This window comes from Tachysurus fulvidraco, chromosome 8 (assembly GCF_022655615.1).
Source record: "Tachysurus fulvidraco isolate hzauxx_2018 chromosome 8, HZAU_PFXX_2.0, whole genome shotgun sequence".
NCBI classification, from domain to species: domain Eukaryota; kingdom Metazoa; phylum Chordata; class Actinopteri; order Siluriformes; family Bagridae; genus Tachysurus; species Tachysurus fulvidraco.
Window position 1 is genome coordinate 14,120,816 of NC_062525.1, and position 143,854 is coordinate 14,264,669.

The 143,854-nt window shown below is 36.7% G+C and overlaps 11 protein-coding genes and 4 non-coding genes across 20 annotated transcripts in view; 7 read left to right on the forward strand and 8 right to left on the reverse strand.

Annotated features, from left to right (window-relative positions):
* The first annotated feature begins 22,714 nt into the window (after window positions 1-22,714).
* Window positions 22,715-24,491, forward strand: LOC113662538 (transmembrane protein 238-like). Its single transcript, XM_047816947.1, has one exon. The coding sequence runs from the start codon at window positions 22,825-22,827 to the stop codon at window positions 23,347-23,349; it is 525 nt and encodes a 174-aa protein (XP_047672903.1). The 5' UTR covers window positions 22,715-22,824; the 3' UTR covers window positions 23,350-24,491.
* Window positions 24,492-29,351: 4,860 nt separating this feature from the next.
* foxk2a (forkhead box K2a) lies at window positions 29,352-43,952 on the reverse strand. Of its 2 annotated transcripts, none has more exons than XM_047817002.1 (9): window positions 43,445-43,952; window positions 41,970-42,164; window positions 35,933-36,074; window positions 34,044-34,190; window positions 33,732-33,925; window positions 33,426-33,628; window positions 32,516-32,785; window positions 32,207-32,407; window positions 29,352-31,172 (listed from the first exon to the last, which is right to left on the reverse strand). In XM_047817002.1, exons 1-9 carry the CDS (start codon window positions 43,729-43,731, stop codon window positions 31,003-31,005), a joined length of 1,809 nt encoding a protein of 602 aa, XP_047672958.1. In that variant the 5' UTR covers window positions 43,732-43,952; the 3' UTR covers window positions 29,352-31,002. The 2 variants fall into 2 exon arrangements, with proteins under 2 accessions (XP_047672958.1, XP_027033270.2); XM_027177469.2 differs by having other exon boundaries at window positions 29,352-31,175; window positions 43,445-43,951.
* Window positions 43,953-44,856: 904 nt separating this feature from the next.
* wdr45b (WD repeat domain 45B) lies at window positions 44,857-53,271 on the reverse strand. The gene is made up of 10 exons (XM_027177470.2): window positions 52,817-53,271; window positions 52,237-52,311; window positions 50,411-50,512; window positions 49,901-49,988; window positions 48,201-48,295; window positions 47,038-47,228; window positions 46,744-46,829; window positions 46,538-46,639; window positions 46,314-46,435; window positions 44,857-46,184 (listed from the first exon to the last, which is right to left on the reverse strand). The coding sequence occupies exons 1-10, from the start codon at window positions 52,881-52,883 to the stop codon at window positions 46,078-46,080; spliced, it is 1,035 nt and encodes a 344-aa protein (XP_027033271.1). The 5' UTR covers window positions 52,884-53,271; the 3' UTR covers window positions 44,857-46,077.
* Window positions 53,272-53,409: 138 nt separating this feature from the next.
* On the forward strand, window positions 53,410-53,482 carry trnar-ccu. Its single transcript has one exon. It is a non-coding gene; the product is annotated as a tRNA-Arg (tRNA).
* Window positions 53,483-60,074: 6,592 nt separating this feature from the next.
* On the forward strand, window positions 60,075-60,146 carry trnaq-cug. The gene has a single exon. It is a non-coding gene; the product is annotated as a tRNA-Gln (tRNA).
* A 168-nt stretch (window positions 60,147-60,314) lies between these two features.
* On the forward strand, window positions 60,315-62,401 carry mrpl58 (mitochondrial ribosomal protein L58). The gene is made up of 6 exons (XM_027177473.2): window positions 60,315-60,637; window positions 60,717-60,741; window positions 60,813-60,872; window positions 60,992-61,074; window positions 61,393-61,562; window positions 62,096-62,401. Exons 1-6 carry the CDS (start codon window positions 60,473-60,475, stop codon window positions 62,178-62,180), a joined length of 588 nt encoding a protein of 195 aa, XP_027033274.2. The 5' UTR covers window positions 60,315-60,472; the 3' UTR covers window positions 62,181-62,401.
* Window positions 62,402-62,930: 529 nt separating this feature from the next.
* Window positions 62,931-63,003, reverse strand: trnar-ucg. Its single transcript has one exon. It is a non-coding gene; the product is annotated as a tRNA-Arg (tRNA).
* A 1,163-nt stretch (window positions 63,004-64,166) lies between these two features.
* si:ch1073-357b18.4 (uncharacterized protein LOC797129 homolog) lies at window positions 64,167-67,750 on the reverse strand. The gene is made up of 4 exons (XM_027177466.2): window positions 67,334-67,750; window positions 67,097-67,153; window positions 66,073-66,386; window positions 64,167-65,299 (listed from the first exon to the last, which is right to left on the reverse strand). The coding sequence occupies exons 1-4, from the start codon at window positions 67,485-67,487 to the stop codon at window positions 64,682-64,684; spliced, it is 1,143 nt and encodes a 380-aa protein (XP_027033267.1). The 5' UTR covers window positions 67,488-67,750; the 3' UTR covers window positions 64,167-64,681.
* A 1,182-nt stretch (window positions 67,751-68,932) lies between these two features.
* Window positions 68,933-102,677, forward strand: LOC113662687 (E3 ubiquitin-protein ligase rnf213-alpha-like). 4 transcript variants are annotated; one of them, XM_047817027.1, is made up of 66 exons: window positions 68,933-69,228; window positions 70,107-70,222; window positions 70,688-71,581; window positions 71,674-71,912; window positions 72,010-72,171; window positions 72,567-72,775; window positions 73,075-73,361; window positions 73,473-73,711; window positions 75,037-75,243; window positions 75,401-75,593; window positions 75,666-75,721; window positions 75,983-76,145; window positions 77,811-77,960; window positions 78,044-78,142; window positions 78,243-78,365; window positions 78,459-78,648; window positions 78,743-78,916; window positions 79,049-79,201; window positions 79,932-80,566; window positions 80,706-80,865; window positions 81,362-81,579; window positions 81,954-82,091; window positions 82,265-82,426; window positions 82,546-83,761; window positions 83,871-84,055; window positions 84,144-84,299; window positions 84,397-87,987; window positions 88,082-88,212; window positions 88,340-88,432; window positions 88,535-88,656; window positions 89,161-89,283; window positions 89,365-89,384; window positions 89,470-89,623; window positions 89,716-89,851; window positions 90,005-90,196; window positions 90,395-90,525; window positions 91,059-91,216; window positions 91,331-91,540; window positions 91,816-92,000; window positions 92,271-92,391; window positions 92,969-93,069; window positions 93,159-93,341; window positions 93,461-93,627; window positions 93,768-93,870; window positions 94,039-94,153; window positions 94,717-94,915; window positions 95,053-95,240; window positions 95,386-95,514; window positions 95,623-95,733; window positions 95,832-96,071; window positions 96,189-96,261; window positions 96,433-96,467; window positions 97,451-97,551; window positions 97,674-97,830; window positions 97,921-98,095; window positions 98,183-98,277; window positions 98,983-99,234; window positions 99,349-99,481; window positions 99,642-99,722; window positions 99,867-100,047; window positions 100,142-100,343; window positions 100,486-100,563; window positions 101,041-101,238; window positions 101,362-101,451; window positions 101,553-101,731; window positions 101,816-102,677. In XM_047817027.1, the coding sequence occupies exons 1-66, from the start codon at window positions 69,132-69,134 to the stop codon at window positions 101,958-101,960; spliced, it is 15,699 nt and encodes a 5,232-aa protein (XP_047672983.1). In that variant the 5' UTR covers window positions 68,933-69,131; the 3' UTR covers window positions 101,961-102,677. The 4 variants fall into 4 exon arrangements, with proteins under 4 accessions (XP_047672983.1, XP_047672986.1, XP_047672985.1 ...); XM_047817030.1 differs by having other exon boundaries at window positions 95,392-95,514; XM_047817029.1 differs by having other exon boundaries at window positions 89,368-89,384.
* A 5,762-nt stretch (window positions 102,678-108,439) lies between these two features.
* Window positions 108,440-111,176, forward strand: LOC113662570 (transmembrane protein 100). Its single transcript, XM_027177486.2, has 2 exons — window positions 108,440-108,522; window positions 108,660-111,176. Exon 2 carries the CDS (start codon window positions 108,788-108,790, stop codon window positions 109,199-109,201), a length of 414 nt encoding a protein of 137 aa, XP_027033287.1. The 5' UTR covers window positions 108,440-108,522; window positions 108,660-108,787; the 3' UTR covers window positions 109,202-111,176.
* A 17,391-nt stretch (window positions 111,177-128,567) lies between these two features.
* LOC113662678 (solute carrier family 2, facilitated glucose transporter member 11) lies at window positions 128,568-131,147 on the reverse strand. The gene has a single exon (XM_027177748.2). The coding sequence runs from the start codon at window positions 130,724-130,726 to the stop codon at window positions 129,212-129,214; it is 1,515 nt and encodes a 504-aa protein (XP_027033549.2). The 5' UTR covers window positions 130,727-131,147; the 3' UTR covers window positions 128,568-129,211.
* On the reverse strand, window positions 131,095-131,176 carry trnal-aag. Its single transcript has one exon. It is a non-coding gene; the product is annotated as a tRNA-Leu (tRNA).
* A 1,022-nt stretch (window positions 131,177-132,198) lies between these two features.
* LOC113662680 (cytochrome c oxidase assembly protein COX19) lies at window positions 132,199-132,939 on the reverse strand. The gene is made up of 3 exons (XM_027177750.2): window positions 132,723-132,939; window positions 132,487-132,598; window positions 132,199-132,396 (listed from the first exon to the last, which is right to left on the reverse strand). Exons 1-3 carry the CDS (start codon window positions 132,802-132,804, stop codon window positions 132,309-132,311), a joined length of 282 nt encoding a protein of 93 aa, XP_027033551.2. The 5' UTR covers window positions 132,805-132,939; the 3' UTR covers window positions 132,199-132,308.
* Window positions 132,940-133,554: 615 nt separating this feature from the next.
* On the reverse strand, window positions 133,555-134,882 carry LOC113662679 (dickkopf-related protein 1-like). The gene is made up of 4 exons (XM_027177749.2): window positions 134,706-134,882; window positions 134,115-134,289; window positions 133,754-133,955; window positions 133,555-133,652 (listed from the first exon to the last, which is right to left on the reverse strand). Exons 1-4 carry the CDS (start codon window positions 134,880-134,882, stop codon window positions 133,592-133,594), a joined length of 615 nt encoding a protein of 204 aa, XP_027033550.1. The 3' UTR covers window positions 133,555-133,591.
* An 8,888-nt stretch (window positions 134,883-143,770) lies between these two features.
* Window positions 143,771-143,854, forward strand: part of plxdc1 (plexin domain containing 1) — a 19,808-nt gene continuing 19,724 nt past the window's right edge. Inside the window, exon 1 of one of the 2 annotated variants that reach the window (XM_027177703.2) lies at window positions 143,771-143,854. This exon is cut by the window's right edge and continues 379 nt beyond it. The gene's annotated coding sequence lies outside the window, so the exon portion shown is untranslated. The other variant, XM_027177706.2, reaches the window with a different exon arrangement.

Consider the following 143,854-nt stretch of genomic DNA (forward strand, 5'->3'; position numbering starts at 1 on the left):
TAGTCATTTTATAAAATTCACCAAAAAATAGGGTCCTATTCATACTCCTGAGAGTGTCTGTTACACATAACTAATAAGAAGTAACTAATAAGAAGGATAACTAATGAAAACCTCGATTTGATCATCTCAAATTATATAATTCACAGAAACTAAGAGCATCCACCTGAAATTATGTGAATCCCGGTAGTTTATTTCAGAACTAATGGTTCATATTATAATCTGAAAAAAGAAAGAAAGAAAGAAAGAAAGAAAGAAAGAAAGAAAGAAAGAAAGAAAGAAAGAAAGAAAGAAAGAAAGAAAGAAAGAAAGCCAACACAAGTCAAGGAATTAAGAAAGATAAAACTAGTTGTACATTTCTAACAAAAGAAATGCTGGCGTATAAACATAAGACAGACTGGTCTTTCTGTAAACAGCCGTAAGCTGTAATCAAAAGCCTTAGGGGAAAATGAAGGTAATGCTTATCATGGAAATGATGTTAAAAAACCGGTATGAATGCTTTAGAGAATGAACACTGACTTATAAGTTGGCCATGGCAACTTCTTTTAATGCTGTGGTGGGACACATAAAACAATTTTAAATTATGAGTCTTGTGACATGCTCAATGTCCTCTATCAATTGGATACACTGTAAATCTTTTTTTCTCCTTCCTCTTCAGGTCACACCATTTTTTGTCATCTCCCTTAATTAAAGATTTTGTAATTTGTGTCTCGCTTCTGATCTTGTTTAGGTGCTGTTACACTGTTGAATATTGTTATTAGAATAGAAGTCAGTCAAAAATAACTTCCGCTTCTGTCTTTCTGCCTTTTCTATCGCCGGATCTTTCATGTTCTAAGCCGTCTGCAAACTTGACCTTTCAGTTTTGTGGGTGTTACTACATGCAAATGATCAGTGGGAACACACTTTAGTTATCATCAAGTTATCAAGTTATCATCATATAGACATGAAGTACAAAGAAATCCACCCTTCTCTAAAATGAGGTCAATTTGGCTTATGCAAACATTTACACACAACCTGACTAAAAGTGCTGGATTTATGCTTTGTTGATATATGTTTTGTTACTTTCTATTAATTTGTAGCAATAATTGGGATGCCGTCGAATTTTCTTTTAGATGGCAAGTCATTCCTTCCATGCTGTGTTAAATATTTGAATATATGAATTTATCTTGAATAAATGTGAAATCATTTGGAAATTCTGTTTGAGCCATTTGAGTTCTGTTCTGTGTGAGGATTGCTCTTCCCTTTCCATAGCACATGTGATGGCAGGCATGTCTCAGTTGCAGGTAAAAAACTACTAACCTTTTTAGGAAGGCAGCAGGTTTCAGCCAAAATCAGAAGGTCCAGTGAGCCTGTATACACTGGACAGTGAGAATAACTGACATTTCTTTGTGAATTATGAATAAAGTTTTATCAAATATATGACATGTTTACCTATTAAACGTTTTGGAAAATACACAGATATCACTCAGGAAAGTTGACTTGCTGTGCTGTTCCCTGATTGTGGTCGCCACAGCGGATCATTTGGTCCGCATATTTGATTTGGCACAGCTGCCCTAATTTTAATCTGCATCTGTATTTAAGATGCAGACATAACAATCATGATTAAATTATAAAGACTAATAGAGCAATTTGTTTTTTATTTCCATGTGCCTCAAGGAACATGCAAAACAGCTGGATTACGATGTACACATTAAACAGTAAACCAGTGAATCAACAGCTGATATCTTTTCTTTTGATTATCTGTGAGTATCAGCTTACAATCACTTTTCTATACAGCTACAGTCATTGCATCATCCATCCATCCATCCATTTTCTGTAACAGTTATTCTACAAAAGGTCATGGAGTCTATCCCTGGGAAATCAGGGCACAAGTCAGACGACATCCTGGACAGCATCCAAAACCATCAACAATTGCATGCACACTCTTGGAAACACTTAGACATGCTAATCAGCCTACTGTGCATGTCTTTGCACTGGGGAGAAAACCGCTGTATGCGGAGGAATCCCCAGAAACTCAAGAGTGCATGCAATCTCCACACACACAAGGCAGAGGCAGGAATCAACACAAAACTGTGGCAAACTCTAAGCAACAATGCCTATGGCATCATCATAGTTTATTATTATAAATAAATACCATAAAAGTTTTTGAACGTGTGATTATGTCATTTTAGTGGAAAAAAAAAATTGAGATCAGCTCATAAAACAAGTCCAGAATGTCTCTCTGGCTTGTGTTTTAGATCTCTAAAACACCTTTTGCCTCTAACACACCTAGCGCACAGCTGGTGTGAATTGCAGCACTTGTTAAAATGGCTGTGTATGATCGTGTATGCTTGGTGTAAATTATCCTAGGTGATATCTTCACACAGCCTCGTCTGTCATCCTGCTTTTTATGATTTCTCTGACGGTCTTTATTTACATGACAATATGCTTTATCTTTGATGATGATTAGAATTTTTAAATGCTAAGAAACTTTGAACATGAACGATCTAAATGTTCACCTAGTTATTTTAGAAACTGGTTTGTGGAATATTTTTGGAATAGTGTGTCGGTCGAACAAAGACAAATTTAGATTTCCAAATATTGCAGTTAAATATTTGGATGTCACTTAAAAAGTAATATGTTATGTGATAAATCACTTTCCAGATTGAAAAAAAACTTTATCAAGGTTTTCTGTGACTTTGTTTCCCAAACAAATGCAGAGAAACAGAATGGAAAGAGGTGTTTTTCAGTGTCAGGACTTTTGTCTGGGATTTAAGCAGTTGAGCTGGACATTTTGCTGAAACCTAGAAACCCTGGTTAATTATGTTACCTGTTGAACTGTTAAACTACTGAATCGAACACAGGCATAATATGAACCGTTCAAAACACTTATGGGCTCACTGTAAAAAAAAAAAAAATCACTAGATTTTAGCCGATTTTAAGTCAAACCTAATAATCTCTCAACCTAAATTTGCTTGCAGTTACAGTATGTCGCTATTAATGTTGTACTGGCCCCCCAAAATCTATTGTTCACGACTCATTGCTGATATATATGGGCTGCCATTACTGAGTAAAAAAGACACCTTCAGATACTCAATTTACTTTGAACAACACAACTTTCAGCCTAAAATGTAAATTAGAGCATGCATTAGATTTGGTTGGTTGTACTGGGATATTTAATGTGGCCCAGATTCCAAATGCTGTGAAACCTTGAAAGACACTGCTCACAATTGACACTGATCACTATTGAAGTACAATACACTTACTATACACTTACTGTACTGTAATCATGTAACCATATTTTAATTAGTACTAACTAACTAACTAACTAACTAACTAACTAACTAACTAACTAACTAACTAACTAGAAGTTTCTGAATAGTTACTACTAACTAACTAGGAGATCTTGGTATGGTATTAATTAAATTTCTGACAAATCAGTTTGAATTTTATTTTATTTTTTTTACCATGATGTTATTTCAAACAAAAATATAAATTACTCTTAACATATTCAGGAAACAATTATAGATTTAATGATATATATTTTGATTTATATTTTAGATGTTAATATTTCAAGGTTCAAGGTTGTTTTTATTGTAAATTCTATGGCTATGGGAAGACATACAGAGGAATCAAAATACCGTTTTTCTTCTCTCTTATCGTGTTTACATTGTCAATGCAATATAAAAGGTTTGTATTATACTATCAGCAGTGCAATATAGAAACATATTTGTATGGAGGTAACAGCAGTGTACTTGTTATGAGTAAGCATATATAAAACGAGTAAATATATCTCATAAATCTGAATAAATATACATCTAAGTAAATGTCAACAGTGAATTTGTAAAGTGCAAATATACATCCAAATATGTGTAAACATTCTGAGTACAAAGTGAAAGACAGATAGCAGCAGTTAAGTGTTAATATTTAAACCCTTGGTGTCTGGTATGTACCAGTACATGTACAATATATATATACTGTATTAAATAATATTTATTTTATTTATTTTTTTATTTTTTTGTTGGTTTAAGCATCCTGGGTTTTTTGGACCAAATTATGGTTAGCTTTATTTTTTTCAACGCAGCTAAATTATGTGAAAATTAAAAAATGCTTTCTGCATGTCAGATAGGTCAGCATGTCTTCTTCAGTGGATATATTCTCTAAGTGGGAAAAAATTCACCTGGACATGGAGCATTATAAAAGCTCTTTGTTTGTTTGTGCATCTCTCCTCTGTAGTAAGTGAGACATGAGGACAGGACATATTGAGAGGCTGAATAGAGCTGTTTGGCTGCCCAGGCCCTGTGCTGCTGGACACGACACTGCTGCCATAGTAACTGACAGAGGCAGGGATGTGAGCACTGGCGCATTTCCACTGCTGGCATGTCAGGGGCGCACTACAGCAGGGGGCTGATCACTTTCTGATCCAACAGCTCCTGGAGATGCAAGATTAATGGAGGGAACAACACTGCAGGAAAAAAAAAAGTTTACGGGAAGTGATTGCAAGCCAAGCTTACATTGATGACAGAGGCTGCAATTTCAACCACAGGCTAGTTCCTGGTGCACTTGGAGTTTACAATGTAATCTACAATATAGTATAAAAAAATAATAAAAACAAACACCTACCTACCATGCAAAGGTTTTATTATGCTATTATTACACATCGGAAACATACAGATGGTATGTGCAAATCTATAACTTTACATTTATGTCATTTGGTATACACTCTTATCCTTACATTTTTAAGTTGTTTTATACAACTGAGGGTTAAGGGCCTTCTCAGGGGCCCAGCAATGGCAGCATGGTGGACCTGGGAGTCGAACACGGGATGTGGTCGCCTAGTGTGTGATGTGGTCTTTTAGTGGTTAAGGTATTGGATTACTGATCCCAAGGTCATTAGTACGAATCCCAGGTCCACCATGCTCCCACTGCTGGGACCACAAGCAAGGTCCTTAATATATATATATATATATATATATATATATATATATATATATATATATATATATATATATATATATATATATATATATAATGAGCTAAAAATATAAGTTGCTCTGGATAAAGGTGTCTGCCAAACGTAACTCACAACCTTCCTATCAGTAGCCCGACACCATAACCACTAAGCTACCACATCCAAAAGGACTATATAATATCATATACTATACATTTATCACTTAATCTATAAATTATATGTTTAATTTTTATTTCATGCATAAAAGAAAATGTATATATAACTTACAAACATGCTTATACATATTTTTTATTAATAACAATGAAATTTGTGTGTGTGTGTGTGTGTGTGTGTGTGTGTGTGTGTGTGTGTGTGTGTGTGTGTGTGTGTGTGTGTGTGTGTGTGTGTGTGTGTGTGTGTGTGTTTCTTTTAATTTTTAACAAAGTCTAACAAAAAATGCAATGACTGTAATGTAATGACTTCATAATGTAAGGTTTCTTTTGTAAAGTTTATTGGTAAAGTTTATTTTATCTCAGAGACCTAACTCATATTTAAGGGGGATGAAATTCAGAGAAGCTGGAGCGAACCGAGTAACAAAGAAAATGCAAAACTCCACACAGTAACCTGAGCTCAGGATCAAACTGTGAACTCTGGTCTAGCAACTTTACACTACTTTCTAAACATTAATGGTATTGATTTAGATTGTTTGTTAAGGTTACCTAACAATTATATTCTACACTGAAAATAATTCTGTTAAATGGACAAAATCTACACATTATTTACCAAATAAAATGTCAAAATAATCCTACAGTGATAAGCAGTGTGCTGATCAATTTACTGTGATCACCTGATGAACCCTGATCTAAGATTGATTTATTCTTTATCTAAGAATTTATCCACGAAAAAAATACAGGATTCTGTGCAAAGTTTGACTCTTGCCAAGCAGGCATATAGTAAGAGAAAAGAAATACTACAAAGTCAGGTTCTACTTATGGTTGATGGAACAGAAATTATGGAAATGATTTAAATATGCACGGAAGCTAAAAATGATTCACAAAGCTAAGTCAAAATAAAACGCCCAAAGCTCACACAGCTCACCGCTGTTTCACATTATGGTGATGACAGTAATGACAATAATTACGCCCATTCTCTAAGCTGTAACAAAGGGTAGATGGGAGAATAATTGTAACACCATGTAAATGGGTAAAAGAGTGTGAATCTTCCACATCATTGATGCATTTTTAGAGACAAAATATAGTGCATAGGGATAATAAATTCTCACCTAATAGTCCAATTTGACTTGGTCCATTTCTAGGAATAGTGAGCCTGAAGCTCTGTACTTTTGATTTACATAGAAAAGGTAAACAGGAGAGAGGTAAACAGTCACACATGTAATTATAAAGTTTTTTCATTATGCATATTTCCAGTCCTTACTCAGGGCATGGAAACCAAACAACAAGCAAAGCATTGTGGGTATTTTTATTAGTTTTAGCTGTCGGTTATGCAGACTCATGAGGAGCAGTTCCTTAACCTTGTGTATAGAAATCCAGCCCACTCAAAATACACAATGCATTTGCATTCACCTTATCATAAATTTATTTGCTGATTTGTATTAATGGCACATTATCAAATATTTACTGATTTTTTTACTCAGGGGTCAAACTGAAGGTCATTTCCAAATCCCTACTATTATCTATTCTGGAATAAATTATTTTAGTTAGAGATGCACTGTGCTGCACTGCTCTTGACCTTGCTGATTAAAAAAAAAACTTAAAAAGAAATGACAAATGATCTAGATGTTCAGTGGAGAACTTCTCTACAAACCAACATTTCCCATTCTTAAAATTTCCCTTCACTCTCTCACACTCTCACACACATACTTTTAAATGATTTTGCAATTATAAAGCCACTATAACATCCCTAAGGACTAATTTTAGGCTTCAGTGTTCTCACTACCACAGACCAGTTTCCATTCTTGGCCAGGGACCTGACCCTTAGTCAAAGGGATTACACAAGACAGTACACTCCCAGTGCTGATCCCAAGCATAGATAAATTGATGAGGAATGCATCAGGAAGGGAATCCAGCATAAAACCTGTTCCAAATCTAAATATGCGATCAATCATCCGCTGTAACGTCCGCTACCGAGAGCAGCTGAAGGGGGAAGTCCCTATACAAATTGAGTTTACTGGGTATTAAACTTAAATGTAAATATATTTAGCATTGATGTACAGCTGTCTCTTAATCAATAAAATGCTGACTCTTTATACATGTCAGTTTCAACACAACCGAAAAGTGCTCACTGCCCACTGTAAGACTATGGATTTACATCTTACTGTCTCTATCTTGAATTTGGCACAGAGACATTATTACAAAAATGCAAAACACTCGTCATCCCTAGTCTCCAAAGGGTTTTTGTCTCTTAATTTAATTTCACTAAATGAAGATTTGTTGATTAGGAATGGAAGAAGATCGCTGTAGAAATATGGCCTTGGCTAATGGTCAGACTGGGACTTTGCCAGTCATAATAAAGAACTGATAAAGACACTTCCAGCTCTTAGATCCCTTCTGCACCTGAGATCCACTTGGCCAATAAACAGCTCAGACTCTCTAAATCTCAAAGCTTGGAAATGGAGATTATTTATCGGAAATATGTCTCTGCACTTTCCCACTAGATAGTGATGTATAATTGCATGGAAATGTAATAACTTTACTGTGGAAAATAAAAGTTGTGAGCATAGAGGGGGTAAAATTACCCACTTCAGTCTCTATTTAATGGTTCTGAAAGTATTTCGGATGAAAATTGTGCCATTTATCCATCAGATATGAGGAGTGTTTCTATCCCAGTGGGAACCCAGTGACAGTGAACTGTTTTAAAAGGAGATTTTAGACTCATTTTTTAGTTCATGGTATCAGTAAGGCTAAGGATGATGTTAAATTGGAGGGCCTTTCATCTATTCACTCGCTCATCATCAGTAAACAATTTATCCTGGTTAGAGTTTCAGTGTGTGGATGTGAGAGATGTGGGAGCCTAGTGGTTAAGGTGTCGGATGGCTGAGCAGAAGGATGTGAGTTTGAATTCCAGGTCCACAATCTGACACCACTGGGCCCCTGTGCAAGGCCCTTAACCCTCAATTGCTCAGTTGTATAAAATTTACAAGGTAAGGCTATCTGCCAAATGCTGTACACACAATCACATCAATTAATTTTCACAACAATCCCCATCACTATACATTTTTGGGCTGGTGAAAGGAAACCAGAAAAGAAAGAGGAAATCCAAATGGATGAAAAGAGAACATGTGAAAGGACACACAGGCACACAGGCAGTAAACTGAGCTGATGACTGAACCGGGGAGCTAGGAGAAAGAAATGCTACCCACAGGAAAATGTTTCCATAGTAAAATTATTATATTGTAAGAACATGCTGCTTATAGACATGCATTGAGTATTAGCATATTTAATTTGTATATGTACTTACACTTTGCTCCAAAAAACTTGTTAAATCCATACACTAATAAATTGCTTTATATACATGTATGTGAATTAATGTCATACTTTTGAAAACTCCTCTATAATCTCTCTAACAGGTTATATTACAAGATATACATATGCTTTTTTACTGAGCAAACAACATGACACTTTGCAAGTCAATATGAGTTCAAATGTCACATCCATAATGCTGAAATTGCCCTGATGTGTTCCTACTCTTCGACCACTGGTCCCTTTGATTTCGGGAGGAGTGAAAAGCTTGGAAGAAAGGCAATGCATCAAAATGCATGTGCGGTGAGTGCAGATAGCAGAGCAAGGCCTGAGGAATAATAGACTTGATTGAATTAGCCATCCATTTCACACCATGCTCATAAATCTGGGATGCCTTGATCTCTCTGGAATGCAAAAAGGGGGCTGGGCTTTAAGAGAGAAAGAGAGCCTCACAGCCATTGCAATCACAGGACCTGTGCCCAGAGACAGTCTAGTGTCACTGAGTTAATGCACAGCGGCTTGGTTGACGCTTATACCATATGGATTTAATCTAGCTGCATAATCCCAGGGATTTTTCTTACCTTGATTGGAGGATGTCTGGGTCAGTAAGGTACTCAGCGAGAAATGGTTTAGTATTATAATATCTTAGAGAGATTCAGAATAACGAATTATATGTCGCTTCCTCTGAGAAAAAAAGGGTACATAAAAATATGACATTGGACAGTACTTATGTTAAGAAGAAGAAGAAGAAGAAGAAGAAGAAGAAGAAGAAGAAGAAGAAGAAGAAGAAGAAGAAGAAGAAACTTGCCAAAAGGATGTAGGAGGTCATTACCGGGTTGAAAATTACTTTGCAGAATTGAGATCAAGTGAGGAGAATTCCAAGGCAACACCCTGTCACCACTACATTTTGCATTTCATTGACCAATATACTGAACAATGACAACCTAAGATATGTTCTGCCAAAAGAGCACAGGGTTGCTCAGCTCCTTGATATACATAAGACTTATAGCTTCTACTATAAATAGACAAATGTGACAAAGCAACCATAAATTGAGGCAGGTTTGTTTCAGGATGACTTCGAAAGTATTATTTACATTTACATTTACAGCATTTGGCAGATGCCCTTATCCAGAGCGACGTACATAAGTGCTTAAATCTCTAACATTGAATACATTAATGCTGGTTCACTAGGTTACATACTTAAGATACCATGAGTTTAAAACATTTGTTCAAAGTTACAATGAAAAAGTTTCAAAGGTTGTTTTTTTTTGTTTGTTTGTTTTAAATGCAAAAGATAAGGAAAGAAGTGCTAGTTGAAGTGTTTCCTGAATAAGTAGGTCTTCAACCGCCGCTTGAAAATAGCCAGTGACTCAGCTGTCAGGACCTCTAGGGTTCATTCCACCACCTTGGTGCCAGAACAGAGAATAGTCTTGTAGTATACTTGTAGTATACTTACCCTGAGAGAGTGTTTTGATGCTGGCCTACAAAGCCAAAAATGGACCAGCTCCCTCTTACCTCAAAGCCCTCATCACTCCTCGCACTGCACCCCGCACCCACCAATCTACCAGCACTGCTCGACTGGCATGATGATGATGCCAAATTATTGATCAGGATGATCTTAATAATGATGAAGTATCTAAATGTAAAATGTAAGACCAGAGTGATGATCTTCAGCACAGCACAATAATAGAAAAGACCTAGAGTGCACTGATTAATAAAACAATAAAAAAAATCTAGTGAGCAACAGCTTAGTAGTAACAGTGCTTCAATACATACTATTAAAAAGGAACATCTTTAATATGGGTGTTGATCTCAAATGCAGGTTGTGCCAGCAACCCAAAGAGATCATCAGTCAGATTGCTGCTGGTTGCCCAGTGATAGCCATGAATAAATATAGCCATCAAACAATTGGATAGTTAACTAGCCAGAAAAGGACCTTGAGGTGAACATTGGCATCATGTATGAAATGACCAATTGTAATATCTGAATGTCTCAGTGAAAGAGGTTGAAAAAATACTAAATAAAAAGACCTTGAGATTGAGATATTGCATGCACGAAACACCAAGGTTCATGAGATTGCAGTCACAGTCGGAGAATGAGGCATTGTACAGAAGACTTTAATCCTTCTTACAGCCCATATTGTTTGAAAACCCTTTACTATTGGACAATAAAAATGTACTGTTCCTGGTAAACTCTCAGTAAAAAACTACCAGAAAAAAGGAAGCACCAAATGCCTAAGAAGAAGAAGAATTCACCTTTCAGTCTCTTAGGATAGAGACAGATTTAGGAAAATCCCATTTCCATCTTATCAGTGTTGAGGAATCTATATCTAATCAATTACCCAGAGGTTAAACCATACTTCTACATTGCTGCATGAACAGAATTTATAGCACAGTAAAGCAACATGTCAGAAGAACAACAAAAACTAAAATTTAAATTAATGTCAAAGTACTTGATCCTTGTAGGACAGATTGTTTAGAGTCTACAGAAAGAGTATTGTGTCATCAGAACACAAATAGCATTCTGCCTCATTGCTCTGTCAGAGGGGAACATCATGCACATTCATGTAGTGTGGGAATGAGAGGTGAGTGAATCATAAAGTGATTTGTGTATGTGTGTGTGTATGTGTGTGTGTGTGTGTGTGTGTGTGTGTGTGTGTGTGTGTGTGTGTGTGTGTGTGTGTGTGTGTGTGTGTGTGTGTGTGTGTGTGTGTGTGTGTGTGTGTACAACATCATTTCTTTAACAATGCATTCTGTAGCTTTTGGCTTTGATGAAGCCTTCAGGCCTTAGGATGTTGCATTGATTTATCAGTATTCCTGTCTCACCATGGCCTTTCCTGAAGGCCAAGATAGGCTTGCTTCAAAAGCCAAGGTACAAATCTGTGGAATTTCAGAACCATGACTAGCATACAAAACCTTTCATAAGCCTGCCTACTTTTATAATCCTGCAAATGGCCTTATTCTCAATAATATAATAAACACAGCTATTAATTGTTCCTGGAGGTGGAGATGGAGAATATGTATTCTTCATACATATTAGTTAACTGAATTCCTATTATTAAGTTTTCCCAGAAATAAAAAGCTTTATTTATATACCGAGGCCCACATGGATGTCGAACATGTATTTGGATCTGTTAAAGATTTGCTACATGCATCAATTATGTATGTGTGTGAGTGTGAGTGGTGTGTTGGTTTTCAAGGTGTGTCCCTGTTTGAGCTCACACACAGCTTTATTTTCTTATTGATGCACTTTGTGTAATCCACAGCTGATGGGCCTTGCAAAAGCATGACGCATGTAAATGTTTAAACGTATAAAACCTACAGGAATATTAGTGCACAAGATCGATTCTAGCTTGCATAGTAATGCTTTGGGAAATTTGGAGTCAGAAGATGCATAAAAACACTGATTCTGTAGCATGCCTGCCTAAAAGCACAGTGCATTTTAATTAGAGTGGAGCCAGCAAGAAGAGCGTCTGCAAACCTCACAAGGGCTTTGTATCAAAGTCTTTGATGCTATGGCTTGTCATATCTGTTTAAGAGTTTATTCACATATCTGTTTAATAGTATTTATTTTCAATGCAAACAGCTGATGATTGTAATAGTTATTTATCTTGCCAAAATATGAGCATTTGTAACAATAACTCAACATAACCTCAGACACGCACGTCCTTCTCACTTCCTATTTTTTACTGTATAATCACATGGTATTGCCATTCTGTGTTTGAATAAACTATAAGTTCTGAGAGTTGTATTGAGTATTGACTTTGCATTATAGATTAAACCTTAAAACAAAGTCAGTACTCCAATATTTCTTTTTTAATTAATTGATATGTTTTGAGCACTGTTGGGTTTTTTTCAGCATTGTATCAAAATTTCACCCTAAACTGCCAAGATCTATATTAAGCCTCATTACACAAGGATTTTCACTCGGCTTTTGAGCTTTTTTTCTTTTGTACTTCAAACACTGATACATTTTTCTCTGCTCTCGTGTGGTACAAGGATACTCCCTATCATCAGGAGATTATGAGGTCCAATCCCAACATTGTCACACCTATCCATAACTAAGAGTCAAGAGATCAGAATTGGCTGTGCTTTCTGTGTAGGAGGAAGAGCATACGTTTTCTCAATTATGGGAATATATGAAGTCATGTATGTGGAAGACGGCAGATAACACTTTCCTCTGAGAGCGATGTAGTTGTCTGCAGCTCACAGAAAGCATGTGATCACCTTCACCCTCCCATAATGATTTCTGCTGTATGATAACCTGGTAAGTAACCAAACTAGGAGGGAAATGAGTCTCTGTACCACAGATTATTGACTCTTGTACTGACATTTGTTGGCGTTGAGATCACTAACCCCTTCTCTTTGATTTTACAGCAAAGACCTGATGAACAAGGATGAGAAGAAGGAGGCAATTTATCGTGCTGTTCTCAGGAAACAATTATACATGCAGTGCACCATTCTCTTTAAAGGCTTTGTCTTTCCATTCTGACAGGTTAGAAAGGAAAAAAGCACATAATCCATCCAACTGAGATATGTGACAGAGATGGTGGTGAGTAAGCAGACCTATTCTCTTTCATACTCTCTCACTGATACACGTACAGAACACCCTTGCACATAAATTCAGGCATCCATTTATTGGATGGCAGGAGCACTCTGGAAATGCCTTGCCATTTATTTATTTTTTTGTGTGAATGAGAAGGAGATTGAGAATACGGTAGGCCCAGGAATGCTAGAGGAGGGGAAAGGATACAAATCATTCTTAGGCTGCCAGAGCCTTGAGTCCAGAGCATACACTAGGCAGAGGACAAAAATGTGATCGATAGCATTTTTGCAGAGCTGTCAGTAGATTTATTTTGCAATTAGACATCTCCAGGTGGCGTGCGAGCTGTGCGGCTGTCTCAAAAGGTGAGCTCTGTTTACCGTGGCCATAGGTAAGCCCCTGACAGCTGGGGTTCTCCAAGTGACGGGTGACATCTCATCATGCCAGACCTGCGGACTCGGGTGTGACGGGAGGTACACACCACACGTCCTTGACACTACTGGTATCTTTCACAGGGTCACGGTGTCTGATCACAGACAATAGGAGTAGACAGATGCTTCAAAGTGCATTGACTCCCAATGAATCACAAACTATTTAAACTTATGCGTGGACAATTGGAAAGAGATAGCAGCATGCATGAAAGCACATTTAATTCTTTAATTACTGTCACTGTGACAAAAGATGTTCTAGTGCCACACAAATGAAAGTGCCAACTGCTTATTTTAAGAAAACTTGTTCAGATTGTTTGCTGGTAAACTTGTTTGTCTATTAAGTTGAAATATAATTTCCATTTAATTTAAAAATGTTCCTTCATTTTGAAAATTTTCTTCTTTTAAAGATTGCAAGTTGTGCAGGTCGTAGTGTCTGCTACTTATCTGCATACGAGAGCTTGCCCTGAAGAGAATCAGTTAGATTTAAAATGAATTAAATGGAACCCATTTCAATTGAGCTCCTCTCAAGCAGAGAGAGAGAGAGAGAGAGAGAGAGAGAGAGAGAGAGAGAGAGAGAGAGAGAGAGAGAGAGAGAGAGAGAGAGAGAGAGAGAGAGAGAGAGAGAGAGAGAGAGAGAAATGTTTGCTTCTCACATGTCATATATTGAAATATTCTACTGCATAATTGCACAAATGGTAACCTGTGCCCTGACATTGCCAGGACTTAAATTGGCCTAAAATATGCACTGGCCAACAAAAGATGTAAGCACAGCTCTGTTCTGAGACAGAATGGCCTTCCCCCCAAAACAAGGACATCAAAATCTGTTGTTTTTCTCCTCAGAATTGTGTAGTCTGTTTGGGCTGCCACAGCGTGAACTGTTCCAGAGATCAGAGATTCATGCTCGGTCACTCTGGCTTGACCGAAAAACAAGAATACAACAGAAAAAAAATATTTTGAACAGGATATGAAAAGAAATGTGCAAGTTGGGAACATATTTACCCTCCCTAACACTTATATTCTGTGTCCAAATCCATGACAAATAACTTAACACAGACTTTATCTAGAAATAAGTAACATGACTTTATATTAGTATACTATATAGACTTTATATTATACTATATATTTGTCTCTTTCTATAATAAACTTATCCAATACCTAAATAAAATTCACACAGTGAACTAAAACCAGCAGAATGTGTTATTTTAATGGAATTTCATAGTAAATTATAAATATCTTATGATACAAATGTTTTTTTATGAATCACTCTTGGAATATAGAATTTATAAAAGGATAAAAGGATACTTTAACATAACATACTATCTATAAATTACTTTAAATTATGTTACTTTAAAGATATATTCTGTTTTTTTTTGTACAGGCTTCCTACTGGGTACTTTTTGTGCTAGTAATTCATGTGAAATATTATTTACATGTTACTATCTAATGCAGAACATAATTAAGAGAATGTCATGGAATTGAAACTTTTATGCAGTTTACATGTGTTTCATGTCCAGATACCTGTGCCTTGTACACCATGGCAAGCTAAGTGGATATAACATAAATCTTTATTTTAAATAAACATAAATAGAGTTTTCATCTATTCACAAGTTAAGGATTTTCAACAAAAAAAAGTAGTATTTTCATAATGTCAGGTTTATTATACTGACATTTAAAAGGAGACCTTTTGACCGAGAGTTTCACATACCCTGGACCATAACCAGGGAAAAAATATAAGGTCATTTTAAAGTCCAAGAAGTCTGTTCTAATTTTAAGTTGGGTTTTAACACTGATGCACTTGTTATTATGATTTTTACAATTATGTAAATTTTTACATTTTCACAATTATGATTTTTAGTGTAGCTCTATATGATTGTGTTAGATACCTGGCTAACTTTTGTACTTTTCTAATGTGAATGTTTACTGGCTAGTAGTAGTAGAGAGAATGTCTTGATCTCTTGTGACAAAACACGGGGAAAATAATAATACATTATTTAGCAGACACCCTTATCCAGAATGACATATTTTTTATCTTATTTTATACAACTCAGAGTTAAGGGCCTTGTTCAGGGGCCCAGTAGAGGCAGATAGCCCTGGAATTTAAACTACCAACCTTCTGTGCTGTAAGCCAACACTTTAGCCACCAAACTACCAGATCCCCAAAGAGTATCCCGAACCCCCATTATTTTAAATTCAGTATTTGGTATAAATGAAACATCTTATTGAATTTTTGTGAGCCCACTAAAAATGTCCACTAAAATGTCATAGCCTCCAAACAAGCATCAACTCTTCTATCATGTATATATGATAAGACCTAAATTACTCAACATTACTGATATTGCACATTGCAGGCTCAACTTACAGGACAGTAACCCTGACAATTATAAGTTATATTTAAAATGATCTGCCAAATAAACATCTAAATCATCATGTTAATTTATTTTCACTCACTATTCTCTTACTGAGAAAGACATGACGTAAACAAACAGGCGTAAAATTCAAATGTCAACCTCAGGGACCTGAATGTTTGGTATGGCACTGCAGGCTGCTCATTGTCCTTCTGTTTTGGGATATGATGGCAATTACAATATTATATCACTATAATATTTCCATTCATTAATGTCATTGGCCAAGGACAATGTCCATTGACTTTACAGCTTTGTTTTTTTTTAATGCATAAATAAATATACACTGGGCTAAAGTTACCCTATGTGTGTGAGTACAGTTTAAAAAATAACCCTTGGCACAGAAAGCAGTATCCAAAGACTTAATCATCTCAGTAATAGATGAATCTTCTTCACACGTGTATCTGCTAAGAGAGATAAAACAGCATTATGAGGATCTGCTCAGAGAGATAAGACAAATCTTTCAGCTCCTTCTCCTGCTCCAGGGTGTATTTTCACCAGCACCTGATCAAAAACCTACATATCTGCTATTGTGTGTAGACAGGCCAGGACAGGGTTGCCCTTTGTTTTGCTTTTGCCATGTTTTATTGAGTGCCAGCACATAACACATTTAATTTACACTCATGCTTGTCAGTCAACATATTCTCCAGGGCTAGGCCGGTAAAATTATAGCCATGCTGGCTTCATATGAAGACCACTGTGTCATCTTTCAGCTAGTTTGATGGAGATACTTCGCATGCACTGACAGTGTGTCATCTTTTAGCCTGATGGAAAGACATGACACATACACTGACACTGTCCCATCTTTCAGTTTGAAGGAACGACACGGCAAATATGAGGTCTACGTCAGATAAGATAAATGCGGTACATATACATGCACCTATAAATTGCTAGCTTTAACCCAACACCCACACAGACACACACTGTTACCCACAAACATACAGCAAGCACACGAATCCCATTAGCTGACTTGACCTTGAACAGGATAATGAAAATACAAATTAGCTTCCTCCCCTTTACCCTTCATTCCTCCACCCCTTGATTTATTTGATGCTGGTAAAGCTTACTCTGGCTGCTGAGAGAAGGGAAGAGACTGGTGCTTTTACTGAATTCAGCTATCCTTTTCCTGTTCTCTGATAAAAAACAAAAACAAAAACGTTGTAGTCCGACTCTTCATGGCCATCAAAGCATATGTGACCTTGGGGACATTTCCTACTAAAGTATGCTTGACTCTGAGAAGTAGTCCAGTTTGACCGTTACTGAAAATCTGCTTCCCTGCCTGCAGCGTCAACAATCTCATCAAGAAATTACAGCATGCTCTTGACATGTGCCCCAAACTGAGTCACACAGAGCAGTGCAATCTGCCCAGTGACAGCTGGACTTTAAATAGTATTAGAGTGAAATATTATTGTATTGTATTGCACTAATATGGTATAATGTCAGACATTTTTTTACAGTGTAATATCAGACATAAATCTCCTTTTTTGCTTCACTACACTCTGAAAGGTGACTGAAACAGAAACAAGAAGTACTGTCTTTGCAGACTACAGAACAGTCTGCTTGAAATGCTGAAGGATGCTCATGCCTGTCTGGACTACAAACCCACTGGGACATCAGGGCTTGGGCAAAAGACAGCCTTGTTGGAAAGATCTTCAATTCCAGGCATTAGGATATGACATTTGGAAACTGCTGAGCATTAAACCACCTGCAGTGAACTGGAATATGTCGCTAGGCCTCATTAGGGATCAGTTTCTATTTATTTGTAAGTTTTCATACACACATGCTCTCATTCAGGCCATTAATAGCAATATGACAATATCAATTTGGACTCAGAACGTTTAATAATATTGCAAAATTAAAGCACATATTTTACACATAGCAAAAGGTAAACTTTACCTTCACAAAAGGTAAATTTGACATTTATAGTTTACGATATTTATAGGTTTCTTTTAGATTTTTAAGTGATTTCACAGTATTAGCACATTTTAGATAGATAGATAGATAGATAGATAGATAGATAGATAGATAGATAGATAGATAGATAGATAGATAGATAGATAGATAGATAGATAGATAGATAGATAGATAGATCTTTGTATTATATACAATCAGCTTGATACTGATACAGAGTATTAGACAATGTCAGTAATTTTCTATGACAGAAGCAGTTCTTTCAATTTTTTCAACAATTTTTTAGTTACGGCTCCTTGGCTTTGTGGGGTTTTTTATGCAAAACTAATAAACATTCCTATTCCATACGTTTAAGCACGTAACTTTTTTAATTGAAAGCATTACACAATGGTTTGTATTTTTGAACTAGGAACATTGTGTGAGGAATATTCTAAGAAAGTAAATCATTATTACAGCAGATAGTTTTAGAACATAGTAGGACTGTTATAAATATCACATACTTAATTGAATCCACTGACAATGTTCTCTGTTTTCTGGAGTGCATCTTCATCTTCACTTGACTTTCTAATTGCACTGGTTGGATACATGACTGCACCTAATATCTGTAAGCTTTTTTTATGTGCCATATGTGTCATTGCTTGATAAGGAAATAGAATAAAATACCCTAATATTACTCAATGAAGGTAATTGTGATGAGATATTGGCCATATGCAACACAAGCATATGAACTTATTGTTCTACCCTACAGCATGCATATACTGCCTGGTGATTGACTGTGTGATGCATAACACAAATTAAAACAGCTTGCGCATGAAAAACAAATATGTACGTTTTATGTGTGACAGGTTTGAAATATGAGGGACACAATATATTGGCACTCTGCCAGAGTTAAGTTTGTGAAAAGCATCTTTCTGTATAAGAAAGCCTGTAAACTTATACATATTTCTCTTGTTTAACTATAATGAGTACAGACATCTATAAGGACTTGAATTGACTTATTAGACCATTGATTAAAATACCTATACCCTACTCAACGTGAGAGTAAAAAATGACTACACAAACCACGGCAGCATTTTTTAATATGATTCCCTAGGGATCCTTACTGTGGTCTGCAAACATAGCAGCATTCATTATCTAATGATCAACCATTAGCTTTTCAATCACGTCTGATTGATTCGTCTTCAAATTACACAATGACAATAAGCTCATTTTAAAGTGTGCAACACTGTCCCTGCAATGCAGTACCTGCAAGTTGACTTCAAACAGTTAAAAAGTCTTGTATTTCATGCTGCATACTGTCTGAAGCAATTTATAATGCTGACTATAGATTCATTAAAATGATCAGCAAAGCGAATAACGCTGTTTCCAGTGAATAATTTTGTGGGTCTGTACATCTTAGAAGCTCAAAAAATCCCATCACAGATTAAATATACATTCTTTGGTGCAGAACTTCATGTAATGTAAACAGCTATGTCTGACATCAGCCTGTTAAATTGCTGCCTGTAAATGCCCATATTACAAGCTGCCCTTGATTAGCCAAAAGTAGTCAATTTAGCTTGAGAGAAAAAGAACATCACTTGGATGTTTTAGAAAAACTCATTTTGTTATTACTCTAACTTAAAGCCATTCATTTGAAGCAATTTTTTTATGCACATGTTCAGTGGTGTATGATTTATTTCATTTCAAAGAACTTATTCATTGTATGAATAACTTTCATTTTTTTATAGTGTGCAAATTCCAGCTTGGTACACAAACTTTGCTAATAAACTATTATTTTGTATCACATCTTCAACAGCTGTGCAATTCCCTTATTACAAAAATTAGAAAGAATATGGCACAATTGCAATTCTGCCTAGAGCTAGGAAGGATGTCCAGGTGTGCAATTAAACATATCAAGAGAAAATAAAAATGCTAGCTAGACTAAAATGATATTTCTTGCCATGCCAGGAGAGAACACATCAAGGGACATGAGACTGGTGTGCAGGTTCAGTGTCCAAAAGAACAACAACCCTAAGTACGCAGCCAAAACTACACTGGATTGGATAAAAAAACGAGAAACCAAATCAGTGGCATAACTTGAAAACTGCTCATCACAATCCAACAGACAGACAGACAGACAGAGCTACAGCAATTTTACCAAGAAGAATGAGTAAAAATATAAAGTTCTACATCTGCAAAGCTGATAGATACAGATCTGATGTCCCAGACGATTTGCAGCTGTAATTGCAGGTGACAAGTATTAACCAAGTGGGGTGAATATTTATGCAACTAACAAACGTTTTATGATCCTACTTAAAAGTCCTGATTCGCCCATTTTTATACACGTAGTTGTAAGTTTGGAAGAGTAGCTTGATTCTAAATTACAATATATTAAAAAAAAATCTTTTTAGCAGTCCTTTGGGGTGAATGGTGAGACGTGTGTGTTTGTGTGTGTGTGTGTGTGTGTGTGTGTGTGTGTGTGTGTGTGTGTGTGTGTGTGAGAGAGAGAGAGAGAGAGAGAGAGAGAGAGAGAGAGAGAGAGAGAGAGAGAGAGAGAGAGAGAGAGAGAGAGCATGACAAGACGATCAGATAGCAGAATAAATAGAGCCAATCTTCGTAATGAAGCAAAGACACAGCAGGCTCGATAAAATGAATGTGGGAATGCATACTGAATTACTGTCACTGCACATTTCTCCTACCTAATAGCTGATTTTGCCCATAAAATCTAATGCAAACCAATTTTATTTGGTTATTAGCAAGACAGTAGCGTATGATGCCAGCAATATCAGATAGAAGTGTAGGCAGAGAATAACAGTTATTGGTCAAAATATCGCAAATTCTGTCCCTTTCTGAAAAATGATAATGAGCCGAAAGAGTCGGATTTGAATGGTGAACCGCGCTAAATGACTCACTGAAAAGAGCCGGATTTCCCTCAGTATCCGACCTTCTCTACTGGGTAAAAATCGTGACCGAAACTATGTGCCATGAACTTTGCGCGATTTAACATGGAACACCAATCAAAACAATTTAGCTTATTTGATAGTCAAACCACTCTGTGTTAGGTATGATTGACTGAGTTGTAAGAGACTTTTATTATAAGGGCGGATTATGGAATATGAGAAATATATCTGCCTACAATTATTGCTGTTCAAATACTGTTATTGTACAAACTTATTCACATAATAGTGGCCTGTTTATATGCTCATTACTAGAATACGTCAATCATTCAAACGAAATATATCAGTGAATCAAATGTAGACAATCTTCAGTGTTTTGTCGAAATGTTTAATAAACGTGCTGCAAAATGTTCAATTCTAAAAAAAAAAAAAAAAAAAAAAAAAGGGAAACGTGTTTTTTAGGGGTCTTGTGTAGTTTATTACTGCCACCTGCTGCTCATAAGAGATACCTCCGTTTAATGCATAATTAATGTTACACTTGTAATAGATTTAAAAAATATAATATAGTGTAAATTCACGTGCTATGTAAAAAGAACATGATAACTAAAACGATAAATATATTGCATTTTATGATGATGTTGTTGGTTGGTTATTATTATTATTATTATTATTGTTGTTGTTGTTGTTGTTGTTATTATCATCATCATCATCATCATCATCATCATCATCATCATTATTATTATTATTATTATTATTATTATTATTATTATTATTATTATTGCAGACTAAAACAAAACCTCATAAAATTATATAATATTTATTAATAATGAATAAATGTACCATTACTGTTCCAGTGGTGATTGTGGGACTGTCTCAAGCCCAGAACCTCAAAACCCAGGACATCAGTGTCACTGCTCAGTTGAACTCCACCCAAAAGTATGCCAACTATACCGAAGTTTTAGAAGGAAATGTAAATTAAAAGATAGAACATAATTTCTAAATATCAAGGATAAGCAATGTTTACTATGATGCTTATTGGGGGGTTTCTATTGTATGAGCTGGATGAATGCTGGATTGAGGCAATTTCTCCATACAACAGACTGACTAAAGTTAGTAGTTATATAATTTACAAGAATTAACACCTTCTGGCCTATAATAAGATCTATAATTTTCTGTAGAAGTATAGCATGGACAGTAGTTTCAGTTGCAAGATTTATAATAACACACTTGTTCAAATATTATAGTTTTCATTGTTTCTGCAGTAATAACATACACAAGGGACTGTGCATTCTGCAATCATTCATGGTTAATTTATAATAAGCTGCATTTGCTTCACAGGAGAGAAAAAACACAGGCTGGTGAGAAAACAACTGTTTATAATTCACACTATATGGCCAAAGGTCTGTAAACATCTTAACAAAACACAAATGTTCATGTTGAACATCCCATTCCATAATCTCCATTACTGTCATAATAACCTCCACTCTTCTGGAAAAAAGCTTTCCACTAGAGTTTGGAATGTGGCTGTTGGGATTTGTGACCATTCAGAGGAGCATTAGTGAGGTCAGGTGCTGATGTCTGACAAGGAGTCCTGGGGAAAAGTTGCCATTCCAATTCATCACAGATGAGTTGTGGGGTTGAGGACAAGGCTCTACAGGACAGAACAATCAATTTCTTCCACACTAACCAAATATGGAGCAGATTTTGCCATCTTATTTCTAGTGAAGAGAAACTGTAATACTGAAGCACACAAAGACATGATATCTAATTTTGAGCTTCCAACTTTGTACTGTAGTAACAGCCTGGGGGGGGAAACATATATGTGATTGATGATCAGGTGTCCACAAACATTAGATTTAACTGTAAATTGATTTTAAAAAAAAGAATTGCTGACCAATTATTAATAACTGCAACAAAACATGACAGGAAATACATCAGCTGTGTGGTTTGTGTTATATGGCCCATTTTAAAGCTAATACACAAATATGCGTCCATCATTAGAATAGTTATAATCATATAAATGCATTGTTAATTTATTAAGAACAACACAGGTATGAAGCATTAACGCCTAAACTCCTGTAGGCCAAATGTAGCACTGGACAAAGGCGTGGCTTTTACGTGCATGACGTCATTTCAAGGCGGGGCTAACAAACAGGTGTCTGCTCAGGAGGAGGGAGAGAAAGAAACACAAGCTGCTGAAAGAGGCACAAACTCCGCGATTTTTTTTTTTTTTTACATGCGACGGTATCATGCGCAATGGGGCCGACATGCATCGGGAGCTGTGTGCCCTTATTCGTTCTTGGAGTGATTTTTGACGTGGTCGGCTTGGCTGTGCTGCTCGTCGGTGCTCTCGCCGATCTGCGCCTGGACGGCCGCTTTTACGGCGACTTTCTCATCTATACGGGCTCCATCGTGGTGTTTTTGAGCCTCGTATGGTGGGTGCTCTGGTACACAGGGAACGCAACGATCTCCTCTGACGATTTGGAGAAAAACACGCTGGACACTTTGGCGCTATTTGCGCGCAGATTCTCCACAAGGCTTTCGCACACTGGAGCCAAATCCACGGAGAGAGGAGAGAAGAACAAGTGTGTTGATGCTCTAGAGTTGATGAATGGGTCCGTACCTGTGTATATTCACATCCCACCTAGGACGGCGTGGCAGATCTCGGGCATTGAGAGCTACGATAACGCAGCTTTCGAAAGTGTTGACATAACAGCACCATGTGAGAAAACAGTGGACTTGGAGATTGTGAGGAACGGACGAATAGAGAGACTTCTCTGATCACCAATATTGCTGGAGTTTTACAGTTATGTTCTGTAGGTTTCTCTTCTCCAGTATCAGTTGATTGGATCCAGTCATTTTTGTATACCTTTCAGCACTACATACCATCTGTTCCACAAGGGTGGCTACTGATTATTCAGCACTTTCATATTAATGCATCTCTGGACTTGAACTTGATGTTTTGAACAATTTTCTGTGCATATCTTGTTTAAGTAATTCAAATGGAAATTGTGTTGTTTTTCTTGTTAAGTGTTAAGTCACATTTTCTACTGCTGACATGCTAGGGAAGTGACATGGCATCTAAAGTTTGTGAATTGCCTTGTCATGATGTCTTTATGACATAATGTTTACTACACCTTCTTCACCATGTTTTGGTTGCATTTAGGGAGCAAAAGGGGATAGGAACCTGTGCCATTCCTTGTAGCTATTGTGGAAACTTTAAGCATACAAATTATTATGAATGTATTATTATGAATATTTCACTTAGAAAGGTATATTTAATGTATCTTTTAATGCTTTTACTCAACTAGTCGAATTGTGTAACTTAAATGTTAAATATATGTGTAAGGTACACACAAAAGATGTATCCTTGAGTGTTCCACAATGATGATAGGCAAAGGTACAGTTTAGTAATAGTGAATTAACTGGAATTGAAATTTCTAGATAATGAGGCATTAGGAGTGGCTTGTTATGGTTTGATTTTCTACCAGCTTACATTTCCTTCAGATCAAGTAATAAGTTAACTTTTAATGTGGAATTAATGAGAGCTCAGTATCAACAAAACTTCATGAAAACAAACTTTGATGTTCCATTAACTGTACTTTGCAGGTGGAGATTTAGAGTCATGTTCTATAGGTTTCTCTCCTCCAGATCAGTATCAGATGTTTGGATCCAGGTAGTTGACCTCCTATACCAGCAGTACATATGTCCTGTTCCAAAAGAGTGGCTTTTGTTTATTCAGCACTCGTATAGTTGTGTGCACATTCTTCAGAATGATTTCTGAATCTTATGAATGCATCTCTGGACTTGAACTTGAGTGTGCTGAAATTTTAAACTAAAGCAATTTCTGGGCATTTGTTATTAATTCAATGTAGGTTATGTTGTACTTTGTACTCAAAACATTTGCATTTGTTCTAAGTATAATAAATTAAATGCAAATGTCTGAGATTAAAAACAAACAAACAAACAAAAAAAACAACAATTGAGCACCTTGTGACAGTTTAATTTTCTACCAGTGTCCATTTCTTTCAGATTGTTAATAAGTTAACTTTTAATAAGAGATAATAAGAGGTGAAATTGTTGCTTATTGTGGCAATAGTCTTTTGGAAATTCAACACTGGTTTTCACAAAAATCAACTGCTTTTATTCAGGGAAAGATGATTTAACATTGCTCACTGCTGCACTTATTTCTTTTCTATGTACTTTAAACAGAATACTGTTATTATGGCTGATTGTATGTAAATATTTGTCTATGTGAACATATCCTTAATAATTAAATATATTTTTTATAAGAAATTGATGTGGTGGGGTTTTGATCTGAGAAGGCACACAGTTGCCAACATGACTATATTTGAGTAAAATCAAATATATTACTGACTAAGCTACATCAGTAATATGTTATTTTAAGAAATAAAAGAAAGAATTTTAAAGCTGATTATAAACCACATAAATATTAGTTTCAAACTTAATTTAATGAGGAAATGTTAACACAAGCCTTTATTTTTGTCACATATACATTACTGCACAGTGAAGTGCCTTCTTTAGATATCCTTTGCTGTGACAATATTTTGGGCTGTAAGTATAATAATAATAATAACAATAATAATAAATTTATTATTATTGTTGTTATTATTATTGTACACATTCAAATAACATTAACAGTTAACATTTCAATAGCAAAAATTCATTCACATGGCTTGATTGGCAGATTTGAAAAATCTTTAATTAAACAAAGATGCGAAATGCATAATCGTTGGAATGGTGAAGCTTTCTGAAGTTGATGCTTGTTCTTTATAAAAAAGTTTTCTGCAGTGAAAAAGCCTTCATGGGTTAATTAATTTCCCATTTCCAAGAAAAAAGATCAGAGGTTGGTAAGGTTATGACCATTAATGTCTAATGGCTTTTGTTGTGGCTAGTCAAAATGTTTTGTAGCTTAATATCATTCTAAACAGAGCTTCATGTTCATGAAACTTGAGTTTTCTTCTGGTTTCCTGTATGATTTTTCCTGTTGATCTGTATGAACCTACTAGTAAGGGCGGATGCTTATATAGTTATAGATAAACCTCAAATTTGAGATGAATCAATATAACAGATTTGATCATTTTTAATATTTCATGACTGCTGCCTAATGACTGAATTTGATGTTTAGTTTTTAGTGTATTTATATTTTTTGTCCAAATTCACTTTTAATATAGTTTAATATTTATTTGTAAGGAAACTAGTGGGATTTAAATTTTTATGATTTTACTGAATGGCAAATTATGGGAATGATGGTTAAATGCTGAAGTTCTACTGACACTTGGTTGCTATTTCAAGGCACATGTACCTTCTAGAATAATGGCAAAATAAATAAGACTCGGGAGATATGTCAAATAATTTGCCAGTAACTGAAACTTTTGATTCCATCTTAATTATTTTCAATAATAATTTATTAACGTATTAATTATTTTCAGTAATTATTTTCTGAATTGAGACTTCTGTAAAGTCTCTCATGTATGTGTTACTACATGAAACCTTACCTATATCCTGGTCATCTTGGCATCTGACATGTAATAAAACAGGTTTTCCATGAGACACACCCTGTTGCTTTGAAAACATCCATTTCACCCACGTCCTCCAGATAATCCTGTTACATACACAAAGCAGGTGAATGAATTCCTGCATTGGAGAAAAGCCACAGAAATTGTGGGAAAGAATGTGCTTTGTTATCAAATTGTCATTCTCCCAACCGCTGGCATTTCTTATTCTAAATATTTGATTTTGTATAGTGTGACAACACTTGCATATCAATATCAGCACCAATATTTTAATACCACACAATTTGAATTTCTTTGGCCCAATTTATGAGCGGCCATAGATGTTGCTTGCTAACTCAGTGTAAGCTTTGTTCTGCGGGTTGTTCTGTATACTATAAATAAGACCGATGCAGAGTCAGTAAGTTTTAACCATTGCATTTACAAGCACTAAAGGCTCACATTAAAATTTCTACATGCCATCTTTGTCAGGTGCCTGTTGTTTTTTTGTATTGGTTTTTTGTTTGTTTTTCACCCAAAAGACAGAGAGAGAAGGGGGGGAGAGAGAGAGAGAGAGAGAGAGAGAGAGAGAGAGAGAGAGAGAGAGAGAGAGAGAGAGAGAGAGAGAGAGAGAGAGAGAGAGAGAGAGAGAGAGAGAGAGACTTACAGTCCAGATTTACTTTACACATCAAACCTGTTAGACAAGTGTCTAGATATCCAGTTCCAACACATCTGAGCAGGGCAACAGGACACCACCAACTGCACAGTGCCAGAACAGGACATTTAAGAAGAATAGTGAGATCAAATTGTGTCTGACTGGACATACAGCAAACATGCCCTACATTTATCCTGATAACCCAAATAATGTTTCATAGTGTCGTATTTATTTTATGGTTGGGAATTCAAGCATTTAAAGAGATAACACCCTTATGTTATGTACAGAATTTCGTAATAAATATTGCTTCATGTCATATCCTGTATTGCTTAACGAATATTACATTAATACTGATGTTTTAGGTTGGCTTTAGACTTTTTCTTGGATCTCTACCAAATCTGATGATGCAGAAATCAGGTGCCACCTCAAGACAAAGCTCATAATGAATAATTCATAGCAGCATGGCGATGAGAGTGTAACAGGAAAACTAGCCACTGATGCCTTCAGGGTTTTCTCTGCAAAATGCAAGATACTTAAAGTTTTCTGCTTCCTATTGTGATGGGAATCATACTGTATGTACTTTTCTACTATGAACACAATTGTATCAGTTGAGAAAACAAATCCTTATCAGTGAGTCAGTGAAATCAGTGAGCTAATGTGTAATTGTGTATATGGCAATCATAAAGAAATTATTACTCATTATATCTAGTATCTGAAGGAGTGGACAAAGAGGCATAGCAGCATAAAGGAGTGGCAATGTTGCCTTACAGTGCCAGGGTTCAGGATTTTGCAACTTACAGAGCCAGGCCTTAAAATGACTGCTTCACTGATTAGTGTCCAGACTAGGGTGCTGATATCCATGATTTCCACTCACCTTTCAAAAACATGGCAGTGTATGGTTTGCTATGCTAAATTGTCCCTAATGTGTGAATGAGCATGGAATATGGTGTACTGTGAAGGACTGGCATCTCATCTACAGATAATTCATGTGCAGTGTTTTAGAGATGGACTAGGATCAATTAAAATCTTGATCATGATAAAAAACAGTTCCTGCTTGGTTTCCTTACTCTCTACATATTGTTTATTCATGCAAAGCAACTTACAGGTTAAAAAGCTTCATAAAAAAACAGCTGTGGCATTTGGATCTAATCTCACATTCTTCCAGTCAAGAGTACAGTCTCCTGACCACTGCGCTAATTCCTCTGCCTGTCGACGTTTCCTTCCAGGAGAATAATTGGAAACACAAATTGCAAAAAACTCTGAAGCACATGGTTGTTGGCAAGTTATCATGCTTAAAACAAAGCCAATTAGCTTGTCTTTACAAAGGCCTTTATTTAAAGTGTGTCAGTTTTTGTGCTTCATATAATGCATCCAGTCATGATAAGCAGAAAGTCAGGAAATGTCCCAGTGTTGTCAGACAGAGATGCAGTGGAGAGCATTATGCTACCTTCAATTTAAACCAAAATGACAGAATTGGCAGTGGTCAGTGATGGTCTGAAAAGAAATATCGTTGGAGACTGGCACAGACATACATGTGCTTTTAGATGCTGGGTTAAAATCCTTAGAGCCTCTGTCAGACTGCTGGTGCAGTGGGCCCTGGGTTTCCTTTTGGCGTATGACAATGCCCAGGCTCATGTGGCCAGAGTGTGTAGGCTGTTTCCGGATGATGAAGGCACTGATGCCATTGACATGACCCTCACATTCCCCAGACCTGAATTCAACTGAGAACCTCTGGGATATTATGTATGTAGCCTCCAAAGCGACCAAGTAGCACCACAGACAGTTCAAGAACTTACTGAGGCCTTGATCCAGATCTAGAAGGAGATCCTCCAGGACACCATTAGCCATCTCATCAGGAACATGCACAGACATTGTCATGAGTGCATACAGGGACTATACACACTACTTACTTACATTATGAGTCGCTGTGATGAAATTAAGTCCAGTTGGATCAGGTTTTAATTAATTTTTTTTTTCAAGCCAGCCCACTGGGTTGAAGATTTTGGTTTCCAAAATAATCTTCAATAGACTATTGTCACACCATTTTGTTCAACAAATTACTCAGTGCATTTATTACCTAAAAAAGTAAAGATTTTCATCTGGAAAACTTCATTCATCATCTTTATTTTTAAGCAGTGTATTATGCTTCAAGAGTTTAACTTGCTGATACCTGCATTCACTTACTGTACTTGTAATGGTAGACATTTTGAAATTGGGCTTACTTTCTGTTAACATGAAGCTGAAAATTAATTAATTTAAGTCTTAAAACCCAAACAAAAAGATCATTTGTTGTTTGTAATCAGTTATTTGCTCATTCTGAAGCTTTAACTTTATAAATATTTGTAAAACTAATGCTTATTAATATATTATCAAAGGTTGTCTAGCTTCTCAGGGGAGGATATTTACACAGCTATATACATGCGAGCACCCATCAGATGATCATGTGCTCTCATAGCACTGTCTGAACAAAACATTCATAAGTCTTCTCCAGGTTAGGCCAGAATCCTAATAATCAGCTCATTTTCAACTTTTGTAGGAAAGTTGAAAAACAATGGCAAATAAATAAACAAACAAACAAATAAATAAATAATAATAATAATAATAGAAACACACCATTAGAACAGAAATGATGGAGCTTTTAATTTATGTAAAAAATGCATTTACCCACTGAAGCAGAACAACATCTACCACATATTTTTTCTTGTGGAATACATCTCATTCGAGCCATCTCCTTCAGCTGTTTGAACAACGTAAAAATAATAATAATAATAATAACGGGCAACTGTCAACTGGAACACAAAGTTAACATAGCCAAGGACATACTGAAAACATAAAAGGGTCAAGGGAGTAAAGGAAATAGCATTAATGAGTTAAGTGCAGTGTGGTCCGAATCAAAGCAGATTCTCCCCAATCTCTCTTCCTTTACGGTTCCTTCCTAAGGAACCAGTTCAGGTACAGTATATGCTCTCTACACATTTCATGCAAGCTCTGATGAAATATTTCAGTGAAATACAAATGGAAGTATATTCCTTATTTTATAGGTTATCTGTTAAAATATGAAAAAAAAAAAGCTCTTGAGGTGAGAAACATCATTTGGATTTGTTTTAACTGAAATAACACAAGTCCTCGATTAATAGTGTTTTCTTTGAGGAAGCAATTACATTCACTTCTATAAATGTACGAGTCCATATGTTTGGGGGGGAAAAAATAAATTAAAAAAAAAAAGGCGAGAAAATGTGTGATAAATGCCATTGAACTCACTTTAGCACTGTTTTTGTTGTTAAATACCTGTGCTGTGGAGAACATAAATACAGACAAATTATATCCTAAGATACACATGTACAACAAATTACTGCATATCTACTAAGGACTGGATTAGGTAGGTCGACATTGAGCGAGGCTAGCTGCCATGATAGAGGAAAAAAAAATCTCCTCATTCTACTTTTGCTGAAGAGAATTGTATTTAAAGAAAAGGAAAACTCAGTGAGTTGCCACTGTGTGCAGGTTCACAGCTTAACAACCAACCTCTCTCTCTCTTTTTTTTTAAAAAAACTTCTTTTTTTATTTGATATTTGGCAATTTCTTATGTGACCTCTTTAAATTTAAACCATTTGCTCAGTATATTTAACAACTTGCTGGATACAAAGGACATGATGCCTATAATTTAGATCTACTGCATGTACAATATAAATCCATCAAAAATTATGCTACGGTTAAGATAAACCATAGATGATCAGCCTATATGGTGTAATTACCTGCATACACAGGAGTGTTCGGATGTTACCTGCTGCTTCCTGAAGTTTAAAACGGACTCGTTATATTTCCAGCATGTTAGGCTGCCAGCTATTCGTCCAAAGAACGCAAAATCCATATCGCAATCTCTTCACCTTCCAAGTTCTGCCCAGAGGTAGAAGAGATGGTGGCATGGACCTTTCTGCTAAGTTTGATCTAAAGTACATTTCGTAGCTTTAAGTACACTATATCAATATATGTATGCATATGTCAGTGAGTACTTAAATATTTTGCTAAAAGGTCTCCTGTCACTCTCTTGTCATCCACTTCTAGTTGTCTTCCTCACAAACTCATCACGTCTTTCTTCAACTCTGCACGTGTCTGTGCCATCTTGAAATTACTTCTCTCTGCCAATTTGCTTCTCACTTTCCAGTTTGGCACCTTAGACTGAACAACAGATAACGTGGGTTTTATGGTGAGTGTGGTCTCAACTAAGAAGGGCTCGTGAGGTTAAAGGAAAGTGATGTGGCAGCTCTAATTGGTGGTGTCCCTCTCTGCTGCGGCGGGAACGGCCCCCGTGTCCCCTCCGTTATCAGCCTTGAGCCGTTTGGGGTCAGGCTGCTCGGACTGGTCACCGTTCTGCCTTTTGGTGGGCAAACAAGCTGATGCAGAGGCGTGAGTGGCCAGCATGTGAAGAGGACTGGCTACTGGGTGAAAAAGAAAATAATACAAACAAACATTTATTTAAAAAAATAAAGTTAAAATGTCCATATTTTTATAATGTGCCATTTTTATTATACAGTCCCTCCAGGGTTGAACATTTTTTTGTGATTGTGAAAAAAAAGTTTAAAAATTTTTGCTTTAAAAAAAACTACTTAAATCAATGAAACTGCAAGCACAGGATTCTTCTTGTAAGCTCCTGCCAGTAAGGACACATGTACGGACTTTCTATGATTGCTTTTTGTTTAGCGAATTTATGTTATGATGTGAAACTGTATATTTAAATATTGTGGCGTTTGCTAGAATTTGCTTTCATTTCTCTGATTGCAAAACACTGGAGAAACCGATTGTTCTTTATTATTTTGCAGTACTTTATCAGATGTTGTAGAGAACATTTTCAGCCAATGGTTCTAAACACAGAGCTCATAGTTGAGGTAGTAATCATGTAAATCTATTCTCACTACCAGCTGTGTGTAATATTACTCCTTTCTCCAAGTGCTTAGGCATATCCTCAAGCAAAGAAAATAATTCAAATGTTGGTCAGAGCTTCTAATGATAAAATAATTTATTTTTTTTCTTTAACAGTTTCTGCCAATAATACCTGTTTGGCATCTGTTATTTTAACAAAATGATGCAAACTGTTTTTTTGTTAATCTTTCCTAGGCTGTTTCCACCTGCAGTGATCATGCTGTGTAATTAGCTAGTTTAACAAACAGCAGTGAAAACATTCAGTTTGCCTAAAGATGTTTATTTGATGATGTTACAGCTATCCACCAAACTGAAATGGTAATACCTTAAGAACCTCTCACTTTTCACTCTGGGATGTAATCAGAGTTTAAAAGGCTAGAACATACTTGATTGAGAGAGATTATTTAAAACAAAAAACAGCTTGGTTCATGATTTTTCAGAGCCTATATCTGAGCATGTGCAAAGATTTTTCCATCCAAAACACAATGTGTGTCTTTTTTAGTAATTAATTCGTTGAAACAGCTTTTCAAAACATGTGGAGGTTCCTTACCAGTGTTTGTTGATCCTTGAATGGCAGCCACAACATGCGTGCCGTTTTGTGTGATGGCCTTAACAGGAAGCTGATGCTGTCCCAGTGGTGCCTGCTGCACTATAGTAACTGTCTGTATGGGAGTGGCTGCAGACGTCTGAAGGACACGAGTAGCTGCACCTATAGAGGCAGTTGTGATGGCAGGCACAGGTTCTACTTTCACTGGGAAAGAAAAAATAGAGGAAATGATGGAACTTGCATTGTTTAGCACTTAAAAACAATTTGAATGCCAATTTACATGAAACATGATATCAAAATTCATGTGCTCACCTTTGACCTCTTTGTGATCCCCATTCTCTTGTGGTTCTGTTTTGCACACAATTTTCTCTTCTGCTTTGCGTGCATTGGCTGTAGCGAAACCTGTAACGGCAGTCACTGAGACGGCAGGGATCTGGTGCACCACATGGAGGGTCTGCATGATAGGCTGCTGGGAGGTGGATGTGGTGACTGGTGCAGCCACAGCATAGCTCACTGGTTTGAGGCTCTGTGGGAGCTGCTGCTGGACGGTGATCAGCACGGGCTGGCTGGAGACTGGAGAGCCTGTGAGAGAAGCAGCATCAACTTGAGCTCTATGCTTCAATTTGGAACAAAACTGCCTAATAACCTCTAATCTTTTTTTAATACTTGACAAAATAAAATCCAAACTGTTTTTCTTATCTGCTGCCTTTTTTTTTTATTACAAATTGGAAAAAGGGGGACTATCAATAACACCAGCCAATACTATGACAGTGTTGCAACCTCACACCTAAGATTAGGTGATTGCCTCTGAGGAGTTTCAGCACGTTTTTGCTGTGTCCCCTAGAGTTGTATCAAAATAGCTACACTAAATTTCCGGCTTGTGTGAATAAGTGTGTGATGTCTTCATGTGTGCATGGTGCAACAGATTCATATCCCAATCACATTATATTCCATACCATGCCAGTCATCCTGTAAGTGAGCACTTTCCTCTTACATGTGTTTCTATCTTTATACCTGCCTTTATTCATAGCTATTTTTACAGCCACATTTAGGAAACCTGCTTATTTACCCATTATAATTATTTGTAGAAAGTCTAGGCAAGTTGATAAAAAAATTCCACAAAGGTTAAAGGAAATACATTTTCTTATAGTAGACATGCTAGACAAAGTATATCGTCAGAAAAACCTGTTTTGGCTATTTCTACTCTTTGCTTCAGACGTACCTGGTGTGTTCTGTGCAAAGCGAGCCTCTTGGATGACTGCTAGTTTGGGCTGAACTGCAACAGCTGGAGCAGGAGCAGAGGCAGGGGAAGGATCGGGGTCAGTGGGAACAGGAGAGCCTTCTCGTGACAGGCTGTCCGGAGTCTGTACACCACTAGAATGGGCTGACAGTGCCCCCGTGTGGTTAGGAGAGGCTGGGGCACTCCTGGAACAGACAATATTGAAAATAAGATGCCTTGAAATAAAATAAAGCATTTTAATTCATGATAAATGAAGAGTGAGCTTCAGAGGCCTGTGGCTTTAAATACCGGGAGGACTGAGGGCCAAGAGGGGTCCTGAAGCAGGGAACACCACGAGGCCTTCTTTTGCGAAAAGCCTGATCCATCAGCTTTCCCTCTGTGGAGGGGTCTATCCTCCAGAACGAGCCTTTGCCGGGCTCTTCTTGAGATCTGGGCACTTTGATAAAGTAGCGGTTTAAGGACAGATTGTGGCGAATAGAATTCTGGGAAGAAAAACAAAACAAAAGAGGAGACAATTAGTGTTATCTATACTCTTCTGAACAACAAGATTGAACATCACATTTTAAAAGAAAATTTGGCAAAAGGTCAGTAAATGCTAACCTGCCAGCCCTTGTCTGCAGTTCTGTAGTATGGGTAGTTTTTAGTGATGTGGGTGTAAATTCCATTCAGAGTGAGCTGTTTATCTGGAGCCATGGTAATCGCTTGGACGATCAGTTGTGCATACGAATAGGGTGGTTTGGAGTCATCCTGTTGTACACACAAAAATCATATTTTTGTTTGGTAATGAAAGTATACTGAAAAAGTCTTTTAAAGCAGGGAGTAATTAGAATGAATTTTGCATTAGTCTCTGTGTCTCAAGGTGCCTGTACACGGTTCTGCTGCAGAAACACTGCATTCTAATGCACACCATGTGGTAAACAGCTTTGTATTCTTTGATGAAACCAATGATGCAATTGCAAATTTCATTATGACATTTTTCTATGAAAACAGACGAAATTGCATCAGAGTTCGGCTGAAAACTCCAATATTGAAGATTATATTGTTTATAACAAGTATCCAGTGAGTTACTGCAGTGTGAAACCTTTAAAAAGAAATGACGTAATTGTACATCTGATTCTGTATGAGGCAAAACCAGATTATGTTTAAAACGGGATCAGTAAATGTTTAAATCTGCAGGGAACTTAAATCTGTGACGACATTGAATTCGACCAACATTAGTCTTGTTCACACACATTGTATACATTACAAAGTATAAAATATTGGTGAATTTACATTTCTTCCTTTCAGTGTAAACTGGGTAATGATCATCTTCGGTATAGCTACCCACTTATCATTCAATTGGGCTGTTGATTTAATACGTGTATGTATAAAATGCAATCAATAGGCAGAATAAGAAACAGGCTTTGTGTTATACTATACTGCTTATAATTAAGTGAAATGAAATTAAAATTTAAACTTGCACAAAAGCTTCTCTACACATTCTCTTTATAGTCAATCAGGAATGACTATAGGGGTTTCTGCTAAGCAACTTCTTTTTTCCAGGCCACACTGGTGTACTATCTCAGGACAAACAGCATGCCTATGGTGAATTCCAGATCTTACCACAGTCGAGCATATGGGAGCATTTTGGCATCCTGACAAGATAAGAGACTCGTGGGCATTGATTGGTGAAACGAAACCTTACAGTGTAATTCAATCCAGGCTAGAGAAATCACCATGGCAATTGGGAACTTCATATCTGGTAGTGGAAAGCACGAGGTTAAAAAAACATCGAAGGCTAGATAGAGCTTTGTGACTGAAAGCACTGCTAGCTCACAGCAAATAAAAGTCAGACAACCCAGAGTGACACCAGAGAAAGCTTCATTTTGTTTCCTTATATGTTATTAAAGGTCTGAATGTACATCAAAGCAACACAGTCATTTTCAGTTACTATACTGTAACTCTGAATAGTTTAAATCAGTAGAAACTATCACATTCGGGCTATGGCTTTTATTCACTGTATTCAAAATTTACAAGAAATCTGTTTCACCTCAACTGATCAGATTATTGCTGAAAACTAGGAGCGTGTTTGTTACAATGTGGTTTGAAGTAAGGATTTGAATCAAGCAAATGCTGCAATATTTGAAGGCGCTTGGAATTTTTCATCATTGCTGCAGATTTGAGCCAATACACGTCATCTGGCATCACCACAACATTCATTCAGCGAAGGCCCTCGAGTCACATGCAGCAGCCATGAGTATAGCTATCAATCACAACAAAAGTCTTGTCAATGGTGTCAAGTTTGTCATCAATAAAATATTCAGGGAGTGAAAAATCTTTGTCCTAAACCCCCCATTTTTCTGGAAATTCATACTAATATCTCTAAATGTATTATTCAAACATGCAGATGTTAGTCATCATCCACAATCTGTGAGACCAAGCACTAATCTTTTACAGCTGGTCAAACTTAACTAAGAAGTTGAACAAAATTTGATTCTGAATGGTCATACCTTCGGACTGTCTCCTCCAGAGGCTTCTTTGTCGTTTTCAGACTGCGAGTTATCCCCTATGAGCTCTGCTGTGAGCCCACGTCCTACTCTGTAACTGGACAGTCCTGCTCCTCGAGGACTGGATGGACATGAGTTTGCAGCACTTAGGAAACACAAGACAACAGAACAAGAGAAAGATTTTTAAAAAAAAAATGCACACACTCTTAACAGAGCTCTTAAAATGTATTATGTCCTGTAGCTGCAAATTACCAACATGACTTGCATTTTGTCCATATAGAATCCAAGGTATTTAGGCATAGCTGCACATCTGGTTGCCATTGTCATTTTAAATGCAGTAGTATACTGAATAGATGACATTTGATGACTGTACAGCAGTTGTCATCTGTTCCAGTCTGTTTTCATGTGCTGAAGATTGAACCAGATAAACAAATACATTGTCCTGGATTTCTGCCTTAAAGAATTGTTTACCAAGCCACATTGTTTACCAAGGCAATGTGTCACCTTTAATACACTTTGAGGCAGACTGACATGATTTTTAGGCAGTCTCCAGAATTTCTCCTGCTCCTACTATCCACACTCAAACCTTTGTAATCTTAACAGTGAGCTGCCTGGGTAGGCAACATTTTCAGACACCAACAGACATCCTGCTGTGTAATAAAGACAGACCCGCCGAGAAAGAATATCTTCGTCGGTTTGCTGGTAATTTTTAGTTCAATTTGCAAGTAGCACTGCAAACCTGTTTGACTGAACTGCTCCTCTAAACCTAAACTTAAATATTTGTTGACATTTTGTGTCAAGTGTTAGTTTGTGTTAGTCTCCTAGCCAGGTATATCAGCAGCAGTCTGATTCATCAAGCCACATTAAAGGACACAAGCGAACAATGTTTGTAAATAACTTGTCACATTTATCACGTACAATAATTCTCTCTCAAAATGTCCATTAAAAAAAAACAATTAACATTCCCGATTTTATCAATTCCAACACAGGATTATTCCTTTAAATTTGCCCCATTTTATTTATGCAACAGTTCCTAATATTCTAACACAACATACAGGGAGTCGTGTCACAAACACTAGCTTGTTTTTGTCTAGAATAGAAGTGCCATATTAAAGTCATATTAAATATCAGTGAAACTACAGCCAGGCCAGTGTATTTTAAGAAGGTCATTCAACCAAGCTGACTTCTTGGCTAAGCAAAACAAACACAGAATAAAACTCATACAAACAAATGTCTCATTCTGTGTGAAATAGGTGCTTTTGGTGCTGAGGAATAACTACCAATGGGCTGTACAGTACTGTCACTTCAAGCTGATAGTCTTTCACGTAAAATCTGTAATGCAGCCAAATGGAACAGGTAAAGAAGCTAAAGTAAGTCCATAAATACAGTACTGTAGTGCATTAATAGCTTGGCAATACCAGAGCAGCAGTAAATCACCTCTTTAAAAACCACAATGTATATAAGGTGCAGGGCCACAGCCAGGAGCTAGAACAGAATTAGCCGTTCCAATGACATGTACAGTATCCATCAGTATATAATACTAGCATAATGCCCTTTAATCTTCATTAAGCGGTGACCCAAATGTAACCAAATATGTTCAGATCTGTAAAAGGTAACAGTGTAACGGGTATAAAGCCTAAAGAGATGCAAGAGTCCATTGATATTAAAATGTGATTTTATAATAGTCAAAAGTAGGACATAATCAACGCATAACAAAATCCAAAGAAACGTTTAAAAATATACACTTATTTACACTCTCTCCAAAAACCCTGAGAACATTTGCACCTATACGGAGATATGCGATATTATACAGTGAAGATCACACAGCACAATGTGTTCATGTTTCTTAAAACACTATAAATGAATCTATAATAAATTATCTGCCTTCAGAGAGAATTGAAGTGAAGTGAATTGAAGTGACTTCAAATTAAACAAGTTTCAGAAATGTTGTGTGCTGTGATCATCAGGTACAACATATAAATTTTCTTTATTTGGACATAATTATTGTAATGGGGGATTGAGGTGAGTACTTACTACAGAAATCTATAACCATGTCTGGGTTGGTCACATTTCGAACTTAGCGATTGGTCTGTATCTACTTTGCCAGGTCCGGGAGCTCTTTTATCGAATCAGGTTAGTCAGCTGAGATAACGAGTACTGACTACTGCCATGTAAATCAGAAACAAAGCTATCTTATAATCTTCATCAAATTGTTGTCAAACAGTGCTGTGCAAATCAAAAGTACCAAAACAATCCAGACCTGGGCTGGTTCATGTTTATGAGACAGCATATCAACAATGTTCACCTGTATGATAATTATTGAGGGAATGACTGCATTATATGCAAAGCAGTCATCTAATAAACTACATCTTCTGCTGATATAGAAGCAAAGCGAGATATGGGCTTTCATTCAATCCAATACCAGTCGTTAAATTGTCGAAAAATGTTTTGGTAGCAGTAAACAAAATTTACGTTATAGGCAAAAAAAAAAACAACAACCCTGAGATATCCTAAAAGTACAAGGTACATAGCGTTGTTTAAATAATGGATTATAAATGTCCACGAGAACAGAGGTAAACTGTTCTGCGAGAAACAATGTCTTTTTGGGCAGCTTCCCAGCCATTGTCCTGGAAAGAGCCTTCTGCACTTCAAGCTCTAATAAAACTAGATTAGTTAATTTTTCTGAAATCAATAAAAGTAAAACAGTGGACATTAGTATTCATAAATTCAGGCAGTGTGTCGTTACCTTCTGCCAGCTCTGGATTTAGGCTTAAAAAGGGCAATATTTGATAAAGTTGGCCAGTTTGTACCTGGGATGGGTCTCCAGTTTAGAAGACGATCGTGTGTGTACTTTAAGCTTATTTGTCATATCCGAGATAAACCAAAGCTTTTGATTCTCTGAAGAGTATGCAGCAGCACAGAAATTCAACTGATATGAAAAAAATCCTAATCTATAACCTCAAACATCCTTGAAAAACAGCATCAGTTGTCCAGCAACAGATTTGTTTTGTGTTTTATTAGATCTAGCGCCTTGAGTGTACACTGGCAAAAAATAATCTGATAAGTGATGAGATTTACTATACAAAATAAATGCTTTGTTAATATTGTTAGCAAAGCAAACAAGGAAATTCTTTCATCCGTTTGAATGTGTAACATGCTGTAAACTCCAAGATTTTAATTACAAATATGTACAGATACCAATATGCACAGCCCATAGGTGTGCGAGCATGTGAGTGTGTAAGAGTGTGTGTGAGCATGGTGCCATGTGATGGACTGGCATCACATCTAGGGTGTGCCCCTGCCTCCTGGTGTTCCTGGGCGAGGCTCCAGACCACAGCATCCCTGACCACGTTAAAACGGTTCCTTCATCTTCTACAAACACATTCTGTGCTTTCTGTATAAACTATATAAAGAATTACACAGCATTATTACACACTAATTACTAAATCCCACACTTTGGTGTGTTTTATATTTTACTTATTCATTTTCATAAGACCGGTGCAAGGGAATAACATCTACAAAAAAAAAAAAAAAAAAAAAAAGAGCTTTCCAATCCCGTTAAGCAATAAAGGCAGTCGTTTTTCATTATAGTGTCCTGACATTTCTGAAAATACAGTGATCCCTCGCGGTTAATGGGGACCGGAACCCCTCACGAAAGGTGAAAATCCGTGAAGTAGGATTGGCCCTAAGTTTGACCTTTTCACTGATGGTCATCATCTTTCTCTTCAGCTCAGTAGAGGAATCTTTCGTGGGGCACGGCGCTTAGGAGGCATTGTAAGGGCTTAACAAAAAGTTAATTTTGAACACAATACGCGAGACACAGTTGACAGCGTGAACGAGAGTGGCGAGATACAACAAGGGAAGAAGCTGGGAGAGGATGCAATGATGCGCAGCCAATCAGCTCAGATCTCGCGCCGGGAACCAATCATGTGTCTTGTCTGAGTGCCCATGGGTATGTACAAAGCCTCCAAGAGAGTTTCTCTCTTTGTCTGGCATCCTGGGAAATCGCGTTTTTAGTTTTATTTTTCAATGAAAAAAATCAGCGATGCACTGAGGCCGCGAAACTTGAACCATGAAACTTGAACCGCGAAGTGGCGAGGGATTACTGTATATGCAGTCTTGCCTTAAAATGACATAGACAGTGATGAGAGCATAGGATCATCTAGATGCATTCAGATCGCTTCCCAAATCAGCAGCCACTCACCAAGCAAAAACAACAGGGTTGACAGGGACACATCACATTGCTCTAACCGTGTACATTAACCGTTAAGGTGAGCCCCAAAACCCTCTGGACCAACATATAATGCAGGGATAATGAATAATAATTGCTTTAATTGAATAGGAAATAATTAAAGAAGAACATGAGAGGTAAAAAAAAAAAAAACAACAAAAAACAATAAAAGGCAGTAGATTAGCCCTATTTGAGATAGAGTTTGACTTCTCAATAATGTATATTTGTCTGTGATTCTATTTCCTATCAGTAGGTATAATTAATAATTGATCAATTCTTTTTAGGAATTCCAGTTCATCAGCTTGCTGTTTAAGATGATTTGCAACTGAACTTATTTAATTTCTTTTGGATTTCAAAATTCGCACATGAAATTCTACAACTGTAATTTGGGATAAAAAGGAAGGAAGAAAAGAAAAAAGTGAGGGATTAAAAAGGTTACTTGACATTTAGAAGGGCAACACAGACATAAAGCATGTATTTAAAAAAAAAATCTGATAACATGACTATGTCTGCTGTACTCAAATTGTAGTTTTACTGGTATTTTCTTTACCAACAACACAAATGCATTAGAGATTTAATCACCGCTCCATTAAATAAATTGTATAAACATAAAATATAGGTCAGTTTGCAATTGCTGACTCATAACATGGTGTAAAAAATGTAGACCATCACATGCCTTATCTAACATATTTACTGCTTTCTTCTTAATTGTGCACAAATTGTATGATTTATGTTGATTTATTCACAGCTTTAATAAAACCAGTTTAAGCTTAAAATTAAGATTCCCATTTTGTGCAGGAACCGTGACTACACATGGACGTTCCTCTCTAATAACAAACAGCTGCAAAGCCAACTGTCTAAATACTGGACCGATTGCGTGAATAACACTTGAAATACGTTCGTGTTTACATCAACAGCTCAACCTCAGGTTCCTGAATAAGGAAAAGGCTGCATTGAATGTTCTCATTGATGACTGTTCCCACTCCCAAAAGCAGACTCAATGAGGATTTTCCTCTGAAATTCAAACTTAGTACCAAAAAAATCCTAGCACTCAGACACACATGGGTGTGTGAGCATATCCATAGACAAGGCAAGTAACAGAAATAACAGCGAGGTAATTGTTCTTTGTCTGCTGCTTAATAATAAAAACTTTTACCAAAGTAACCACAGTCTCATCCACTTTGTTTGTAGTATAGCGAGACTGAGGCTTGTGAATTCATGTCAAAATTTACCTAAAGTAAAATAAACATTAAGTAAAAGGTATGCGCTAACAGATGCAAACGAGCATCTCTCACAACCCGGGCCCTTTCCCTTTCAGTCAATTATATTCTACTAGGTGAATTCATACTTTGGTGCTACAGATTTTTGAAGAAAACAGCAGAAAAGCATAATTTTCAAGTGCATCCGATATCACTGTAGCGAGGGTTCCGAAATAATCATTGTTACAGCTAAAACAGATGTTTGCACACATGTCACTGGTTCTGGCTTATAAATCAACCCTTCAGAAATATTTAACAACGCTCAGAATCACATGAATCTTAACATCCGAAAAACCAAAATACAACCTGAATTTGGTTCACTTTTCATAACGCATGTTAAAAAGCATATCCACTAAACGAGCAAATTCTGAAAATGCTGCGGACAGGTTCAGACTCACGCTCTCTAATTCTACTAACGCTTTGCGGTACTTAACAGTAGAGCTGTACTTTACAATCACCTGCACTTGAAAATGATCAAACGCATATAAAATACCAGGATTTTCTTCCACAGAAATAGGTGCTGAATATGAATATGGAGGTGATTATGTACCTGATTGTCCCTGTGGGAGAGGGAAGAGGACTCATCAGGTGGGCAATGTTATCTGGAATGTTGATGGTCAGGGGAGAGATCTGGGGCTGGACGGCTTTCACGGGTGACTCTGCGGCGTTCTTCTTATCCTTCTTGTTGCTTGACAGGGCAGTGAACGTGATCTTGATGTTTGTGCTGGGAAACCGAAATGTGCACCTTTAAGAGAAAAGAGGACAACATTCATGGGTTATTTGAACATAGTCTCTAAAGAGAATAGTTTTAGTATAATAGTTTTAGAATAGTAATTGTAGTGAATAGTGTATTTTGCAATGACAATATAAACCATTGATCTGATATTTAAAAAATAAGCTTAACCCTTTGTATCATCAAGACTTGAGGTAGCAGAGAAGTAAACAAGGCACAGGCCCAATTGCAAGGCAGTAATAGAAACCACAAGCATCTGTAGTTTATATATGGATACCAACATGACCAGCTTACATAAGGCCTGTTCCTTTTTTATTAACACAAAGATATATTTGAAGCACTGCTAAATCTTCATAGACCTCGCTTGAACTCCATGACATTTAGAATGCTTCATGCGACTCAAAACAAAAGCTTTGCACGGTCAAAAAATTTGAAACATGGACTAAATAACATTTTGTGTAGTTAAACTGTTGCGGATCAGACGTCAATGTTTTTTTTTTACTCTATGTTCGACATTTTTAATCAGATAAATAAATAAAAACTTTCTGCTGTGAAAGTCCTCAGGTATAAACAAACAAACAAAAAAAACTTTAAACCAAGAACACATGTAAAAGCTGTAAATAAAATTTTAGACAGGTTGTCAAAAGTCAAGTAAAACTGAATTTATCATCTCAAATTTTATTCCTGAAAACTCAGAATTGTAAGAGTAAGCTGGGTTTTGTTTTTTGTTGTAACAAGAAATGCTTTCGATATTAGATACACAAAGTATCACCAAACGTGACCGTCGTCTGGCACATTTAAGCCGAAAAGAAAAAAAGGTAAAGTTTAATAACAAAAGACACGGACGCGGCATTTGTTCGTATGGAAACACAATAAAGGAATCGGATACCGACAAACTGCACACAGATGAGGAGCTTGAAGGGTTAAAGGACAGGATATCGCCCTGTAGCTAATCATTTTTATCTATTCTACTGTAAATAATTGATTATGTACACCACGTATACTGAAACACGTGAAGCCTTGAGATACGTGTATTGTTCCGAGGGATTTGTGCTGCCGAAATTTCGTGTTAAAAACAGATAACGAAGGAGCGAGTGGACGTTAGCCGACATGCTAAACAACGCTGTTGCGGCTTTAGCAGGAAACATGAGAGACGTGTGTTGGTCCAAACAGACACGTGCTGCATCGCAAAACAAAACAAAAAAACCCGCGGGGCGACCGTGTAAAATGGGTTTAGCCGTGCGTTTAGGTTGATTTGGGTCTAGTGCTGTTATAGGCATTTCTGGTCTTACACTCGGGGAAGCTGGAGAGGAGGAGCCCCGCGTCTCTGAAATACCCCGTCCACGAACACCCCGTTTTTGCCGAGGCACCGCAGGTAGAAGTCTCCGCCGCCGGCGCCGTCCTCACCCGCGGTGAAAATCTCGAGGTGTCTGCGGGAGATGAAGCTCGAGTGGCCCATGCTCACGTCCACCGAGCCTTGCGACGAGTTGCGGCCAATAGTCACCGAACGCTTCTTCATCAGGTACTCAAATTCTCGGCCCTCGAGCCGGGCCACTGCCGACCCCGACGTCCCCGCCATCTTTTTTTCTTGGCAATAAGTCTTTTCACGTTGGTTTAAAATGACGAGGCTTTTTAGTGGGGTGGTCGTGATGACTTTTGTTGTGGGTGGATAAATTTGTAAAAATTTGGCTTGGGGGGGGGATCAAATCGGAGGATGAATATGAAAACGGAGGAGCGTGCCAGTGCGGGGACAGCGGCTCCAACCCACCGCCGCAACAGAGAGAAAGAGGACAGGATGAAACCAAACCAAACAAACAATAGGGGCGGGGCGAACAATGACCGACAGCGCAACGGACCAATCCCATTATAGATGATGTAGACGACGCGGTTTTTCACCGGTTAGAGCCAGAACAGGGAGAATGTGTATACGAGAGTGTGTAATGTGTTAGGTTCGGTTGCACTTCGAGCCTGACACGCATGTTAATGGTGTGCTGTAAGAGACGGATTGGTGAGATTCAAACTTCAATATATTGAGAATCCAGTTACTTTCATAAAATAAATCTGTCCTAAACAAGGACAAGGTTATAACGATCTGGGTTCTTAATACCAATAATTGATTCTTGTAATGTTTGCTCAAATACATTACTAACGTTCATACTGATACATAAATGCTGCTTTGCCGTTTCCTGTGTTTAAAACAACGTTAGTGGTTTTACTGAGAAATAACCAAATGACAGTATCATCAGAAGAGAAGGGTTTTGTTGTTAAAGACCATTTTAGTCATTTTACCCGAGTACACAAGTTGACAATATGACAGACACAGGCATAGAGTAATGGTTTAGTAATTAACCACCTATAAAACATTTACTCGTCAGATTGCAGGTTTTGGTTAAAAAACAAACAAAAAATACCTACATTGTAATTAAGCCATATTATTGAAATGGAAAACATTAAGCCATATGACACAGAGTCTTTTACCATGCTTTTATCAGATCCTCAAATTAATGTCATAGAAAAGTGACTCGAATGATTTAACACATTAAAAAAAAAAAAAAACACCCCAGAATAAAGATTTCAATGTTGTAGTCAGCAAGTCTTTGTACTAGTAGCTACTTTTGTTAGTAAATACATGACGTCATCGGGGGCGTTACAAAACACTGCAAATAGCCAATCAGCACAGGCACAGATCAACCGATTAGCAGACTGTTTTACAATCGTGTTTAATTTGTTACATGACACATTGTGTTGGATGTATCCCTGTGTAACTCAGTCATAGTGTACATTACAGCATGGTTAATGCTGTGCAACAATTTGTAATCACGTGTACATTTACAATCACGACAAAAGCTTGAAATAAGTTTCTAATCAACAAAGTTTGATTTTTTTTAAAGAATTAAATGAAGTGTTCAAGCATATAGGTTTTTACTATTGGGCACTTTGGTATTTTTTTCTGTACATTAGTATTGGCAAAAAAAAAGGAAGTTGTGATTACTGATTTTTCATTAGCTAACTGAAATGAATATTAAAATTAATTAATTGAAATTAATTGAAAAAAAATTATTGAAATTGCCACCTTTCAAATATGTAATGATAAAGCAATAATTTTTGAAATTTCAAATCAACCCCGCATTTTTTTTCTTTTAGCAATGTGTCGAGATTAAATTCTGATTTAGAAGGACACTTCTTTCTCTCGAATTATGACTAAATGTGAAAAGGATATCTGTAATCCATTTATGGAGCGCACATGACTATGCACATACTAATAAAATGCCTTGATCAAATACTAATTTGTTCTGACTGATTAACTTGCAACACTCGTGATAAAAATAATAATAATGAAAATTGCACATACATGTAAGTAACAATGAATGAAAAAAAAAAACATATCTACATTGTAAATGTTGTTCTTTTGTACTATGCTATATTGTTGCAGTTAGATAGTTAGCTATGCCTGGCTTTTTGTGTTTATGCAACAGGTAAAACAAAGCTAAGGCTACCAATATTATGCCCATACATATTGTGACTGATGAATAAGCATACACGCGTTCTTCCTCTTCAGTAATAACAGAGGCACTCACTACAGTAGGATAGTTAGTGGACAAATATTCTTCTAGCCAACTCTATGCTTATAAAACAGCAGTTCTCATGGAAGACCTTTTAAAAAGCAACTGTTGTCAGTTCAAAAATAGTTTCCCTCTTCTCACTCCACTGAATGACTGCAGTCAGTTTATTCATCCATCTCTCCACTGGTCAGTATTTCATTTGAGCTCTTTAAAAACTGGCTATTGAGATTACAGATCTCTTGGTCTTCCTGCACCAGGGAGTCACTTAGGCAGGAATGCCACAAACTGTTATTCCTCTGACATTCTTCAAATTGTCAGAAAATAGGGGAAAAAAAACAATTGAATCCAAGTACAGTCTGTGCTCAGATCTTCTCATCAGTCATTTCCAAGAATTGGGCACATACATCCCTGGAACACTCCCCTTTTTGGTTGAACAGGAACTTGTAATAGCTGCCATCAGCACAAATGGCTGGGTAACAAAAAACAGAAAAAAAAAAAGAATGGTTATTAAGTGTGCATTTTCTCTGGCCATGAATGAGGTTTTCGTAGCATTGTCACATCTAAAGGCTGCTAAATTAACACACAATTCCTTTTTTACCTATGACTGCATTGGGCTCCGTTCCAAAGGCACAGACACAGGGTGAGCCAGATGGGACCTGGAACTTTGAGAAACTCCACTTGGAGCTGAAATACTTCGGTAGGAAACTGGCTGAGGCCAAACTGTTTAAAAAAAAAGAAAAAACATAGCTACAGGTAAGAAGCAGTGAATCCATAAGGGGACACAGTTTTAAACTTTGCAAATGTCTTAATTTTCTTCCAAACCTTGATTGTTTGTTCCTTTTGGGATCTTCTGCAGCAAATATGTGGACTGTCCCATGGTCACTCGACACACAGATGAGAGATGCATCCTGATTGAAGTTAATGCTGCCAAAAAAACCTCAGGTGCTAAATATGTTGCTTACTATACTGTACATACCTGTATGTGGTTTGGAGTCCTGTATCACAGCATGAAATAATCGACAACTCACCAATATATGTTTGCAGTCTGCGAACCTCGTCTTAACTCCTGTATTAGATGACCCGCAGACGTGTCAAATATTCTGATTAGAGTCCCCTGAAGAAATTAACAAGTTTAGACCATAAACAGACACTTTATTATTATTATTATTATTATTTTTTTTTTTACAGAAAAGCATCTCAAACATATTCTTTAAATCGTGATTGATTTATTTCGCTGCTTTGTGCACTTAGAGAAAAGAATTCAGAGTAATACTGTTCAAAATCTCCTTGCTTGTATCAATACTTCCTCATCTGTCTCTAACCTTTTCTGAAGCCGTGGCTATCCTTGTGCCCTGGAGGTTGAGTGCAATACAACACAGAGCACCCTCGTGGGCAGGAATATCCACCGGAGGCCTCTCTGTGTTGGCTAGGTCTACTATCTGCACATGTCCAGAGTGGGTGCCGGGAAATGCTAGCAATGAGTTGTTGCTGTTTGGACACAGAACACATAAACCTGCCAAGATAATCAAAAGACATAAGCTGTATCAACTATCTGAAAATTATATTAGGGAATAAAACAAATGAGTATATACTTAGAATTTAAAATTTAATAACTGAAACTTCATCAGAATCAGGTTTATTGGCCAAGTATGTTGACACACACAAGGAATTTGGTTCCAGTTGTTTGTGACTCTCAAAAGTACAGACATAAATAACACTATACTATACAAACTATACAAGACAATGCAGACGATGAGATACAATATAGACAGAATAAGTATTAAATATGAATATAGAATATGAACGATCAGTTATGTACATAAAGGTTGGGAGTTCAAATAACAATATTGTGCAATATTATGCCTACAATATATAGCAGCAGTAGTGTGTGTAATGTATACAAATGATTTGAAGACTGACAGTCCTGATAATGCAGTACTTATAGATATGAAGCAGTGAATATAATTATATTGAATAAGTTAATACAACAGTGAACATAATCATACAACATACAAACATAATGAGCCTCCCGATATAAAAAAATGGATTTGATGTAAAAACAAGTGAATATGAACAAATCCATTCTTAAATCATTTTAGAGAGTATTAACACAAACAATTGAAAACTCAGCATCAAATACAAACAAGACAAGAAATTAAATTGGGAAAAGAGATATTCTTTCATATAAAGGGAGGAAAAATTAGTGTCTATAGAAGCTGATATCCTGCCTTACTGGAAGTTTTAACACATGCTGCACTTTCACTATTTAGTCATTTTCAGTTCTCTTTTACAGAGTTTTGTGGATGTCGGTAAATGTAAATCACGCTTGGCAAGGTACACGTGATACCATTTACTAACATATTACATGAGTAAATCTTGTGGGAGTTTGTAGTGTGGATTGGTATATAAAACACTTCCAGACCTGATAAATGAGGACCATTGAATATTTCAGCACAGTTGTTTTTTGTGTGAAATGGAGACGTACCTTTAGGGTTGTAGCATGTTTCAAAGACATGCAACTGGTGAGGGTTGTGTGTGAAAGTGAAGACTTTGATCATTGAATCGAGGACCACCACAATTCTGGAAGCATAAAGACAGAAAGTTCTCCAACTATTAGACTTGTCAACAATCAGAACTGAACTGCAGCACACCACATTTCAATACCTCATCCAACTGCTGCTATAATATAACCTTCTTTGTTTACAATACTGTATTGTTGCACAATGTACTGTATAATATACAGAATGCACATTGGTCGTCGCTATTTTGTGCATGCGTCCTGAAATGTTTTGTATTGTCTGTTTGCACTGTCTTTTGTCTCACACTGTTTGCACCGATGCACTTTATGAAGCTAGGACAACTTGCTTTAAGTCTTTAACTCTGTGTTGTTTTATGTAGAACCATAGTCCTGGAGAAATTCATTGCACTGTGTACTGGGTCAGTTATATATGTTTGAAATGACAATAAAAGCTTATTGACTTGATTAAGATATACTACCAAAAAAAACCCTTATGCATCAGATATACTTAGGTCAGCTGTATCTAAATATGAAATAAAGCACAGGGTCTGAGTTCTATTCGCTTAATATTTAATACAGAATTTGTCATTTGCATCTAAATTACTGTACTCTCAGTACAGTGGTTCTCATTTCCACACCTAAATTATCCCATCCTTTTTAGGACAGATGGGAACTGAAAAATCTCTTTCATTTCATAGAATAAGCATTTTATATTACAGTACTGCAATATTGGTGAGCATTGCTGGCATGAACTTAGGTTAAATAAAGGCTAATTTTAGATGCTGGCTGATTAAAAAAATAATCATTTCTTCCAGTTGCTTTCGATGTTAAATGTAATTCATTTTAATTTGGTTTCAGGTTTGTCACATATAAAGGAATATAGTCTTCTAAAATATGAGGTAAATTACGAATTTACTTTCGATTAAAATTTTACCCAGTGGTTCACATTTTGTTGCTATACTGACTGAACAACTGTACAAAATTTTTATATATACTGAGGAAAAAAAATAATGATTGTTATTGTAATTAACCATCATGTCACTCTAATGAGCTATTTTTTATTTGATGACTTCACATGAGTCATGTAAAGAGCTAAAGTCAGAAGATGATTCAATATAGACCTGCTTCCTGATTCTTAGTTGCATGACTTGCAAAAGACTGCTAATGATTCTTGTTTGTAAGAAAAGGGGTTTGACCTGAGAATTTGAAGTCCCTGACTTTAACAATAAGTTAATTTGAAGTCCCTGACTTTATTCAAACTATAAAAAGTGTGAATAAGATATTTCATTAATCAATCATTTAAGTCTAAATAATATGTTCAGAACAGCGTGGAAGTGTCAGATCACATAATGACAGTTATTGAAAGTGTTGGTACTGTGTTTCTGAATTTCTTAAAAAAAAAAAGGTAGAACTGCTGAATAATATTCCTCATAAACTAAATTGTGTTTAAAATATCTATAAAACTGTAATGTTGTAGGATGCTGCAGTTTCCTCAAGTGAAGGCACAGAGCCTGAGAGAGCAGGAAACAAAAAAATCACTTTAGTTTCCATGTTTAGGGTAAAACCTAATAAGTTGACAGGGACTTTAATAGTACTGATGAAATGAGAGTGAAAGGAATGTTTGAAATAATGCATGAAATTATGGTTTTTAAATTAATGCCAAATACCTGTCTCTTCGTAGCTTAACAGCTTTGACTTCTGTGGAAAACTCGATCTCAATCACTGTCTTTTTCTTAAGATCATCCCAGATCATAACTAGTTAAAAAATAAATAAATAAACAAACAAACAACAATTATTGAGGAAGTATGGTTTACAAAATCAAAGTCATTTATTCCTATTCATTTTATTATCTCAAATTCATGTCTGGTCAGAGGATGTGTGCAGATCAGTGTAACATTTTAAAAGTAAATAATCACCGCACCTTTTTTTAATTACAGATTTATTCGAATTCTGCATTCTCAAAATTGTTTTTGTTTCTAAACAACTTGGATTAATAATGTGTTTGTGCATGCTCCCCCAGTCTTTAGAATAATAAAAAAAAATACACTGCAATATTCTGCAAAACCTCTACACACAAATGCACAAAAATTCATTCATTATACTGAACGCCACATGAATTTTAATGTGCTGAGTTATACAATATGCTAATTTACCCATATTATGCAAGAGAACATACCTTTATTAGGTGGGTACTTGGGTTTCTTGCCTCCTCCGACAAGAGCAAGATAGTTACATCGAAAGAGCATCTCAACGTGCCCGACTCCACCCTCGAGAAACTCTGTGAGCCAAACACAACTTCCATAAACTTCACAGGACCAGCAGTTTATGCTCTATCAAATACTATATCATGGTTCACATTTTCTAAACAATAACCCATTGTATCTCACTAAGTTATGCATAACAGCTGTTATGTTTAATGTAGTTAAAATGTAATTATGTATTTTTTGTAGCAGTCCTAATTTCAAGCTAGAAGTGCTACATCATGCTATACTTTGAACAGAGTGGACGATATTTCAGCCCACTGCGGCAGCATTTGTTGCGTCTTTAAAATCTAATTGTGTTAAAGTTGTGTCAACTTTATTTGATCATATAATCACAGCAGCATATTTATATGACTAAAAGTATGTGGACACCTTACAATCACACGTATATATGCCCATTCCAAAACCATGGCAGTTAGCACCTTTTAGTATTATAATAAATATAAATAAGTTCAAACTAAAGATGTTCAGTAGGGTTGAGGTCAGGGCTCAATGCAGGACACTCAAGTTCTTCCACTTTAAACATGCCAAACCCTGTCTTCAAGGACTTCGCTTTGAACTCAGGTGCATTGTCATGCTGGAACAGGTTTGGCCCACATTAGTTCCAGTTAAGCGAAATTTTAATGCTACTGCAAATAAAAAAATTTGTGTGCTTCTAACTTGATTGGAACAGTTTGGCGAAGAACTGCATATAGGTGTGATCAGGCAACCACAAACTTTTGGCTATATAATCTATTTGCATGTAAGAATTATTAAACCATCACAAAGAAAGCACAAATTTAATGCTCCACGAAACTTGCTCTATGAAAATATCACATTAAATATGAATCCACATAAACCAGCAAAACTGTTCCAGGACATTGTACCAGCTGATACAAGGCATACACCTGATTGTAAGATGTGGCTGTAGGTAAAATTCTTCTTGTCGTAAACTTGTGTAGTGCTACATCTGAGACTATATCTTACATCTAGCCAAATGTAGGTGTAAAGTAATATTTATATAATTGAAATAAGCTGTCTCTGCTGCAACATGAAAAATCAGACTGTCCGACATCCTAATCCACCCTCTGCTTCGTCGACCGCCTCTGTTATCATCTGCCAAACATCATTTTCATGATATTTTGTTTGCATACTAAAATTTGCATATTTACTCTACACTTTCATTTTTTCTTTTTTCACACTAATTACATTACAAGCAATTGTACGTTTGTCACTAACTATACATCTTGTTGTAGTTGTAGACCGTGCAACAGGTGTAAACATTTATCAAAAGGCTGAACATAGCTAAGCCTGTTGTGGCCAAACCTTTTTTTTTTTTTTATGTTCAGCTGGTGCAAACAGCCAATGATTTTAATAAACACACATACATTATTCATGAGCATTTTGAGCCTAAAAATTGAGTCACCAACCAAAAAACTTGAGAATTTTAATTAAGATCCACCCAGGCTAAGAAACATGGAGTGGAAAAAATGATTTTGAAATCTCAGAACTGCTAAAAGCAGCTTAATTAAGATACTTGTGTGTGTATTTTAAGTGATCACACTGGAAAATCATGTGCTGGACTGCAGACTGAGTTGTTAACTTCCTTATGTAGCCTTCTACATACCTTTAAGATAATTGCTAAAAGGATTTAAGTTTGATATTGCCTTTATTTACGCGTTATCTTTATGTATACATCTTTAAAAGTCACAGTGATCAGGTTAGTGATCTGTCAGGTCACATGTCAATCAGCAGCAATCACCTTGCTTTTCTTTTTCTTTAAGAGGATCTGTGTTGTACACCCTGAAGCCATTTTCCATCCCACATGCAAAGCATCCTGTAAACGAAGGGGAAAAAAATTAACAAGACTATAATTGTGTGTTTCAAAACATATTAATGCTAATAAAAACAAGTACATCTTAGGGAGGCGTCCAGATAAATGGGACAACGTTAACATTTTCAAAGTAAACAAATATTCTTATGTTTTGCACCATAATATCTTTCAGCCTGACAACGAATATTCGAATATACATATTCGGTATATAAACAAACCAATTTAGCCAGCTAGCAAGCTATCTACTTAGCAACCCGAGAAGTGATCGAAGTGTCATTAAAAATAAGATAAAGACAACTTTAGCAAGCGTTATTTTGTCATCTAGCTTCTTCAGATGCTCAATAAAACAAACTCAGACATAGCCATCGATCCAAAATATACATCTAATTTCGCTAAGTCGAGCTCAAACTATTAGCTTCCGTGCTAATAAAGCTACCACTGGCTGTCGCCTTCACAGCATAGCGATGGTGACGTTAATTCACCAGGAACAACACGAAAAATATCCTACCATGATCTTGGTTAAATCCAGCATAAAGAAGTCCATTTCCGTGTGGGTTGGATGGTAGTAAATTCATTGTTCGTGGAAGATATTTAACCCGAAACTGTCAAAAAAAAGACACCATTCCTCTAACCAGACTCTATGAGATATGGGACGTACACCCTTTGCTGTATCACCAAACACTCATGTCCTCCTTTGCTCCCCCTTTCTTCACAGGAAGCTTAAAAGATCCACAGGAAAAATAATCAAAGCGAGCAACGGATTGGAGGTGCTTTTTTTAAGAATAGCTAGCCACCAAGCCTATAACTGATTTCAGCCTATTGTCCCTATTTTAAAAGATGAAATAGACCTGTTTCGGTTTTTATGTAGTGTTAAATCAGTTTCGAGTTGAAGCACTGCATCATGAGCTACAACCACCAGTTATGTTATTATTGTATGTAGATTTATTTGTACGCCCCCGCTATTTTTCCTCATTATTTTCCCTCATTATTTTCCAAGATAGACGTCGAACCTACAAACATTAGTAGTATATTATTAAATATTACGAACGTACTAAATTACTACGTACTAAACGGGACCTGAGTGAACAGTGCACTCACCCTGCCCCAGTGGCCTAATGGATAAGGCACTGGCCTCCTAAGCCAGGGATTGTGGGTTCGAGTCCCATCTGGGGTGAACTTTATTTCTAAATAGAAACCATTACAATGCTGTCATACAATGCTGAATGTTTAATCAAACTTAAGTCAAATTAATTTAAATTTTCCATCTTAATATTACTGAAAATATGCAGCAATTAAATTGTCTATAATCAGTGGAAAATAAGTTAGCACGGTAATTGTCTCACACCTCCAGGGTTGGGGGCTCGATTCCCCCTCCGCCTTGTGTGTATTTTGCAAGTGCTCCCCGTGCCTCCGGGTACTCCGATTTACTCCCCCGGTCCAAAGCCATGCATGGTAGGTTGATTAGCATCGCTGGAAAATTGTCCGTAGTGTGTGATTGCGTGAGTGAATGAGAGTGTGTGCCCTGCAATGGATTGGCACTCCGGGTATTAAGGCAGGTGTAACCTACCTTAATACCCGATGACGCCTGAGATAGGCACAGGTACCCCGTGACCCGAAGTAGTTCGGATAAGCGGTAGAAAATGAATGAATGAATTGACAAATAAAAAGTATTGTATAAGTGACAAATATATGTATTGGCCATATGACTGTATTCATGATATATAACAAAAAGAAAGCAGTTGCGGAACAGCAGAGTGGCGCAGCGGAAGCGTGCTGGGCCCATAACCCAGAGGTCGATGGATCGAAACCATCCTCTGCTAACTTTTTTTTTCTATTTAATCATTGTTTTTATACTCAGGCCACATTCGAAGTGTATTTACGGTTTATTATCACCGTACTGTATTTCAATACATATCGTCAAGCTGAACATTAGACGTTTTCCTTATTTGCCCCCACACGTATATCTATGTTATTATCCAAGAGTGCCACCTGTTGCTCAGCTTGCGCTTTGGACTAATAATAATTTGGATAAGGCGTCTGACTTTGAAGAAGAATGTAGAAGGTTCGGGTTCAATTGCGGATGCTTTAAAGCTATAACTGCCCGAATTGTTGCAACTTCACAAAGAATATGACGTCTAACAATAAAAGCTTAAGCAGTCCTAAACAGATATTGGATAAAATCCATCAACCTCGGGGATGTGTATCTCTCTGTTGTGAATTAATTTATGATGTACATATAACAGCCCTGCAATGGGTTGGCACTCCGTCCAGGGTATATCCTGCCTTGATGCCCTATTACGCCTCAGATACGCACGGGCTCCCCGTGACACGAGGTAATTCGGATAAGCGGTAGAAAATTAATTAATGAATGAATTTACATATAATATAATGAAACCGCATAAAGCAAGCCTGCATCACAACTGTGTTTGTACCCTTTGTTTGGGACGCTATATTTGAGTACATATCTTCAAGCTGAATATAAGCCGTGTTCTAAACTATTTCATTCTATTCTATCCAGGGATTATTTAACTTACCTTTTCTACAAAAGCACAGCAGAGTGGCGCAGCGGAAGCGTGCTGGGCCCATAACCCAGAGGTCGATGGATCGAAACCATCCTCTGCTAGCTTTTCTATCAATCATTGTTTTCATACTCAGTCCACATCCCGAGTGTCTGAGTATAATAATAAGAAAATAATAAATAATACATAATATTTATAAATAATTTATGTTTGTATTTATAAGTAATATTTATAGTTGTCTTCAGTTGAACAGCAAGCCTGAATCACTGCTGTGTTTGTACTCTGTACCCTGTGTACCTGTCTATTCTGTACCCTGTGATTGGGAGGTTGTATTTGTGTACATGTCTTCAAGCCGAATATAAGCCGTTTTCCTTATTTGCACACACACACACACACACACACACGGATATCTATGTTATTACCCACATGGGAGCAACAAGGGTGCCAATACTAAACTAAGAGACCAATTAAATACTATCTAGAGTTGTCCTCAGGTGTCCAGCAAGCCTGCATTACTGCTCCTAGGTTCCCTGATGGAGAACCACGTGTTTGGGACGCTGTATTTGAGTACATATGTTCAAGCAGAAAATCGGCCGCTTTCTTTATTTGCCGTGACACATACATCTGTCATTACCCTTAAGGACGGTATTACCCTCCATGTTGCTTAGCTTTCAAGTTGCCCTAATGGATAAGGCGTCTGACTTTGGAGATAAAGGTAGAGGGTTGGAGTCCAGTAGCGGACGTTTCATCCGAAAACGTGCACGGAACTGGGGCAGCAATTTTACAAAGAATATGACGTCTAACAATAAAAGCTTAAGACGTTTATCTGTCTGCTATGAATGAATTTATGATGTACATATAACATAAAGAAACACCTTCCTGTCTAGCAGAGTGGCACAGCGGAAGCGTGCTGGGCCCATAACCCAGCGGTCGATGGATCGAAACCATCCTCTGCTAACTCTTTCTATCTAATCATTGTTTTCATACTCAGTCCACATCCCAAGTGTCTTTACGGTTCACCATCACCCTAAATAGTGGAGGGCTTATAGCACCGTCTATTATCGTGTCCTTGCAGAAATAAGGCAGCTAAGGCAAATGTCACTGTTATTTTTAGCCAATACAAAACTAAGATATTATTAAGAAATGCTATCAAGAATTGTCCTCAGGTGTCCAGCAAGCCTGCATTACTGCTGTGTTTGTACCCTGTACCCTGTGTACCTGTCTACCCTGTACCCTGTGTTTGGAAGGTTGTATTTGTGTACATGTCTTCAAGCCGAATATAAGCCGTTTTCTTTATTTGCATACACCCACGGATATCTATGTTATTACCCACATGGGAGCAACAAGGGTGCCAATACTAAACTAAGAGACCAATTAAATACTATCTAGAGTTGTCCTCAGGTGTCCAGCAAGCCTGCATTACTGCTCCTTGGTTCCCTGATGGAGAACCACGTGTTTGGGACGCTGTATTTGAGTACATATGTTCAAGCTGAAAATCGGCCGCTTTCTTTATTTGCCGTGACACATACATCTGTCATTACCCTCAAGGATGGTATTACCCTCCATGTTGCTTAGCTTTCAAGTTGCCTTAATGGATAAGGCGTCTGACTTTGGAGACAAAGGGCGAGGGTTGGAGTCCAGTAGCGGACTTTTCTTCCGAAAACGTGTATGGAACTGGGGCAGCAATTTTACAAAGAATATGACGCCTAACAATAAAAGCTTACGACGTTTATGTCTGCTATGAATGAATTTATGATGTACATATAACATAAAGAAACACCTTCCTGTCTAGCAGAGTGGCGCAGCGGAAGCGTGCTGGGCCCATAACCCAGAGGTCGATGGATCGAAACCATCCTCTGCTAACTTTCCAATCTAATCAGTGTTTTCATACTCAGTCCACATCCCGAGTGTCTGAGTATAATAATAAGAAAATAATATTTATAAATAATTTATATTTATATTTCTAAGTAATATTTATAGTTGTCTTCAGTTGAACAGCAAGCCTGAATCACTGCTGTGTTTGTACCCTGTACCCTGTGTACCTGTCTACCCTGTACCCTGTGTTTGGAAGGTTGTATTTGTGTACATGTCTTCAAGCCGAATATAAGCCGTTTTCTTTATTTGCACACACACACACACGGATATCTATGTTATTACCCACATGGGAGCAACAAGGGTGCCAATACTAAACTAAGAGACCAATTAAATACTATCTAGAGTTGTCCTCAGGTGTCCAGCAAGCCTGCATTACTGCTCCTAGGTTCCCTGATGGAGAACCACGTGTTTGGGACGCTGTATTTGAGTACATATGTTCAAGCAGAAAATCGGCCGCTTTCTTTATTTGCCGCGACACATACATCTGTCATTACCCTCAAGGATGGTATTACCCTCCATGTTGCTTAGCTTTCAAGTTGCCCTAATGGATAAGGCGTCTGACTTTGGAGACAAAGGGCGAGGGTTTTAGTCCAGTAGTGGACTTTTCTTCTGAAAACGTGCACGGAACTGCAGCAGCAATTTTACAAAGAATATGATGCCTAAAAATAAAAGCTTAAGACGTTTATGTGTCTGCTATGCATGTCTTCTTGTCTAGCAGAGTGGCGCAGCGGAAGCGTGCTGGGCCCATAACCCAGAGGTCGATGGATCGAAACCATCCTCTGCTAATTTTTCTATCTAATCATTGTTTTCATACTGAGTCCACATCCCGAGTGTCTGAGTATAATAATAAGAAAATAATAAATAATACATAATATTTATAAATAATTTATATTTATATTTATAAATAATATTTATAGTTGTCTTCAGGTGAACAGCAAGCCTGAATCACTGCTGTGTTTGTACCCTGTACCCTGTGTACCTGTCTACCCTGTACCCTGTGATTGGGAGGTTGTACTGTACCTTACTGCTCCTAGGTTCCCTGATGGAGAACCACGTGTTTGGTGTTGAAAGCAGAGCTGAAGTCCACAAACAGGATCCTCACAAAAGTCCCTGGTCTGTCCAGATGCTGCAGAACATAATGCAGTCCCATGTTGACCGCATCATTCACAGACCTGTTTGCTCTGTAGGCAAACTGCAGAGGGTCCAGTAAGGGTCCAGTAATGTCCTTCAGATAAGCCAGAACAAGTCTTTCAAATGATTTCATGACCACAGATGTTAGAGCCACAGGTCTCTAGTCATTAATTCCGGTAATTTTGGGTTTCTTTGGGACGAGGATGATGGTGGAGCTTTTGAAGTAAGAGGGTACTTCACACAGCTTCAGTGACGTGTTGAATATCCATGTAAAGATTGGGGCCAGTTGATCCCCCCTGCTGGGGGATGGTGTCGTGTAGTTGGTGATGGCTTTCAGACCTTTCCACACTTAGCTGTTTTTAGTTTCTGCCTGTAGGTCGGTATCAGATGAACTAAGCAGTGATCGGAGAGTCCCAGAGCTGCCCGTGGGACAGAGTGATATGCATCCTTTATTGTAGTGTAGCAGTGATCCAGTGTGTTACTGTCTCTGGTGGGACATGTCACAGAAGTGACAGACCACATAAAATATTGTAGAGGCAATGGCGAAGCATGGTGAGAATGGTCAAAAACATCCCACAGACCACCTCCAAAGACCTACAACATCAACTTACTGCAGATGGTGTCACTGTGCATCGTTCAACAATTCAGCGCACTTTGCACAAAGTGAAGCTGTACGGGATAGTGATGTGAAAGCCTTTTCTGCAAAACGCACATTTGAACAAGCCAGCTTCATTTTGGAATAAGGTGCTGTGAAGTGATGAAACAAAGGTTGAGTTATTTGGTCATAACAAGGGGCGTTATGCATAGAGAGTGGGCAGGGGGGACGCCAATTATTTTTTCTGCTGTTCTAACCGTGCTTTGCAGTCTGTTTCTGTCCTGTTTTGTTGCTGCACCAAACCAGATGGTGATGGATGTGCACAGGACAGATTCTATGACTGCAGTGTAGAATAGCATCAACAGCTCCTGTGGCAGACCATACTTCTTTAATTGACGTAGAAAGTACGAAAGTACATCCTCTTCTGGGCCTAGAGTTTATGTTGCACTCCCATTTCAGGTCTTGGGAAATGGTAGTGCCCAGAAGATGAAGGCCTCCACAGATGACAGGGCAGGGCGTTGAGGGATCTTGCCTAAAGTCCACTATCATCTCCACATTTTTGAGGGTGTTTAGCTCCAGACTGTTCTCACAGCACCATAGCACCAGCCGCTTTACCTCCTCTCGGTATGCAGATTCATCACCATCTTGGATGAGACAGATGAGCGTAGTATCATCTGCAAACTTCAGGAGGTTAACAGTTGGGTCAATTGAAGTGCAGTCATTAGTGTATCCCAGTCACCAGTCCTGAATATCATTGCACATCTGTGGGGTGATTTGAAGAGGGTTGTCCATGCTCGGCAACCATCAAACTTAACTGAACTGGAGATGTTTTGTAATTAGGAGTGGTCCAAAATTCATTCATCCAGAATCCAGACACTCATTACAGGCTATAGGAAGCATCTAGAGGCTGTTATTTATGCTAAAGGAGGCTCTACTAAATATTGACGTGATTTTTCTGTTGTGCTCAAATTTATGCACCTGTCTAATTTAGTTTTGATGCATATTGTGCATTTTCTGTTAATCCAATAAACCTCATTTCACTACTGAAATATTACTGTGTCCTTCAGTTATTTTATAGATCAAAATGAAATTGCTGATCCAAACACCCACATATTTATAAATGAAAATAATGGAAATTTCAGGGTTTCCTAAACTTTTGCATACGACTGTAACATAAGCAAATAGCGTTTGACTTCAGAGAAGAAGGTGTTCGAGTCCCATTGAGGATGTTTGTTTATAAATTCATAAAATCTACAACCGCCCGAATTGTTGCAATTGTACAAATAATATGAATATGACAATAAAATCTTAAGTCCTAAACAGATATATGATCAAATCCAGCGGAAGCATGCTGGGTCCATAACCCAGAGGTTGATGGACCAAAACCATCCACTGCTAACTTTTCTATCTAATCATTGTTTTTCATCATCACTGTCTATTATTGTGTACTTGCAGAATTAATGCGATGGGATGTATTTGTGTACACATCTTGTGTTTGCCCGGTGTTGCGTCGATTATCCTAGGTTTTACTACTTTTCTATTATGAAAACATTCTTGTAGACTTGATACTGAATTCGTCATATGCACGTCAACGCCTTAGCACTATCACACCCATATAAGCGCTAAAATAAGTGTGTTCGTCGTCTGGTTCCATGGTGTAATGGTTAGCACTCTGGACTCTGAATCCAGCGATCCGAGTTCAAATCTCGGTGGGACCTTACTTATATTACTTTTTTCAAGCAAAATCTTTATTTAGTTGTTATTAAAATAGCCAATTGTTCAATGCATTGAGGGCTGCATTGCCCTTACGCCCTCAATGTATATAATTAATCAGAGGCACTAGCGACCTTTGTATTAAACCTCTTCCTTCCTTAGACACACCCCTTATCCAGAAAGTGTAGCCATACCCAGCTGCCATAACCGTAGCTCGACATACTATGCACTCACTTGGGTCCAGATTGACGATTTCACTAGAACACTTTCATTTATCAAAATTTACACAGTACATTACCCGGAAGTAGAACGTACCCTCCTTTAACTCAATATGGCAGCTCCCGTAGCGTGTTTATGTTTCTCTCGATATCTACAGTTCGCAAACAGAGCTGAACTGTCAGGACAAACGTTATTTAGATTAAACTGCCATATATTTTTAATTCGCCATTTAGGCGGTGGACAAAAGCTCCTGGCCAAGCACTGGGACAATTTACAGGTAAAGAAATAATTTAAATGCTAATTATTCTTTAATTTGGTAAAATAAAATAAACTCATTAGTTTTATCTATTCAACAGGGTCCCCCTGTTGACATCCGAGTTGGTACGTATGTGCTATTTATAACGTGATTAATAATAGCGACTATGTGTTTTAACCACCTTGTTTTATGACAGATAAACTTAAAGTATCTTACAGTCGGAGCAGCGGTCCAGGAGGTCAACACGTTAACAAAGGTTGTATCATGGGTATTTAGTCGATTACCATGCACAGAATTATATTTCCATTGATTAAAGATTTTGAGCAAGCCAAAAATGAATTTTTATCTGTCTACTGCTTTGTCATCACAACACAGTCAATACCAAAGCAGAGGTTCGGTTTCATGTTCAGACAGCAGAATGGATTCCAGAGGATGTAAGGAAGGAGATCCTCTTACAGGTAAAGAGTCAATTGTGTTGTTTGCACAGAAGTAGTGAAATGTCTAATTCATACATTGGTACAGTGTGATCCAATAGTAATTTGACACAAAAAATTTAACTGCTTTGTGCAGGGGTGGTCATTTACAAAATCTGTAGCTGATTATAAGCATGTCTGCTTTTTTTTTTTTGCTTGTATATTAATAAATATTTAATGGAGCAAGAATCTGCCCCTTAAACATTGCTTGTGTCTGTACATCCTAGATATCAGTATGGTGATTTATAGAACAGAAAATTGTGAATCCGTTTCACTTTGCCCTATCTCTACTTGCATTCACAGAATAAAACTCGGCTCAATAAAGCTGGTGAGTTAATAGTAACTTCAGAGGTTAGCAGAAGCCAACAGAAGAACCTGGATCACTGTGTACAGAAAATCTCTGAGATCATTAGTGAAGCCAGTCAGCGACCACCTGAGCCATCAGCAGAGGACCTTACCCTGAGGGCTAAAAGGTGAATCTCACAGAGGCTAATAAATGCCACACATGTTCATATGTTGGAATAATTTTCTTGAATGTAGTACGCATTGTGTTGAACATTGTTCAGCAGCCTCCTTTCGACAGAGCTGTTGTTGTGTTATATTCTTTACATTTTTAAATAACAGATTTAATTTAGTTCTCCTGGACATTATAAAAGGTTGTTATTCTCTAATCTGTAATTAGATCTTTTTTTTATATCCAAACTCTGATGATTTTTCAGTATAACAGTCCCAGGTTAGCTTTGATAGCTTTTTGGTGTTCATGATGCTGTTCTACACTTAACTGCATACAGGCAAATGCCACATATAACTAATAATATGACTTCTGATGCCAGTTGGTTACACCAGAATAAATCTAGGAGTTTCACAGCAACCTTCACAGTATATAAATGTGTAAATGAATGATATATTCTCAGATTGTAACACCACAAAACATGGGAGTAATATTTATGAAAGCCAATGTATATCAGCATATGCATTTACTTATTCCCTCTATTTTTTTCCACAGGTTAGAGAAAAGAAATTTAGAAAGGCTCAAACAGAAAAAGATCCATTCTTCAACAAAGCAAGCAAGACAGGTTAACTTTGACTAAGTGGATATTTAAAATGTATATATTTTTGTTTATTTTTAAGTTGTAAATATTATACCCTTTTTATAGCCTATGTCTGCCTGTAACTGATCATCTCAGAATCATCTCCTGTTACCTCCTGTTATTTAAACCCCAAAGTGCTGATATCTATCTAACAATATGTATTAAGTTCTGTATAACTGTTATGTTTATAGAAAATAAACATACATTTTTTTGTTTTGTAATTTTTTGCATTCTTAATTCCAAATTAATTATGGTTAATTAACCCTTTCTGTTTACATTTGAATATTTAATTAAAGTAATGAACAAAATAATGATAAATATGTAACTACCATATTGCATTATATATTTTTTTTACATACTATCCCGTGATATAAATTAGTTGGTTAAAGACGTTTATACAACAAGTTTCTTGTTTGGGGTTAAAAAAAATAAATAAAAGGTGAAAAAAAAAAAAAAAAGTTAACAGAGCTCGGTTTCGATCAGCATGCATATGGGCTTGGAGTCGAGTACGGTTCCATTGCACCATTATATTAGATAGACTTTTCTTGGATTTTATTTTATATATATATTTCATATATATTTCACAGAGATGACGTGTAAATGTCATGCATATCGGAGCGCTACATCTAGAGGTTGATATTTCACACAAGCATTTTAAGTTTTTTTTACTGTATACACGTCATATTCTTTGAAATACTTAACCATTCCGTAGATTTTAGTTTAACTTTATTTAAAGTTAAGGAAAAAAAGCGACCACGAAGGGACTCGAACCCTCAATCTTCTGATCCGAAGTCAGACGCCTTATCCATTAGGCCACGCGGTCACTCTAAATAGCTGCCTTAAATTAGTTCATAAACTATGATGAAACATACATACATTTTTAATTCTCTTCCATCGGACGTGTAACAGAACCGATTTAGATATTACGCGGCACCACATCAACTTTAATAAACATTTTAACCCACATAAGCTGTTCCAAAGTAAAACAATTATTTTAAATAGTGAATCGCCACAGAAATCTACTTAGATAATTCATACTGGGTGTATCTAATCGACTAAAGGAAGGGTCTCCGATTTTTGAGAAATGCTTCAGAAAACTGAGTCGGACCGATAATAAATAAAAATCAAAACAAAAATCAAAAGAAACGTGTAGCCAATGAGCAGAAAGGGGCGGGTCTTGTCAATATGCGGGGGGGGGGAGTGTTCAGTGCGCATGTGTGACACTAGCAGAACGCGGTTTTAGCATTGACATAGAGGATAAAAACAAAGAAAGAAAGCAAAGAAAGGCTTACGATAAGGCAAGAAGTAGGACCCGTGTTAATATAGGATCAGCGCTGGAGAGAACTGAAGGAGCAGGAAGGTGGCCACATATTCACGTTTCCCGAGTCAATAACTCTTGAGCTAAACGCTGTTTCTACACAAATAACACATCTTTTCTATCGTAGTAATGTAGAAAGGCAGCTACAATCGCGTTTTGTGTAGTAACAGACTCGGGAAATTCAACTTTACTCAAGACGCCGAGGCCTTTTCCTTTTCGATAGGTGAGCAACGTTGGTTTTGCTTTGTTTCACAGAACTAAGATATGTCGTCCTTTGCATGATTATGCTTGTGTGTCATTTTTGCTTGTTTGTTTATCTACAATCGTATTGTTATTCGCTTCAGCTCATCTATGTGTGGGCGGAGCTATAAATACAGGGTGGGACCCATTTGGGTTAGGAGTGTGTTTGTTTTGGTGATTTCAAATGTCGATATTAACTTTCAAAAATCGGAGACCCTACCTTTAAGATCAGAATCAACAAAGAGACCATATGGAGTTGCATAGCAAAGTGTTGCATGTTAATGAAAGTCATGATAACCAGTCATTTCTTCACTTTCCCTTCACTTAAGTTACTTAAGTTCCAAGGAATATGATTCGTTTTTTCAGTGAATGGATATTAAGGACAAATATATATTCTTAAACTCCTGTGAAATAATGACATGTGTGTTAAAAAAACACTTGTTTTTATTTGCTCTGCTTACATTTAAGAGTTCCAGTTCAACCTTACTTATTTAGATCAAATTAAACAAGGTAAGTTTAACAAAAACATCATATGCAGAATGTATACTTCTGAAACTAATTGTAATCACATACATCTTGTATAAAATATCAGAAATCTTTGAGATGGAGAATTGGTGACAGTTTTGCATTAAAATGTAGTATGGTTAACACTCTCACTCTCTCACTCATTTTCTACCGCTTATCCGAACTTCTCGGGTCACGGGGAGCCTGTGCCTATCTCAGGCGTCATCGGGCATCAAGGCAGGATACACCTTGGACGGAGTGCCAGTATGGTTAACAAAGGAAGGGAAAAATGTTACAGCTTTCCTACAGCAATAATTTTATATTTACTTGTAATGAATAACCAATATTGAACACAAAAATAATACTGTATATATACATTGGTCCATTTGCAGATTATGGAATAATATACATTTTTAAAAATCCTCTTTTGATTTGTTCCTTAATGCTTATCAGACAGTCTTTGGAGCAGGGCAATAATGGTGTCTTGCTTGGATGAAATTAACTCCAGGGCTGTTGCCATCCTTCCCATCGCTTCAGCCATGCTGCCCAGTGTTCTCTCCTGGCGCCGCTCGCGGGCGTCCTTTTTGCGTTGCCGCTGCTCATCCAGGTGTGCACGTTCTTCATGACTGCTGATGAAATTGCGAAGAAGGGCAGTACGCTCACCTGCATACCCCTGCTGCTGAGCATAGCGAGAGGCCACTGAGCCGAGCTGATGATGACGAAACCTCCGTTTCAGTGGTTGCCTTGTAAACTTGGAAGCAGGTTTGGGGGAAACAGTGGGCATGGCAGTGTCAGTACTGCATGCAGGGCTTGGGTTTGGTTTTAGGGATGTGTTACACAACAATGGGGATGTCACCAACGTAGGAATTGGGGAAGGGTTGGCGAAGAGTCCACTAGGAAGTAAACACGGGGTGGCCACTGCAGCAACTGACACACTGTGCGGCTGATGCTCTTCAGATCTTACAGCTGTTTTAGTTGTGGTTGCATAACCAACAAGAGTGGCTGAAGAAGGGTCATTCTGATTGATCTTTGTTTTTCCTAACACTTTGTCCATCATCTGTTATGTGAACACAAAAAAAAAAATAAACATGAAAGATAAGATTCAACTTTACTGTTGAATGCAGTTAGTTTCGAACCAGAAATGCAAATACATTCATTCATTTTCTACCGCTTTATCCGAACTACCTCGGGTCACGGGGAGCCTGTGCCTATCTCAGGCGTCATCGGGCATCAAGGCAGGATACACCCTGGACGGAGTGCCAACCCATCGCAGGGCACACACACTCTCATTCACTCACACACTACGGACAATTTTTCCAGAGATGCCAATCAACCTACCATGCATGTCTTTGGACCGGGGGAGGAAACCGGAGTACCCGGAGGAAACACCCGAGGCACGGGGAGAACATGCAAACTCCGCACACACGAGGCGGAGGCGGGAATCGAACCCCGACCCTGGAGGTGTGAGGCGAACGTGCTACCCACTAAGCCACCGTGCCCCCGAAATGCAAATACAAATATATATAAATAAAAATAAGTAATATATAATAAATATGTATATATACATTATTATACATAGTGCAAACTAGTGAGGTAGAGAAGCAGAGACTAGCTCAATGCAAATACTGTAACTATTACATAAGGGGCAAATAAACAAGTATAACACAGAAGGTACATCAGAGTGAGGTATACTGATAGCATGTATTTCTGTAGACCAGTGGTCTTAACAGTGCAATGTAATGTAATGTAAAAACAATTGAAATGTATTTTTAAAATATTGTATAATTAGCAGTAACAATTTAATTAATTGTCTCAGCTAATTCAACATACCTCAAAGTATTCCCATGAGGTCTTGGCCTGGCCTCTGCCCAGCCTGCTGCGCTCTTTTACTCTCTTGTAGGTGACAATGAGGTTGTTCCATTTTCTTCTAATTTTTTCTACTGGCAGAGAGTGTCCAAGGTTCTCCAGCTCACTCTGGACATTTTGGAAAAGTCGAGAGCGTTCATGGGATCCATACATGTCCCAGCAACGATGCATCGCTTCAATAAGGTGCACAATAGCATGGTGGGTAAACTCGGATGAAGTAGACACAGCTTCAGGGTAGCCCCGTGCTGCAGTACCCTTTCTTGGTTCCTCCCTGTTAACTGTGAAAAGTATATATTTGTCAATATTATGAATTCAATGACATATTTTTTTCCCAACCGAGTATGAGTGCATATGAGATTAACACAAATACGTGTGTACATTATAAATTAATGCCAGGTCATCACAAGGTATCTATGTGGTCAAAGAAACTAAGTGCTCTCATGAGTCAGTTTCTCTGAAAGCAAACTTTACCCCTAAACAGTTGCCTCACTTTAATGTGTTTAATGACCACACTTGAGGTAATTGTTCTATGAGGTCATATCACCAAAGTACCATTTAAAAACAACATGGTGTTTTTATCAGGTTACTCCTGTAAGTATTGTAGGAATATGCTCATCTTGATATTTCCAGAGATAGATAGATAGATAGATAGATAGATAGATAGATAGATAGATAGATAGATAGATAGATAGATAAATAAATTCTAAAATGGTAAAAAAAAAAATACAAGATTATAAACATAAGTGATCCGATAAAATTATTTTAAATATTTAATCGCATATTACACATGTGAACAGTGCATTAGAAATTTAACTATAACAATAAAAGAGAGCACAGTGCAGAGTTCATATTGCACTAAGCTTATGTAACAAACTAATACACTTTGTTATGGTTTATTTACATATTCACGGTTTTTTTTTCTCATTTAATGCATGCAGAATGTGTTAATATCGTATATATGTGTTATACCTTGAATGAAAAGACTCACCATGGGGTACTTTCTGGTCACTAAATACAGATACAGCACTGTTTATACTGATAGGGTCTGTAATACACGAACACAAAGACAGAGACACAGATTTATTTTGCTTCATAGTATTAGAAAGGCAACAGGGTCGATATGGCAGCTAATAATGACAACAGTTTAAACCAATGATTTCTGTATAATCTGAAATGCAACATTGTTTTCGTGACTACTGGACAAAGTGTAACCAGTCCCACTCACAACGTAACACAGGAGTCGGCTCCTTAAGCTGCTCGACATGATGAGCCGGAATTACAGAAGAAGTGCTCGCAGTCGACTCAGTTGCAGCTGGACGTTCATCGCAGGGTGGAGACATAACACTTTCAGATGACTCGATTTTCAGCGACACGTCCATCACTGCACTGGTTCTCAAAAAGTGCGTGTTAATAATAAGGGTTCCGTGTTATGGTGGGTGTTAAAAACTACGCATAAACAGACACCCACTATCCTCAGGCTTCCTGCGTTTACTTACTTTCCCTAAGAAGTGCTTTAGAAATATAGACAGAGTTTAGCATGAGCTAAGAAGATTTTTCTCCTGTTTTAGTCTACAACGTGGAGTGAAAAGTGAAGCACCAAAAAATAATGGCTGCACCCTTCTCCATTCAACTGCGCAAATTTACTGCGTACTTCTCTACTGTTATTGGCCGCCCCGCGCTTACGTCACACGCAGCGCCTGCGCTTTTGCAGACGCATTGCGCAGACGTCAAAGTATTTCCCCCATAGGGTTTTCCCCATATTTATTGTATATCAATAAAGTACACCAGACTAACACATTGTCAAAGTAAATCCAGACCGTTTTTTCCCTCCTCTGTTTGGGATTGTATGGATTCTGCTGGCTGTGAAACAAATTGCCCCTCGGGGATAATAAAGTTGACCTAACCTAACCAATAATCTTACAGTCTGTAGATACTGTCTTAACAGTTTTTTTGTTATCTGAATGATGAATACACTTCACGTATATTTTAATGTCTTGTTCAGGAATCAAAAGCTTTCCACTACATTGTGAAACATGGCTGCTGAGATTTGAGTGCATGCAGCCAAAAAGAGCATTAGTGAAGTCAATCATTGATGTCAGGCGAGGAGGTCTGGTGCACAATCCGTGTTCCAGTTCACTCTAAAAGTGCTCACTGGGTCTGAAGTCAGTGTTTTCCTTGCAAGCCTTGACAGTATAGAGCTTCGTGTGTGCAAATGGGTCATATGATGAAACAGGTTTGTACCCTTTAGTTCCACTTAAGGGAAATCTTCAATTTATACAAATTGTTCCATACAGTAGTTTAAAATGTAAATGTAAAATTTTTCATAAATTGTCAAACACAAATCTGTTTTTTAAACTGTGCAATACAAATAATTGTGCAATAACAACTGTGCGATAACACTATTTTTAAACTGTGCAATATTACCTAGTGTAATTTCCTTGAAAGTGTTACAACCGTATTGTTTGCTTCTTTTCTTTTGTATTTATACACTGTACTGTATATATTTGTACTATGTTTCTACTTTATATTTGCAAATTTTTTCTTTGCTGATGTAAGAAAGAAATTTCTCCACTCTGGGATGAATAAAGTTATATCTCATCTCATCTCATCTCATCTTTGCCACTTATCTTACACTCGCTGTGTAAAAACTCCACTGCGGATGCAAAGGTCTACACCCAATAAAATAAAACAAACGCAAGCTTTCACATCTGTGGAAATCGAAACTCAGACTAGGACTTAAACTAGCCTACTACCATACTAAACAGTATGACTGATATATAGTCCATTTCACCGCTAAGCTATCTTGGCGTACTATTTAGTGTTGTGAGAATTTTGCCAAGCCTTACTCTCAGAGTTTATTTGCCTGTGGATCACAAGACGCTTGACAGGAGGACAGAACAATAAATCCTTTTGCGAAAATATGGCAGTTCACTCAGTGCGCTTAGGTTTTCTTTTTGTTTATCCTGTTTGATGGTAATCGTGGTCGCTTTTCTGGTTAAATTTCTGATTGATTTGGTTTGGAGATGCAGTGCTCGCAATGTGGATACGCTTTAGACGAGTCTTTCCGCTTCTGCCCCGAATGCGGACACAGACTCAACACCCAGCCAGCCAACACTACAGGTGAGGGATTTTTATATAGTTTTAAATCGATTGCTTCTGTCGTGTTAGACGTCAGGAACTAATGCACTTCATCTTCATGAATTCGTAAAAGGCTTTAACAAACAGAACGAATATATAGGCCTTGCTTATAATACCTCGTAAACACCATGTAATATGTTAAAGTGGACCAAAAATAACTAATATTATATATATGTCAGAGACTCAATTTGTGAATGTTTTCTAGTATAAAGCTTAATACTGCCTCTTCATTTATGACATCTGCTTTTAACACACCTGTTTTATGCGATACTTTTGTTTAACACACCTGTTTTATGTGATATGTGTAATGTGATACTTATACGCTGAAATGTGTTACTTGGATGCTGAATATGTTTATATGCTAGTGAATAAAATAACAGAAGACTGGATTAAAATTAGAGCGTTTATAAGTAAGGCCACGTTCACACTGCAAGTCTTAATGCTCAATTCGGATATTTTGCTCAGATCTGATTTTTTTTGTATGGCTGTTCACATTACCTTTTAAAATGTGGCCTATATCAGATACCAGTGTGAACTGTTTGCTGTTTCGAACTGATCCGCATGCGCAAACGAACAATGACGTCACACGCAGCACGCCGTTGCGCTAAAAAGTTAGCGAGGTTATGAAGTATTGTATAACCACTTTATATAACACTCTTAACACAAACGTTACCAGTCACGTTTTTAATTGGGACGAATGTCGATGGGCCAGATTTGAGTGTTCACACTACTCCTGAAGAAGTCTGACCTGGTCACTTGACCCCAAAAAAATCGGATTTGGGCCACGTTTACCTACAGTGTGAACGGGGCCTATTATTCTGTACCGTATTCCTGCATACATAAACTTTGTACGTTTGCAGTAGGAAATCCCCCAGAACAACTTGTTCATCAAGAAAGAGAGGGAAAACGAAACCAATCACATCCAGGCACTGATGCCAATTCGTCCTCAGAGCACAGCACGATAGTTAGAGAAAAGGTAAACAGTTTTGAATGATACTATGTACATTTTAGTTTGTTCTTTTATATTGTACCATTTAAGCCACGTTAATTGATTCAGTTTCAAATTAATTTAGGGTATAGATAAAGTGTTTCTATGCCATAACATACTAATAGTTATTACCATTCAAAATATTTTCATAAAAGCTGAAAGTTGGACTGCTTATGAGTTTTAAAGTTGGTGACACAAATATGTCATGAAACACTTCAACTACCACTTATGTATGTGTATCATGCATTCAGTGATAGAGTCTTAAGCACTTTTGTAAGTCTGTCAAATGCTTTAAAGGTAAATGTAAATAAAGAGATCTAAAAATGTAATTAGTTTGTAATTAGAGTCAAATGCATCAATAACAATTGTTTTTGTCTTGGATTTTAATTATCGGGAAAAATGTAAAAAAAAAAAAAAAAAGTGAAGGATTATGATGCTCTCTGTTTTCTGCAGGGAATTTCAAATCCAGGTCTCACCTTATCACTGCCTGACACGAATCAAAGTGAAAATTGTTCTGCCTTTGAGAGTCCGCAAAATGGAATCTCTACTGGCAAAGAACATGTTCCACAAGATGGCGCCAGTTTGTCTTCTGAAAAAGCAATTGAAGAAACTGTTAAGCTGTCGATTGATACAGCTTGCCAAAACACACAGATATCACAATCTGTCCAGGATAGAATGTTTTTCCAGTGTCATCAAACTCCTTTTTCAGATTTGTTAAGTTCCCAGGATTTGCCAGGGAATACAAGAAAAGAAGAGAGTAATTGCTCGATCCAGCCATGTCCAGCACCACCTCGCATAAAGTCCTCTTCATCTGAAGCATCCGGTCAGATCAATCTAAGACCAGACTCTAAGTGCCAACTCACTGAAGTACATGCTGAGATGGAAGTGAACAATATCGCTTCTATGTCTGATACACTGAATCTAAAGACAGAGTGTCCTACAGATGATTTTTCACCTTCCAGATCAGATAATGAGCTGCAGCCTGTACACTGTGCTCTGTCAGGATCTGCAACTCAACCAGAGATAAAGGACCAAAACAAGAACAAGTCACCACCTAGTGTGAATGAAACAACAAAAGTGATTAATTCACAGTCTTCCACAGCTGGATTAATGCCTCCTTCATGTGATTGTTACACTGAAGATCCTGACACAAATTTTCATGGGGATCTTGTAAAAGCAAAATCTCAAAATCTGAACCAGCAATCTTCAGTTCCTCTGCAGCCATCAAACAGCAATACTACTGAAAGCAAAAAAGAGGAAACACATATTTTGCAATGTACCACTGGACAGGGTGAAAAACAACCAAAAACATTGGACAGAAAATTATTTGGACCATATAAAAAAGAGGTAAGTGTTATTCTTAAAAAAAAGAAAAAAAGAAAAAAACATCATCAGTAATGTCACTTGCTTAGGTCTATTTTTGTTGCATGAACACATAGGATGGAACTGCTGCAAAACCCAAAGCAGACAATACTGGCAACAAACAACAAACTAAACATAAAGATGCTAAATCTCACATAAAAGAGACAAATGACCTTCAGAAGATAAGGGACACAGACACCCTTAAACAAGGCTTTAAGAATGCTTTGCCACAGGAGAAAAGTGTCTTTTCAGACCAAAATAATGAAGTGGGATTTCAAGAAATGTCAGCAAAGAAGAAAAATGACCACCAGAACCAGTATGTTTAGCTTCATTGCCAAGACTCTTACTTCCTTATTAACCATTAAAGAACAGGTTTATTTATTATTTATTTACTTCTTGAATTTTTTTGTTAGCACATCACACCAACAACAGGATCCCAAAGACATCACCATTTTCTTTCATGCCATCTTATCCAAAGAATTTAACTTAGACCCATCAGTAGACTTTGTTACTGTAAGATCAGGAGGTTTATTAGGAGATTGGCAACAGGATATTTTGAAAATGGAAGTCACAAGGTAAGCTATCTATCTATCTATCTATCTATCTATCTATCTATCTATCTATCTATCTATCTATCTATCTATCTATCTATCTATCTATCTATCTATCTATCTAATTTTTTGACCAATTGATTTATAATTTTAAATGTGATTACCACAAATGTATAATTTATTTTATTCATTTCCTAATTTATTAATTAATGCAATGTCCTACAATTGGCTAATTTTACTATAGCCCATTAAGAATTAATTTACATTACACTTCTGTCTGGAGCAGACTAGCATGGCAGAATGAATTAGCACTACCACGAATGTATAGCAAAATAACAAAATTAATGTAATGTCAACATCTAGCAAAATCTTATTATTTATTACACTATATTCCCTCACCTTTCCTCCATTTTCTACAGAGACCTAGGAAATGATGGTTTTCTTGTTCATGCAAAACTGGAAACCAGTAGAACTTATGTTGGGAAGTTAATTCCCTATAAATATGTTATTCACAAGCAAGGAAAAAAACATGAATGTGAATGTGAATATGAATATATCTACAAAGAAAATTCAAGAGGCATTGTTAATCGCTGTCTGTTAATAAGAGAAAACCTTCTTACACAACAAGGTAATTATAATTTTATATTAATAAAAAGCACCTTTGCATCTTGCAGGAATGTTAACTCTGATGTTATGTGGGAAATTTCCCAGTCACCTTTACTTGTTCGGTCTATTTATTATTGTGCTGTAATGTATACAAGCATTTATGTGCTTACAGAGGCCTGTAGCTCACAAGTAGTAGCTCTTGGGTTTTTAAAAAATAAAAGAATTTGCCTTGCCATTAGAAGATGCCATTTGCCTTGCCTTACTTTTAGAGGGAGCAGTATAAAAGTAATATACCTATACTCTATTATTTTTGTGTTGCAGGGGAATGGCACCAGTATGATGACATAATATATATCAAGACTCCACACGGTTATGTTGATAAGATAAAACACTGGATTACAAACACAAAGCCTGATTTATTGAGAGGAAGATATATAGCAGCAGGGATCATGTTGGATACAATCAGTGACATCCTTGGCGAATGGAGTAAGATAAATGTGCAAAACTTCTTTGTCCAGCTACGGCAGTTCTTCACAACTTATTCACATCCATATGTATATGAAGAACAACCAAAACCATGGGAATCTTTACAGTATGGTGAAAAACAGGTATAGCATACTATGGAAAAAAACTAAATATAACACATAAAATCTTAAATAATTACATTTTAACAATAAATTAATTGTTTATAATAATCTCAGTGAATTGTCCTTTTTTAGTTGAAAGATCATCTCACAGATTTCATGAAGAACAAGATTGCTTCTATGAGAGCGAAAAGCAATATTCAAGATCAGCAAAGAGCAGCTGTCATCTTGCTGCTGGTTTATCTAAAATATAATCTACACATAGATCAAAAAACCGCTTATGAAATGGGCTATTTGCTTTGTCTTCCCAAGCTGTCAGAGAAAGAATTCCATACTTACTGGAATGTGGTTTTACAGCCTCTTCAAGAGGAAAGGTATGACATTGGTCTCAATAAATAGTTTCTCTAATTAATGTGCTATATATTACTATTTTTCAATGTGGTATATACATGCACTGGCCATTTCAATAAGAAAACCTGTACGTTTGCCAAGTTGTACAATTATTTTATCATCAAACATGTGGCAGCAATATATAGGTCAAGAGCTGTAGTTAAATTTTAGTTAATGGTATTTCAGTGACTTTGCAGTGACTGTGGCAGGTATGTTGACGATGAATGGGTTGGTTTGCAGATTTTAGAAACTGCTGATCTCCTGGATTTTTCACACACAACACTCTATAGTTTAATGGTGCTAGAAATTGAGGCAGATAGGCTTAAATATGAGAGGACCACTTCAGGGTCCACTCATATCCACCAAGAGAAGTAAATGAAAGATTCAGCAAAGGTGGCTTAAAACTGACTGAATAGTTAAAGATTAGAAAAGCATTACTTGTTGTTTTGTTTCAATCTTTAACTGTCCAGATTTACTGAGCCATATGTAGAACTATAGCCTTGGAATAATGTTCTTGTCTGACAGGAACCTGATGTGGTCTTGTGCTGTTTCTATCTCAAGGTTTGGTTTGGATATTTGAGTTACTGTTGCCTTCATGACAACTGAAACAAGTCTGGCACCATCTTCTCCTCAGACCTCTCTCGGACCATTCCTCTGCCAATACTCACTGATTATTTAATTCATTGTAAACCTTAGAGACTGTTATCTTATTAAATGAAGCTCCCAGAAGATCCTTAAATACCAGCTTGTCTGGCACCAACAAACATATCGTGGTCAAAATCATTGCAGATGTTTTTGCATACTGATGTTTGATGTGAACATTAACTGTAGCTCTTGACCTGTATCTGTTTGATTCTGTTCATTGTGCTGAGGCCATTATTAATTGATTAATTGATCATTGCATGTATGAGCAATTAAAAAGTATATACAAAGAAAACAACAGAATGCAGAATATAAAAATTTGACAATTTAATTTTCATTCATTTAAAAAAAAAATCTTGCTAGGCAATCGCATATGCACAGTCAAATCCTTCCCTCTTCCGTGGACAACCATTTTTTTCCCTTGAATTTTCACTGTGATATTATAGGTGGAAAAAAACTGACATGATTTATCTTTCCGTTACAAAAAATAATTGTAACTGGGGGGTGTGTAAATGTTTTAATATTATACAATATGCATGTCATATTCTCCTCGCACGCATTATGTATACTTGTTGTTCTATATTTAATTATTACAAAATTATTTAATTATTTACTTAATTATTTAAAAGACAAAGATGGTTATGTTTGCAATTATTTTTTTCAACAGTGTTGCGGATGCAATCAGAATGTTTTGTCGGATTGCACTTAGCAGAAAAACTACCAACTGGATTCTTGTTCTTCCTTTTCTGCATTTTTTGGAGAGAGACAGCAAACCATTTGAGCGAAACATGTGTAATACTGGACAAGAATTTGACGTTTGGGCAGGACTTAAAAGTTTCAAAAATGTTTATGTGACAGACTCACAACACTCAAGGTAACTCATTGTTTTACTTGACAAATAATACCTTCATTAAAGTGTTTTTAAATAGTGTTTAATCATATATCTCTCATTATATATATCATACATATGTTCCTTTCCAATAATTCTAAAATAACCGCTCTATAAAGTCCCTGTTTCCTCTCATTTACAGGGCACTTTTGAAGGTTATGGAGAACCATAAACATTTGCTTGTCATAGATCAGTTACTTGTCCGTTCCTGGATGTGTGTGTTGGGTTTGAATAATTTGCTGGAATATACAGCCTTGATTCCTGTGGATATCATGGATGTTTTCTTCATGCTAAACTACAGATTGGACAATAAAGAGTTGCAACATGGCAAAGAGGTAAAGTAAACATCAGACTTTGTTCAGTTTGTCTTATAATGAGTAAATTTGATGCTTACATGTATTTTACAGGATCTGAAGTGGTTGTTTTCAAATCTCCCCAATGAAATCAGAAACCAGCAATTCAGGTATATAATTTTTATTTAAAAAATAATGAAGTGGAATAGACAACCTTACTGATTTTTATATAACACTTATGCACTAACATATAAACAATAAACTTATTTACAAACATTTGAGTAAAGGATTACTTGCATGCATCAAAGTCCTGCTCTCCAAATGCCTTTCAGTGTTACTCTTATGTATTGTACTCTTATACAGTATATTCCCATATGTTACTTATAAGAAATAATAATTAGACAATGAGTAATCTCATTTCTGTTTATCAGGTTTAAAGACAAAGACTATGGTGAACTTTGTCTGATGAAGTGTTCAAGTCTTCTGGCTAAAATATGCCAAAATTACAAACATTCATGTCAGTCTGAAGTCCCTCTGGAATGCTTGAAACTTTTCAGTCTGATCATGGATTTGAAACAATATTGCACTGAAAAGGTAATCATGTTGTTACCAAAAATATAAAATATAATTCTAAACGTATTAAATATATAAAAGTATTTTTTAAATATTAGACTTGAACTATATCATGGGATGTGTGTTGCCATTTATATTACTGGACATTCCAATACTTCACATTTTGTGTCAGAACTTTGCAAATCAGTAGAAGTACACTAGTGGAAAAAAATTACTGTCTTGGTGAACTGCATTATGGGTATTGCATTATTTTGTAGCAGTTTGAAACTGTGAATGTGTGTGAGGTGCAGGGAAATTTTATTTTTATAAATTTGCTAGCTTGCATTTTTTTGTCTTTGTCTGTGGAAGTAAAACTTATATAAATGGCATCCATTCAGTAGCACTATCTGAATCGTCACTGTTAAGTGAAAAAACCCATAAATATGTACATTACAGAGCACAGAAATAATGCACTTTAATGCACTTTGTACCTCAAAGTCTCTAAGCATGGAGGGTCCTTAGCAGGAAAGGGAACACTAGTACCAGTTATCACTCAAAAGTACACCTAAAAACTATTTTTCTCATGAATTAAAAGGCAGATGATTTGTTATATAAATGGGACAGGGACATAACAAAAGTATCCAAAGGGTAATTTGGTGTCAAGGTCTAGGTTACAGCCACAGACTGGTACACAATATATCAGTATACAAACTAGTAAAGGATTGTTTAGAAAGTGAGGCACATTTACACAGAAGAACAATATTCCAGAATGAAAGGATTAGATCTTGTAGAATCTAACTTTTTCAGCCTTCTCATTATTTCTGGGTGATCATCTGCTTTATATACAATGCAAACAGGAAAGACTAACCAAGCATTGTTTTTAAACTCTTTCGGCACTTAATTTTAGCCCAGGTTCACAATCTTCATCCATTTTCTCTGAGACTAATGTTAAATATGATATGTGTACTGTATATATATTAATCAAATATATATTTAACATTAGTCTCAGAGAAAATGGATGAAGATTGTGAACCCGGGCTAAAATTAAGTGCAGAAACAGTTTAAAAACAATGCTAATGGTAATAATATGCAGGTGAATAAATATGGTGTTTTGCATTTTTTTCTTTTTGGTTCTCTCTTTAATGCAAGTATCATCAGAGAAAGGGTTGGCCATGTGCACATTATCACTATTTTGGAAAAGGATTATATAAAATTTGCTGTTTTGTCTTTGTCAATTAACCCACATCACGCAGTCGACTATTAACAATTGCCACAGGTCCCGATGTCACAGATAGTAATATTAGAATGCATCACCTACTTTCCTTTAACTCGAAATTGCTATTTTTTTTTCTTTTTTTGGGCTGCTGGTTTTGTATTCACATCATTTATCACAATATTGCAAAATGGAAAATATTGATCAATGAAAGATCAATATCGCACAAAACAAGTACAAATTACGTCAGTTGAAAAGCTAAAAGCAAGTGTTCTTGCTGCCAGCAAAATTTTTAAAATGTTCATTACACATGTGGCTTTATATCTACTTGTGGCATTTATTGACATTGATGGTGTAATAACTTGTTAGTACAGCTTCTATCTGCTTTTTGCATTGGGTAGTGTGGGTATTGAGCATTTATTATTATAATCTTTTGGATTTCTTTAGTTCTCAGCTTCTGTTTCTTTAATCAACTACAAATTGTTGTCTTAAAGGAATCAGCTGAGGCCCAGAGAGGGAAGAGCAAAGAGTTGTTTGAGCAGGCAGAAAGAAATGTAAGAGAATGGCTCAGAAACGCCTTTTCTAATAATTTACTGAACAACTCACACGACTACATAAGTTTCACTGTGCCCTGTGAACTTGAGGTAGGTAGTCTTTTCATACCATACACATTTTTAAATGTTGACAAATCAAGAATATAGTTTTGATCTGACTTACTGATAAACAGGTATGGAGTAAGCTGATTTCGCTGCCTTTTGCTAACAAGGAGTTTTGCTCAGAATGGAGTAAAACATTCTTAAATCAGTTTGAAGGAAAACTGAAACAGGTACATACTTGCAATCTGTTTTTGTGGTGTTTAATTTAATTCATGCAAAATATGTGCAGAAAACTTGAATCGCTATGACATACTGTTTTTTTGTCGTTAGGAAAGGCCAATTCATCAGATTGTAATCTACTGCAACAAAGTGGAGGATTTGAATGCCAAGTTTCCATTATTAACTGCTTCTTTTGAAAACTGTGCGTTAGAGGCTGTCACTTCCGTGTGTCAGGTACAGATCCTATCCATTTCTTTGAAAGGTAAAGAAAAACATTTTTCTACACAAAAATTTGAGCTTCATGTCATTTTTGTTTTCACAATTCAGAGTGGATCTGAGACGCATTTGCTGGAAAAACTCAAAAGCCATGATTTAAGTAAGTTTGGAAAACTGATATCTGAAATTGTACTAAAATCTTGGCCAAAGACTGAAGATGGAAAGTATCAAGATGGAGAAGAGCTGGTAATACAACATCTCTTGACTTGGCCTACGGCAAGCAAAATCTTTCAACTACAAGGTGTGAATTTACAATGATACATGCTACTACTTTGTTAGTTAAACTCTTATTGGTTGGTGATTTGCACAGCATTTTAAACAACGTGTTTCCTCAGGTGCAAAGGGGAATCTCATTGATCAACTCTCAGACAAAGCTAGGGAGCTAATGGCTATAGCAGGCTCTGCATTCTGCTGTGTTGCACAACAATTTATCCAAGGAAATATTACTCTAAAGATCCTGAATCAAATCCTGACAAAAGGGGATGCATTCATTGAGCTTCTACAGATTGGTAATCACCTAAACCTGACAGACAATAATTATTCAGCTTTATACAGTACAGTATATGAATATTACCTTCGCTATAATGTTAGATAGTCATGGTCTTTATTGTATTGAAATCTTTATTTACACTTACCTGCAGATGCTTTGTGTGATGATGGTCGGTGCAAAGACAATAGGGCTGTGAAAAATCTGCTTAGAAAAAGGCAAGAAGAAGTTGAGAACATCTACCAGGAAAAAGAATTCATTGCATGTTTACTGCATGTGTGCTCCAAACTCCAAAACCACATCAAAGGTATTTTATCTGATAAATTATATTAAATATAACTCCAAAGCATAGGGAAAGCGTGGAAATAATCAAGCAGAACAAAGCAGATTTTTATGCAGAGGCAAGAGGACAAATTATAGTTCTGGTATAGAAATAAATTCAGTTAAAGTTCAATACCTGTCACCAGCCAAAAATCATTTACTGTACTCCATGATTAATTAGAGAGGTAGAAATTGACCAAGGTGACAGTCTCATCCATGAACCATATTAGTTTCTCTTATCATTTACACTTGTGCCTTCGACAACCCTGTAAGTCATACTGCCATGAAACCATAAAAAATTAGAATTACATAGAGTGTCTGTCAGGCAAGACCTTGAATAAGTTCAGCTATTTACTGTAGCTATACAACTATTCTATAGTTACTACTGAAAGTAACTATACAAATGATGCTATAGAAAACTAATCAACACCATCTGACCAATCAAAATTCAGCATTTAACAGTACTGTTGTTTAAAAATGTGTAATTCACTTGTTTCATATTTGAAACTCCATTGTGCTATGTACAACTTTCCTGTCTTGCACAGTGGTTTGATTATATACACATGCTGATTTAAAAATAACAACAACAATAGCAACAACAACAACAACAATAATAATAATAATAATAATAATAATAGCTTGAAAGCATGTGGTTAATTTCTGTGAGATTTCTATTTTCAACAAATTCAACAATTCTATTCTTCATTAATTCACAGTCGAAATTGCAGAGCTCAAAGTGAAGCACACAGTTAATGTGGAGGAAATGTGCCTGGATGAATTCATGGAAGCTCATCAGCTTGATGAAAATTCTTCAGATGTGACTGGACTGGTCACATATTTCAATCTGTGCGATATCACAAGAAAGATGGCAAAGCGACTACATGATTTGAAAGACAGCTACATATTTTCCATGTGCTGGGAAAACCAAGCCAAAACACTCTCACACACTGAGCAAGATGATGATGATGATGATGATAGTGATGAAACAGAGCCAAAAAGAGATATGGAGCCATGCACCCTAGAGTTCATCCATGCAAAAATATTTCAGCCTTGTGACAGTCAGTACCAAAGGATCTACACCAGTTTGAAGAATGCTTCTATAACTTTCAAAATGGTCGATAGCATCTTTGAGGTCTATAAGGGCAAATATGATGACCTTCGAAAAGATCTGGAAATAATGTGCAAAATAAATCCTAAAGATAATAAGCGATGGATTAAAGAAAGAATCCATCAAATTCAACAATACCATGACCTAGACTTAGCAGCAGAATCAGCTCAAGTAATCATGGACATCAAGGAAACCCTATGCCCTGAGGGAGACTTCAAAATACTAAACAAACTGCTTGATATTGTGAGTTACCAAATTAAATCTATTATTAATGTGTAAATAAATTCTGATTAAAGAATCTTTATACTAAACCATATGTATATAATGAATTTATGTGTAAACAATACAGAAGTAAGATGGAATTAAGGTGTCTGTTTTTCAGAGTAAAACTGACTTTCTGGAGACAAGCTTAAATCAGATTGATGACAATTTAATAAATGCCAAAAATATATTGGCAGACATAACAGAGGGTCGCAGACTGTGCCTTCAGGAGCTCTACCATAGCAGAAACTTTGCTAATTGGGTCAAAGTGGCCTTGCCAGGTAAGTTCTTAACCTGGAGTTTAAGCTGTAACTATAATAGGCTGTAGTGCATTATGATATATCGTATTAGGCAGTACTAACAGACTGTCATTTTTGTTATATTTATATGGTCAGAATGGAATATATTGTATGAATCCTGATTTATACTGTTTACACTGTAAAGCATGGTAGCATGGTAATTAAGTTATGGCAATGTATTTCCTCTTTTTTCCAGTGTGTTTTGGACATTGAATAACTCAAGTTTATATATTTAAAAAAATTAAATTGAATCTTTTAAAATATGAAACTTAAGTATTCCATTTTCTTCACTAAAAGCATATGCATTTAGCTTTCCTTTTTATAGTTGTAAAATAGATTTCAACTTTAACATAACAAAGATTAGCAAATGTTTAACAAATGCACCCTTTTCATCAGAACTCAGTTATCAGATTTCGCTCAATTATTGGTACTAATTAGTACCATTTTTTAACTACTAAAAACTATTTGCTATTCACAGATATCAGTCAGCTTAAAGTGTTTGTTGATCTTGCGACAATCTCTGCTGGAGAAAATGCTATGGATGTCGATCGAGTGGCCTGTTTCCATGATGTTGTGCAAGGATACTCTTCCATGCTTTATGGGCTAAGTGCTGATTCTGATTTTGATGCTTTTAAGAGAGCTCTGGAAAAACTATGGAAAGCCCTGGAAAGTGACAGCAACCTCGCAAAAAAGCTTGTATGCAATGCGTCATTTTGTAAAAAAATATATTACCTGTATATTACAGGTTACCTTTGCAGATAATATGGTATATCTGCCTATGTGCATAGTATATCAATACCTTCCATGGATTCCAAGTCTTATTTGACTTACATACACTTAATACTTACATACTACTGAATATGAAAGTAATGTGAAATCAATATCAGAGCATGTACATCACAATATGTACTTTCAATTCAAACGTTAATATGCAGTCAACAGTTGTGATAAAGTCACAGATTTTTTTCTTATAGGTCAGTCATTATGAGTAAAACTTATAGTATTGTTGATAGCATCATGTATGTTTGGTTTTATAGAAATGTATGCATTTATCTACTGTCTTTAAATAGAGAGATTCTGCTCGGCATTTGGATTGGCTAAATTCAGTGAAAGAGAGTCATGGCTCAGTTGAGTTATCTTCCCTCTCATTTGCCACAGCCATAAATAAAAGAGGAGTGTATTCCATCACTGCACAAAAACAAAAAAAGGTTTACATTTCTGTTACTTTGTGAATATGAATTTGCATTTATTTGTTTTTAATTTGGTTGTATTTTTTATTTGAAGAATGTGTAATATTTAATTGCAGAGTTTACTTAGAATATTATAAATATGTAATTTACATTCAGATGTATATTGGTAAAATGGGCTCTTTCTTTAACAGACCAACATGGAAACTGCTCTAAAACTTTATGTCCCTGAGGAACATGGAGAAGAACAGGAGGTTCGCTGTTATTCTTTAGAAGATGTTAGAGATCTACAAAACAAACTCATGCTTATGTCCGGGAAGGCAGAGCACAACAATGAGGTTGAATATTTCACTGAGGTAAAAAAAAAAAAAAAACTGAGGTCGAATAAATTTGCCTTTGTCAGATATTTGGCACATCTAGGAGTTGCTTCTTTGCTGACTCTGATGCCATAATTTTTTTCTCTTTTTTTCTTAAGGTTTTTGACCATGTTCAGAGACTAGCTAGGATATTTCTTGATCTTTTGTCTGCTGGAAACCCCTTATTCAGGCACTGGGAAGCAAAAATCAACTGTTTATATCATCTCACCAACCAAAATATTATTATAGACTTTAATTTGAGTAGCATTCCTGAAAAAATACTAATAGATGGTAATGTCATTAAAGAACTACCAAAACTTTGCAAAAAAATGGAAAGGTTTCTAAGTGACTGGAGGAAGTTTATGGAAAAACAGAGATCTGAGAACTACTACCTTAATTATTACACTGCTGAGCAAATTGTCTATCTTTGTGAACAGCTCTCTTTGAAACATTTAAATGAAGACTTAGATGACAGTGCATTGATGATGCTGTCTTTTATCAACCCTAAGTCTTCTACATCTACTGTGTGGAAAACATGGAACCTTGTGTTTCAAGATTCCCAAACTGAGGAGGGCTTAACTACAAGTGTACGAGATATCTCAGACAAAGATTTAGGATTAGATAAATTAGATTTCATTTGGGATAAATATATGACCGACATGAAGACCTTCCTAACAGATAAACTGGATATCTCAGGTTTAGGGAAATTTCTCGAGAATCTGAACAATAATTGGGAATTTGAGGATGATGACCAAGATGATATCATGCATTTTCACACAGATAAAGAACAGAATGAGATTAGGCGAGAGTTGCCAAAAGGGCTGATGATGGGTCGTCCCAATCTCATAGTATGCCCTAAAGAAGAAATTCTGATGACTTGTCTCAGTGTTTACTCTGCCAGCGAATATGCCCCACTCCCATCATATGATGAAGTCCTACTGTGCAGTTCAACCACTCCGTGTGAGCATGTGGAACTTTTTTTAAGACGTTGCCTCAACACTGGAAATATCAGCAAGAAGATCTATACCCTGTTGTATGGTGATCTTTTGAGTTACGAAGTCAGTTGTGCTGTGGAGCAATTGTTTCACAAATTTCAATCTGGATCAAGAAAGGATTACAAACTTGTGATTATTTGCAGCTTGGAGCAAGAACATGCTTACATCCCTTCAGCATTTAGTCATTTCAAGTTGCACATAGTGCCAAGAGTATCCTTAGAGAGACTCCAAACATATCTCTGTAGACACTACACAGTGTCAGCTGAACAGGCTAGTGCTGCTACTGTATTCAAAGAAAGACAATGTGTTGGAATTGTGTCATCAAAACAAGCAGGAGTTGGTGAGTAATTGAAAACTGTAAAATTGAAAAATAGTTTAGTTTAATAGTTTAGTTTAATTTATTTTAATAAAATGTGATAAATGCATCCAAATCTTTCTGGTTATTTCAGGAAAATCCTTGTATGTTCAGAGGCTTTATGAAAGGCTTGAGGCATCTGAAAGACCTGGAACTTCAAATCTGAAGTGCATTCGCTTAACTGAGCATGTAGTTGATGAAAGTGTAATCCTTTATTCACTGCTTGACACACCTAATCAGAATGGGCTTGTGATTTTTCATTTTGATGTTACAACAGCGGTAAGCATTTAGTTATATGAAACGCAGCAAGAACTGTTGCAAAATATTTACATGTAAATATTTTGATTAATTGCTGTGCCTTTTTTAGGTGCAAAAAGGATTGCATGAGTTTTTATTTAAACTCTTAGTACTTGGCTATTTAATGGACACTGAAGGACGAATGTGGAAACGTAGCAGCCAGCACTTGTATGTCACTGAGATGTTAGAGCACACCACAGAATTTCGAAGATCTGTTGCAAGAACAGTAAGTGTTTTTTAAGCCTTATTTTTTATTATTAAAAAACAGTGATTTGTTTTGAAATAGGAGAGTCTGTATGAAATAAAGATATTTTTATTCACAGGAATCAAAGACATTGTTCACTGATGTTTTCCCTAAAGTGCAATGCAGACCACCTAAAGAAGTTTTGGAACTGGAAATGAGAGTAACAGATGATCCTAGCTTTGAGATTGAAGATCCACTTATGGATGATGAGTGTTTCAGAAGTGAGGCTTATCAGAGGCCTTATCAGTATTTGAAGCGCTTTCATGAGGGAATTGACCTTGACAACTTCGCCTATAGTGAAGTTGAAGGTTCCCATACAGAATGTCTTCAGACGTTGTTTATCTACTGTGGAATTGTTGATCCATCGTGGGCAGAGTTGAGGAACTTTGCATGGTTCCTAAACCTTCAGTTACAAGATTGTGAGACATCGATTTTCTGCAACATGGACATTGTTGGGGACACTCTGAGAGGCTTCAGAAAATTTGTGGTTGATTTCATGATTTTAATGGCCAAAGACTTTGCTACACCATCATTAAACATTTCGGATCAAAGTCTCAGAAGACAACATGTAGACCTAAGTGATGCTAATGAAGAAGATTTGGCTCCATTTCGCATCAGGAAAAGATGGGAGACTGAACCCCATCCATACATCTTTTTTAATGATGATCATGAGTCCATGACTTTCATAGGATTCCACCTCAGGTTAAACAATGAGAATGGTGTTGATGCCTTTGATCCAGCGACTAACAGAGTCATAAGGAAGAATATCATGACAAAGCAGCTCTATACTGGCCTCCAGCTCAACAAGGTCCCTTTTAACCTTAATTTTGATGACTTACCAAGAAGTGACAAAATTGAGCTTTTGTGCAGTGTGCTTGGTGTTAAATGGCCATCAGATCCTGATGAGACCTACCAGCTTACTATGGACAATATTTTGAAGATGATGGCAATTCACATGAGGTTTAGATGTGGCATTCCTGTCATTATCATGGGGGAAACTGGTTGTGGAAAGACAAGACTTATCAAATTCATGTGTGAGCTTCAAAGAAGTGGAATCCCAGCAGACAATATGAAATTGGTAAAGGTTCATGGTGGCACAACTCCTCATAACATATATGCTAAAGTACAAGAAGCTGAGACCATTGCATCCTTGAATAAAGAGAACTATGACCTTCAGTCAGTCATTTTCTTTGATGAAGCCAATACTACAGAAGCAATCAGCTGTCTCAAGGAAGTGCTTTGTGACAATTCTGTGCAAGGGCATAAACTTAAACCCCAAAGTGGTCTACAGGTAATTGCAGCTTGCAATCCATACAGAAAACACTCGGATGCAATGATTAATAGGTTGGAAGTAGCAGGTTTGGGATACATTGTGAACGCTAATCAGACACAGGATAAACTGGGTTCTATTCCTCTTCGTCAACTGGTGTACAGAGTTCATGCACTGCCTCCAAGTATGATTCCATTAGTGTGGGACTTTGGGCAGCTTGATGACAACACAGAAAAGATGTACATTCATCAAATTGTTAAGAGTGTAGTTGAAAACAATTCAGTTAACAAAGACTATATCAAGATGATGACAGATGTCCTGTCTACATCACAGTGCTACATGAGGAAGAGAAAAGATGAATGTAGCTTTGTCAGTTTAAGAGATGTTGAACGTTGCATGCAAGTATATGTGTGGTTCTACACCAATTCTGAAATGTTTTTTGACGAGCTGGCAGAGTTTTTGAAGAAGAAGCAAAAACACTCAAAGAGTGGTTTTGTTGAAACAATCTCTTTAGATGACAAAGATCCTGTTGAATGGGCTCTGTTGATGGCAGTGGCAGTGTGCTATCATGTATGCTTGGAAAAGAAAAAGGAATTTTGGGCAAAACTCTGCAAATTATTTCCAAGCTACAACAAACCACAGAAAGTAAAGCAAGAAATCTCTCAAATACAAGAGCTTCTTCTTTATGATGTTCCTCTGGGTGGTACAATTGCTAAAAATAAAGCATTGAAAGAAAATGTGTTCATGATGGTGGTGTCCATTGAACTGCGAATTCCACTGTTTTTAGTTGGTAAGCCTGGGAGCTCAAAGTCTCTGGCAAAGACCTTAGTTGGAGATGCAATGCAAGGCCAATCTGCACACACTGAACTGTACAGGAAATTGAAACAAATTCACCTAACATCCTACCAGTGCAGTCCACATTCAACCGCAGAGGGAATCATTAACACATTTAAACAGTGTGCTCGTTTTCAAGAGGGGAAAAATCTAAAAGAGTATGTCTCTGTTGTTGTGCTAGATGAGATAGGCCTAGCTGAAGACTCCCCAAAAATGCCTCTTAAAACCCTTCACCCCTTATTGGAAGAAGGTTGCATCGATGATGACCCACTACCCCATAAAAAGGTTGGGTTTATTGGCATCTCAAACTGGGCTTTGGACCCAGCTAAAATGAACAGGGGAATCTTTGTCTCCCGAGGTGACCCAGATGAGAATGAACTCATTGAAACAGCAACTGGAATTTGTTCTTTGCAACCAGTCATTCTGGAAAACATCAAGCATCTTTTTCAGCCTTTGGCAGGTGCCTACCTACAAATCTGCAGCACACAAGACAAAGGGTTTTTTGGCTTACGTGATTACTACAGCTTAATCAAGATGCTATATGGTGTTTCCAGAGATTCTAATCCTTCTTCAAAGCAAATCGTTCATGCGGTCTTGAGAAATTTCAGTGGCTTGGATAATGTGGATGCTCTGAAAATCTTTGCCAAAAAACTTCACATAAAACCTTGCTTGGACGACCTCAGTACTATTGATTTGGTAAGGCAAAACATCACTGGTAACCCACAGAATGAGGATTGTCGCTACCTTCTTATACTAACCAAGAACTTTGCAGGGCTTCAAATTCTTCAGCAAAATATCTTCATGGATAACGATCTTCCTGAAATCATTTTCGGTTCAAGTTTTCCTAAAGATCAGGAGTACACACAAGTCTGTAGGAATATCAACCGTGTGAAGATCTGCATGGAAACTGGCCAGACTGTTGTGCTTTTGAACCTTCAAAGTCTTTATGAAAGTCTCTATGATGCATTAAACCAGTACTATGTTTTCCTGGGTGGACAGAAATATGTTGATCTTGGTCTTGGAACACATCGTGTGAAATGCAGAGTGCACGAAAAATTTCGACTTATTGTCATTGAGGAGAAGGATGTGGTCTACAAACAATTCCCCATTCCACTAATTAACAGACTCGAAAAACACTACCTTGACCTCAACAGTGTTCTAATGAATAGTATGAAAGAAGCTGTCAAACAGCTACAGAGCTGGGTCCAACGTTTTGTGGCTTCAAAAAGTCAGCATTCTGGTTCACACAAGTACTTGCCACAAGATGTTTTCATTGGTTACCATTCAGATACTTGTTCCTCTGTGATACTACATGTAGTGGAGAAACTGAGAGATGACTTTGAGAATGCAGACATCCAAGATACACTGTTAAAGGAAGCCAAGCAAGTCTTACTGAACTGTGCCACCCCAGATTCTGTGGTACGGTTGGAATATACTGATTTGTCAGATGCAGAGACAGAGCAACTGTTTACTACATACTTTAAGGAACAGAAACACCACTCTCTTGGTGAGTTCATTGCATCTCATATCTCAAAGGGGCATCGGAGGCAGTACATTTTTACAGAGGTAGGATTTTCTATTTTTTCAAGTACTATATTTAATTTTATTTAGAAATGGGGTTTAATGTAGAATATTTACTATTGTTTTATGTTTTATGGAGGTTACAACTTTTTCAAGGTTGTTGACAGCTGCAGATATTATGCAGCTTAAGCACAAAACAGGGATTTACACCATTGAACTCCTCTCATTGAGACAATTTGAGACAGAATTTTCTTTCCTCAAAAAATTAAGGTATAAATTTTTCTCTCAGTAATTTATCTTATACATTGAATATGGATAATATTATCCACTAAGGTTGTATACAAAGAGGAAAAATGATTTTTTCTGCTCTTTAATTTTTTGGGAATTGTCTTTTCAGGCAGTTCCTAGACATACCATGTGCAGATAAGATTCTTCTAGTTCAAATGGATTTTGGTGATTCAGCAAGTGCAAATCTTCTTGCATCTGCCAGGTATGTGGTACATTTCCTGACCTATAATGATTGAAATATATTACATAGTGAGAATAATATTTTTAATTTTATAACCCAAACATCTACTGGGTTTTCATGCAGGTACTCATCCATTAATGAAATCATCCGATCAAAACATATAGATGAATGCAGAGTGTTTGTGTATTTCATCATCAAACTACCGAGAATGGAGGGTGGAACCTTCTACACTGGATTTCATGGAGGTTAATTTATTTTTACTTAATGTTTACTATGAAATATGTGAAAACATTTACTCAGTACTCACATTATGGCTACAATCTTATTGGACATATGGAGTCATTTTTCAATTATGGACTGACTTTATTTCCTAAGAACTAAGAAAACAAAATAATTTTAGCTGCCAGAGATTCCTTAAATGTCTACTTACAAAAACTGTCAACATATCAATAATTATATGTTTTTCTTAAACGGTATATTTTTACTTTAACTGTATGTTTTTAACCTGATTATTAATTTTTATTATTAATCTTTATAAAGTAATGAAAACATACTAGAGAGTGTATTAATATAACACCTATGGTTTGTCTTGTAGCTAAAACTGTTGTCAGAGCTGCTAAAATTGTAGATTAACAAAATAGATAGGTCTAATACATACATACATAAATACGGATGCTACTCTGAGTGTATTCGATACATAACAGATTATATATATATATATATATTTTTTTATATATATATATATATAGGGCATTGGATGTCAGTTCACATTGATGACCTTAGAAGTTCTCAAGAGATTGTATCAGATGTCCAGAATCTGAGAAATGTATCTATTTGTGAGCTCTTTGAGGAAGCTACAATGGAAACATCTGGTAATTATTACATATAAACTTTCAGAATCATCCTTTAATTATGAAAGATTCTATTTTAATTAAATTTTTGTTTTCTTACAGAAGAAAATTCTGATGATTTGGTAAGCAGAGCATCATTGTAATAAATAGTATTCATTATTTGTTCAAATTATAGTCAATGTTATGTCAGTAATAATTGTGTTTTAGACGTTGGATAAAGTGTTTGATACAACAGCGCTGCTGCGCAGTTGTATCCAGAGCTCTGTGGGCATGCTAAGGGATGTTGAAGATGAAGGAAGTCTCAGTACAAGAAGAGTGGACATTTTGCTTACACTCTTAGACAACAGTGACCAACTGAAAGGTTTGTCTGTTTTCTATCTGGTTTTCTGCCCTGTTTCATATTGTTGGGGAATTTCATAATTTTAATAAAGATTGGTTTCTCCTATGTAATAGTTAAGTTCATGGAGATATTGAAAAAACGTCTTCATCTCTTGTTGAAAATACGTGAGGAGAATGCTGATATGCCCAAAAACTGGGTGTCTAGGGAAGCATCAAATATTGACGCTCTCCAAGAGGGAGGAACTTTTAAGTAAGCACACGCTATTGAGAAGCAGTATGTTGTTATGAATGTGACATTTTACATATAGAACAATTTTTTTTCTGATTACATGTTTATTGTACAGTATTGTGTTAACTTTACTTTTACTATTGCTTTTAATATTTTTTGAATATTTGCTGACAGACACACCCTGTGGCACAGAGTACAGACAGTGCTCACTCCATTCCTGGCACAGCTAATTTCTGTCATCGACCGAAACTGCAATCTTGACCTTCTGCTTGACACAAACAGCGAGGATGAAGTAAAAAATCTGTGGCTTCGCATATTTGACAACAAAGCAGTGCTGGATATACCATACCTCCAAACTGGGCAAATGTGAGTTATCTTAATTATTCATTGTATTGTGTGTGTGTGTGTGTGTGTGTGTGTGTGTGTGTGTGTGTGTGTGTGTGTGTGTGTGTGTTTGTTTTTTTGTTTGTTTGTTTGTAAATATGTTATAAAATACAAAAACAGTACTGTACCTCTTGTTATCCCAGTCATGAATTTACAAAAGGGTAAAATGTTTGTTCATAGGTCTGAGCCACAGACCATCCAGATCCAAAGCCATATGTCAGGAGGAAGAACTATGTCCTGCACTATGCCCTTTAGTTGGAGGATTAAAGATCTGTTAGATGACCTCTGGGAGCACACTTTGCAGAAAGAAGGTGACTGTCTTTTCATATGTCTCATGTCATGAATTCTGAAAGCACATTCATAAAATTATGTGCTAGTTTGAGTCTTTTAGAAACCACTGATCTGCTGGGTTTTTACACACCCAACAGTCTCTGAAGTTTCCACAGAACCATTATAAAAAAATGAAATGTAAAAAAAGTGGTGTTTGAGTGGCAGTTATTCACACACCGTCTTGCTGAGATAGGTCAGAGGAGCATGACCAGACTTCTTTCGTCTTACAGGAAGGTAACATTTACCACTGTAAATGATACCACATTTTAGAGACACAGTGAGCCGTAAAATTTAGGTAAACCAGCTGAGTGTGCAGCTGAGGTGCATAGGCTAAATAATCAAAAGACCATATTGCGTTACATTGAAAATTAGTATGCATTGCTAATTATTTTACCACTCCTGTGCACTGTTGCCACTTGTTTGGCTGATTAGATAAGTCCATGAACGAGCAAATGTGGATGTCTTTCTAATAAAGTGATTAACAATATTGTAAAAAGAGCTTTTTTCCCCATAGATCAATCCCACAAGCGATTTGAGGAGGTCTTCAAACGAACAGTTCTAGGCGAATACTTTGAAAGTGTGGACAAAAAAATGCAGAAAGAATTTTTCCAAAGATATCTTCAAGATTTTGTTGCTTTAACAATGAAAGTCTTATCTGTTGGTGAAGGACAAGTAAGCTAATTCAGTATTTAGGTTTTAATATTTTTATTAAATGTTTATAATAACACATTTTTAGGGCTAAACTGTTCTTATATCATCCATAATATTAATAAATTGGCTTTCTAGTTGCTGTGTGATGCCATGACAAGCTGTGTGCATGAGCTATGCAGGAGGCGAGGCAGCTCAGTGGAAATTGAACTCTCCTTGCCACTTGTCCACTCTGCTTATCACGAGTTCCAGAAACGACTGCAGAATTTCTCCAGGATGATATCCATCCTGCCTCAAGTGGTCCTGTCTTTACAGGGAAATCCACATGTGATGCACAGGACTGAGATGGTACTATCTTTTTAAGTATTGAGTTTCAGTTTCTCAATAGGATCTATGTCATGGTTTATACTTAACTGTAATATTATATTGTGTTGATGATACTTAGTTGTTTAATTAGTAACCAATAACAATTGTATCAGTCACAATGGATAAGTTTGTGTATTGTGTTTCCTGTTGGCATTGTAGCGACATAAAAAATTATATTGATTAAAAATTTCTTTAAAATTTGATGGGATGGCAATTCTTCCGGGCAATATATTATAATTAATTGTCATTTTTTAAAGGTTTTAGATGTGTTTGGTGCTCTTGCATGTCTGGAGCACCTTGAGCTCCAGGAATTAACCCGGGACATCCAGAAACACTGGCTGAAGCAAGTGATGAAACTTCAAGTCCCCATTGAAGTGGTGTGTTCAGAACAGAGCTTTAAGAAGTATGGGGAGAGGAGTCGTGAAATTGTGAAGCTTATACAGTAAGCATTTGTAACTGCTTGGTTCTCCAGTGATTATTTTTTATCTAGTCACTGTTGATGATTCATTATAAACTTTGCTAGTTTAATCAGAGCAATGTTTTCTGTGAATGGAAGATTTCTCTTATTATCAACCTAATTTCATTATTATCATAATAATGTTCTTTTATTTTTTATAAACCAATGAGCTTTATAACTAGCAGTACAATCATCAATATTTACACTTTCTTCTTTCGCTACTTGTACTTATTATGCTTATAATGTATGTGTCAGAAATCGATGGAGACGTATCTTCACCCTGGCTTTGTTTGTGGAGCATGTACTGTTGGATAGTGAGGCTGAAGATGAGAGGCTAAAACCGCTGGTTATGGAGGGCATTCAAAACCTAGGGAAGGTTAGGATCTTTACTTCTTAATAAGCAGAACACACACATACCCAGCAAACATTTCTTACTCAATAATGTGAAAACGTATCAGTTATTTATCATTTATAATAACTGTATAGCTACATCTATATATATAACTGCAAAATCTGATGAAAAAACAAATCAGTTTTGTATATTACATAAACCAGCAGCATTGTTGTCAAACTCCCACAGTGTATGAAGCGTATATGATTACGTATTGACATTTACAGTTTTATCATGCGCAATTCCTAGGTCATGGGAAGCATTTTCAGTACAGGCAACGGCTATTTATCTGGCTTTACACATGCAAAGATCTTCTATAATGAAATTATGGAACAATATATCTAAAATTTTACCTCTATTAAATCAGACAATTTGCTATATAATAGTAATTAGCCTCCTAATTGATAAAGTAGCCTATAACATTTCTTAGCTTTTACGTGTATTATAAATTAATGTTTTCTACATGTATGTAGTAATGTACATCAAGTAAAGTTTCAGGAAACAATACTTTAAGTAAGTAAATAACATTTAAGTCATTTAATTTCTCATTTTTTTGTCACAGGTACTTGAGAAAAGTTCAGATATGAAATTGGAGAAAACCTTTCTGGCTGTGATTGATATACTCAGATCCTGCAAGGAATCAGCGACTGATGTCATATTCAGGTAAGATGTCCATCGATGCTCCTCTGATCTGTCATTTTCAGGCTATTTTTCAGGCTCATTTAAATGTATTAAATCACTGTCCAACAAAGGTTTGGCCTCCAGACGTGCCCCATATGTAGAGTAGAACCTCAAGACCCTGTAGAACTGCCATGCAATCATATCTTCTGCCAGCCTTGCATCAGAAGGTGGCTTATTCCAGGCCAGATGTTTTGTGCTCTATGTACCCAAACTGTGCCAGACGACTTTGAACAGAAAGTCTCTGAGGATGTTCGGTGGGTGCCTGTTTCTTCACCTATGTCTTAATACAACACTAGTTTTTAAAAAGCTGCTCAGATTTCATCAGATCTATTACTAATGCACATGTAATCATCTGGGTTTGGTGATTTTTCAGATTGTGTCTCAAATTAAATGCACAGTTCAGACAGCGGTGCAACGCCTTTTTTATAGAGGTAGTGTCCACAATTTGTTTTAAGGACAATTCCCCTCCATCCAGAGGTGTCATTTTGCACCTATTGTCCTTCCTCATGGTTGAGGCAAAGCCAGATTCCTTATCTCATGGTAAGCTACACTGTATGACTGTTTATTATATATATCTCTCCATACAATATGGATGTACAATCATACAATATGTTACAGCCAATGGTACTGGTAGTGTTTGGTAGTGTTGTGATTACAGTATTTCTTGTCCTCTCTATCAGCACACTGTCATATCCACACCAAAGCTCTTTCACCATTCAATGAGTGTGTGGACAGAAATCCCATTATAAGATCTATGGTGCTTAAACTTCTACTGAAATACAGGTATGTACAGACATGTATGCATTATCAAGTGTTTCTTGATCACTTATTATATTACCAGCTGCATGCCACATTAATTCACCAAAAACTCTTATCTGTGAGGATATATCTGTGAGGATATATTTATATATTGCTGAGTAAAGTTAATATGAATGTGTCACATTTTCTCAGTTTTGATGAGGTGAAAGAATACCTTGAACAGCACCTGGAAATTATTCTGCAGAGCAAAATTCTGGATGGCACTGATAAAACTGAACTGTATGCTTTTTACATCAATTGCTTTGAGGTAAGAACACTGGTCAAAAACTACGTTTTAAAATCTCCAGATTTGATGGACACCACAGTGCTGCTGAATTGTTGATTCTGACTGGTCAAAAAGTGTTGAGTAATGAGTGAATGGCAGAGGCTATTGTGCTCATTTTAATACATTAAAGTCTAGTGCATTCTCCTAGTAATCTACTAAGTCTGATAATAAACAGATTTAAAACATTTTGTTATTTAAATCTAAAAATATTTGTTATTTAAGAAAATGCATCATCACTGATGTAATGGTTTTCTTTTTTCAATTGGAGGATGAGACTAAACACGAGGGATGTTGCATTTTGCAGTTTCTTATTACATTATCATTATCATCTGTGAAACATAAGTGAACAAAAAAAACTAACCTGATTCATGTACATTTAACAAAATTACATGTATTATAATTATAACTATATGTGTGATTCTTTAATAAATATAAAATTGAATTATGGTATAATAGGAATGAAACACTTTAAAAATGACATAAGATTATTACAAAGCTCATACATGTTTTATTACTTACATGTACAATCCAATTATATTTTTTAGGATTCTATATTTGAGAAAAAGCAGTTGAGCTGCATGAACAAGCAAAAGGCATACCTGCAAGAGGGAAGAGATATCCTGCAATATGTTTTGCACACAAGTGGGATGGCCACAGAGGAGCTCTCTATAGAGAGCCTGAAGCAGGTTGCAAAACTACGTATATGCTTGGACATGAGTGCTCAGCTGCTTAGCGCATTACCAGGTAGTGGTTTGTTCTACAAAACTAAGATTGGCTTTATATTTCTCATGATGTTCTGTGCTATTAGGAACAAGGGTGAATAGAGAAGACAATGGCTACCATGCATGGGTATAACCTGTAGCACTTTCTGTCTTTGTTAGGGAGCATGGAGAAACATCAGGAGGAGTTCTTGAATATGGTGATAGAGCTTTGTAAAAAGAGCAAGAATGACTGGTACAGAGTTTATCTGATCAGAAAGATTTGCAGCTTGAAGGGAATTGAAGCTGCTCGGGGAATGCAAAAGGAAGATAGGTTCCAATGGCTTTTTCCACAAGAACTCATACAACAGGTAGCTAAATTATATATATATATATATATATATATATATATATATATATATATATATATATATATATATATATATAGACAATTCTGAGTCAGTTCTGATTTTGAAGTTAATGATTAATCATGTAATATACTGAAAACCTTATGAGTTTCAGGAAGAGCATGCGGGCCATGTGGACCAGTACCTTGTGTATAGTAAAGATTATAAAACTATACGTGAAGCAGTTGCAAAGGCTGTAATTGAGGGTAGAGCACAGAGCATAGATGAAGCTGTCAAGGTATTTTTTATTTTATTTTTTATTTTTTTTGTTCTTTGTTTTATGTTACAATTTTTTGATTCAGAGGCTCTGATTTTATATACTCTATTCTTTTTCATTTATTTATAGACATGTACTTGTACTCCAAAAAGAAAGGCCTTCTATATCCTTCTGGCCCTTTTCCAAGACGTTACCAGTCTATTTCAAGCAGCCAACCGAATCATCCATCCCAAACTAGAGGTTTGAGGTTTTAGTGTTTAATTTGCAAATGATGTAATCAGCAGACGCTATATTCCATGTAATAATATTACAAGTATTTTTGTTTTATTGTTTTGTAGCAGCGTCAAGCTCTTGAGGATTACATCCAAGGCTTACAATATTTCACACCAGAGATGAAGGTGTTTGCTGAAAATCTAATAAACAATAGACTGGGCAAGCTAAGTGTTGACAGGCATCAATCAAACACAAAGCTCACTCTCACAGAGCTGTGCATCCATCTGAAGGCTGTGCTGTTGTGTGGGATTGAGGGATTGTTGGCTCCTCTTAGACAGCTGGCATTTTCCCCTGCTAAAATGCAGGTACATGTGATCCTGTTTCCCTTAATACACTAAATTACACAAGATATGATTTTTGCAATCATCTGCCTTCTACTAAATAAATATCTATATTTTGTTTTTTTGTAATTTTTTTTACAGATGGCATTTATACCCACAATGCCCGAAGATATGCTGGCAACAGCACAAAAGGTTCTAGGTTTCACCTGGTATAGTAAGTTGAACAGAAAATTCTGCTCATTGGGAATCACTTTTTAAAATGAATCTAACACAATTTCACTGGATTCAGCAGTGCAACATCTTCTCCTAACTAGCAGTTAAGTTGAATTTAACATTCTTTATATGATTGCAGATTTTTATACTGTTTATTTGTACCCTCTCACAGCCTGTCCCAATGGCCACCCATGTGTTGTTGACAAGGTAAGTTGTAGCTCTCATTCTTTATTTTGCATCATAATTGTATTCTTTGAAGCCACTATGATGGGGGAAGTCATGGCCTAAAGGTTAGAGAGTTTGACTCCTAACACTAAGGTTGTGGGTTCGAGTCTTGGGCTGGCCACGACTGAGGTGCCCATGAGCAAGCCCCCGAACTGCTCTCCAGGCGCCACATACGGGTGTGTGTTCACTGCTGTGTGTGTACTTTGGAGGGGTTAAATGCAGAGAACTAATTCTGAGTATGGGTCACCATACTTAGACGTATGTCACGTCACAATGATGTTCTATAAAGTTATAATGATATGTATTTATAGCTATTAATTTAGCAATTGTCACAGAATTTCAAATAGAATTCATATTCATAGTTCAAATAGAGTCATTCTAAATAATGGTGCCATATGTACATTTATGTTATATTTTTAAGACATGAACTTAGTGCCAAAAGGATGTCCAGGAATTGAAATAAATGCACTCTAGGGAAAGCTAGGGAAATCTTCAGATTAGATTAGCATTAAATAAGCATGCAAATAATTCACAGACATGGCAAGCCTCTGATGCATATAACCTCCTGTTGCCCTAGTGGTATTTAGGGTATTTTGCTATGTAATTTGTTATTGAGTATTTTGAATCACATGTAATCTAAAGTTTTTAAGGTGTGTTTGTTCTTTTTCTTTAGTTTGGGGCGCTAACATTTTTTTTAATATATATATTTCCCCATACATTTCTAATAATTTAATTTAGTAATGTGATTTGTTCACAAATGGGTTTGATTGCCTAGTGGAAATTAAATTAACATGTTTGGTGAGACTTTGGTACTCTCTGCCTTTGTAGAGTAAATATAATTTAAAGAGTCAAATGTATGTGAACTTGCATCTGCCTAAGATTCAAGTGCTTTTTAACTAAACTGATGTTTTGGACTGTAATGATGAATGAGATAAAAGGACATTGATCACTGCTGTCTTATGCAGTGTGGCAGACCCACTCGGCTGGGAAGATGTTTGGAGTGTGGAGAAACTGTGGGTGGACATAATCATCAACCCGTGCATGGATTTAATAAAATGCATAGAGAGTGAGTCGTCTAATAAATTAAGACAATTCTTTATGGAAAGAACTTGAAATAAATGAATGAGATTTTAGATCAAATGAAATATATAATACTTAATAGTAACTCTTTAGGTTTTGTCTTTTTAGAGGGGATCGGACACAGTCAGGACACATTCTGGGAGACCCACAGAGAAGAGATAACACAGATGCTCTGGATACAAAAAACATGTCTCTGACTCCCTTTACACTGGTCCGAATGATGACCCATCTGGCCATGCTGCTCGGAGCATTAGATGAGCCTCAGGTATCTATAATAGTGCACCAACTGATTACAGCTAATTCCACAAATTCACAATTTATTTTAGACTAAACCACGCTTGTATACTTTTCCCAGTGTATCGCACAGATTATCCAACCACCAGTGCAGGATCCCTGTGAGTTTTTGATAAGGCATCTGATGAAGGACTTGGAACATCTTGGCAGAGCTCTGGGAAAAGGTGTTGATGACACAGTCACTACTGTACACTTGATGCTCAGCTGGGCCCTGGAGCCTCCTCAGAATGTTCATTGTAAGACCTGTTATATAAGAGCATAATTGTAACAAGTGCTTAATTTTTTTGCAATTAAACTGTTGAAAATTATGATGTCCTTTGTAGCGAATGCTGGCTATGATGACCTACTCAGAACCAAGGAAGCCAGGAATGTCTGGGAGATCACGATGGCTAATAATGTCATTGCTCCAAAATTGAAGGCAAGCCCTGACATACTGTGCAACACTAGGATGTTACACTGTCCCATTTAGGAAAAAATATATAATGTGTATAATAACCATGCAGAAGTACATTTAAGTCAATAATGAGTATATATTTGATGTTTTGTCATGCAGCTGCAAAAGGAAATTTATTGATATAACAATGACATATTGCTAATTTGGTTTAAAATTTTGCCCAATTTTCCATTTTCACCCATCAGGACTTTATAGACCATAAAGAAATCATCTAAACATTGTGGCTGGAGTGGCACAGGAAGGGTGAAAAACATATAACAATTTGTTGGAAAGCAGACACAATGTTCCTGACTTTAAGCAAATCCTTCAAAAAATAAGATCTAATTTTAGTAAAATAACTACTGATAAATATAACAGACAAGAACAATACGACTCAGTTGGTTACTTATGTCTTATGTTATCTTCATTATCCATGAAACCAATGTTATAACATTATGTCTAGCAAAACTAGTAGATAGTCTAATTGCCCTATAGAGCTTAGAGCAGCTAATAAAATACAATACAAAAAACACAATGCTTTACACTGCTAACACCTTCCTCCATGGGCGATCAAAATGCCACCCACACCACAATGCTTACTATCACCACAATGCTTAATTTTTTTTGCATGTACAGTATATTATGGTCATAAAAGATGAGTCCTAATATTTTTCTCATGCTGGATTATAGAAGCTGGAACATAAGCTTAAAAAGGTGAATGAATCCATGAGGGAAGATGCCCGTGTGTCCTCCGATCCCATCCTAAAGCTGATGTACAGAGACCCGCGGACATTCCTGCCCTCCTTGTCTCAACAGTCTGTACTTCACAGCTCTGCTGTATGGAGCTGCAGGGAGAAAGGATCTCTGCTTAGCCTTACACACATTGTTGAGCAGAATGATGGCAAAGATTATTTTCCTCTACTCTGGAGATTTTTGCTGAAGGTTATTTCCATTTTCATTTCAGTGGCCCTGCTGTATGTCTTGTGTGTGGAAATTAGCTTTAATAATTAAGCTGTGATTTAGCAGTAAGATAGTATTTTCTTTTGTACTGTGAAGGAGTCTGAATTCCGGCTGGTCAGCTTCCTTCCAGACATACTGGCTTTGGAGAGGAACCTAGTTAAGAAATTTCAGAATGTGCCTGATTTGATCTGTGGAACAATTAGGGATTTTACTGAGAAACAGCCATCTGGTAATTATTATTATTATTATTATTATTATTATTATTATTATTATTATTATTATTATTATTATTATTATTATTATATCGTGAGCAAGCTTGAAGTATGAATAGCTAAAAAGTCTAATTTGGCTAAACAACATAACGTCGTTAACATTTTGTACTTCACTAGCACCTATAAGGAGCTGGTATGAGAAGCGCATTCAAAAGTTCCTGAGTTCATGGAATCAGCTGAGGACATCCTTGACCACCTGTGAGTCTGTCACATCTGGTGTTTAGAGAACAACAATTCTCTGAGCATCCTTACACTCACAATTACAAGCACAAACTAAGACTCCTACTATTTAGTTATTGAATGTCATACATAGTCAATTTATGGTCTTGGGTGTCTGTGTAGATGAGGTTAATGTACCAGGAGATTACTGCAGTGTGGATCTTGATGAGAATAGTGAGTTGCAAGTGCTGATTCCTCGGAGGCAGGGAGCTGGGCTATGTGCTACCGCGCTGCTTAGCTACCTGGTCTCTCTGCATAACCAGCTGGTGAGTGCAGCCAGCCAACACACAGGGGAGAATAACAGGTAATGAATACTGCATTTGGATTGTAATAGGATTTTATGTTTTAAAATATGATTATAACAGTGGATGATTTTGAATTGTTGTCATTCTGCACAGCTACATGGTAAGCCTTGCAGAATTGAGTGACCTGCATGTGATCCGGTACGAAGTTGACAGAGACCTGCTCCCCCTGGTGCTGTCTAACTGCCAATACAGCATGGAGCGTGGACAGGAGACAATATCTGAATATGACCTTCACAAGATTCAGCAACAAGTCTTCACCCGCTTCTTACAAGGCAAACCCCAAATCTCACTGACTGTAAGTGAACAGCAATAACAAGTGATGAAACCATATTTGAATCCTTTGCATCTTTGCAGACTATGATATGAAGAGTATAAACATACATATAAAAGTTTAATGTATTGTAATTTTTTTCTGCATTTTATTATCTTTATTTCAGGGAATTCCCACTCTGGTCAGCAGACAAGAACGCAATTATCACAATATATTAAAAGAGATAAGAGAAAAAGTGTCTCAGGTAAGAATTACACTTGGATTTCACTTCAAACCCCTTTGAACAACAGTCTTCGCCAACAACATATAACAGAGGTTGATCGTTCATTATCATATTATTTATATAATCATTATGGTACACATTTGTACGGAAGCGTATTGCATTCACTTGAGGAAAAAATCTACTCTGTTTTTCTGAATTAACGAGTTAATTATCTCAGAATTATGAGATAATTTTTCATAAATAAAAAGTTTTTTGCTCTGCAATACGCTTCTTTCAGAAAAACAGAGTATATTTTTTTCCTCAAGTGAATACACTTCTGTAAATTTGCTATTACATGTATGAAGACTATAAACTAGTTCTACTAAACTCGATAGCAGCCTTAAATGGTTTGTTGAAAGCGTTTAGAAGTTCTACAGCTTAATGTGTTACCTGAGTTTTTTTCCCCATTTTTTCGCAAATAATATCACTAATATTTGAGCTTTTGTATACATTTTTCAGGAATCCTTGACCTCTTTGAGTTCATCTGGGCTGATATCAGAGCTACAGTCTCTCAGTGATGTCTGTGAGACTCTTTCAGCCATGGAGGTTGCTCTGGGCTTCTTGGCTATGACTGGAGGAGATGAGCACATGCCTCTGGAGGAGTACCTGGAAACAAGACTACATATGGGGAACCAGACTGCTCCTCATATCCTTAAGGTCAGTCAGTGGTTATAGAGTTAAAGATTGATAACATGGTGTGATAAAAAATATGTAATCAGTCCTTATCAGTACTTTGCTTGATCTGATCCACTGTGTTTTTTCCCATTATGGCATGTGAAGACTCTGGGTAGATGTAGTCTGAAGCACTGTGTGGCTTTATGGCAGCTCCTTACTTCACTCAAGTCTGAACATATGCTTCGCCAAAAGAGGGTAGAGAATCATGTTTTCTGCCATATAGCAAGATAATACAAGATGTCTTCATCAGATGCATCGATATATTTATTTATTCCTTTGCTACTGTTCCTACTTAGGATCCATTCTTAGGAATCCCAGCAGAGTATAAGCTGGCACTTGAGGAAAAGGAGAAAAAGCTACTAGTCAATTTTGCGACTAAGAGCTCTGGGGATGTCTGGCTTCTTGAAATGCACGAATTTCTTTTGCTGAACCTGAAAAGCCAGAGAGCAACTGACACCTACACACCTTCCTGGAGGTGAGAACATAAATTGACTATAGTAGGCATCAGCTAAAAGGTGGTTTTGGATGTTTGCTAAATTCTTTCTATCTTCTTCATCAGCATTAAAGAAACCTTGGCCTCCTACATGGAGCGCAAAAATCTTGATGTTCCTCAAGATGTGGATGAAGCCTTCCCAGATGAGATCCAATTGACCCACGTGGTGGAGACATGGAGGTTCATTGTGACCTACAAACAACAAAGATAAAGCTCTTAAAATAATAGTGCATTAATGATAATAGTGCATTCAAGCAATACTATTAGGACAATCTTTCGCATTGTGTTCAACCTAACTATAATTAATTTTTACAATTCAGAGGACATTTTTTAGATCTTAGTAACGTTTTCTAGTCAGGAAGCTTCAGGATATACTACAGGTTTTTGTTTCTTTTATTGATTATATTTTAAAATTGTCTGTATCTATTGATTTAATAAATAAATGAATGTAATCAGCCTTTCATCAGACTTACTACACACCAGACTTATTTTTTATCATATTGCTTTAGTTATTTAGCAACTGCAACTATGACTAAAGTAATGGAGGCATAAAATGTTTTCTTTTTTTTTTTTTTACCCGAGATATGTTAACTTGTATAATATGTAATCAAACTTAATGTTAATTAGCATTATAGATAGAGAAAGGTTAAGTAATAGTAAAGGTTAAGTAACCTTTCTGTTTTCTCGATGTGCCTATACCACTGGATGGAGCTGTGGACCATTTTACTTTTCCGAGTCCAACTCTGAATTGTGCCTTTCCAAATGTTTAGATCCATTTACTATTTGTTCACTTAGTGTCATATTACCAAATTTTCCCATTTATGTAACTCCTGTTAATCTGAAATGTAAACCATTTCAAAGTGAGCAGATGAATTATATTTTCATTGTATAAGTGATGTAATAAAATTCATGCTGTGCATAATCTTAACTTCTACATGTAAGTCACTTACTGAATCTATATCTCTTTAAGTGCTTAACCCTGTTACACTCTTGCAGCCTTAAAAGCAGAAGGGCAAAAAAATAAATAAATTAAAAAAAATACAGGGGGCACGGTGGCTTATTGGGTAGCACGTTTGCCTCACACCTCCAGGGTTGGGGTTCGATTCCCGCCTCCGCCTTGTGTGTGCGGAGTTTGCATGTTCTCCCCGTGCCTCGGGGGTTTCCTCCGGGTACTCTGGTTTCCTCCCCCAGTCCAAAAACATGCATGGTAGGTTAATTGGCATCTCTGGAAAAATTGTCCGTAGTGTGTGAATGTGTGAGTGAATGAGAGTGTGTGTGCCCTGTGATGGGTTGGCACTCCGTCCAGGGTGTATCCTGCCTTGATGCCCGATGACGCCTGAGACAGGCACAGGCTCCCCGTGACCCGAGGTAGTTCGGATAAAGCGGTAGAAAATGAATGAATGAATGAAAAAAAATACAGAAAATCATTTGCACAGCATACATGAAGCCAATCAAGCCCTATGCTGTACACTGCCTGATGAGTCATGACACGACCCCCCCAAAAAAAGTGATTTTCACCACAGTCTATGTTAACTGAAGCATTGTCTAGCATCCCTGCACAAGTCTCTCACTTTATTATAATTTATTATGCCTACTTTTCCTGTTCATGTGTCTCATGTTTATGTTTCCAAGAACATCACTTTCAGTTACAACACTTTAAAAATTGTGTAATTTTCCAGGTTATAATTTGAGAAATTTTTGTCACACCATCCAAGTAATTATAATTGTGAAAATTAAGGTATTCATATAATAAATGAGTTGCTGTTGGTACAGCAGGGATAAGAATATAGATTTTCTTTAAACACATCTGGACTAATGATGTGGAAGGAATATGCAATCATTTCAATCAGGTACAATTAGACAACCTTGGCTTGATTAGGATTCTTTGATTGCAGTGGTCTCTTCCATCTCCCACAGTGTGTCTGTGTGTGTTTCCTCTTTACATACCCATATGTCATCAATGTGAACATGATTATATATATTTTTTTATTTAATTTCCATTTTAGCAATCAGTAAATTATCTCCATAACAACTTGCCTTTCTTTATGCCAGTTGAATTTTAAAGGTTATTTTGACTCCTATTCCTGGATGTCAAATTCTGTGCCTATAGAAAACAAGCTTATGCTCATAGATAAAGTATGTTTTCTTAAGAGAAGCAGGCTTGAGTATACCTATGACTCATGTCCCGGATATATGACAGCCACAGCATTCATTCATATCAGCAGATTCCTGCAGCACCTCTTTATTTCTAATAAATAGGAGTTAGATCTAAAACAAATTACAAACAAAAAAAATAATTAATTAATGCACTGTCTGTGACTAATGGCAGAAAGATAAGGTTTGGAAAAGTCACACTGCCATCTGTTCAGATTACTGTCATTAAACGTGTTAGAGGTTGATTTTATATTTAACATGCCAGTGATCAAGTGGCCAGTGATATTCACTTTAAAGGGCATGCTTGTTTTAATGTTGTTGCTCTACTCTAAACATGATGATACATGTATTAAGAATGTCTTTATGCATGGCACGGTTACTCTATGACGTTAGTGTAAAGAATTTGAATGGTAAATGTGAGTGAGAAATGTGACGTAAATATGAGTAATGGTCTTCTCTGAAATGTTTACCTTTTTCACCCAAACTGGTCTGCCTCTCGGTGCCCAGACTGACAAATTTCTTCTCAGATATGCAGGGTGTATTCATTTGTGAAGCATTAGAAAATGGCAAGACACTGCCTTTGATAAAGCATCACTTTGATTTTCTTTTACTCTGAAAAATTGATGGGGTGATGGGGGGTGGGGGAGGCAACGAGGAAATTGTGAAAACAGCTCTACTTTTCTGATATGAACAGATTTGATTAGAAAATGTGCATTTATGTTTATTCATTAGGTTAATCTGAAACAGCTAATGTCAATCCAAGAATACAGATGAGCACCTTGAGCATTTCTGCTGACTCTTAACCTTAAAAGCACTAGTTTACAACCATAACCATTCTGAAATGCCATGAAATAATCCTGCCAAACATAGAACAAAAATACACAAGATGGTGGTGATGCCCCCTACATTATGCTCTTTATGGACAGTTTCAATAGATATGACCTAAAAGCTATTTCCATACAGTCATTCTATATTATCCAGTTCAAAACATCTACTATGTACCTAGCACATATTGACCACATAGGATAAATAAAATCAATAAATGCTTCCTATAGGACTGATAGGAAATTGATTTTGTGTAGCCTGCAATGTTCAATGTGTATAAGAGAGCTCACTGAACCATTTGTTTTCAGTGACTGATGGACCGATTTCCCAAAGTGTGCATTTCATTTTTTATATTATAAACACCCTCATCAGCTCATTATATATTTATATTTATGTCAAGTAACACTGTGTTGTTCAGTATTGAATTAATAGAATGACATATTATGAATTCCACCACTGCTTTTACTGTACTCTAAAAGAAGTTCGCTGTTGCCTGAGGGAATTTTCTTTTAAATTTCAAAATAACATGAAAACAACATCAAACAATTTTTAAAAAACACAAGTACCACTTATTATGCCATTAAAAAAGGACACAATATGCTTGCTGTTTATATGGGTGCCTGTGTGCTGTGTGCAGTTAGCTCTGAGGAGCTAAACACAAAAATGTGTTCAAGAACACTTTAAAACGAATTAGATATAGTCTGCTTCTTTGTGTGCTTCATACTACTGAGTTTTGACAGAACTAACAATACAGACAATAAGGTTACATTTTATAAATATATTATATTTAATATAAATAATAAATATTGGATAAATAGACCTTTAGTTTTTAAATAGACCTTTAAACTAAAAAGGGCCGACAACTGAAAGCAAACAAGCCAACCCATGAAAAAGACATGTTCATTACAGCTGAATAGCAAAACATTATAAGTAAAACTTGCCTTACTGGTACAACTAACATGCTTTTACTTTTTTGTTTCTATTTTTAATCCAACAAGGACCTTTACAGTTGACAGGGCAATTATCCAGAATAGGGCTGTGTGGGATGGTCTGTCACATTCCAGTAAAATTTTGTTTGGGGTGAGATTTTAAAAATATTAAAGAAAAAAAGATTAAACAGTTCCTTTCCATCCCTCCTGGTTTGTCCTTCTCCATCATCTTTAAAGCAATGAATGTCTTCTTTATGATGCCTGTTATTATATAGCTATAAAATCTCAGTTTAGCTGGCAGGACCATATGGCACCAGAGCTCTGTCTTTGGCTTGTTTATTTGTCATTTTGTTGTACTATTATTGGATTACATTTGCAGTTTATATTTAGTTCAGCTGCTCATCGATCCTTGTAAAGAGAATTATTACTTTATAAATTAGATAAAGTACTGTAAATGATATGGAAAATTATGTTCCAGGTAAAGCCATCATGGAATACATGTGAATCAATAATGTGATTATTGGAAAAAATAATTACCGTATGAACTGGAAATAGGAAATATGAATAAATAAAAATTAGCACATGTAAAGATATTGAAAGATGTGGTAAGAATCACTAATGCTTGAAGCACTGGGGTTAATCAGAGAAGTATATTTGACAGCATTTAATGAGCCCATGAGCAATATCTGATGCTGGGAATAATGATCAAAACATACAAGACTGGAGCTGGAGGCTATTCTGACCCATCTAGAGACTCCTTGACAAAATATTTTTTATTTGAAAGCATGGGTTTGACCATGAAATTAGGCTGCTATGTTCCATCTAATACCAAGGTTGGGCTCTGTTCTGTGGATCAAATAGTGCCTCAGTGAGTGCGCACAGCTGTGATGATGCTACCCCTATGATACACAGCCCTGTCACGCCATTGTTCAGTTCTGCTTGAAGTGCTAATATTACTGATTACCATTGAAGTGGTAATCAGTCATATAACCAAGCGTAGTTACATTCTATCCTGAATTCACATTGCCACAAACAGACACCACAAAATTATAAATAAATAAATTGTTAGGATTGATAAAACCCCTTGTCATTCTATGTCATCTGTGGGTCTTTCTCTGTCTATCCTGTCTCCAAGAGCAGTATGCTCTGAATGACAGGAGTGAAAGACACCCACACATTGCAGATGATTGAGACCAATTAGGTACTGCAACTCGAGGTGAACAATTCAACTTTGACTAAAAAAATGTGTGTGTACATTTATATAATCCTGTTAAAACTCATTAAGTGTAATGTGTGACAACAAACTGCATCTCCTATAACTTTACAACAATGTATTTGTAAGTATAGGTTTGGCAGACACTTTAGTTTCAAATGGGTGGCTTTTAGCTGGCATGGCCAATAGCAGACGGGGTGACAGGTGGAGCTGGGCGCCTACTGAGGTCTGTGGGCGAGGTTTGGATAGATGCTAAAGCCTGTTCCTCTGTGCCCAGCCTACCAGTGGCATCACTGAGTCACAGGGAGGAGGAGAATCACAGCAAGCAGAGACATATGGCATCTGTTCTCTGGTGAGCACTCCTGTCCCTTCTTCTGTCTTCTTGTCCTTTATACGTTAATGTTTTTGACGCTTAATCCAATTAAGCCTCTAACAATGGGTATCCTAGGAGCTTGTCACAAAATCAACTAATATGCACTCATTAATGATGTCAAGTCCCCTTTGGATTTTTTTTTTTAACTCTCTCCCTGCTTCTTACTCTCTCTTTGTTAACCAGAATATCCATTCAAAGTATTATTTTGTGTTTATTGCATTAGCATATTCTCCCTCCTCTGCCTCCTACTCTGACATCAGAGACAACAAGAGTGTACGCAAGCAAGATATAAAGATGTTGCTGATATTGGCAAAGATGAGCATATTGGGCTGTGCCTACAGTAGGCTGTACAGTTAGCACCCCAATGATTTAACAAAATATTCAAGTGTCATATTCCTTTTCACTGATTTGAAAATGTTGTATTAAATTTAAGACGTTGATTTTCTAATATTTGTCAACAGTGTTTAAATACAGCATTCTTTTTAATGTTACTTTTAGAGACAATATTTATGACTCATTGTGATTCACAATATATCATTTCTACATTTAAATCCCCTTATTCATGAGCATGAATAAGGTCAAAGACTGTCTAAGTGAAATAATATTTAGAATAAAAATTAGTTGGTCAGTGCTGCAAATTCATATCCAATTGCATTCTACTATTTTTCATGAAACCTAACACACATAATATGCCAAAGTGTATTATACCATACAGTATATTATACTCACATACACACCAGCTCCTATATTCATATTCAAATTAATTTGCATAGGGAAATGTCATATCATTACGTTGAAATTCTTTCAACCTCACACAACGGACTGACAAAGCAGGAGCAAATTAAGTTCCAGACAGAGAGTCAGAGAAAGAGACTGTTCATAATACACAGAGATAGATAACATAGTATGGATGAAAGGTTGATAATATGATGAAATACAATGCAGCCTAAATTAGTTTTTTCTATTAAGGACAAAAAACACAGACATAGAAGAGTATTAAGAGTGAGGGAGATAGGAAGAGAGATTGTGAGAGTGTAGGTGGTGGATATAAGCATCACAGCTCAGTATTATGTTTAGCAGTCTCTCAGCCACGTATGATGTCATAGCAGCAAATCAACCAATCAGGAATCTAAGACTTCTTTGCTCTCATTGGCCCCACCCTCCTCTTGGCTCCTTATACTCCACTCTGCTCAACTAGAAAACATACAACGTACTGTCAGATGAGCAGAGCAGACGCACACTATAACCACAAACACAGCCACACAGAGAAGGAGTGTGTGTGAGTCTTCTCTCCCTTGGGCATGACGCTAGTACCTCCTCTCCCTCCTTCCTTTTCTTTATTACCTCTGTGTGTTTCTTTCTTTTCTTTTCCTCACTCCTTCTAAATCCCTCTCTTTGGAATCTTTTTTTCTCTAGGCAAATGCGTCCCGCTGACAAAGATAGTAAAGGAAGGCACGAGCACCAGCAGAGGAATCGTCACCATAAGCAGCAGCAGCAACAGTGGTCTCTAACTGTTCACTTCTCACCTGGCTCACAGCTCAGAGATGGGCTGTTCATCCGGACGTCTGCCCTGTCAGCTTCCAGCCAGTGCACAGCTGCCAACACTGGACACTGACTCCAACCTAGCCCAAGATGGAAGAGCACCCCCGACCACCCCTAAAACCCCAGAGAACCTGTCCACTCTGGAGCGGCTTACGCAGGCTACAGGTGGCACAGAAAAGTCTTGGTACCGCTGTGTGTTTCCCTTCGGAGTCATTTCCCTGGTGATAGGCATGGCAGGCACAGGTGTCACCTTCACTTTCAACACACTGCTTCAAACTAAAGTAGTGTCTCTGGTGCTGCTGGTAGTTGGCTTTGTCATGCTACTGGTGGCAGCTGCCTGTTGGAGGGTCCACAGGGCAAAGAGGAAGGAGAAGAAGGAAGGAGTTTTCTTCAGCGCTGAGCACGGCACACTATGAGATACTCTCCTGCTTACCTGCTTGACAGGAAAGTACTTAATTTTTTAAGATGTTTGTCTTTTAATAGAAGAAACTTGGTCTTCATAGAAGGTATAATTTGTATTAGACATCTTAAAGCAGCATTAACATCTGGCTATGCTGGCAGCCCTTGTGGCATAAGGATATAAACAACAAAAAGAAGTTTGAGATTAGACCATTCTGTGAAATTTATTTGACTTCTCCTTGCTGTATTTCTGAGGACCTGTGTAACAAGAATGTAGTTAGCTCTATGTGAATTTAAAAATGGACCTCAATCACATCAAGGTCCCTTACAGTGCTGCAAGTGTCATTTATATGTACTACTGTAGGCAAAAGTGCCAAAAACAGAGATGGAAACAAACTTGATTAGGGAAAGTATGTGACATGCTTATTAGAAGGCAAGTATTACCAGAATATAGAAGAGAGGAACTCTCTAACAAACTGACAGCTGGCCAGTGTAAGAAGAGAAAGAGGAATGCTGAGGCCAATACATGCAACAATGAGCAAGAAAAATGAAGTTATATCTTCAATGAGCATAAGTTCTCTCTGAAGACTTAGAATTAGAGAACACACTGATCCTTAATACATTCATTATCTGCTCTACATGCCTGAGAGGACTTTTCAGAGTGGTGAAGATATAAGCTATAAGGTACTATTTGCATAGTTATATTTTTGGTGGTGTTGTTGAAAAGTAAAGTGTGTGTGCATGAGTGTCCTCTCATGTTCTTGCATGTGTTTTTGCACAGTGTTTGTAAAAGCACTCAGGTATTTGAGTGGGTTCTTACGTTGCTGTAAGATCGATAGCAGAAAGTGCTTTACCATAAAAGACATTAGTGGGTCTTTCTCTACTGCTAAACTTGGAAACCTCTAGAGAACTGGTGATAACAGTCCTATGATTTGAAGTGTGTTACTTTCACATCTTCGGTTAGTCATGCTGTTGTGCACTGTGTTATATACTGAATTATTTTTCTTTCTGTCAACAAATGAATGTATTACCAGCTTGATATATTATTAAATATATTGTAATAAAAAGTAATTTTACTGTATAAAAAAGAACAAACTGAAGGAGAATGATCATAAGTCTCATCTGTTCTTTAAGCATATTTTAGATGAATTTCTTTTTCTATCTCCGTGAAAAGAATGGAAGACTTTTATATCTAGTGTGTATTCTATCAGTGCCTGTTTTTTATATTCAGTATTTTCTTATCAGCTTTCACTAGTTGTTTCAGTGTTACAATAGCATCAGTGTTCTTTTATAACAGCTCATCGATCTCATGTCTATTAATAGCATTACCACCAGAAATAACAGTAGTGACGGGGATACCTGTGCTTCACAGAAATTGCCTTGGCTTGAGAAACAAGAAACAAATAATGTTTCTACCATGTGCCCTCAGATGTGTGCTGACATTGTAGTGCCTGTCTATGTCATATCTGCAGCTATCAAGAAATACTGGGAGAAAAATGGAGGGGGATAGGAAGCAAGAATGAGAGAAGGAGGGAGGGGAAGCTGCTCTGAGAATTCATTGATAAAAAAGCAGCCGGAAATAGTCCTGCGTGTTTGGAATACGAATCAGAAGAAAACTAAAAACATTATGTGACAGTATGCCTTACACACCTATACATGTCTTTTATTGTGCACAATATTCATAATCCATACATTCAACAGTATATGCTCTTGTTTATATACATTGTTTTGCTTTGAGTATGTCTACATGAGTGAAATGGGAATTAATTCAGCACTGAGATGTCTTCTCATTTGCACCTCAATTATTAAAAACTAGCAAAAATCTTAAGGCAGCTCTCCTAAAAGAGTGGCATACAAGCTATGAATTCCACTCATTTCCACATACCATGCACATCATGCTTTCTATTCTGAAAAAATATCAGGTGTTTTAGGTGACTTTGGAAACTGCCATATGCTGAGGGATTCAAGTATAGGCTTCCTCATTCAAAACAGGATGAGTATATATATATATATATATATATATATATATATATATATACTGTGTGTGTGTGTGTGTGTGTGTGTGTGTGTGTGTGTGTGTGTTTGCTTTTATTTTTATAGTGTTTGATGTCAATAGACACATTTATCAACTTTTGTCTATTTACATTGTGTATTAAATACAAACATATAACATGTGTGATGCATCCTTGTTTTTATTAAGACTGGAAGTGGCTTTCAGAAAACCTGAATGCTTTATTTACAGATGAACAGGCAATTCATCAGAATGGCACTAATGCACATTCTCCAGACAAAAAGAGCACTCTACCTTTTTTGCGTTGTCATTAATATTCACACAGACATCTCCACCCCATAACCCACTCTCCCTCCCCTCCCTTCCCCCACAGAGAACCACAAAGACTGTTTTCAGTGCCTGCCATAATCTGCTAAAAATAACTCTGCGTGACAGACTGAGAGAGAGAGAGAGAGAGAGAGAGAGAGAGAGAGAGAGAGAGAGAGAGAGAGAGAGAGAGAGAGAGAGAGAATACATGATTGTATAGCATGTCTGAGAGAAGAGGGACTCTCTGTTTGTAATATTCAAAACAGAGGTTAATATCCAACCACCTGGAGAAGGATAAAAGCATGAAAATATGACCACCTGGAAGCTATGCTCTTTGAGATGGATACACTTTGAGGAATAATACCACCTGGAGATGGGTGACTGTGAAAAAGGTTGACAGTATGTAAATTATCTACATAATATGACAAATCTCTTCATGTCTCCATTGTATCAGAATTTCTCTTAATTAGTGGCCAATTAGTCTGGGAAGATGGAGCTGGGGTTGGTGAATTAAATTATTTAATATAAAGCTTCTTCATCTATAATGTAGACTGTTTACTGCTAGGCATCGAGACAAAAGCAGTATAGTCAGATATTGATCTTGGTAGCCATAAATATGCGCAAAAAATAACCAAAAGAAAAAAGAGCCTTTTAAATGACACATGGGACATTATTCAATATCAAGCATTAGGGCACAAACTCCAAAATGAAATTTGTGCTTTCTATTGACCTTTATACCTCCCCATTTGTTTTACAAGTCCTATGACTTCAATCCTCATAAAGTATACGATATATTATCGCTCATTGCATTTATAACCTAAGCTACCTAACATGCTAATCTTTATTTTTAACCCAAAAATAAAATAAAAATAACTTATTGTGTCAATGCACAGACATTTACTTATACAGTAATATTTAGTTATTTCACAAATTCCGTATTTATTTATTTATTTATTTTTACAAAGGATTAAATTTCTGTAGTATGTTTGCCTGTGTATAGTGGGTAACAGAGAGAGAGCGAGAGAGAGAGAGAGAGAGAGAGAGAGAGAGAGAGAGAGAGAGAGAGAGAGAGAGAGAGAGAGAGAGAGAGAAGCTTGGTTGCTTTGTTACCATGGAAAATCCCTCAAGTATAGAATAGCTGTTTCAAGGCTTCACGCAAGTCCTTCTGCAAAGGACTATTTTTAGGTTTTGTTGCAGATCTAAACATCAGCAGTACAACTTCCTTGTAAATTTTCAACATACCAACTTAAATGTTCTCACACTTGTAGTGAGAGGTGCAACAGTCACATGTTCTTTCAAATCAATAAAACATCTATGACTAATCACCCATAAACTACAGTATAAACCAAAAGCTCAAAGGCACATTGGAGCACACAATTTATTACACGAATAACTTTATTATACTAGAAAAAGCATTTGTGCATTACTGGATTATAAAAATTATGATATTCTTAGTTTTTTCCAGTTTATCTCATTAACAGATAAGCAAATGATACATAACAGCAGCAAATTATTTAAGACTTTTAAAATAAAAAGGTATCCTGGTATAAGGTATCCGCCAACCCCCCCTTAAATAAAAAGTATTTAAGGGGGGGTTGGCGGGGCGTCTGGGGTGGTTGGGGAATTAGCGCCGTCCATAGCCGAGCAGGGGGGGGGGGGGCTCGCGGATTAGACGAGCGACGTCCACAGCCGGGGGGGGGGGGGGGGGGGGTGTTCGAGCGCCGTCCACAGCTGAGATGCAGGGGGGGGGGTTGAGAGACGAGCGACGTCCACAGCCGAGTGGGGGGTGGAAATCCAGCAACGTCCACAGTCTAGCAAAGGGGGAGACCAGCGACGTCCACAGCCGAGCGGGGGGAAGCAACGACGTCCACAGCCAAGTGGGGGGGGGGCCAGCGACGTCCACAGCCGAGCCGGGGGGGGGGAGAGACCAGCGACGTCCACAGCTGAGCCGGGGGGGGGGGGACCAGCGACGTCCACAGCCGAGCCGACGGGCCAAGCGCCACCCCAGGCGCAGCGCGGCCAGTCCCACCTCTCAGGAACCAGGAACAGGGAGGGAGGGAGGGCGGGGAAGAAGAAAAAATTCTCCACAGAACAGAAAGTCCATAGGGGCAAAAAATACAGGCCTGCAACACCCCCCACGAACAGGAAGTGGGGCGACTTCCTCCACGGAAACCAAATGTGAAGCAACGCCCCCCACCGGACAAATGCGGGGCGCTGTCACAGGACACCAAAAAAAACAAAACAAAACTCGGGCTGGCGACATGGCCCGCAACCCCAGAAGTGAGGCGGCGCCCCCCGCGGAGAAACCGGATGCGGAGCGGCGTCCCTCACCGAAAAACTGCGGACCGGTGTCACCAAACCCGCTAAGTCCAGGGGGAAAAAAAACAAAAACGATCCCACGATAAGCCGATCCAAGCTGCTATCCTGCTAGGTCCTGGTGCGGCGGAATCTTCTGTCATGACGCGGGGTAGCAAAACAAACAGGGTTTAATAACAAAGGGAACTCGAAACAGGACACAGACTGAAGACAGGACAACAGTAGATTTCGTGATACACAAGGCAATGTGGCGCAGTTAAATAAACAGGGTAATCACAATAGAAAACAGGTGTGTAGACAGGGAGGAGCAGACGAAGGCGGGGCAGACACGTGACGAAGAATGTAAACAGATGCACGTGGCCAAAGTCCGGGCTGAGTCATGACACATGCCTATTGTCTTTTGTGGATGTTATAATACATTTTTGTATTTGGTCCTTCAAAGTCAATTAAGGCTATGGCCCCTATACCAATAAAAATTGCAGTGTGTCAGTATCAGCCCACAATAGGGAGCCTGCGAGTGAGAGATAACAACAGAGGATCCTTTTATTTAGCCGTGACCATCACCATCCTCCATCACACAGCAAGAGACAACTTGGCTCTGATCCTTCTCTAATCAGAGGCTTCAGCAGCTGTGTGGTTTCTGAAACATGAATCACACCATTCCATTACACAGAAAAATTGCATGTAATACTGCAGGACCTCATGGCACATACTATTTACACATGCTATAACACACCTAAACCATCCATTAACACATATAAATAGCATATGATATGCCCACATTCAAGCACACATAAAACCATACAAATGAATTTCAGAGTATTTACAATTAATGTGTGATTACTTCCAATAAACATTTCAATGCTTTGCTTGTGACCTTTTTTAATTCATGATCCTTCTGTTGATTGCTTAGGCTTGTCACTGATTGTATTATTTAGTTATTGTTTATTGGCATTATTAACTTCCAGTGGGTTCAGGTTTATTCTTGTAAACGTCATATTAGTAGCCAGTATAAAGCCAGTAGCCCCACTGTCCAGTTCCACAGACATTTCATATTTCTTGCATTAACTTATCGAGAAGAATATTTTGGTATTTTGTGTAAGCAAGAGCAACAACTCCACCAATGGTTGTAAGAAACATACACAGAATGGCATTACGACTGAGGCTGATTTCTTTCTAGCCCAGAGTGGAGATCCATGTAGCCTCTCAGTGAGTCATGCTCGGTGAATACAGAGTCAAACCCCCCTTAGATTTACAGCCCGCTTAGCTGACACATCCTTAACACGTCTTCAATGGCAACTGAGAGAAAGCATGTGGACAATTTACTCTATTACACTTTACCCCCAAAATGCTTTTAATGAAGATACTAACAATAGATAAACTAGGGACATATTATACAATAGAAGTAATCAAACTTTGATATTATTATTTAAGAAAATACTATTTTTAAATATTCACAGTAAACACAAAGGTCACTGGAGGACATAAAAATTTAAAACTATTATATTTAAGCTGCCTGTTTGTGTCTTTTAAGATTTATTATGCCAATCATGACACCTTGTGATACAATGCCTATCTCTAATAGTTAATTGTTGAGCTATTATTAAATGTTATATTTTAGCCTCCAATCTAATTTCACCCCAGGCACAATAGAACTTTCCTGTAGCTTATATATTACTTAATTATATGCTTATATACTGTTAACACTGGGTTTATTTTTCTAGCTGTTTTAATGTTTTGTGTTTTGTCATGTTTGTATATATATATATATGTACATGTATTGTGACCTTTCCTAGTCTTTTTTTTCTTTGGTTCTTTGAATATTGTCTTTTCTCCTCATTAGGAACTCTGGCTCTTACCATTATTGTTGTTATTGTTGCTGTAGTTGTTTTTAAATTTGCATGCCATAAACTTGATTCAGCATGAGGTTGTTAAACCATTATTAAACCGGAAAAACCCATCACTTTATTCCTTTATAAAGGTTTATTAAACCACAATTACACACATAAACATCCATTTGCCTTTCACTTGTTATTTCACATAATTCTTCTAGTTCCTCAACAGTGACATGCATATTCTATTTACTTTCAATTGAGGTGTAATGTGAAACGGTTCTCACTGAAAAATCCCAAAGAAGCCTAGTGCTTTAGTGCGTTCCTCCCCAAATTCACGTTTTATTATCTACAAGTATGCCTGTGTTGACATGGGAGTTGTTAAGATTTTAAGAGACAACAGGCACTATGGCCTAAAAGAAGGGGAAATGGAAATGTGTGGGCAAATGTTGTGATAAGACTATAAAATGAATAAAGACAACAAATTGTGTGTGTGTGTGTGTGTGTGTGTGTGTGTGTGTGTGTGTGTGTGTGTGTGTGTGTGTGTGTGTGTGTGTGTGTGTGTGTGTGTGTGTGTGTGTCTTTGAAAGAGAGAAAGAAATAGAGTTGTCAGAGTAATCAAAGAGCTCCTTGACCTTTATTCTCTCCTGCTTCACCTCTCTGTCTCCAGCATGACAATGCTGTACCTTTGCCATGAAACCTGGGCATTCACTTGCATTCTGAATACTAATATCTGGCTTCTTGAAAAGAGGAAAATATGATCAATTTATCCTAAAATGATAATAATTTTACCTAAGCAAAGATAACTAATCAGAGAGAAATGGATAATAAAGATGGTTATGTAAAAGTGGCATGTTTCTTCATTAAGAAGGAAATTAGTCATACCCGGATGTTCAAGACATCTGCACTCATGTAGTCTGGATAAAGTTGATTTTTTTCTTCTCAAATACAAACTCTTTGAGCAAATCATAATCAACCACTGCTGACTTTTGTTCTGCTGAGACAATACCAGGATTTGGGGCCAATTAGAGCCTTAGAGCTGACTCAGATCAGTTATGAAATGAGTTGGATTTGTTTTCAAATGAGGTGTCAAATATAATAAGTATATGTAAAATATATATATTTTTTAATCCAGCATGTATCTTACACTACTGATAATTACAGATACATTATGGTACATTTAATAGGCTTATTTCAGTATATGTAATATAGATTTATAATTACATATAAATATAATTTTGCAATTTAATGACATTTCTGTACATCCTTGTTTGTTTTAGGAATCAATTAATTTACCCCACTAATCTTGTTGTCACTGGAACTGACACTGGAATAACAGACTACATTATTTTTTTATTGCCTACATAGAAACTAACAGTCACATGACCACCTGTAAAATATTTTGTTTTCTACTCATACATTCAATAATGATGTGTGACTCAGAGTTTCAAAGAATCCAGCTGAAGGCTTTATACACACATCACACAAGACATACATATCAGAAAGGGCATATGACTAAAATGGGAGAAAAAAACGTTTTGAATCACAGATAATTGCACAGATTACAGAAGTAACCAAAAAGCTTCACCCCAGCAACTCCTTTCTTGGCCAATCTGTTTATTATTAACAAACACTGACTATAAATTAAACTATAACATATTATCAAATCAGAATCTTAAATATATATATTTTTTTCTTGTTTGCTTTAGAAAATGCCATTGTTACACTGGAGACAGAGAGGTGACGCAGGAGAAAATAAAGGTCAAGGAGCTCTTTTCCCTTTTGCGCTGGTCTAAGCTTGCTCGCTATGGCTTTGTGCTGACTTCAGTAATCAGGCACTCTACTTAATATGCAGGTGACAGTAATGAAGGTCTAAGCTATTTTATGTTCATTCATTCATTCATTTTCTACTGCTTTATCCGAAATTCTCAGGTCATGGGGATCTTGTGCCTATCTCAAGGCGTCTTTGGGCATCAAGGCAGGATACACCCTGGATGGAGTGCCAACCCATCGCAGGGAACGCTATTTTATGTAGATGGGGTGTTGGGTTTGCATCCTAAAAGAAAAGCACACACATACTATTAGTGATAGTAGGACAGTATTTCATGAGCCAGGCTAGATAGAATGTATAAAAATAAAAGCAAAGAAAGCAATTGAAAGAAAACAGTTAGTGTCTCTTTTTTGTTATAGTTCTTTTTCTCTTTCAATAAAAGTTGATCTAACTGACCACATTGACATTGATTACTCTTCTTTCTTGTAAGTTCTTATTGTGTATTAAGTCAAGAAAACACATGGTTTTGAAACGCAGTGAAGATGGGGAAGGGTCAGTGTGCATGTTACACACATGTAGATTAGACTATGAGACAAAATGTACACATTCACTTCACTGTAAGTCTTTCCAAATTATTTCTTTGCAGCCTGTTGAGTTAAAATGGAACAATTAGTGTATCATAGCTTACACACTACTCTAATTACACTTTAATTGCTTTTTCTCTGTTACGCCCACACACTCAGAGCTTTATATCACCAAGTTGATATTATCGCATGTGTGCCTGGCTTGGTGGGTGGATGCGCTGGGGGCGTTTGGTAAAAATGTCACCAGAGAGAAAGATAGGCATGCCAATAGGCTTAGATCTTAGACATTCTAGACCTTCTTCAGTCAAATAGAGAGTGTTTTTGGCCATTAGGCAATAATGTAATGAGATTATAGTTATTAAAATATTATCTCGGTTGTAACCTATTATAATGAAAAAGACACATTTCCTGGAAATTAGACCATGCCCGAAGAGGCATGTGTCATCTCTGCTTGTCCCTCCTGCTGAGCCAAACTATTACTTTATATGGTATAGTAACCTCTTAACACGGCTATGTTTTGTTATATCAAACACACATCACTGCCGTTCTTTGTTCATCTAATATGTATGAGGTTAGAATCCATGAGTTGATCTATTTAAACCTAGCAGTAGTTTTCAAATTACATTTCAGACTTGACATTTCTTTTGTGCATTTATAATGTACTAATTACTGACACCCATTTAAATGGTTCATTTACCTGATGGTTTTGATAACTTAGAACCTGATGTCAAAAAGATTGTCTCTTTGGGTACTTTAGCATTAGGCTTTAAAGACTTTACTGACAGGAATAAAATCCCCTTCACAACAAAATTTATCCACATTAGAGCCAAAATGTATGATGTTCTGGAGCTAGGTTTAGTAATGATGTTTAGGACCTAGGGTTATAAATGTATTTGTTGGCAACAATTAGGTACTGAAATGATAACAGACCTTCCAAAAAATGTCATATAGAACAGACATGGCCTAATTATAAACAAGCTATCATGATGGCTTCAAAAATATGTCTTGTGCCATATGTATTTGTTTATGTTATGTGTCCTCACATGTGTTAGCCCCACCCAATCCTTATCCCATTTCCACCACTGCCCACCTGCTCCTTATGTTTCACTGATTACCTCCCCTATTTATACCTGTTGTCTTATATGTGTTTTTTACTTGGTCCTCCTCTTTTGTCTCGTGTTTTTGTCTCCTGTTTTTTTGCTGCTTCTGTTTTTGTTCTTTTGTTATTTTGAATTTCATCCCTATTGCTTCCATGTTTTGTTATTTTTAATCATTCCCTTGTTTGTTTTGCTATCCTCCAATTACTTGTTTTGTATAATCTATACTTTCAGATCAGTCTGTTCCACTCTGAATAATTTTGAGGTTATGTCTGTATAATGAGTTCATATACACTCACTTTTGGAACACCTTTACACCTGCACATTCATAAAATCAGGTGGCATCAGTGCAATCAGTGACTTTGGGTATAGAATGATTGCTGTGTTCTAGGGTCCAGTTTGGTTAATTTCAGAAACTCCTGACCTTTTGGAAGTCTCTCATACAGTAAATGGTGTGTAAAACAAAGAACATCCAGTGAGCAGTTGTTCTGCAGGTAGAGATTCTTTGTTGAATAAAGAGACAAATATCTAGACTGCTTTGAGCTGACAGAAATATGATGGTAACTCATTCCCACACATCCATGGTGAGCAGAAAAACATCTCAGAATGGCCAAATATATGACTATGAGGTGGATATTAAGGTTTGTCTAATGATAGCAAAAACCAGGAAACTGAGGTGAGACAGTCGGTTACAAGCCATTTCTGAATAGATTAGTACCTTTAGAATGTAAAGAACAGGTAATGTAGAACTGGAGATTCACACAATGAATGTCCAGCTGAAAAATCTCCAAAATTATGTGATGGAATCCTAATTTTCAGAGAGAATGAAAACAATCCAAAAGGAATGTTTACCATCTTGTGGATTCAGTTTCTAAAAGAATTGAGGCTGTCCTGAGTGCAAAGCAGCTTTTGAATTGTTGGAATTAAAATATACAAAGTATATTCTTATTGTTAATACAGATTTTAATATGTAAACCTTTAAATATTAACCCTTAACCTTTATGCATATTAATAAATGAATAATATATAATAAATAATATAATATACATAATAATACTTTTAAATATTCCACTGCAGTAAAACTTCCTCAAGTCACAGAAAGAACTAGATACCCAATGAGCAAGCCAGAAGATGACAGAAGATGTGAGACAGTTTGCTAGAGGTGGGAATTTAAGACAATGTCATTATGCTGATTTTAGAAATTTCAGAAAAAGAAAAACACATTCATTATTTCAATACTATTTAAATTGTACATGTGATAAATTTGAGTTATCCAACAGATTATAACAGATCTGTTATTCACATCAGTTTCTTTTCATATTTTCACACAAAAAAGTTTACATATTAACTCTTGATTGAAATGTTTTATGTGGATAACCAGATTGCAGAGTTTAATGTGTTCAAATTAATTAATCAACACAATTAATAAAGTCATATCAAGTCATGGGTTTTTCAGTAAATCTGACTGAGTAAAAAAAGTATTTCATTGTTTTTAGGTTTTAATACTAGTTTTATGGTAGCTTTAAAAATCAAGAAAAATAAAACAGTTTGTCAAATGGCTCATGCAGACCATATAAACATTAAATTTATTGTTCAACTGTATGGGCTATAACACTATAACACTAAAATACTATAACATTCTTTGATTTGTTTAGGAAATTATACCTTGTGAAAATTACCCTATTATTCATTTTCTCTCCACTTTGGATGCCAGCACCCCATATACTGTACATGAATGTTTAATGGTATTCTAGGCTTATTTTCATCTATTCCATCTAAACAGGACCATCTGAATAAAAAAAAATCTCTTCCTGGGAGCTCTATTTCTCACTGTGCTTTTGCCTAAAGAGTGATGTATTGAGCCATATGCTGTCAGGATATGCTTACTTTCCAAATAATACTATAACTAAGATACTGTTGCTTTTTATGTTTTCTGCTATACAGGTATGAATGCATAATTTAAAATACATAAAAGGCAGCAGCTAAAAACCTTGCATTTTCAAGAATGCATTTTAGCTAATACATAATATACATTATGTAAATGGAGTGGTGAAACCATTAAAAGGTCATTGAGAGATGAATAGGTGCTAAATCATTTCCATCTATACTGTGCTCCATCGCCAATACTGAACAATACCACTGAGCAACATGAATACATTGAATAAATTTGGGAACCCAGAATTCCTTACACAAATCTTTCAAATCTAACCACTTAATGATCGTCATTCTTAATACTGGATATTGTTATAAATGAAAAAATGTCATTTGCAATCATTAACTATTGTCGTTGTTTTAATCACGATTCTGTGCTGTAAAATGATTAATTACAGTTGTCAAAATGTGATGGCTGAGTTGTCTTCAACAAAAACTCCTCTCTGTGATGCACTAAAAACAACTATGTGCTCCTCTTTTATTTTCTTTATGTTCTTTCTCTTGCTGCAGAGTAGTTGAAAAAGCTTGCAGGATTTGGCATTTCACTGCTCACTGAACAGTTCTGTAGTCTGGTGAAATCTGCTTTTAGATAAAAATGTTTCATGCCAATTTAACAAAACTGTTCAGCCAATTATCTAAATACATATGAACTGTGGTGTAAACTCAGTTTAAAATTAGTTTTAAGGTGTAAGTTGTCTCCAAGTTACTTCCACTCTGTTAGTGCATCTATTATCCAATGTGTTACAGAAAAATGCATTACTTGACCATGACTCATAATCCACATTTTCCTTACACAACAGAGGTCTGTTCCTGACAGATCAAGCAAAGTCCATGTGCAGAGGTTTTATGAGGCAGCCAGGAGATTGCAGAACCCAGTGTGACAGCAGCATCACTTACAGAGAAGAAATTCATACATTAATCATTTTCCTAATAAACACTTCACAGGCTGTGCAAATGCCTCACAGTCTGTCCACCGTCTGTGAATTCAGAAGAACATTTTCAGGGTCCTGCTAATAGCCAATGTTCAGCTCAGCACAAAATTTAAAGAGACTGTCAACGGTCACTAGTCAGGTTATGGGATAAATCTCAAGGGAATCAACCTACCTTTCTGGGAAAAAAAATATATTTTTTTTTACCTGTCATAATGTGCAAGAACAGTTTTATCAATAAGATAGTGGTAGATACAACAAGCAGATACTGCATTAACAGATCAGCAACAAACAATATAAGCCAGGTTGTTTTTACCTCAAATTCAAACTAAGTAGCTATTTTTAGTATTGTTTATTTAACTTGTTTTGTTAATATGAAGGTGATAAATTTAATAAAGGTAATCTTGAAACCCTTATTAAGTTTAATGTCAGTCAATAAATGGTATTATCTACCTCTAATGCCTCTTTTTTTACCACATAATTTTAGGGAATTACTGCAATCACTAAGTTGTAAATCAAACTTCTTTTTCTTTTCACATACCTGTTTGGTGTCCTCCAAGTGGATTAATCTATAACATCACTTCCCTCGGTCTTACAAAGGATATGAAAGAATTTTTGATGCTCATAAGCGTCCCTAGGTAACCATTCAATGGAAATAAATTAAGGGGTTGTGGAAGGTGAGTGTGTGCACTGGACTACATTGTATTTTTAATCTTGGGGATTTAGCCAGGCTGGCTACTATGTTAATGAGACAATGACATTTCAAGAAATTAATCTCAGTGAAATTAACCAGATGGGCCAAACAAGTTTCTTCTTTATTTAAGCATGGCTGTCAGTACAGATATCCCAGAGAAATAATTTAGCCTGTTTATAGCACCATTCTGTGCAGATAGCAATATAAAAAAAAATCTATACACTTTTGTAATTGAAAAAGAAAGGTATAACTTTTATTAATCTTTGTAAAATATCTAGTTGGATGATGGAAGAATTACTTTGAATATAGGACATAGGATTTCTTTATTTTCATTAGTACTATGCATTGGTATTATGATTTTTTGTGTGTGTGACAGTTTGGCACACTGCATTTTCTGTGCATTTTCTGTGTTCTACATTTTATTATTTAATTAGCATCAACATTTTAACTGCTAATTGCTTCTGGAGACATTTACAGGTTAATAACTTCTCCCATTATGATGCACTGGAGCCTCAAGCTTCTATTGTGACTTTTCTGTGACCTCTAAACATGATGCTGCTTGATCTAATCAATCCCATAAACCCTGCAGTTACAGCCTCCACACAATAATCTACACAACACTATTGCACCTTTTGATTAAAAAAAATCCCTATATGATAGTCTTGTTTCTACATTAAATTTATTATGGAAAAACACAGTTTAAGACCTTAGCTTGATTGTCTTGCAAATGTATTCATTACTCTTGATTGTAACCTGTCTACCAAGCCATTACTGTCATTTATTTGAATGAAATACAACAATTCACCCAAAAACCAAGAATAAAAATATTAAACTGTTCCACAGTATGAAATTAAATGCTGCAGACAGCAGTGACTGTACGTAGATGCCACCGTTGCTATATCAACACATACCGTGTATCTGATACAATATGTCACATGTAGCGTGATTCACAAACCACCTACCTGCCAAACGGTTTAATCACACATCACAGGGGACAATACTGTTCTGAGGTTAAATAACCTGACTCTGTAAATAGTAATCTTTTAAAGTATTGTTACTAAAATAAAACACTCTGTCTTCTTCACCAACACAAGACCATGTTTTATTCTCTGCTTTTTACAGATACACACTAATGTGCTGCTGTTCCCCAAACAACATCAACACATCATGACCAGGTCATGGCAGGAAAAGTGGAGAGGCAAAAACAAACCAAATGTGCCTTGTTTCTGGGGAAAAGGCATTATTTTCACCCTCACCAACACTGAGTCTGAAACAACACTGCTAGTTACTTGAGAATCTAATTAGGCAGAGAAGCTGTCTGCACACTTCCAATTTATGTAAATGAAGACAGTGCTAAGTGTAGAGCCAGGACTTTAAAGTGAATAGCCTATCAGGTTCAAAGGGGGAATATTATGCCACCAATAACAGAAAGTATGTGTTGCTGGATTTATTCAGGATATGTGCTTGATAATTTACATGAAGCAGACATATTTTAAAACACAGTGATTTGCTTTGTTAAAATTCTTTAGTGCTTTTCTGTAGAAAATGAAAATTGAGAATAAAATTATTTTTCTTTCTCTACACAAATGGATGAATGAATGGATCTTCAAACTCATCTTTATGCTTAACATTGTTAAATAACCCACTGATACAGCCTGCTTTATTTCAGAGCACGTGTTTATGTTCAGAGTCATGGCGACCTGGTGATATGATGGTGTATCTGACTGAGTGCAGTGTTAGTGCTGCTGATATGTACTTTAATAGGCTCCTAAAAATGCATACAATATACCACAAAAAGGAAATTCAAAACAGTCCAAGTGTACAAATACATCAGACAGTCCAAAAAGGAATGTGTGCAGATATGGACATGTGCTATTTTTTCATACACACTGAGTGTTTTTTTGTGTTTCACCCCATTCTGTGTAAAATCTATAGACTGTTGTATGTAATAATCCCTGAAGATTATCAGTTTCTGAAATACTCAAACCAGCCTGTCTGGTACCAACAACCAGGTGACGGTTAAAGGTCATAGAGATCACATTTTCCCCATTCTGATGTTTGATATGAATAGTACTTGAAGCTCTTGACCTAAATCTGCATGATTTTATGCATTGCTCTACTGCCACATGATTCAGTGATAAGATTGCTGCATGAATGAGCTGGTGTGCTTGTGTTCCTATTAAAGTAGACGCTGAGTTTATTCTCATTTACATTTACATTAGCTTAACATTTGTGTATTTTCTAACAGTGTTGTGTATGTTTTAATGTTGCATTTCTAATAGTGTACAATAATCAAAACTGCATTCAAAACCAAACCTTTGTACTTGCTGAATTCAGTATGAATGTTCTCTAATAATGTCATCTTTCACCTTTATAACTGCCTCCAGTGTTTTCATATCCTCTGAGCAGCATTTAGATGTTTTGCCAAAACCTCACTTTAAAGTTGTTTTCTGTTGCACTTAAAATAATTATATAAAATGATGAGAAATGCAAGATGAATCTTAAAGATGAAACCATACAATACATATATACCAGTTTAACTGAAAACAGATACTGCACATATCCTACATTTATGTTGTATTGTATTAATGATAATCCTTTTATATAGATTAGCATTTTATTTTTTACAGAGAATCATTAAGTTGCAGATGAAGTCTAACAGTGTACACTTGTTTTGATTGATAATCATTTTTGGTGTAACTGGATGTTGCTTTATTTCTGTCCGTTTTTGTTTCATAACGTTTATGTGCTTTTTAGAGAGAAAATTAATACCAAAGGCATTTCTCCATCATGCCTAGTCACCTACATGAGGGCATTTTATAAGTAACAGGTATTGTATTCAGAATTGTGTAATTAAATTCAACTGTAGCAAAAATCAAATGTAGTTTTAGGATTTTGACAAAAAGTAACAAGTGCAAAAAAAAACCTTTAGCTACTGCATTAATATACAGCCGTATCTCACCAATGTACTATATGCTCTTTTGTATTTGAGGTATCTTTCCATTATTTTTCTATTTATTTTTATGGTTTTACCTCTACCATATATCATTGTACAATAGGACATATTTATAAGACTCTATAGTACATCAGTTGCAAACTTAAGTTGTCTTTCCTTTCTTAAAACAATAAAACAATGCTTACTACCATTGCTAAAGCCATAGCTTTAATAACCAACTTATTGTTTAGCCACTTGATCCAGTCTCTATAAAAACGCATTAGGAAAAAATGATTACTATTATTCTTTTTATGTCTGTTGCTTTCAAATTGTTAAGTTTAATTCTGAGGCACAGCTTTCAGTCCATTCTTACAGAAATCTTACAATTGCTATAATGTAAGGCGTCACACATTTTTCCTCCTACATGGATTCCTAATAACATGAAAAAAAGCATTATTTATTTAAAATGCCATTAGATATTCTGATGAAACACTGGTTCATAATGCTCCTACTTTTAGAGCTTTTTGATAGCTCACATGAGGTACATCGTGTTCTCCCCAATAGAACACTGAATAATGTATCATTACTCTTATAATATACTCTTATTAACACCTTCACATCTAAATCAGGGAATTGAAACTTGGGGACCTGGGGAAACGTCATATAGTCGCAGACTCAGACTGCTCCATTATGTATTGGACACTTTAATAGGAACACCTATACACGTGCACATTTATACAGTCAGCAAAACATGTGGCAGCAGTACAATACATGTTGTGTGTGAAAATCCCAGGAGATCAGCATTTTATGAAATACTCAAAACAGGCATTCCACAATCAGTCACAGAGATTGTGCTTTTCCTTCATTCAGATGTTTGATGTGAAAATTACTTGAAGCTCTTGATTTGAATATGTATGAGTTTTGAATCGTGCTGATGCCACAAGATAACTTATGGCTGATTAGATAACTACATGAATGTGCCACATGCAGATATTGGGACAGATGTTCCCAATAAAGTGAATAGTAAATGAATGCAAAATAAACAAAATATTTTGAGGCAAAACATAAGGAGACAGCCACAATATTCCAACCTTTACGTTTCAAGTTTCAAAATTTCACAATTTTCAACCACAATATTTCAAACCATCTTCAACACTGTTTTCAGAATTCAGAATGTTAATGTGTGCTAAAGTTTCCTTTTGACAGCATAATAGCACTAAGCTGCTATCTGTAATGCCTAACATGGAAGAAGGATATTTGCAGAACTTCTCATCCAACACTTCTATACAGTATTTTTTCCATCATCGTTGTTTTACTCCCTATTCAGTTCGTAGTGCATGTTTTAAGAGACTGGGATGGCCACTGCAGAATAATGATTTTGTTTTCCCACAAATGTTTCTGGGCTGATCTGGAAGTTGTAGAATTTCTTGGAAGATGCATCTAAAGCCAAGTCTGGCAGAGGAATCCAGGCTTTACTTTTAAACCTCTTAATACTTAGATAAATTCATGATACCATAAGTGTTGCCACTACCTGCAAAATAACCTCAAAGCCTGATAGTTTAAGGATATCAGGTTATTTATCTTGTTACATATTTATTGTTGAAACTGCTGGAAAAAGAAAAAGTGGGATAGAAAGGTTTTGTTTGATCAGAACAATACGGTTACTATTTGGACAAAATGCATTTCTCAGTGTTTTCAGTAATGTGAATTTAAAACATTAACTTCCAATTAAATTTTGTTACCTTCAAACTAAATTCACTGAACAAAAACAATCTTTTTTTGTGAAAAACAATCCGAAATGTGTAGTAATCATTCTTTGAGATTCAAGTCCCTGTTAACAAAACTGCATCACATAATTGCTGCACATTTGTCAGCTGCACATTCAGGCTGTGAATCTCCTGTTCTACCACATCCCAAGGGTGTTTTATTAGATTCAGTGCTGGTGACTGGGAAGGCCACTGGAGTAGACAACTCATTATCATGTTCATGGTTCCAGTTTGAGATGTATTGTGCTTTCTGACTTGGTGTCCATATATCTCTTGGGTCTTATTCCATTATTTTTGTGTCCAATAGTTTTTGTTTTTTTTCTGGTAGTTTGTTGATGGTGGAAGAAAGTGCTGATACCCTTTTGTCTTTGTTCAGAATCCAACAGAATCCTCATTTACAAAATGAAGCTTCAATGATTGAGGCTCAAATCTTTTAGACATGTTCTAGAATTTCCAGCTACCCATGGAAATTATTTGTCTTTTGGATTATGTAATCTGTGAGATAGATAGATAGATAGATAGATAGATAGATAGATAGATAGATAGATAGATAGATAGATAGATAGATAGATAGATAGATAGATAGACAGACAGATAGACAGACAGATAGACAGACAGACAGACAGACAGACAGACACAGTATCTTACGTTTGACCAAGATTTCCCAGAAAGAAATATTTCAGAAACAAGAGTTCAGTGCAATATACTAAACATTCATTTCAAAAGATTCAACAATTACATTATCATGTCATACAGGCATCATACTTTATTTTCATTTTGTTTGATATGAGTATAAATATTTTTGTATACAGATAGAAGGATGGAAAATTTGGTTTCAATATCAGCAGAATTAATTCTTTCCATCTGCTATCGTGTCATCTGTTGGATATGAGCTGACATGCTGAGAGTGACCTTGTTCACATGCGACAAGAATCAGTATGCAGTGATAAAGTGTTGAACCAGTACATGAGCACAGCCAGGAGTGTCTCCGGGATACAGTGCCACCTGACGGTGGGTAATATTGCAGACCTGATGCAGAGCTAAGATTGTCAAGGTGCAGTTTAAAATGATTACATTGGTCCTCATGACATACTGGGGGGAAAAAATCCTTCTCAAAAAAGGTTGGTTTCAACAATACTTAGAGTGAAATATAGTTTGCTTTGTTTGAAATCAATATTTTTTGCATTCAAAAGGCATTGTCATGTTTATATAATAGATAAAGGTTCTGAGTAAAGACTAGAAGTATATTTTGTTTTTAAATACATCACAATCAGGCATAACATTTTCAACAGTTGTAGTTTAACACAAACTGATTTCAAGTACAATTAAATACGAGGACTTATGAGTCTATTCATAGCATTACTAAGAAGCACCATATACACAGTAGCAACATAGCAGCACGTCAGTATTGTAAGAGAATCTCAGTTTAAAATAAATTTTCATATAGTTCATCTCTGTACAATGCAGCAAAAATAACTTATATTTTCAAATGAGATGAGGCTCATGAATAGTCGTGCACAATGTTTTCTATCAGAGCATACACAGTCAAAAATAAGTCATACATGTATACAATATCAACATGTATACATACAGAGACAGTTGACATAGTTTGTTTTTGGTACACACACATTTCCAAGAACAAACAGGATGCCAAATAAGAAAAAAAAAATCATTACTTAATTAATTATTATTAAATAGATTAAATTTGGTGTCTGCTAAAGGAATCCATTGTCTCCTCAAAATACCTGAATTTAACTTTAAACAAAATAGATGCAGCAAATACTTCTTTCTTTATTTCATATGATATTGTAAAGTCAGCAATATGCATGGTATAATCACTTTGTTCAAACTTTGTCAATCATAGGAATTTAGTTGGATAATTTGCTGTGATTCCTTTAGCCCTAATTGGTCTTGTGTTGAATTAGATAAAGCCTTTGTGTTGTGTTTTTCAAACTCTGCTGAGATTTCAGATATAGTCTTCCCCTTTGTCTCAGGTAAGGCAAGACCAATGAATATGGCTGAGAGCACACACACACCACAGAAAGGAATGAAACAAAACTGGCCCATACTCTTGACTATGAAAGGAAAGACCATTCCCACCAGGAAGAGGTTGAGCCACATCATAGAGCCGGCAATCATGTAAGCTGCAGGACGAGCCATCTGGTTGAAGAGCTCAGTGGGCAGTATCCCAGTTACTCCTGCAGGACCCATGCCAAAGCTCAGGATGTAAGCAAAGACACATGCCATGCTCAGGTAGGGCATGCCAGTCACTTTACCCTGCAGACACATAGACAGAGTGAACACCACTGCCCAGCCAGCCATGAGCACATACCCACCAACAAGGAGCAAGCGGCGACCCAGTCTTTCAATTAGCATGTTACACATTATAGCTGCAGTGAATTCACAAGCACCTGTTCCAATGGAAGCATATTGGATCTTATCCGTGGGTATTCCTGCCTCTTGAAATATGTATGAGGCATAGAAGTAAATAGAATCATTCCCGCAGAGCATCATAGAGCTGCTGGCTCCCATGACAATGTACAGCTGACGCCGGAAGCTACAATCAGACAATAGTTCCCACAGTGATTTTGCTCGTGTCTCACCAACTGCTTTCTGCTCATCAAGGATTTCCTCCATCTCAGCATCAGACACATTGCAGCCCCTCAGGCGGGTAAGAGCACGACTGCAGGCCTCTCTGTCACCTCTATCGATGAGCAGGTAGCGAGGACTCTCTGGGAACCAGGGTAGGGTTAGCAACTGGAGCAGTCCAGGAACAGCGTTGCTGGCTAGAAGATATGGCCAAAGAGCCTCACTCCCCAAAATTTCAGTCAAACCTGTTACCTGCCCCAGCAGGATTCCCAGTGCTGTGAAAACAGCAGAAGAAAAAGCAACAGCACCCCTCATGGCCTTAGGTGCACTCTCCCCAAAATACATAGGCTGGACATTCATGCTCACACCTGCATTAATTCCTACAAGCAAACGAGCAATCATGATCATCTCAAAGGATCTGGCTGAGCGACTGGCCAAGGCCATGATTGTACTAACCAAAAGGAAAGAGTTATTCAGCAACAAGCTTTGCCTGCGTCCAAAGCGGATAGCCATTGGGCCAGCAAGCAGAGACCCAAACAGTCCACCAAGGGAAAAAGCAGACACTATGACAGTCCAAATAAGGACCACCTGATTGGATTCCAGAGGAGTGCCCCATCTCTCCATGTATGTCTCATTAATAAACTTCTGGATATATGCAGTGGGTGCACTGACGATGGCCAAGTTGTAGCCATACTGAAAAGTTCCCCCAATAGCAGCAGAGCACACGGTCAGTGCAAGGGTCAAAGAACAACCCTTATCAGGCTTCATTGATCTGTTCATTTTTAATAATAAACTCTACTTTTTTATTATTGTTTTCTCTAATAATTTAAAAGATCATTTACAAGCACATGCCTCAAACTGGCACATATGAGGCTATTACAAAAACATGGAAAGAAAACCAAATTACATTCAACCGGCTTCTCTGAAGTGTGAAGGACGACACAACCGCACGATCTCTGTTACCGGGATTGTTTTCAAAATAAGAGACTATTCAGAAGAGCCGTGCATTTATAATGTTTTACAGTCACAGTTGAGGCAAGATAATATGATGTATGAAGATCAACTGCAGAAAGATCAACTGAATTTATTCGATATGAAATTACGTTCAACCATTTATTATTTCGTTTACGTTTCACGAAAAGGTTTGTTGGCAGCGGTGGGATTCGAACCCACGCCCCCGAAGAGACTGGAGCCTTAATCCAGCGCCTTAGACCGCTCGGCCACGCTACCACACTGTACATACCCCCTCTCTCGCGAATAATCTTTTTATTTTGTCACGTTTGTCTTCTGCTTAAAGTCAGGCCTTAGTTTGAATATGTTCTAATAGCTGACAAATTGTCAATATGTGCTTTATTAGATAAATTACACTCGAGTCACACTAAAGCAACAAAGCAGCTATTTATATCATTTTTGTGTGTTACAAAGGATAGTGATTTCAACAACATTGACAAAATATTAAATTAATATGATTTAACTCAAGCTTATCTTAAATATTTGCAAATTAAGTTTGACACAAAAGCAACAAATCCAAACAAATAGTTAAGACGATTCTCCGACCCAGTCCTCTTACAACTTCAGCTCAAAAATGTGTATACAATTATTGTAAAGAAATCAGAGCTAGAAATGAAGCAGATCTTCTTGTCTCTGGTATGTGGAGTATAGTACAGTCAATAACAGATAAATCACAGGGCCTCTAAGTTCAAACAAACTCAAGCTGTAGTCTGGTAACTTTGAAAATGAAGTGAAAAAAGAGTGAAGCAGTAAAGAAATGAGAGTCATGGCAGCCTTGACTGATGTACCACTGACATCAAACTATCTTTAACGAATATTTATTAGTGAAAAACAAAGCGTTTACTCAAACACTGACTGATGCCAAATATATCATCAATCCTGTAATACCAAACAGTCCAATACTAAGACCACCAGCACTAACAGTGTTGCTTGCTGTGAGGGTGAGTTAACTAACACTATTTAGCTGGTTATAACTACCTACCTACTCTTCCTCGTCCCTAAAGTTTCTACTGATTGTGTTGTTCTTCTGACAACTTCCTGTTTTCTCTATAATCCACAGCTTGCTGTCAGACTACCAACTGTTGATTTATCTGGAACACTTGCAGCCAAAATGTTTTCTTAACTAGCTGCGATTCCTGTGGACAAAAACAAAATACCTGCCCACAAGAAAAAAATCTATCCAAGCGACACGAATGAACCGTCACTTGCTTGTTTGGTGTATGAATAAACACGACTGAGTGTAGTATATATGAAAAAACTTTATGAATATTATAACTTATATACATGAACCTAATTTACAGTACCATTAAAACAAACTTTAGATAAATAAATAATACATTTCATGATTTGATTATGGTTTCTCCTGACTCTCCTCTTTGACCTGGTCCACCAGGTCCTTGAAGCCGAGCTTCTCTAGAGGCTCCTTCGCCATCAATTGCCTAAAGAAAAAGACATATAGACATTGCAAGTAAATATATGAGCTGAAGACATTTTATTTATATATATAACCAGCTCTCTATCCATCTTACTTGTCCATTCTACACTCCAGGTAATCTTTGGACTGTAGTCGACAAGGAGTGCTGTCAAAGTTGTTGTCTCTGAGACAGCGCATGAATTTCTCTTTGAATTCCTTACATTCACCTGGAAACACCAACGTAAAGTTTATGAGGCAGAATAACTAGATGTAAAGCTCTAAGCATGGCGTGAGGCTCTACGCGTTGTGCGTAACTTCCCCATTCACAAACATCGCACACACTGAACTTACCGAAATGGTCTAAAGGGAACGATCCTTTCTCAGGAGGTCGTGGTTTAAATGATTTTGTGCTGAAATTCATTGCCGTCGACATTGTTAATATGTGTATATATGTATATATATTTTTGTTTTGTTGCTAACATTGAATTTGACCGAAAAGTTGAGCGCGTTTGTTTGATATGAGGTCAGCTGAAGCGCCCCGAAACAATCGCATCGACTTTCGCCTTTTACAGTTCAAAATAAAAGTCACCAAGCTTTACTACATTCTGTAAGTTTGCTGTCGATACGCCAAGCGGCCATGATTTTTCTTAAAGTAAGAAAACAAGAAAGGAAAAAATCACACAAGGGTAGGATATGTATTTGCTTTCTATTGGAAATCAGATAAATAAATGCAACGGATTTCAGTATGAACTTTGAAGGGGAAAAATTCTCACTGTAAAAATACATCCCTATTTGATTGAAAATATTTTATTTTATCTCTACTCAGGAGCAGTCTCATACAGTACTATACAGTTCACTTAGCTTTGTTTAATCAGATAATAAGATTGAAGACCCCAGATATAATGCATAAAACACAGCAGGGCATGTGGTAATTGGAACATAATCAACAGTGATGCACCATTTCTGTACATAGAGCTACTTATATCAACCCACAGTGGTTTATTTTACAATTTCTTTCTTTTTTTCTACTTCTTTTTTTTTAAAGTGTGGTTTGCGAAAATAGAAAGTTTATTGTGTATTGAATTATTGAATATATATATATATGATTCTGACGACAGCTTGAAAGAATAAAACCTTTATTTTTATACATATGTATATATACACAATTTAAAAGCAGTATATACAACAGTTCAATAAATTAGTTATACAATAACTATATCTTAGTGTTTTGGAACCTGGCAGGTCCAGCTGGTTGAATCAGGATTGTACACAAACTCTGTCCTGCAGAAGAAAAATTACAGTGTTATTTCTGACATTCACATCTTTATCCACCTTATTATGCAAATCTACAGGAATTCTTCTTCCAGGGAAAGAAAACTTACTCTCTTTTTTGTTGCTGACCGTTTCCACGACACAGCAGTCCCTCATCACATGGACAGATCTGGTTGATGCTAAATGCCAGTCCTCCATCCGGCACGAAGCAGCTCTCACCCAGTACCAGCCGACGCTTACACACCCTCTCACCATGGTGACGTGCGCAGCACATCGAAGCCCCACAGTCCTTGTCTAATTTACAGCGGGCACCTGAGATGATAATGATGATGATGATGATGATGATGATGATGATGATGAGATCAATTGACAGCTCACATATAGATAGTGATGCACAGGATGGTTTCCTGTTCATGCACTGACACTGTTGTGCTTTTTAATTGACTTGACATTGAATAATATTGCCCTTACCTTCCTGTCCTTCTGGAATGCTCCGGATGCATCTGCCATACATGCAGCTTAGTCCACGTACACACTGGGCATCTCGCCGGCAATATTTCCCTTCTTGTCTTAGAGGAACACACAGACCAAAGTGGCGGTCACAGGAGAAACCCCTTCCACAGGCACGATCATGATCACAGGCCACCTAAAAACAGATGCATTTTTTAGGATCAAATTCAGGCAACCACATGCAAATTCAGCAGCTTTTTTTCACTATGGTTAAGTAGTGAATGCAAAGTTCCAGTTTTGTATCAGAGAGTGTTTTTTTCCATCTAAGTTACAGCTATTTGAGATTTATTGAATAACAAACTTCTGTTTGCAGTTTAATTTATTTGCTTTTCAAACAGTTAAATATTCCAACTGACTAATATTGAGTAAGTTTTCTTTAAGTTAATAATTTATTATATAGAATATATAGCTAATGTAGTATGTGTATAAGCTTGTTCTTGTAATTAAAGTCCACTAACTTTTTGAAAAGTAACTTTGAATAGGTTAGTACAGCATAAAATCTCACACAGATGGGTCACGAATTTTTTAACACACATAGAAAACACAACTCACCATATCACCCTTTTGACTGTTGGGAGATAACTCTGTCTCTCTTTCTCTCAACCCCATAGGTCCTTCTTCAGGTGGGCTGTATGGCATCGATAGCATCCAGGCCCAGATCCGTGCTTGAACAGCTGAGACACACATGCACACAAACAGGATGTGCAGGAACCTCGCTGTAGTGTTCATTTTTAGTGCTTACACAAGTCCAAAACAGTCTGCATAAAGTATTACCCCTAAAATATCTAGAAATGCCTGGCAGTCCTATCTGTGCAGCTCTCTCTGCATGGCATCAGTGGTACACTGGCATATGTTGTTCCCCTTATATACTCAGATGTAGCACCTCGTTCTGCTGTGCTTGTGTTTGGTAAAGATGTAGGATAGGAGGAGACAATTAGTAGTTACAGGATTAGTAAAATTGCTTGCACCGCCCCTGGACACCCGTGCTTAGGTGGCCGTAGTAAATTTATCAGCTGCAGAGGTGAAAGGAGGGGGCAGGGATGAGGACGTCTGGGCTAATGGACAGATAACAGGCTCTGACAATGGGGCAAAGCAAGCAGATCACCTCCATTCACAGTCATATACAGGGTGAGACTCTGAATGGCAGACAAACAGCTCATAGGGACCTGGAGCATTCTGAGGTATGCATTGGGTTGCTTGTTTTTGACCTCAGACCCTGCCTCTGGACAAACAGTCCCCCTCAACCCGTAAACAGACCCCCTATAGACCCCTTCAATCCCATGCTGGGAGTAATTTGCAGAAGTGCTTTCCACAGACGACCCTGGCGATCTCAGTAAACATAATTATCATCAGCAGTCTGCAGCAAGAGTATTGACTGGCAATGGAAATTGACAGCAGGCTTCTGTTGTTTTTTATTTTATTACCCATGTGCTTTAGTATTTAGAATATTTCTATTAATATTATAATATTCATACAGATAAAAGACACTGCTACTTTAACAGTGCAAATACGATTTTGACGTGTGATATTACAAGTATTAAACACAATATAGCCTGTATGTCATTTACTGAACATTACCTAACAAATCAGTTTATGTATATGTTCTGCATTTCTCTCTCTCTCTCTCTCTCTCTCTCTCTCTCTCTCTCTCTCTCTCTCTCTCTCTCTCTCTCTCTCTTTCTCTCTCTCTCTCTCTCTCTCTCTCTCTCTCTCTCTCTCTCTCTCTCTCTCTCTCTCCTGCTCTCTCTCTCTATATTGACTTCCCACTTTATATCTGCCAGATTACAATGTAAGGCCTTCACATTATCTTTGCTGTTGTTGGCAACCAAACCTATATTTTAGTCCAGTCAAAATAAATCTTTTAATCTGTTATGAAAACATTTTGGTAAGAGCCAAATTAAATTACTGACTTGCCTTTCTTTTGCATTGCCTTGTGCCAAACAAACCTAAAACAAAATGTCTACATTTAAATAGCTATATAAAACAGCCCCAATTACAAGAAACTTTTAGTTACAAATCAGTGGACATGTCTTTGCTCCAGTGGTGACAGGCTTTTAAGATACTGTTAAGACTGTGAGTGGATAAGATCTAATTCCCCAGTGTGGCTGGATCATTGTGGTGGAAAACAGACGCATTGTTTCCCATGAACGCAGCTCTTGTCTGCTGTCTGATTGTCTGCCACTCTGTCATCTCATTAGGAGCCAATTAAGCACCTTTATCAATTAATGATGGCTAAACTGATAATGAGAGACAATGTAGAGGGTCAATGTAACAGGTATACTGTAGCAGTTTTTTTCATTTCTCTATCATAACATTTTATTCATTAATGTAGTGCTATCTATTGATTTATCCTTATTCCATCATGATTATTTCTGTCTCTTTAGGGTTTTAATGCTACTGTAAAATATGTCTCATGAAACATCTGTTATTTATTTGTGTCACCAATAATTTGTAAGGAATATTTCAAAACAATTATATCCAAGTGTCTAAACAGACCATTATAACACCATATCCTGCTGTGTATCTTTGAGCTGAGTGTGAATTTCACTGAACAGATGTGTAAAGGGCTGCTGGGAGCAGTTTGTACCTAATCCAACCCAGACTGTTTATTTGGAGGACCCAACACTGGTGTTCAAATACAGGACAATACTGTATGCTGGTCTTAAGTGCTTGTTGGACTGAGCTAGGAAATGTATCTTCTATATCATAGGAAACAATAGGAATTTAATGATATGCCCGAATGTCAGTACAAAAAACAATGACGTGTATTTACTGACATAACAGCTGCTGCTTTAGCTAACATTAGAACAAATCTAACTAGCAAATCAACATTTGTCACAAGTAGATTTTTTAAATATCTGTGTTGTCTTATCTTTATAAACAAATATATAAATCTACATTACCAATCACTTAGGCTGTGTGTATTGTATGTTCGATTTCATTTAATGAGATTTAATGTCATTTTTGTTGTTACTGGCACTGAAACATAATTTTATCCCAATCAAATTTTAAATAGACTTTTGAAAGACAGCTGGTATAAAAATCACCAGTATGCCCAGCCGACTAAATAGTGTTTTGATTGTTGCCTTTTGTGTAATTACCTTTCATTATTTTGAAGGCATTGTCTCACCCCTTCATGTATGCACAGCACGAGTCTGTTCCGATTGTGTCTGAGTGCCATTAGGAGCCAATTAAATGACCTTATCAGTAAATGATGACTGAACTGATAATGAGAGTGAGATATTGTAATCAGGCTAGAGAACTGTGTGTGAGAGTGTGGGGGTGGTCGGGATGGTCAGAGTGCTTGGGAGTGTTTGTGTCATTTTTTATACAGATCAGGCTGAGAAAATTACTTAATCAGAGATGTTACAATATGTAAATTCCATAATATATACAGCATCTACACCAGACAGCTAAGAGTAACATGCTTCCTCTTATTAATGTTATTGGAAATATTTCGAAACAAATTGAATAGGATTGAATATGAATAGGAAATATAGGAAAAGGAATCGGATCAACGTTTATACACATACTATATACACAGACATGAGGCACACACAGTCCTACTTGAGCAGGTATGTGGGAGGTGGACTGAGCACAAACTGCAGAGGGTACATAAATTTCCTGTATGTGCAGATGTGTAAGGAGGATGTGAGCTACAGGAAGCATGTGTTCATATAAATAAGGCATTACTGAACCTTTCTGCATGATCTGCATTAGGTAAACATTTTAGCACAACACTAGGTTATGTACTAAATATTAGCATAATACAATCAATTCTGATGGTGTTAATCAATTCTTATAACAGCACCTTTGACACCATTGTGACTGTAAGGCAAGGCAAGTTTATTTATATAGCACATTTCATACACAATTCTAATTCGTAGTACTTTACATAAAAGAAAGTAAAATAATCATAAAACAATAATAAAACATCAATAAAAAATATCACAACAATAAAACAAGGAATTTAAAAACTTGAAATGATTTAAAATAATTGATTTAAAATGAAAACAATTAATAATAAGTTAATAATAAGAAAGGATTATATTTGGACATAGCACAGTGCTTATTCAGAAAATGCACAGCAAAACAGATGAGTTTTGAGTCTAGATTTAAATGTGGCTAATGTTTTAGCACATCCGATCTCTTCTGGAAACTGATTCCAACTGCAGGCAGCATAATCTAAAAGCAGATTCCCCTTGTTTGGTGTGAACCCTTGGTATTTCTAACTAACCCGATCCTAATGATCTGAGTGGTCTGTTTGGCTTATATCCACTGAGCATATCTGCATTGTATTTAGGTCCTTTAGGCCATTTAGTGATTTATAAACGAGTAAAAGTACTTTTCTAAATCAATTCTAAATATAACTGGAAGCCAGTGTAAGGACCTGAGGACTGGTGTGATATGTTCTGATTTTCTGGTTCTAGTCAGAACCCTGGCAGCAGCGTTCTCGATGAGCTGCAGCTGTCTAATGGTCTTCTTGGGAAGGCTGGTGAGGAGACCATTACAATAGTACACCCTGCTTGTGATAAAGGCATGGATAAGTTTCCCCAAGTCTTGCCTGGAAACAAAACATCTAATTCTTGCAATGTTTTTAAGATGATAGTATGCAGATTTAGTTACTGCTTTGATATAACTACTGAAACTAAGGTCTGTCTCCAGAATCACACCAATATTTTTGACTTTACTTTTAGTTGTTTGACCCCAAGAGTCAAGGTACTGTATGCATTCACCTTGAGAACATCATCTTTGTTTCAAAATGCAATGACTCCTTGTTTAACTGAAGAAAGTTCTGGCACATCCAACTGTTAATTTCATCAATGCATTGACTGCAATTCAATGCACATGCTTATATTAATGCACTCTTTATAATATGTTATAGTTTCCATAGTAACAACTATTTCACAGAGACTTGTCTTGCATGATCTACATTATATACATAGGCTGATCATAAATATATTTTAAAAAATAATGTTATTTAATAAAATAGCTTTCTATAAGGAAACGCTCAAATGTTTCCTTATAGAAAGAATCACCAAAAAACGGTTTTGAATGTGTTGTTTCTCAGGGTGGTCACAACACAAGCAGTTATGTTTTATTCCTTTCATAAATCATGCACAATAATGTAGTGGAGAAGAAAACAGGTGCTTGATCAAAACAGATATGAGCGGTAAAGTTGTTGAACATAACTGTTTAAACAACAGGCCACATATCTCTACTCAACAGCATAATCCAACACAGACTATTTACTAGGAAAAGGCCACTACAGATGTCTGAGTGTTGTAGGCCTAGCTTTAGCCAACTTCTATTTTCTGCCTCTCTAATGTACTTACACCCTCATATACGCAGAGCGGTTTATTAGGTGTTAATCATCACTGCAGGGGGTGAATCACTTGGGTAACCATGCAGGTACTTTTACATTAGCAATTTACAAATAACTTGTAGAATTAGTCATTGTAAAACAAATGGGATCCATTATGTTGATGGATAGCCAGTGTGTATTGTATGTTTAATATTTGTATGTGGTGAATGTGGATTCGTTTAATGGATAAAGCCTGACACATTATCTTTGCAGTCACTGGCACCTGGACATGGATTTTATCCCTACAGTATTTATAATTTTAACATTTTATTTAGCGATTATTTAAAAAAGTTTTAGCTAATTAAAAAAAAAAAATTATGCTTTATAGCCCAAAGTTTATAGACACCTGACAATCACACCCATGTGTGCTTTTTGAACATACCACTCCAGACTTTGCTGTTCTAATAACCTCCACCTGGGAAGGCTTTCCACTAGATTTTGTTTGGCTGTGGGGATTTGTGTTCATTCAGCCACAAATTAAGTCAGACTCTGATGTTGAGTGAAGAGGCTTGGCATGTAGTTGGTGATCCATTTCATCTTGAAAGAGTTCAGATGGGGGTGAGGTGAGGGATCTGTGCAGGACATTCTTGTTCTTCCACAACAACCTTGGGAAAGTATCATGGGTCATCATGGATCTCATATTGTGCACATGGGTATTGTCATGAAATTCTAATGCTACAGCATACAAATACATACTGTACAATTATACCCTATACAAGTTTGTGGCTATAGATTGGGGAAGGCCCACATATGGGTGTGATGGTCAGGTGTCCTCAAACTTCTGGCCAATATTAATAAATCATCTTTTGCTTCTCCTAGCAGTTTAAACACCACATTGAATTATCATAAGCATAAGTTACTGTCGGATTGGTGAAGTTGATCACAATGTGACATACAGTAAGTGTGACTAAAGGCTAAAATCACCTTATTTCAACATTCTGTTTGACTGATGAGATGGCCAATGGTGGATGAGTTGACTGTTTTATGCAGTTATACAGACAAATGCAAGTTTAAAAAAATAAATAGTATCAAGGCTTTAGTGCTAACAGTAAAGCACACACTAAACTACAAAGATGTGTCAGTTGTTTTTCAACAGATTTTTTTTTGTTAACTTGAAGTTCTTTGGTCACATGTTTACCAAAATGTGCTTTTATAAGTTTCAGCAAAGAACTCAGAGTTCTCTATGTATGCCATTATATGGTGTCATATTGTGGGGAATTTATACTACACTGACCAACAATAATGAATTGGTGTTTCGGTAGTAAAATGTTGAAAGATTCCACTTCTTTACCCATGTTAAAATCTTTACAGATCAGATTGCAACTGACATCACAAGCACATTCCTCAATAGCAGTAAAACTTGCAGACACAGAATCATTAATAAATAAACATCTGGCTCTGCATGAACTGTTCTACATCTGATTCCAATTGTTTCAATTATGCTATCTCTAACAAGTGATGTAATAATTTGGTTCTCTATTGCTCACTCTCATTTTGCTTTTTTTTTTTTTTTTTTTATAAAACTTTGGACTGGGTTTATTTCATTTGTTCAGTGTTAAATGACACATCACATGGTATCTCTAAACTACTGCTTCAGATTTCTACAGATGTGTAGGAGTTTGGAGCTGGTGATGCCTACAAGGATTAAAGATGTTAAATGATGGAAGTGGTAACATTTTAGTCAACACTCCTTATAAGAATTTATTGGTGCATTTTACTAGCCTATAAGTAATTTTTAGACATTTATGAAACCCTGAATGTCTATGTTGGATTTATGAGGTGGCCCTACTTTTACAAGAGAGTTACCTCAGGGTTGTGATGGAGACATTAGTATGTGTACTATTTGTTACAGATTAAATCAAACACCTGACTAGAACAAATAGAAAAATAAAATCTTGTGCAAGTACTTGCTCAAATATAATCTCCATGTAGATCAATCATTTCAAGATTTCCACAGGCTTTCACAACACATACATGACCTGTTTTATGTTAAAGTGCTCAATTGTTTCATACAAACCTCCTTTTCTCAGACCTGTTTCTAATAACAGCAGGGCAAGCAGGATTTCTTCTGTAATCAGAAACATGCCAATGCTTGGTGCCAAATGGATGGGAGAATCTGGGAGTGGAGGATAAAGAAGCAGACCAAGAAAAAGATCTAGGACTAGGGTTATCTAGGACTTTCATAACTTTTCATTTTAGAAAAAGATTGTGTCTAAAGCCATTCCTTATCCTGTTTATGCCCCAGAGGTGGTTTCCAAAAAAAAAAAAAAAAAAAAAAAAATCCAATCCAAATAAAAAGACAGTAAACCCTTGAGTAAAATCACTGGCCTTGACTATTATTTTTCTCTCTGAACAACTTCTTGACAGTTCATTCTGAAATACACAGAAGATGAATAAACTGGTGTGTCCTTTAATATGTGTTTAGATTAAAGTTCTAATTACATTACATGATGTTGTTGTATGCTGCATCATGACATCATGTATGCTGCATTGATGGACAATTAACTGGAACTGCCTTTCAAGTGCTAAGATGTGGTTGCTCTCTAGATAGTGACTTAAATACGTTAGGCAGGAGAACTGCTTGTTGTTTTTTCAAGAGAAATGTCATAACTGAATGTGTGGTTCATTGGCTTTAAATCATCTGGTCAAATATGTATGTTTGCTGTGTGGACATGTTCTGGCTGAAGGTTGTGGATTTAAAACAGAAGTGTTCATACTGTTTAATCAATTTATTTACACTCATAAATGCCCTTACAACTGATTCCATATGCTACATCTGGACTGTATAACTGGAAGAACAAACCATCAACACTGTATAACCTTGAGAGAGAACATGCCAGCTTTGAGCAGAAATTGCTGTGTCTAGAGTAACATAAAAAGAGTTTCTTGTAAGGAGTGTGAGAGGGAGAATGTGCTTGAGACTGTATGCCATCATGACATTCCTCACAAAAAAGTGTGTGGGAAACGGATGACTTCCTCTACATCACTGATCAATATACACTCAGTCTGCCTGAGAAATTCATCACACTGCACTGAGAACTGTACAAAGGCACAAGTAATACCCTGTGGCCATGTGAAATGAATAAGAAGCTCATTTGAGCTTTTGATTCATTAAGGATTTGTTTAAGTGGGTTGCATTTTTTTTATTTATTTATTTTTTTTGTAAATTGGATTTGCTGTGCATGCTGACATATTAAAAGCGTGTTGACAGGAAATCATATTTTTTCCTGCAGAGGCTTGTTCAATTACCCCAACAAGAATGGTGGGAACACAAACTGTGAGAGTTTGCATGTGTGTGTCTCTTGAGTGTGTTTGTGCGTGTCCTCATGGGTTTGATTTTGGAAAGCTAATCTCTCTGTGGGAGTATTGGCACTTTATGGTGGTCGGCAGCTGTGTGGGATCTTTTTCGAGTTGCTCAACTTGATCCTCTCACTCTTTCAGAGAATTTCCTGCAGAACTGTTGTCCTGTTCTCACCAGTTATGGGTCAGAGAAAGGGTGCAAAAATATTAGCATTGGCCATTATTTTGTGCTGTCATTTGTGTAGGCTCAAGAGAACAGTTTATTTAACTGTTGGATGGCATGTCTAAATGGAACGTTTTTAGTTTTCAAGACCTCAGTGTAACATTTTGTTTGATTTCATGGGAACACACACAGGGTTACATGGAGGATGAATTTAAAAAAAACTATATATATATATATACATATATATATATGCTTCTTTTTTCAATCTTTAATCTGGTATTAAGGTTAGGGTTACATAGAACTAGAATGTACATTTCCTGAAGAAAATGTGAATGGTGCTTGCACGTGGCAAATCTCGGCATTTGGTTGCTAGGGTGAAATTTTAGGAATTTCCCATTCAAGTCTATGGGACATCGTTGGTTGGATCGCTTCTAAAAAGTCATAGCACACCTCTCCTCAATGAGCCGGACGATTTGACACCTCATTCATGGGTCTAGGACAAAAGCTGCGGGACAAGTTACGCGCCGAAGTTTTGGAAGAAGAGTAATCCGTATGCAAGATAACAAGAATGTTGCTTTGCAAGCACCATTAATTAAATGTAGAGCACTAAAAAACAAAGCGTGTGTGTCTATCCTTTGGATGTAATTTCCACTAGGTGGCACTAGCTACAGCTCCACCCTTGGAGATACTTGTTTTGAAATAAAGAGAAAAGCAGAAATATATAAATATTTGTAAGTGGGGTATAGAAGCAGAGAGAGAGAGAGAGAGAGAGAGAGAGAGAGAGAGAGAGAGAGAGAGAGAGAGAGAGAGAGAGGAGGTGGAGAACTCAGCTGGTCTGCCTGCCTGTCCCACCTTGGACTCACGCATTACCAT

What these genes read in the sequence shown, in the direction of transcription:
- LOC113662680 (XM_027177750.2), bottom strand. Translation starts at nt 132,804, where the DNA reads ATGTCGACGGCAATGAATTTCAGCACAAAATCATTTAAACCACGACCT. An exon ending in GTTCCCTTTAGACCATTTCG is followed by an intron (nt 132,599 to 132,722) that starts GTAAGTTCAGTG and finishes TGGTGTTTCCAG; the next exon opens with GTGAATGTAAGGAATTCAAA. An exon ending in CTGGAGTGTAGAATGGACAA is followed by an intron (nt 132,397 to 132,486) that starts GTAAGATGGATA and finishes CTTTTTCTTTAG; the next exon opens with GCAATTGATGGCGAAGGAGC.
- LOC113662679 (XM_027177749.2), bottom strand. Translation starts at nt 134,882, where the DNA reads ATGAACACTACAGCGAGGTTCCTGCACATCCTGTTTGTGTGCATGTGT. An exon ending in ACAGTCAAAAGGGTGATATG is followed by an intron (nt 134,290 to 134,705) that starts GTGAGTTGTGTT and finishes ATCTGTTTTTAG; the next exon opens with GTGGCCTGTGATCATGATCG. An exon ending in GGTCAGCAACAAAAAAGAGA is followed by an intron (nt 133,653 to 133,753) that starts GTAAGTTTTCTT and finishes TTTCTTCTGCAG; the next exon opens with GACAGAGTTTGTGTACAATC.
- mrpl58 (XM_027177473.2), top strand. Translation starts at nt 60,473, where the DNA reads ATGGCAGCTCCCGTAGCGTGTTTATGTTTCTCTCGATATCTACAGTTC. An exon ending in AGCACTGGGACAATTTACAG is followed by an intron (nt 60,638 to 60,716) that starts GTAAAGAAATAA and finishes TCTATTCAACAG; the next exon opens with GGTCCCCCTGTTGACATCCG. An exon ending in CCCTGTTGACATCCGAGTTG is followed by an intron (nt 60,742 to 60,812) that starts GTACGTATGTGC and finishes GTTTTATGACAG; the next exon opens with ATAAACTTAAAGTATCTTAC.
- foxk2a (XM_027177469.2), bottom strand. Translation starts at nt 43,731, where the DNA reads ATGGCGGGGACGTCGGGGTCGGCAGTGGCCCGGCTCGAGGGCCGAGAA. An exon ending in CCTCTCCAGCTTCCCCGAGT is followed by an intron (nt 42,165 to 43,444) that starts GTAAGACCAGAA and finishes TTTCTCTTAAAG; the next exon opens with GTGCACATTTCGGTTTCCCA. An exon ending in CTTTGCACAGAACACACCAG is followed by an intron (nt 32,786 to 33,425) that starts GTACGTCTGAAG and finishes CTTCTCTCACAG; the next exon opens with GCTCTCCAGTCTCCAGCCAG.
- LOC113662538 (XM_047816947.1), top strand. Translation starts at nt 22,825, where the DNA reads ATGGGGCCGACATGCATCGGGAGCTGTGTGCCCTTATTCGTTCTTGGA.
- wdr45b (XM_027177470.2), bottom strand. Translation starts at nt 52,883, where the DNA reads ATGAATTTACTACCATCCAACCCACACGGAAATGGACTTCTTTATGCT. An exon ending in TGGATTTAACCAAGATCATG is followed by an intron (nt 52,312 to 52,816) that starts GTAGGATATTTT and finishes CTTCGTTTACAG; the next exon opens with GATGCTTTGCATGTGGGATG. An exon ending in AAAAGGAACAAACAATCAAG is followed by an intron (nt 46,436 to 46,537) that starts GTTTGGAAGAAA and finishes TTTTTTAAACAG; the next exon opens with TTTGGCCTCAGCCAGTTTCC.
- LOC113662678 (XM_027177748.2), bottom strand. Translation starts at nt 130,726, where the DNA reads ATGAACAGATCAATGAAGCCTGATAAGGGTTGTTCTTTGACCCTTGCA.
- si:ch1073-357b18.4 (XM_027177466.2), bottom strand. Translation starts at nt 67,487, where the DNA reads ATGGACGTGTCGCTGAAAATCGAGTCATCTGAAAGTGTTATGTCTCCA. An exon ending in GCCGACTCCTGTGTTACGTT is followed by an intron (nt 67,154 to 67,333) that starts GTGAGTGGGACT and finishes CGTGTATTACAG; the next exon opens with ACCCTATCAGTATAAACAGT. An exon ending in CCTCATGGGAATACTTTGAG is followed by an intron (nt 65,300 to 66,072) that starts GTATGTTGAATT and finishes TTCACATAACAG; the next exon opens with ATGATGGACAAAGTGTTAGG.
- LOC113662570 (XM_027177486.2), top strand. Translation starts at nt 108,788, where the DNA reads ATGGGCTGTTCATCCGGACGTCTGCCCTGTCAGCTTCCAGCCAGTGCA.
- LOC113662687 (XM_047817027.1), top strand. Translation starts at nt 69,132, where the DNA reads ATGCAGTGCTCGCAATGTGGATACGCTTTAGACGAGTCTTTCCGCTTC. An exon ending in CAAAATCTTTCAACTACAAG is followed by an intron (nt 78,649 to 78,742) that starts GTGTGAATTTAC and finishes GTGTTTCCTCAG; the next exon opens with GTGCAAAGGGGAATCTCATT. An exon ending in TACTGAGAAACAGCCATCTG is followed by an intron (nt 99,482 to 99,641) that starts GTAATTATTATT and finishes GTACTTCACTAG; the next exon opens with CACCTATAAGGAGCTGGTAT.